This window comes from Panthera pardus, unplaced genomic scaffold (genome assembly GCF_024362965.1).
Source record: "Panthera pardus isolate Hobbes unplaced genomic scaffold, ASM2436296v1 HiC_scaffold_16, whole genome shotgun sequence".
Classification (NCBI taxonomy): Eukaryota; Metazoa; Chordata; class Mammalia; order Carnivora; family Felidae; genus Panthera; species Panthera pardus.
The window spans coordinates 86815890-86937785 of NW_026526721.1; the positions used below are offsets into that span (position 1 = coordinate 86815890).

Consider the following 121896-nt stretch of genomic DNA (forward strand, 5'->3'; position numbering starts at 1 on the left):
AGACACATACATATCCCTAGCTACTGAGAGAGGAGGCAGGATATTATTGTCAATAAAAGCACGGGCTTTGAATCTGATCTGTTTTAGAGGCCTGGACCTGCCCTTGATTACTGTGGTTTTATGATTTGGGGCAAGTTATTCAGCATCTCTAGGCCTCTGTGGCCTCATTTTTCCAAATTAGTGAAGTATCTACCTCTTTGGGTTATGTGACTGAGGGAATAATGTTCCCAAAGCACTGAGCACAATCCCTAGTGTGGGGTTGCTCAGATCCACACTCAACCCTAGTGTGGGGTTGCTCCTGTGATCACTACTTCCAGGAGATGTGGGGTGGGGTGGGAGGTTGGGTTCTTTCCTTTCTAGGTGAGCACTGCCACTCAGCAGCTGAGGTGAGGAGTTCTTACCTTATTGTGAATCCAGGAGAGGAGATAACATTTTCTTGCAAACAAATTTATGGTTTCATATATTTCAGTGGATCTTAAAAGTGGAAAGTACATTAAATCATCTGCTCTAAACCCCTCACTGTACTGAGCTCAGATCCAGGGAGGTCGTGTGATCTGGGACTAGAGACAGAGTTCAGTTTTCCAAGGTCAGGCTTCCAAGACCTATTTAACCCGTAATGTGACCTGGGGGTTTCCAAAGAATGAACATAGGACCACTTGTATTAGAATCACATGAGGAGCTTTTAAAATGCAGGTTCCTTGGTCTTATAACCAAGCTATTTTATCAGAACCTCTAGAGATGGGACCTAGGAACCTGTATTTCATAGCAGGTCACACTTAAAATCAAGAGCCACTCATGTAGCGATCAATACCTTGATCTGCAATATTGTAAAGCATGCCCAAACCCAGTGCCACCTGAAGACTTGGCTGCAGTGGATTTGAAATAGGACCATAAATCCAGGACTGTTGAACTATGTAACAATTTCAGCTATTGCTTCTATTACTTTCTGCTTCAATTATCCAATGAGTTGTCTTTATGCCAGGAGACGCTCAGTTCTCTGGCTCCTGTGAAATTGCATAACTCAGTGTGGCTCTCTACTCTTGCAAAAGCCCAAGGAATGAATTAATACATGTAAAGCCTTAGAACTGTGCCAGGCTCATAGCAAGTGCTCAATAAGAGTTAGTTATTAGTATTATTTCTCATTAGAGCAGGAAGAACATCTGCAGAGGGGTGATGTTGGTTTCTTTGACATGAGCTTAGGTCATAGGATCAGTGTCTATTTGATTAGGGAAGATGGCTGGAGGCAGTCATTAAGATAAAGGCAATGGAAGATCCCGTTACGACTCCTTAAGTGTGTGGCATAGATCATACACTCTTGTTGTTTTTGTTGTTTTTTTCCTGTGAAGAGAATGTAAGATCAGATATGACTTTACTTTTGATACTTTAAATTGTTGCTTGCATCAGCAGAAACTACTCATAATGGGATGATGTTTCAGTTGGGGATTTATTTATTCTCCTACCTACAAACACACAGACACACAAGAATGTAGGCTGTTGTATACTTTTTAGGTTGCTGTAAATGACTTGTGCATGTCTAAATTTGAAAAGAGAGCCATAGTGTTCGCGAACATGGAGAATTTCAGCTACAGAATTCTTAGCTGTGATAGGTAATGTGTAATTGAGAGAATGTGAAAAAGAATGAGGAAGTAGGTTCTCCAGCATGATAAAAGGGAAAAGTAGTTCTTTTTTTCCCCTTGAGTAAAGCATTTGTTAAATGCAAAGGAAAATGACTATGGGCTCTGGAGTGAGGAGTCCATGATGCCAGCATTTTACAATAACATCCCCTTTCATCTACACATCTCAACAGTTTATGGGCACTAATTAAGCCTCACCATACTCATACAATTCACACTGTGTTTTATTTACTCCCTTTTTACTGAGGAAAACCAAGGCAGTGAAAGTTTAAAGGGTTATTTGGAGTTACAGAGCTGGGATTTGAACCCAGTACCCAAAGCTTCTGGCCCAGAGAGGAAGGGGACCCACATGGTGGGTTTGACAGTTGACTCATAGCTGATATTTGGTGGAGCAGGAAGTGATCTCGGGCAACTCTGAGAGGAAGGCATAAACCAGGAGCTCAGGGATGGTCTAGGGGACCAAGAGAAGGGACCAGACGCCCTGATATATAGTGAAGGCACATGTACCTGGTGTCTCTTACACCATACTCCTTCTGCCTTATTTGCCATGTCCCTGAATAGACACACTGGCATTGCAATTCATACTGACCATTCTAGATTTTTGGGACTGTGAGTCTTGAGTGAAGTGTGTATGTGCAGGGGACTTGCTGTAGGGGCCAGAGGGAGATGGGCTGGTAGTGGTGGGCAGAGGTGAGTCACCAAGTGAAGCGGCAGTAGGAGGTAAATCAAAGGGCAACAGATGATGTTACTCCTTTTCACCTGTCATTGACCCTATTTAAAAGGGCAGAGAAAACAAAGCACTAGGTCTGAGATCAATCTCAGATGGTCAATTGTGACAGCTATGCCTCAGACATATTCAGGCCCTGACTTGTCTAGGACCTCAAACAAATGTCTGGGTCTCTCAGAACTCTTGAATGGAGACTAAAAGTAATTGGAAATAACTCACTTTCTCTCTCTATACCCTCTTAAGATGAATTTTTAAAGATCATGCATGAGGGTTTTCACGTAATGGAGTAAGAATCAGAAAAAGGGGATGACCAGAAGGCCCCAGGAAAGGTGGATTCAAGTCCCGGGAGCCATGTAGGGATCTCACAGGCTCAAACATTAGTATATTTTTGAGATTGAATCAAATATGTAAAAATAGTAGCAAATTATTTACCTCTTCAAAGAGAGTTACATACCAAATTTCAGGGGAATTTATTAGCACATCTACATCTGAAAAAGAAAGGTTATATATTTATAAGGTTAAGTTGCAAGGAGGGGGCAGAAGGGAAAAAGTTTTAGTTGCTATTAGATTTTATTCCAAATTATATCAGTTCATTAGAAACATATAGTTTATAAAAGACTTAGGCTATAACTCTAAGAAGTATATCAATACTATCAATACAATATCATACTCTCAGAAGTATATCAATATATATTTTAAGCAATATTAAATAGCTGCAAGTAACAGTTAATCTGGCTATATATACACGGATATTTACAGAAGAGATTATGCTTACATTCTTGCCCATGGTAATGTTTTGGAAAATGGTAAGATGATATTACCCTTATTAAAAACATATGGCAAAAGTGGTCTATCTGACATTTTATTACCCACCTTTTAGTAAGCTAATTGATGTTCATGATTTGAAAGTATTGAAACATCTCCAAATGTGTTCTGGGTTATCAAAGAAAGATAAGATATTCGATACAATTTTTTCAAACCTTGATAAATTTTATTTTTATTTTTTGTAACTAGGTCCCACACCCAGCGTGGCCCCCAAGGGTGCGGGGAGGGGGCTTGAACTGAGGACCCTGAGAGATGAAGACCTGAGTTGAGATCCAGCCAGATGCTTACCCCGCTAAGCCATCCAGGCGCCCCTTGATACAGTTTTAATGGTGAGTTATTTTATGGCCCTTGAAAATTTGGGAAATCACATATGGTATAAAAATGAATTCTCTTAATTGGAACATGCAATTAACCGGAAAAATCCACTCTCTACGCTTGCACTCTAACAGACAATTTGTGAAAAAGGAAACGTAGTCAGGGCAAAACATTTCCTCTTTTTATAAACCTTGAACTGAGTATGTCTCTCACCAATTACATAGGGTCCCTGGGGCCTCAACTTTCCACAAGCGGTTAGGTCTCTATGGCAATGCAGCTGGCTGCTGGAGCGGAACCCAGGTGACAAAGCGGAACATAGGTGACAAAGCGGAACACAGGTGACTAGGCGGAGGCAGGCGCTGGGTGACCATGGGGAGAAGGTCTGGATGCAGAAGGTTATTAACGGTCTTCTTGAGCGTCTAGGATTGATACTCTGCTTTTTGAGAAAATGCAGACCTTCCCCCCACCCCCTCACCCGCCCCTGCCCCAGCCTGCCTCGACTTCCCACGTCTCCTGGAAAGCGGGCGCTGTGCACCGCTGCTCCTGATGGCTGCCTGCGCTGGGACTGGCGGCTCCCTCTGGGACCCTACTTCCGGTTGATGCCTAAGCTTCGCCCTTCTTGTGCCCTCAGAGGCTATGACTCAGGTGAAAGGAGTCCATTTTGGCCAGGCCCCTGGTCTCATGCAGCCGTTCAGCATCCCCGTTCAGATTACACTCCAGGGTGGCTGGAGGCGCCAGGGGAGGTAAGCCACCACCAGAATCTCTCTTGCTGCATAGTGGCTCCAAGAGCGGCCATAAGGAGTATGAGGTTAGATTTGGTCGTCCTCCTCTAAGGGTGCCCACTTGCCATGGCTCCTGAGGGACCTTGGGGCCTTCTCCCCACAGCAGCACTGACTTCAGGGGGCTGCATCCTTTCTTATTGGCTTCCTCCTCCATTTGCATTGCAAAATTTTGAAGGCCAGGGACCTTTTTTTAAACTCTCCTGTGGCTCCCTAGCACTAGGACATGGCCCAGTACATGTCTGGTGCTGAATAAATATCTCTTGGTTGAATGAAGGGATGAAGAAATTGTCACCAGCATTTGGTCCCCCTGGTGAAGCATGCTTGGGTCTTGGAGTCACAACTGAACTGAACTGAATTCAAATCTCAGTTCCACCACTTAACTAGCTATATGACTGTGGGCAAGCCATGCAATCTCTGTCTGCCTCATCTCCTTGTCCATAAAGTGGGGATAGTAACAGTCTCTACAAGCCTTGGCATACTTTCTAATACTGCTCTTGGCACTATTCCATTATACTTTCTCTATATTTCAGCCACTGTTTTTAACCACCCACCTTTTAAAAAATGTTTGTTTATTTATTTATTTTGAGAGCGAACGAGCGTGTGCATATGTGAGCAGGGGAGGCGCAGAGAGGGAGAGGGAGAGAGAGAATCCCATGCAGGCTCTGCAGTGTCAGCATTTAGCCCAACTCAAGTCATAGGACTTGATCCTATGAACCATGAGATCATGACTGGAGCCAAAATAAAGAAAGAGTCAGGCACTTAACTGACTGAGCCACCCACTTCTCCTTAAGGGAGGAAGTGAAAGGGGCTATCTTCAGGACTTCCTTTTCTCCCCCAGAGAAATGCAAAGCTGAGGGGCTGAGAGCCTTAAATGAAGCTGTGGTCCTTCTGTCTGCTCCTGGGTTTGGGCCAGTGGGGTGGTTGGAACTGGGCACCGAAATTGAGAGAAGAGCCATGCCGGAGGGTGTGTGAGGAATGGAATATTAAAAGCTTGCCAGTTTGCTCTTGGAAGGGGCACACCTCACAGCCAAGTTCACACACTCTATCTGGAAAAAAGGCTGGTTTGTTAGTGGCTCCAATGGAGTTGGGAGCTGAGAAAATGGAAACAGTAAAGACCACAGCTGCCATCACATTAATCCTGTAACTATACTCATGGGAAGTTGAGTGAGAATGAGGGAAAGTGAGATAGAGGGGTTTGGGGGGAGGTGGGATCGGAGAAGAAAGGAGCAGACCAGAAGGGGAAAGACGTGGGGGCAGAAGCACTTCTCTCCTAGAAATGCACTAATGCTTTTGTGAAAAGACAATTAAAGTGAATTACTCTATGGCAGAAGGTCAGATGATGAACATGCAAGGGAGCAAGTTTTAGTGCCCTCTTCATAACATAATTAACTAGATATAAGAATAGTTGTTTTCTCCCCAAAGCAATACAGTCTCCCATTTTCGTTTCTGAGATGCACGATTGGATTATTGCTCTTTCCTCTTGCTGAACTCTGTGAACCATGCTGACTTTACTCAACCTCATTTGCTGTTTCAAAAGAAGTTGTTAAATAATTTTGTAATTTAAAAAATATGAGGATAAGAATAATCACCCAAATTGTCTCTGTAACACCAACAAATTACAGGGAAATGTTAATTTAACATCTCAATGCTTAGAAGTTGCACACACATGTGAAATGGGTGTCAGATGGATTGTCAAGCTTTGATGAACAGCAGCATCTTCCCAAGGACACTTCTCACACCAGTTACAGTGTTGGAGGAAGAGGCTGCTGGCTTCTGCAGGGATCACAGCCAGAGAAGTATGTTCAAGCTCTTTGAAACGGAGTTTGCCTGAGGCTAAGCCAGAAGGTGCCTGTAGCAATGTGTGGGAAAGAGCTGGTGGGAAAGTCAGTTCTGTCTGCAGGGAAGCAACAGAAGGGGGTGGGGGCTGCCTAGACTATGAATACAACATCTCCAGGTAACACATTGGCTAGAAGTGGAAATACTTTGCTGGCAAAAAGGAATAAAAATGCTAGTCACCTCACTGGCTAGAGAGCAAAATGAGATCATTCTGAAATGCTTTGAAGTCCTTGGATGAAAGGTGCTTGTAAATACCACAAAGTTAATTACAGGGATATTTATGGTCTCAGAAACCTGGAAAAAAAAAACCCCAATAATTAACAATAAGGAAATAGGTAAGGAATTTATGGCATATCCAATTGATGGAATATTATGTAGCCAATAGAAGGGTTACAAAGAAATGTTCATGACGTAAGAAAGTGTTTATTATGGTAAGTGAAAAGAGATTAAAAAAATATAACCTATATCCAAAATGATCTCATTCTATTTAAAACAATATAGAGGAGGGAAATAACCTAGTAAATGAACAGAAGTGATCTCTAACTGGTAGAACTGTGGGTGAGTTTTATTCTCTTCTCTAGACTTTTCCACACTTTCTGAGCTTCATAACATGAGCATATGAAAAGTACATTACTTGCACGAATCCTTTGACATTTGTTGGGGCTTTCTTTATGGCTCCATTTATGGTTAGGTCTCATAAATGTCCTTATATCTTTGAGAAGAATATATATTTTGTAGGGGATAGCATTCTATATTACCATTTAGAAAACATAATTGCTTAGATAATATAATTACTTACAAAGGACATCCCAAACATTACAAAGTAATGTTACAATGTTAATTACTTTGCTGAAATCTATTTCCTTACTGATTTGTCTGGTTATCAATTACTGAGGGAGGATGCAAAAATATCTCATCATTTGTTCCTGAGTTTTGTCTGTTTCTTCCTATAGTTCTGTCAGTGAGGGAATGCTATTAGGTACATATAAATTAGTATTGTTAGCTCTTCTAGGTGAATCTTTAATCAACATTATTACCTTCTTTATTTCTAAAAAGCTCTTTAACCTTAAGGTTCATATCAGCTTGCTTGTCATTAGACTTTGCCTGACAAATTTCAACCTTTCTACATCTGCGCATTTCCCATGGTCTCTCTCAGCCTATTGGCAAATATTCCTGCCTTCTGGTTGCCATTCCTGTTATGGAGAAGTAAGATCTCAGCCTGTCATTCCTTTGGGGTTAATCTGTCTTTTTCTCTGGCTGTTTTTAAGATTTTCTGTTGTGGTGTCTGTGCAATATCTCTGTGATGTGCCTAATGTGGGTTTCTTTTTATTTTATCCCACTGGGTTTCTGTAATCTACAGACTGGGTTTTCATCAATTCTGAAGTTTATTATCTTTTTAAAATATTGCTTGTGACTTATTTCCCTTATTTCTGAAATTCTGAATAGATCACATGTTAAACATTCCCTTTTTATTTTCCATGTTTCTTCATCTCTCTTCAGTATTTTCCATTACAAAAAATTATTCCGTATTATACTCTGGCTATTTTGCAGATCTATTTCTATGTTTACTAATTATATTTTTAGATGTATCTAATCTACTGTTAAATTTGTCCATTGAGTTTTTATTTAAATTATTTTATTTTTCATTTCTAGGAATTATATTTGATTCTTTTAAATATTAGCCTGGTCATATTGTAGAGTCTTGCTCTTTCTGATATTTCTTTTTTTTTTTTTTTGGCCTTTTTTTAAAATATTAATTTTATTTTTAAAAATTTACATCTAAATTAGTTAGCATATAGTGCAACAATGATTTCAGGAGTAGATTCCTTAGTGACCCTCACCCATTTAGCCCATCCCCCCTCCCACAACCTCTCCTGTAACCCTCAGTTTGTTCTCCATATTTATGAGTCTCTTCTGTTTTGTCCCCCTCCCTGTTTTTATATTATTTTTGTTTCCCTTCCCTTCTGTTCATCTGTTTTGTCTCTTAAAGTCCTCATATGAGTGAAGTCATATGACTTTTGTCTTTCTCTGACTGACTAACTTCACTTAGCATAATACCCTCCAATTCCATCCAGGTAGTTGCAGATGGTAAGATTTCATTCTTTTTGATTGCTGAGTAATATTCCATTGTATATATATATATACCACATCTTCTTTAGCCATTCATCCATCGATGGACATTTGGGCTCTTTCCATACTTTGACTATTGTTGATAGTGCTGCTATAAACATGGGGGTGCATGTGTCCCTTCGAAACAGCATACCTATATCCCATGGATAAATGCCTAGTAGTGCAATTGCTGGGTCATAGGGTAGTTCTATATTTAGTTTTTTGAGGAACCTCCATACTGTTTTCCAGAGTGGCTGCACCAGTCTGCATTCCCACCAGCAATGCAAAAGAGATCCTCTTTCTCTGCATCCTCGCCAACATCTGTTGTTGCCTGAGTTATTAATGTTAGCCATTCTGACAGGTGTAAGGTGGTATCTCATTGTGGTTTTGGTTTGTATTTCCCTGATGATGAGTGATGTGGAGCATTTTTTCATGTGTCAGTTGGCCATCTGGATGTCTTCTTTGGAGAAGTGTCTATTGATGTCTTTTGCCCATTTCTTCACTGGATTATTTGTTTTTTGGGTGCTGAATTTGATAAGTTCTTTATAGATTTTGGATACTAACCCTTTGTCTGATATGTGGTTTGCAAATATCTTCTCCCATTCCATTGGTTGCCTTTTAGTTTTGCTGATTGTTTCCTTCGCTGTGCAGAAATGTTTTATTTTGATGAGGTCCCAGTAGTTCATTTGTGTATCCTCATGATTAAAAAAAAATGTTTATTTGTTTATTTTGAGAGAGACAGAGGGAGAGAGAGGGAGTGCACGTGCACATGAGTGGGGGAGGGGCAGAGAGAGAGGGAGAGAGAAAATCCCAAGCAGGCCCATGCTATCAGCACAGAGCCTGACACAGGGCTCAAACTGATGAAACATGAGATCATGACCTGAGTCAAAACTAATATAATATTGTATGTCAATTATACTTCAATTAAAAAAACTGCATAACCTGATTCTGATCTAATTTAGAAATAAAACAGACCTGATAGTATACGAGACTATACTTTCTCTTTGTAATATTTCTGTCGATTTCATTCCAATGCTTTATGGAAAGGTGACAACCTCATAGATGTGTTATGAAGCAGCTTTTTCATGTTTGGGAGGAAGGATAATATAGCTACTAAAAATGAATATTCAGATATATTTTTATTATTATGAATCGATAGGCTTTGGTTTCACCATCACTGTGAACGAGATACTCACTCTAACTGCAGACAACTAAAAAGTTTTGGTCAAAGCTTACCAAAAGTTGGAAATACTCAAAGGACAAAAACTATGGGAAAGTAGGAACCTAGAGGGGGGGAAAATGTACTGAAGTAAATTTTCACCTTGAAGACATTTGCACTGCAGAAACTGATGGCCTTGAGCTTCAGTCTCACAGTATGGGGGAAGGACACAGGGATGAGAAACACTGCCCAGGGCCTATCCAAGGCATGGGAGTTAATATACCACTCAACTAGAACTGAGACCACCAAGGACCTCATACTCAGTATAAAAATGAACTAGAAATAATCACTCTCACAGCTCCACAGGACATTGCAAGGAAAATGCCTTTCTCAAACCTTGACACTGAGCAGAGCAGGAAAATTACAATCTTCCCTGAGATTTTCTAATCTCAACATAATCTTCAAGACAGTTTCTGCCTGAATTCACACTACCTAAACAATCCAAAACCCTTAACCTAAGAATTGTGTTTAATGTTATCTCAAGTAGGTCGTACTCTTTGGCAACTGGCAGAAGCAAATACGTAACTTTTCTGTAAGAGCTAACCTCTAATCTAGGCCTCAGGGGAGTCCTATGAAGTTTCAAGGAGTACATGTTCTCATTCAAAAGTCATAAAACACAGTAAGGCCTTTGAGTGAGAAACAGAATTGCATCCACAAAAAACTTCAGGTATTTGGGCAGTATATAAAAATGTATTTTGGGGCTCCTGGGTGACTCAGCCGGTTGAGTGTCTGACTTCAGCTCAGGTCATGGTCTCACAGCTCATGGGTTCAAGACGCACATTGGGTTCTGTGCTGACAGCTCAGAGCCTGGAGCCTGCTTCAGATTCTGTGTGTGTCTGTCTCTCTGCCCTCCCCCCCCCCCCCACTTGCTCTCTGTCTCTCTCTCTTTCTCTGTCAAAAATAAATAAACATTAAAACGTTAAAAAAATAAAAAATTAATAAATAAATTAAAATGTATCTCGGGGCACCTGGTGGCTCAGTGGGTTAAGCGTCCAGCTCTTGATTATGGCTCAGGTCATGATCTCACAGGTTGTGAGTTCGAGCCCCATGCCAGCAGAGAGCCTGCTTAGGATTCTCTCCCCCTCTTGCTCTCTGCCCCTCACCCACTTGCTTTCTGTTTCTCAAAATAAATGAAAATAAACTTCTAAAAAATGTATCTGGGGGCTCCTGCATGGCTCACTTGGTTAAGCATCCAACTCTTGATTCGACTCAGGTCATGATCTCACGGTTCTGACTTATTAGAACCATATGGTTCAAGCCCTGCATGGGGTTTTGTGCTGACAGTGCAGAGCCTGCTTCGGATTCTCTCTCTCTCCCTCTCTCTCTGTCCCTTCCCTGCTCTCTCTTTCTCTCTCTCAAAAAATAAGCTAAAAACATTTTTGTAAATGTATCTGTAATATGTTTAAAGAAACAAAGAAAGGAGGGCACTTGGGTGGTTCAGTGGGTTGAGCATCTGATTTCAGCCCAGGTCGTAATCTCACGGCTCATGTATTCAAGCCCTATGTCCAGTTCTATGCTGACAACTTGGAGCCTAGAGCCTGCTTTAGATTCTGTCTCCATCTCTCTCTGCCCCTCCCCTGCTCACATTCTGTCTCTCTGTCTCTCTCTTTCAAATATAAATAAACACTTGGAAGAAAGAAAGAAAGAAAGAAAAAAAGAAAGAAAGAAAGAAAGCAAGCAAACATTAGAAATATCAGAAAGAGGTTTTTTCCTGCTTTCTCCTTGAGGATTTTGATGGCTTCCTGTCTTACATTTAGGTCTTTCATCCATTTTGAGTTTATTTTTGTATGTGGTGTAAGAAAGTGGTCCAGGTTCATTTTTCTGCATGTCGCTGTCAAGTTTTCCTAGCACCACTTGCTGAAGAGATTGTCTTTATTCCATTGGATATTCTTTCCTGCTTTGTCAAAGATTAGTTGGCCATACACTTGTGGGTCCATTTCTGGGTTCTCTATTCTGTTCCATTGATCTGAGTGTCTGTTCTTGTGCTAGTACCATACTGTCTTGATGGTTACAGCTTTGTAGTATAGCTTGAAGTCTGGGATTGTGACGACTCCTGCTTTGGTTTTCTTTTTCAAGATTGCTTTGGCTATTCAGGGTCTTTTCTGGTTCCATACAAATTTTAGGATGATTTGTTCTAGTTCTGTGAAGAATGCTGGTGTTACTTTGATAGGGATTGCATGGAATATGTAGATTGCTTTGGGTAGTATCGACATTTTAACAACATTTGTTCTTTCTATCCAGGAGCATGGAATCTTTTTCCATTTTTTTTGTGTCTTCTTCAATTTGTTTCATAAGCTTTCTATAGTTTTCAGTGTATAGATTTTTCACCTCTTTGGTTAGATTTATTCCTAGGTATTTTATGGTTTTTGGTGCAACTGTAAATGGGATGGATTTCTTGATTTCTCTTTCTGTTGCTTCATTGTTGGTGTATAGGAATGCAACCGATTTCTGTGCATTGATTTTATATCCTGCAACTTTGCTGAACTCATAAATCAATTCTAGCAGTTTTTTGGTGGAATCTTTTGGGTTTTCCATATAGAGTATCATGTCATCTGCGAAGAGTGAAAGTTTGACCTCCTCCTGGCCGATTTGAATACCTTTTATCTATTTGTGTTGTCTGATTGCAGAGGCTAAGATTTCCAATACTATGTTGAATAACAGTGGTGAGAGTGGACATCCCTGTCTTGTTCCTGACCTTAGGAGGAAAGCTCTCAGCTTTTTCCCATTGAGGATGATATTAGCGTTGGGTCGTTCATATATGGCTTTTTGATCTTGAGGTACACTCATTCTATCCCTACTTTCTTGAGGGTTTTTATCAAGAAAGGATGCTGTATTTTGTCAAATGCTTTCTCTGAATCTATTGAGAGGATCATATGGTTCTTGTCCTTTCTTTTATTGATGTGATGAATCACATTAATTGTTTTGCGGATATTGAACCAGCCCTGCAACCCAGGTATAAATCCCACTTGGTCGTGGTGAATAATTTTTTTAATGTATTGTTGGAGCCAGTTGGCTAATATCTTGTTGAGGATTTCTGCATCCATGTTCATCAGGGAAATTGGTCTGTAGTTATCCTTTTTAGTGGGGTCTCTGTCTGGTTTTGGAATCAAGGTAATGCTGGCTTCTTAGAAAGAGTTTGGAAGTTTTCCTTCCATTTCTATTTTTTGGAACACATTGAAGAGACTAGGTGTTAACTCTTCCTTAAATGTTTGGTAGAATTCCCCTGTAAAGCCATCTGGCCCTGGACTCTTGTTTTTTGGCAGATTTTTGATTACTAATTCGATTTCCTTACTGGTTATGGGCCTGTTCAAATTTTCTATTTCTTTCTGTTTCAGTTTTGGTAGTGTATATGTTTCTAGGAATTTGTCCATTTCTTCCAGACTGCCCATTTTATTGGCATATAATTGCTCATAATATTCTCTCATTATTGTTTTTATTTCTGCTGTGCTGGTTATGATCTCTCCTCTTTCATTCTTGATTTTATTTATTTGGGTCCTTTCCTTTTTCTTTTTGATCAAACTGGCTAGTGGTTTATCACTTTTGTTAATTCTTTCAAAGAACCAACTTCTAGTTTCATTGATCTGTTCTACTGTTTTTTTGGTTTCGATAGCATTAATTTCTGCTCTAATCTTTATTATTTCCTGTCTTCTGCTGGTTTTGGGTTTTATTTGCTGTTCTTTTTCCAGCTCCTTAAGGCATAAGGTTAGGTTGTGTATCTGAGATCTTTCTTCCTTCTTTAGGAAGGCCTGGATTGCTATATACTTTCCTCTTATGACCACATTTGCTGTGTCCCAGAGGTTTTGGGTTGTGTATCATTTTCATTGACTTCCATATACCTCTTAATTTCCTCTTTAACTGCTTGGTTAGCCCATTCATTCTTTAGTAGGATGTTCTTCAGTCTCTAAGTTTTTGTTACCTTTCCAAATTTTTTCTTGCGGTTGATTTTTAGTTTCATAGTGTTGTGGTCTGAAAATATGAACGGTATGATCTCGATCTTTTTGTACTTACTTAGGGCTGATTTGTGTCCTAGTATATGGTCTATTCTGGAGAACATTCCATGTGCACTGGAGAAGAATGTATATTTTGCTGCTTTAGGATGAAATGTTCTGAATATATCTGTTAAGTCCATCTGGTCCAGTGTGTCATTAAAAGCCATTGTTTCCTTGTTAATTTTTTGATTAGATGATCTGTCCATTCCTGTGAGTGGGGGTGTTGAAGTCTCCTACTATTACGGTATTACTATCGATGAGTTTCTTTATGTTTGTGTTTGATTTATGTATTTGGGTGCTGCCACATTTGGCACATAAATGTTTACAATTTTTAGGTCTTTTTGGTGGATAGACCCCTTGATTATGATATAATGCCCTTCTGCATCTCTTGATACAGTCTTTGAAGTGTAGATTTTCTTTTTTTCTTCTTTTTTTCTTTTTTTCAATATATGAAGTTTATTGTCAAATTGGTTTCCATACAACACCCAGTGCTCATCCCAAAAGGTGCCCTCCTCAATACCCATCACCCACCCTCCCCTCCCTCCCACCCCCCATCAACCCTCAGTTTGTTCTCAGTTTTTAACAGTCTCTTATGCTTTGGCTCTCTCCCACTCTAACCTCTTTTTTTTTTTTTTTTTCCTTCCCCTCCCTCATGGGTTTCTGTTAAGTTTCTCAGGATCCACATAAGAGTGAAAACATATGGTATCTGTCTTTCTCTGTATGGCTTATTTCACTTAGCATCACTAAAGTGTAGATTTTCTGATATAAGTAAGGCTACTCCAGCTTTCTTTTGTTGACCATTAGCATGATAGATGGTTCTCCATCCCCTTACTTTCAATCTGAAGGTGTCTTTAGGTCTAAAGTGGGTCTCTTGTAAACAGCATATAGATGGATCTTGTTTTCTTATCCATTCTGTTACCCTATGTCTTTTGATTGGAGCATTGAGTCCATTGACGTTTAGAGTGAGTACTGAAAGATATGAATTTATTACCATTATGATGCTTGTAGAGTTGGAGTTTTTGGTGGTGTTCTCTGGTCCTTTCTAATCTTTGTTGCTTTTGGTATTTATTTATTTATTTCTCTCTCTCTCTCTGTCTCTCTCTCTCTCTATATATATTTTTTCCATCTTTTCTCCCCTCAGAGAGAGTCCCCCTTAAAATTTCTTGCAGGGCTGGTTTAGTGGTCACAAACTCCTTTAATTTTTGTTTGTATGGGAAACTTTTTATCTCTCCTTCTATTTTGAATGACAGCCTTGCTGGATAAAGAATTCTTGGCTGCATATTTTTCTTTTTTTTTTCTTTAATATATGAAATTTATTGTCAAATTGGTTTCCATACAACATCCAGTGCTCATCCCAAAAGGTCTGCATATTTTTCTGATTCAGCACATTGAATATATCCTGCCACTCCTTTCTGGCCTGCCAAGTTTCTGTGGATAGGTCTGCTGCAAACCTGATCTGTCTTCCCTTGTAGATTAGGGACTTTTTTTTCCTTTGCTGCTTTCATGATTCTCTGCTTGCCTGAGTATTTTGTGAATTTGACTATGATATGCCTTGTTGATGGTCAGTTTCTGTTTAATCTAATGGGGGTCCTCTGCACTTCCTGGATTTTGATGTCTGTGTCTTTCCCCAGGTTAGGAAAGTTTTCTGCTATGATTTGCTCACATAACCCTTCTACCCCTATTTCTCTCTCTTCTTTTTCTGGGACCCCTGTGATTCTGATGTTCCTTTTTAATGAGTCACTGATTTCTCTAATTCTTAAATCGTGCTCTTTTGCCATAATCTCCCTCTTTTTTTCTGCTTCATTATTATCTATAAGTTTGTCCTGTATATCACTGATTCTCTGTTCTGCCTCATCCATCCTTGTCGCTGCTGCATCCATCTGTGATTGCAGCTCAGTTATAGCATTTTTAATTTCATTTTGACTATTTTTTACTTCTTTTATCTCTGCAGAAAGGGATTCAAATCTATTTTTGACTCCAGCTAGTATTCTTATTATCGTGATTCTAAATTCTGGTTCAGACATCTTGCTTGTATCTGTGTTGGTGAAATCCCTGGCTGTCGTTTCTTCATGCTCTTTGTTTTGGGGTGAATTCCTTCATTTTGTCTTTTTTTTTTTTAATATATGAAATTTATTGTCAAATTGGTTTCCATACAACACCGAGTGCTCATCCCAAAAGGTGCCCTCCTCAATACCCATCACGCACCCTCCCCTCCCTCCCACCCCCCATCAACCCTCAATTTGTTCTCAGTTTTTAACAGTCTCTTATGCTTTGGCTCTCTCCCACTCTAACCTCTTTTTTTTTTTTCCCTTCCCCTCCCCCATGGGTTTCTGTTAAGTTTCTCAGGATCCACATAAGAGTGAAACCATATGGTATCTGTCTTTCTATGTATGGCTTATTTCACTTAGCATCACACTCTCCAGTTCCATCCACATTGCTACAAAAGGCCATATTTCATTCTTTCTCATTGCCACGTAGTATTCCATTGTGTATATAAACCACAATTTCTTTATCCATTCATCAGTTGATGGACATTTAGGCTCTTTCCATAATTTGGCTATTGTTGAGAGTGCTGCTATAAACATTGGGGTACAAGTGCCCCTATGCACCAGTACTCCTGTATCCTTGGATAAATTCCTAGCAGTGCTATTGCTGGGTCACAGGGTAGGTCTATTTTTAATTTTCTGAGGAACCTCCACACTGCTTTCCAGAGTGGCTGCACCAATTTGCATTCCCACCAACAGTGCAAGAGGGTTCCCGTTTCTCCACATCCTCTCCAGCATCTATAGTCTCCTGATTTGTTCATTTTGGCCACTCTGACTGGCGTGAGGTGATATCTGAGTGTGGTTTTGATTTGTATTTCCCTGATAAGGAGCGACGTTGAGCATCTTTTCATGTGCCTGTTGGCCATCCGGATGTCTTCTTTAGAGAAGTGTCTACTCATGTTTTCTGCCCATTTCTTCACTGGGTTATTTGTTTTTCGGGTGTGGAGTTTGGTGAGCTCTTTATAGATTTGGGTACTAGCCCTTTGTCCGATATGTCATTTGCAAATATCTTTTCCCATTCCGTTGGTTGCCTTTTAGTTTTGTTGGTTGTTTCCTTTGCTGTGCAGAAGCTTTTTATCTTCATAAGGTCCCAGTGGTTTATTTTTGCTTTTAATTCCCTTGCCTTTGGGGATGTGTCGAGTAAGAGATTGCTACGGCTGAGGTCAGAGAGGTCTTTTCCTGCTTTCTCCTCTAAGGTTTTGATGGTTTCCTGTCTCACATTCAGGTCCTTTATCCATTTTGAGTTTATTTTTGTGAATGGTGTGAGAAAGTGGTCTAGTTTCAACCTTCTGCATGTTGCTGTCCAGTTCTCCCAGCACCATTTGTTAAAGAGACTGTGTTTTTTCCATTGGATGTTCTTTCCTGCTTTGTCAAAGATGAGTTGGCCATACGTTTGTGGGCCTAGTTCTGGGGTTTCTATTCTATTCCATTGGTCTATGTGTCTGTTTTTGTGCCAATACCATGCTGTCTTGATGATGACAGCTTTGTAGTAGAGGCTAAAGTCTGGGATTGTGATGCCTCCTGCTTTGGTCTTCTTCTTCAAAATTACTTTGGCTATTCGGGGCCTTTTGTGGTTCCATATGAATTTTAGGATTGCTTGTTCTGGTTTCAAGAAGAATGCTGGTGCAATTTTGATTGGGATTGCATTGAATGTGTAGATAGCTTTGGGTAGTATTGACATTTTGACAATATTTATTCTTCCAACCCATGAGCAGGGAATGTCTTTCCATTTCTTTAAATCTTCTTCAATTACCTTCATAAGCTTTCTATAGTTTTCAGCATACAGATCTTTTACATCTTTGGTTAGATTTATTCCTAGGTATTTTATGCTTCTTGGTGCAATTGTGAATGGGATCAGTTTCTTTGTCTTTCTGTTGCTTCATTGTTAGTGTATAAGAATGCAACTGATTTCTGTACATTGATTTTGTATCCTGCAACTTTGCTGAATTCATGTATCAGTTCTAGCAGACTTCTGGTGGAGTCTATCGGATTTTCCATGTATAATATCATGTCATCTGCAAAAAGCGAAAGCTTGACTTCATCTTTGCCAATTTTGATGCCTTTGATTTCCTTTTGTTGTCTGATTGCTGATGCTAGAACTTCCAGCACTATGTTAAACAACAGCGGTGAGAGTGGGCATCCCTGTCGTGTTCCTGATCTCAGGGAAAAAGCTCTCAGTTTTTCCCCATTGAGGATGATGTTAGCTGTGGGCTTTTCATAAATGGCTTTTATGATCTTTAAGTATGTTCCTTCTATCCCGACTTTCTCAAGGGTTTTTATTAAGAAAGGGTGCTGGATTTTGTCAAAGGCCTTTTCGTTTTGTCATTTTGAAGGGAGAAAAGGAATTAATGAGGTAGAAAAATTAAAATTAAAAAAATTAAAATTAAAAAAATATTAAAATTAAAAAATTAAAAACACACACATTCAGAAAAAAATTTGAATAAATGATGCTAGATCCTAGGTGTGTTTTGGTTTGGGTGTTGAAAGTGGTTTGACAGATTAGAGAAAAAAAGGGGATGGGGAAGAAAATCATTTGAGAATTTGAAAAAATGAATACACTGAAGTAGACTAAAATGAAATGATGGGAGTAAAATAGAATTTGAAAAAATTTACACAAAAGTAAAAAATATAATAGGAAAAAATTAAAGAAAAATATTTTTAATAAAAATTAAAAATAAAAATGAATTTTTTCTCTTTTTATATTCAAAAAGAAAAGAAACAAAAAAGAGAAAAAAGAGAAAAAAGAAATCGTTTGAAAATTTGAAAAAGTGAATACACTGTAGTAGACTAAAATAAAATGATGGAAGTAAAATGGAGTTTGAAAAAATTTACATAAGCGCAAAAAACATAGTAAAAAATTTAAAGAAAAATATTTTTAATAGAAATTGAAATTGAAATTGAAAGATTTCAATTCAAAGAAATTGAAAAAAAATGAAGTTTTTTCACTTTCTGCATTCAAAAAAAAGAAAAGAAATGATAAAGAAAAAAGAAAACATGGAAATTGTTTGAAAATTTGAAAAGGTGAATACACTGAAGTAGATTAAGATAGAATGATGGAACTAAGAATTGGAAAAAATTTACACAAAAGTAAAAAATATAGTAAAAAATTAAAGAAAAATATTTTTAATAAAAATTGAAAATAAAATGAATTTTTTCTTTCTGTATTCAAGGAAAAGAATGTGTAAAAGAGAAAAAAAAGAAAAAAGAAAAAAAAAGAAAGAAAATTGAATAGATGGACCTGCTAACAGATTGAAATAGGACTGAAATTATTTCGTTTTCCCCTAGAAGTCAGTCTATGTAGCGCTTTATAGTCCATAAACTAAGCCGGTGGTGAGACTTGTATTCTTGAAGAGCGAGGTTGGCCCAGTTGGGCGGGGCTCAGTGAAACAGCTCCGTTCTCCACTAGATGGCGCTGCTAGCCTAGTGGGGTGGATTGTTGCAGGGCTCGTAGATATGTATGCGCATGCACGGGAGCGGTGAAATGGCATCATCCAGATATCCAGTCTCTAGTATGGGAATTTTTCTCTCGGATCAGCAATCGCACACCCATCCTGTCTTCAGCTTTCGTCCGCTCTTCGCTTCTTCACTGTCCGTGGCCAAGCCCCAGGCAGTACCTCTCTCCCGAGTTTTATCTCAGATGAGGCTGTTTTCCCTGGCCCCTTACTTCCAAAGGACTGAGGCTTTGACCCATTCTGCCCCTCTGTGGGAGGGTCTCGCCGAGCAATGGCCGAATGCCAGCTGTACCCAGGAACGCCTGCTGGACCCTGCTGCTGCCGGTGCCCCGAGACTGCAGCCAGGTGCCAGCCCGCCCCAGAAAAAGTTTGTGAGATAGTGTAGCAGCAGCTTTTCAGGGACTGTGGAAAATCTCAACACACATCTGGCACCAGGCTTCACCCTTAATGACCTTGTTCCAGCACCAGCGAATGTGGCCGCCTTCTGGAGTCTGCTGGGACCAGGTGGCTTCAACAGTCTCTACCAAATGTCCTTCCAGCAGTGGAACCGCTTTTCCCCGTGTGGCCTGAGAACCTCCCAGACCCCACTCTGTTCCTGGGGATTCGTCCTTCCCACCAGAGCACTTCCAGGTATCGAGCTGCGGAGTTGCAGCCTTTGCGCTCCCCTTGTTTACAGTCCTAATGGAATTTAAACCCTCTCCTTTCTCCTTTCTCCCTTTTTAGTTTAGTCCCTGCGGCTATTTCCGATTTTCCACTTTCTCTCCAGCTGCTTTTGGGGAGGGGTGCTTTTCCCATATTCTCCCCTGACCCAGTCTCCGTCCTCTCTCTGCCTGCAAAGGCGACTCCCTGCCTGCCACCGGCTTCTCTCTCCCCAAGTTTACCTCTCTGTGCCACGTACCTGCTGAATTCTGTGGTTCAGGTTGTGCAGATTGTTGTGTTAATCCTCCAGTTTTCTAGGCATGTTAGACGGTTTAGTGTTGGTCTGTCTATATTTCATGTACGCGAGACACACAAAAAACTTCCATGGTGTTCCGCCATCTTGGCTCCTTCCCATGACTTTTTCATTTTATAACTGGAAGTCTATACTTCTTGTACTAATTCATTAAGTAATTAATTAAGAGAGGGGGGTGCGGGGAGAGAGAGAATCCCAAGTAGGCTCCACGCTCATCATGGAGACTGACATGACCCTGGGATCATGACCTGAGCTGAAATTAAGAGTTGGACGCTCAAATGACTGAGCCATCCAGGTGCCCGTGGAAGTCTGTACTTCTTGATTATCTTCCCCTATTTCGCCACCACACCAAACTTCCCTCTGGCAACCATCAACTTGTTCTCTGTGTCTTTGAGTCTGGGTTTTGCTTTATTTGTTTTGTATTTTAGATTTCACATAAAACTGAAATCATACAGTATTTGTCTTTCTCTGTCTTATTTCAATTAGCATCAATATCCTTGAGGTTGATCCATGTTGTCACAAATGGCCAGATTTCATTCTTTTTTTACGGCTGGGTAGAATTCCAATATATATCTTCTATATCTTCTTTATGCATGCATCCAATGATGGACACTTAGGTTGTTTCCATATCTTAGTATTATAAGTAACGCTGTTATGAACACAGGGGTACACCTATCTTTTCATATTAGTGTTTCATATTCTTTAGATAGATATCCAGTAGTAGAATTGCTGGATCATATGGTAGTTCTCTTTTTAGTTTTTTGAGAAACTTCCACACTGTTTTCCCTAGTAGCTGCACCAATTTACATTCCTACCAACAGTTCACATCCTCACCGATACTTGTTACTTCTATCTTTCTGATTCTAGCCATTCTGACAGTTGTGAGGTGATATCTCCTTATGGTTTTGAATTGCATTTCTCTGATGATTCGTGATTTTGAACACATTTTCATGTGTCTGTTGGCCATCTGTATGTCTTCTTTGGAAAATATTCAGATATTCTGCCCATTAAAAAATTTTTTTTTAATTATGGTTTTTTTTAAAGTTTATTTATTTATTTTGTAAGAGAGAGAGAGATATATAACAAGTGAGGGAGGGGGAAGGAGAGAGAATCCTAAACAGGCTCCATGCTCTACACTGTGCCTGACATGGGGCTCCATCTCATGATTACGAGATCATGCCTTGAGCTGAAATCAAGAGTTGGGTGCTTAACTGACTGAGCCACCCAGGTGCCCTCTGCCCATTTTTTTAAATTGGATTTTTAAAGTTGTTATTGAGTTGTATGAGTTCTTTATATATTTTGGATATTAACCCCTTATTGGATATATGATGTGCAAATATTTTCTCTCATTTGGTAGATTGCCTTCTCATGCAGAAAGCTTTTGGTTTGATATAGTCCTGTGTGTTAGTTTTGCTTTTGTTTTCCTTTTCTTTGGAGTTAGATCCAGAAAAACATTGTTAAGACCACTGTCAAGGAGCTTTCTGCTTATGTTGTCTTCCATGAGTTTTATGGTTTCAGGTCTTGCATTCAAGTTTCTAATCCATTAAAACAAATTTTTTTAAAATTTTATTTATTTTTGAGAGAGAGAGACAGAATCTGAAGCAGACTCCAGGCTCCTAGCTGTCAGAACACAGCCCGATGTGGGGCTCAAACTCATGACCTGAGCCGAAGTGGGATGCTTAACTGACTGAGTCACCCAAGCACCCCTGTTTTCATCCATTTTGAGTTAATTTTTGTATATGATGTAAGATAGTGGTCCAGTTCCATTCTTTCACATGTAGCTGTCCATTGATTGAGGAGACTGCCCTTTCCCACTGTATATTCTTGTCTCCTTTGTTGTAAATTAATTGACTATATAATCCTGTTTTTATGCCAATACCACATTGTTTTGATTGCTTTAGGTTTGCAATATAATTTGAAACCAGGCAGTGTGATACCTCTAGTTTTGTTCTTTTTTCTCAAGATTGTTTTAGTTATTCTGGGTCTTTTGTGGTTCCATACAAATTTGAGAATTATTTGTCCTATATCTGTGAAATATGCCACTGGAATTTTGATAGGGGTTGTACTGAATCTCATTGGTTTGGGTTTTTATGGGCATTTTAACACTATTCATTCTTCTAATCTATGAGCACAAGATATTTGCATTTATTATTTCTTCAAGTTGTTTAGTCAATGTCTTATAGTTTTCAGTGTACAGATTTTTTTACCTCCCTGGTTAAATTTATTCGTAGGTGTTTTATTCTTTTTGTTGTGATCATATGGGATTGTTTTCTTGATTTCTCTGATAGTTTGTTTTAGTGTATAGAAACACTACAGATTTTGTATATTAATTTTGCATACTGAAACTTTCTTAAATACATTTAATAGTTCTAATAGTTTTTTGGTGGTCTAGGGTTTTCTATATATAGTACCATGTCATCTGCAAATACTGATGGTTTTTCTTCTTCCTCTCCAGTTTGCCTCTTATTTCTTTTTCTTGCTTAATAACTGTAGCTAAGAGTTCCAATATTATATTGAATAAAAGTGGGCATACTTGTCTTGCTCCTGATTTTAGAGAAAAAGCTTTCAGCTTTCACCACTGAGTATGATGTTAACTGTAGGCTTGTCATATATAGCCTTAATTATGTTGAGGTACTTTCCCTCCATACCCATTTCATCAAGAGATTTTATCAATAAATTGATGTAGAATTTTGTCAAATGCCTTTTCTGCATCTGTTGGGATGATCATATGGTTTTATCTTTATTAAAAAATTTTTTAAAAAGTTTATTTTTGAGAGACAGACATAGCATGAGTCGGGGAGGGGCAGAGAGAGAGGAAGACAAAGATCCAAAGCAGGCTCCATGGGGCTTGAACCCATGAACTGTGAGATCATGACCTGAGCTGAAGTTGGATGCTTAACCAACTGAGCCACCCAGGTGCCCCTTATCTTTCATTATTTTAATGTGGTGTATCATATTGATTGATTTGTATATGTAAAACTGTCCTTAAATCCCTGGAATAAATCCCACTCGATCATGGTGTATAATTCATTTAATGTTTTGTTGAATTCAGTTTGCCAATGTTTCGTTGAGAATTTTTACTTCTATGTTCATCAGGGATATTGGCCTATAATTTTTCTTTTCTTTTCTACAACTCTGGGCTTCATTTGTTTTCTTTTTCTAATTCCTTTAGGTATGAAGTTAAATAGTTTCTTGTTTCTTGAGATAGGTTATACTGCTATGAACTCCCATCTTAGAACTGCTTTGGCTGTATCCTGTTGATTTTAGTGTGTCATATTTCTGTTTTCATTTGTTTCTAGGTATCTTTAAATTTTTTCCTTCGATTTATTCTATGATCCCATAGTTATTCAACAACATGTTGTTTTATCTCCATGTATTTGTAGTTATTTCAGTTTTCTTCTTGTATTGAATTCTAGTTTCATACCACTGTGGTCAGAAAAGATGCTTAATATTATTTCAGTCTTCTTGAATTTATTGAGACTTGTTTTTGGCCTACCATGGGATTTATCGTGGAGGATGTTCCATGTGCATTTAAGAAGAATATAAATTCTGCTGCTTTTGGATGGAATGTTCTAAATATATCTATTAAGTCCATCTGGTCTAATGTGTTAGGGCCAATGTTTCCCTATTGATTTTCTGTCTGGATGATTTAGCCATTGATGTAAGTAGGGTGTTAAAGTCTTCTATTATTTTATTGCTGTCAATTTCTTCCTTTTATGTCTATTAATATTGGCTTTATTTTAGTGCTATGTTGGATGCATATATATTTATAAATGTTATATCTTCTGACTGGATTGACTCCTTTATCATTACGTAGTGCTCCTTTTTGTCTTTCATTACATTCTTTGTTTAAAGTATACTGTGTCTGATATGAGTATACATACAGCAGCTTTCTTTTTATTTCCATTTGCATGAAATGTCTTTTTCCCACCCTTCACTTTCAGTCTGTGTGTGTCTTCTGACGTGAGTCTCTTGTATGCAGTATATAGATGTGACTTGTTTTTCTTTTTTCTTAATCCATGCAGACACTCCACATTGATTGGAGAATTTAGTATGTATACAATTAAATTAATTATTGATAAGTGTGTACTTATTGCCATTTTGTTAATTGTTTCTGGCTGTTTTTATAGTTCCTCTCTGTTTCTTTCTTCTCTTTTTCTCTTTCCTTATATTTTGATGAATTTCTTTAGTGTTGTGTTTACATTCCTTTCTCATTTTTGTATGTATGTATTTACTTTCAGGTATTGCTTTGTGGTTACCATGAGGTGCACACATGTCATCTTATAACAGTCTATTTTAAGTTGATAGCAACTTAAATTTGAACACATTCTAAAACTACATTTTTACTCCTCTTTTTCTACTTTATTATATTTTTTAATTTTTTTTCATGTTTATTTTTGAGAAGAGAGAGAGCATGAGCGGGGGGAGGAGAGAGAAAGAGGGAGACACAGAATCTGAAACAGGCTCCAGGCTCTGAGCTGTCAGCACAGAGCCCAATGTGGGGCTCGAACTCACGGACCACGAGATCATGACCTGAGCTGAAGTCAGATGCTTAACTGACTGAGCCACCCAGGCACCCCGTCCCTACTTTATATTTTTGATATCACATTTTACATGTTTTCATTTTACGTATCTCTTAACTAATTATTATGGTTTTAGTTCATTTTACCACTTTATAAATGATCAATCCACTACCTTTGCTTTATATTTACCTGTTCCAGTGAGGGTTTTTTTTTTTTTTTTTTGTATGTTTTCTTGTTATTAGTTAGTGCCATTTCTTTTCAGCAAAATGAAATCCCTTCAACATTTCTTGTAATGCCAGTTTAGGAGAGATGTACTTCTTTAGCTTTTGCTTATGTGGCATACTTTTTAATCTCTCCTTCAATTCTGAATGATACTATTGTCGGGTATTGCTTGGTTGGAATTTTTTTTTTCTTTCAACATTTTGACTATGTCAGGCCACTTCCTTCTGGTCTGCAAAGTTTCTGCTGAGAAATCTATTGAGAGCTTTATGGGGTTTCCCCTGTACATAACAATTTGTTTTTCTCTTGCTTCTTTAAGTTCTTTATTTGAATGTTTGTCATTTTAATTATAATGTGTCGTGATGTGGATCTCTGTTTGTCTTATTTGGAGCTCTCTGGGCTTCCTGGAGCTGGATGTCTGTTTCCTTCCTTAGGTTAGGGAGTTTTTCAGACATTATTTCTTCAAGTAATTTTTCTGTCCCATTTTCTCTCTCTTCTTTTGGGACCTCCTATAATGTGTATGTTATTTTACTTGATGTTGGTCTCTTAAGTGGTCTTCATTTTTTAAAATTCTTTTTTTCTTTTGTTGCTCTGTTGGGATGAGTTTTATTGCTTTGTCTTCCAGCTTGCTGATGTGTTCTGTTTCATCCAGTTTGCTCTTGAACCCCTCAAGTGTATTTTTCAGTTCAGTTATTGTGTTTTTCAGCTCTGTGACTTCTGTTTAGTATTTTCTTATAATTTCTCTCTCTTAGTTCAAGTTCTCACCTTATTCATTCATTCTTCTGCGTTTGGTGAGCATCTTTATGACCATTACTTTGAATTCTTTATCAGGTAGATTACTTATCTCTGTATCATTAAGGTCTTTTCATGAGGTTTAGTGTTGTTTTTTCATTTGGAACATATTTCTTTGTTTTCTCATTTTGCTTGACTCTGTGTTTGTTTAGGCAAAACAGCTACTTCTCTCAGTCTTGAAGGAGTGGCCTTGTGTAAGTGATGAATGTTCTTGTTCACCCTTTCCCTAGCTCTTGGTTGTTTCTCAAAACTTTGTGGTTGTCTAAACTGCCTGATTTATTCTTTGTATGTCCCAGCTGTTGAGGGTGTGTTAAAACCTGTCAGTGTTCCAAGGGAAGGAATTTCATTTAGCACCTAGTTTAAGGCTGATTGGAAGCCAGACCCTCAGGCAGCAGCTGTAAAAGTATGCAAATATATACAGTCCTGAGGGGCTGCGATTGGAAACCTAGTTGGCCTTCAGACAAAGTGATCTAGAAGTGTCTCCCAGATGAGAGTTGCAAAAACTGGGGCTCCAGACAAGTGTATAAGCTCCTTTCTGGGAGGTCTTGTCAAGCTACAGCAAGACCAAGAGGGTGTGCAGGGATTGTGTATCCCTGCTTGTGTTCCCTGGGAGTGCCTCCTTAGCCTCTAGATGTGTAGGGAACCTGAAGCCTGTACTTTAGGCTGAAGCTCCAGGCTAAGGAGATAGTCCCTTTTCACAGGAAGATTGTGTATTTTAGTCTGCTATCTGTGCAGTACCTTGGGGGTGGTGGCCTACCAAGAACTTGTCTTTCTAATCATTACGTTCCAGTGGCACTCAGGAACAGCAGCCTCTTGGCCACCAGGGTCAGGTGATCAAAGGTGTCCCCTGTGTAGATGCTTCCCATGCACACTGAAATTATGCCAGTTTTCTATATCAACAATTATAATTGGGTCTGTTAAATCAATATATGAGAAATGCAGAGGCCTTATAATAAGCCTCTTCATGTGTAGATTCCATGGGTATCTTACAATAAACCTCTGGGATGCCTTAATATGAAGCAACTAAAATCTAGTTTCAGAACATGAGGGAAAAGATGGGATATTGGGTATTGGAAACCCACAAAATATCCAAATCTTAGTTTATGGCTGAAACTCTTAATCTATCATACTTGTTGACAAATTATAAAATGTGCTGGCTCAAATTTCATTAAAAAGTTTTTTCCTCTTCCCATTTTCTGAGGGTGGCATGATTGAAAGTGAGTGAAATATCAGAGACTAAAAATCTCCAAACCAGGTCTTGAACTCAGAGTAGTATTAACCAGGGAGTGTTGCTGTCCTCTGAAGCCAGTGCTTCCTGGTGTAGGCTCCTGGAACATCCTGGATAGCCTGACATTCCCCTCACTCTCTTTGAATTCTGAAGATGTTGCCAGAGAGAAGAGGAGCTAGGGAGAGAAAGGAGAAGGATGTGGGATAAAGTATAAAATATACTTTTGTAAGAAAGCAAGTAGCAATTCCCTTGACAGGGTTTTTACGCAGCTTTAACTTTTAGTAAGCTTTTTAAGCAGCTTGATGGTGCCTGAATTTCTACTATTATAGCTGCATTCATTTGGCTTAAGATTTCGATAAGACTCTTAAAGTGGAAATACCTCTGGGACTCATATGCCTAATGAGCAAGGAGTAGCAAACCAATGACATTGACCATAGGAAGTGGTGGGACTCTGGCAAATTGGAGAATACATCCCTGTCCATGGGGACAGCCTCTGTTTGGCTTGGCCAGCTGCTCATAGGCAGGAGTATGGGATCTTATGATATTTTCAAAAGCTAGTAATCAGTTTATGAGAAATTTCATGATTTTTAAATTGTTAGCAACTAATTCCACATTGAACACACACACACACACACACACACACACACACACACACAAGGCCAAACAAAACACATTTGTGGGCTGGATGCTGTCCATGGGTCACCAGTTAGCAACTTTTGTTTTGGACTTTACTGTTCACTGGACCCCCCACTGTGAAATAATTTATCGCATCCTTTGCTGGTACAGAACAGAGGGAAGGAGAGAAGAAATGCAGGACCATTCACACAGAGCTGTGAGTGAACAGAGAGGACATGAGGGGTGAGGGGAAAGAAAACAGCAGTGAAGGCTTCATTATTCTGAGTGGACTGACCATGGGTCACCAAGCCCCATAGTAGATATGCTGCTTTTCCAACAGCTGAATATAAAAGAACAAGTCAAATCCTACTATTTCTGGATGCTGTTAATTCCAAACCTTTTAAGTCATTCTTTACATATGGAACTCATAAAATAGTGTAAAAATCATTTTCATGGGTAATGTGCAGTATACCTGACAGAGAAGTAAGCTCCTAATACTTATTCACATAATACAAATGAAAACTACAGACAGGCAATTCTTTCCTAGTCATTGATTAAACAGATCTCTAAAGACTTCCTTATGATTGTTTGTTATATGTAAGAAATATTATATTATATTACATTTTATAACACATAATTTTAGCTTGTTTAGATGGACTTTTAGCCAAGCTCTGAACATGGGATTTCATGGTGTTGCACTGAACCTGCTCACAAACCTGAGGTGGACAGCAAATGGGATCATCCCTCCACCCACCATGGGTTGGTATATGTTTCCATTTCTCTATGGGCTTATTGAAATATCTCCTTCCTACTTCCTCCAAAGGACAGCCTTTTCTGCCTCAGGCAGAAATAGAAATATAGACCACGATGATGGAGACTTACCAGATGTGCACAAGAAGCTGCCATCCAGTGCTGGAGAGGACCGAGCCTTGCTGCTGGGCTTTGCAATGATGGGCTTCTCAGTCCTCATGTTCTTCTTGCTTGGAATTACCATCCTAAAGCCTTTCATGCTCAGGTAAGAAACATAGAAAGGAGACCCAGAATTTTCAATTCGGATCAGATCCAAGCACAGTGGTAGAGAAGAGGAAGCTGGCTTTGGCCTCTTCAGCCCTCCTGACCACTGTGTAAGGGATGATAGAATCACCTGTTTCGTTATCAGTGCTGGGAGGCAGTTGGGTGTAGAGAAAGGTGTGGTAACAAAGTGGAAGATACTCCTTTACCACTCCCCTTTGTCAATTTGAAAAGTACTTCCAACAGCTGATCCATAAATTAGATATGCATGGAAGGAATAAATTCTTCCTTTAACAAGCAGATATCATAGGGAAGGGTTAATTTAAGTCTTCTATGTGAACACAATAAAAGTTATTTAACTCTGAGTTTTTTGAGTTTGACAATATCTACCTAGCACATAGTAGTTGCTCAATAAGTGTTTCTTCCCTTTTGTTTTATTCATTATTAAATACAGCAAATAACAGTTACCATTTATTAAATATATACTATATGCCAAAATATACTATATTTTATCCTATTTAAATCTATAGCAAACCTATCATGGTAGCATGATTTTATCATTTTAATTTTCATTTTATTTTTTTATTTTTATTTTTTAATGTTTATTTTTGAGAGGGAGAGAGAGACCACCAGCAGGGAAGGGGCAGAGAAGTGGGGAGACAGAGAACCCCAAGCAGGCTCTATACTGTCAGCACAGAGCCTGACGTGGGGCTTGATCTCAGGAACTGTGAGATTATGACCTGAGCTGAGACCAAGAGTCTGATGTTTAACTAACTGAGCAACCCAGGCGCCCCTTAATTTTCATTTTATAAATGAGAAAGCTGAGGCTCAGTCCAAGTAACTTGCCCAAGGTCACCTAGCCAGTAAAGAACTTGCCTGTCATTTTGATATAAGACTCCTGGTCTCCTAATACTTAAATGAAGTTTGTAGCAATGGGGGTGGGGGATGGGAGGTTTCATTAGGGCAGGGGAGGAGCTGTTTAATTTTGGAGGATACCTTTTACAACATGGGGTACTTTGAGGGAGGGCAGTATTGGGTAGGGGGACAGCAAGGGGCACTTTCCTTTTTGTTAGCCAAAGAGTGATAGAAGGCCCAGGGAGAATAGGGAGAGGGAGGCCTAGGAGTTAAGAAAAAGGATCACAGAATAGGAAGTAGGTGTCCTGCTTTTGTCATTTATCAGATTCATCTCCTGCCATTCCTAAGTTACTATTAGGGCAATAATGTGGAGGTCACCATCACTACAGAACACAGTGCCACTATTAGAAGCATTCAGGAGAATTTTCCCTCTGGTATTATCACCATGTTCTGCTTCTCATCATCCAGCTTACTTTTATTTAGTAGACACCAGGAAACTTATATGTGTTATACTTCCTTCATTGCTTTGGCTGCTAGGAAGCTCAGAGCGAAATTTGTGGCCCAGTTCTCATAACTGTAGGGGATCTTATGGTTTTCAGTTTACATGCTTTACCTTACTCTTGACTTCTAGCTTTCTACCTTCCTTTTTCTATTACTCCATTATATGTAGAGAGATATCTATCTATCGCCTATCTCTGTCTACCTACCTACCTACCTTCCTACCTACCTGATCATCCATCCTTCCTTCTATCCATCCATCCATCCATCCATCCACCCATCCAATCATCAATCTAGCTGCATTACACATACCTACGTAAGCTGAATAAATTGTGTGTGTGTGTGTGTGTGTGTGTGTGTGTGTGTGTGTGAGTGCGTGCTCATGCATGTGTGTGCATGTGCATAAGTGCTTGTGTGCAGGTCCAGGTCAGATTATTTTCTAAAATGTGATAATAATTTGGGAGATGTTTTGAGGATACCTTCTGCAACCTGACACCAAACTGTTGCTTGTATTTAAATTTTACTTTGCTAAGCATTTCTGGAAATTGTTTGCTTAAAGTAATTGAGTGCTTAAGAGTGGTGAGTTCTCATCTGTCTCTTGCCTTGTGATTTTGTGCCACCTCAGAGAGTGGTTTTGCTCCATGGAAGATGGCCTGCTCCCACGCCCTTCGACCATCATCTCTCAATCAAATGATGGATTTTGTCTATTTGTAGACAAATAGACACACAGTGCTGTTGAAAGAACATGCTCATGTTTCCAGCTCTAAATACATGCCTGGTTCCGGGTGCCTGGGTGTCTCCATTGGTTAAGCATCTGACTCTTGATTTCAACTCAGGTCATGATGGTGCGGTTCATGAGATTGAGCCCCACATTGAGCTGTGTACTGACAGTGCAGAGCCTGCTTGGGAGTCTCTCTTTCTCCCTCTCTCTCTCTGCCCTTCCCTTTCTCTCTCTTTCAAAAAATAAATAAGTAGACTTTAAATATGTCCCTGGCTCTCCCTGAGAGAACTGGCCTGACCCTTGTGCACAGGAAGAAATATACTGCTCTCCATAATGGAGCTTTCTGAAATCTTCAAGGAAGGTTCCAACCACACTCAGTTCAGCATTTGATTAGGATTCAGAGAGCCTAAGTTCTGACACAGACAAATAGGCAACTCTAAAGAATTATTTTAAGATGCCTAGTCTAAATAAGTCCAGAATTTAATTTTGTGGAAAAGCAGCTGGTGTTAAACCTGTGAAAGAACCTTATTTTTCATATTTGTATTTTCACTTGCCCAACATTTTATTTATAAAATTTATAAAATATATATAAAATATATTTATTTAAAAAATCCAATGATTTTTTAATGCCCTGGGCCTTGCGATTATTTTAAACTGCACTGTGTCTCAAGTTTATTATATTAATACAGAAAAATGTTTACTTATGGCCAAAGATCTTAACAGGAGAGCAGTATGAATCCAGCTAAATGAGGCTTTTCAAACATTCTAGACTTTAGAATTTGCTAATCTGACTTCTTGTGTTGAAGTCACCAGGAAATAAGGTCAGGGACCCACCTGGGTGTGAGTGTGAGGGCCCCGAGGAATGGACCTATACATTGTCAAGCATTTCTTCTTACCCTCCTTTACTTTATCTAGGACTTGTTCTCTAACAATTTCATACATATTTGTCTTTTCAACACCACCACAAAATTTTCGTGGGCAGGAATTTTGTCTACCACTTCTCATGGCACCTAGAACATTCTGTGCATGTAGTATGTGTGCAAATACACAAGGAATGTTTTCCAAATCAAACTTTCATTCAGTACAACATGTATTGAGCCTCTGCTATATGGGAGGCATGGTGCTTCTTGCTTTAAGGAACATGAAGATGAATAGGATATAGCCCCTCACCTCAAGGAACCTACTGACAGTGAAAACACAGTAAGTTTTCTGAGACATTCCTTCTATGATTTGTATTTGCCTCTTTGGAAGTAGAATGAGTAAATGGAATTGTACCTTGTTACTAAATTCTATATTGACTAAGGGTCACATTGACTGTGGTTGGAACCTTCCAAAGGCACATTTTCATCAGGACGGGCCAATGGGTGCATCTTGAGATGATAAGGAATGGAAGAGGATAAGATTTCTGAGTATGTGGTTACAGTAATATTTGTCAAAGCACGGTTCGCCAAATACCTGCATCTTAAATACTGCTGAATATACAGATTCCTGGATTTCAACTCAGATCAACTAAATCCAAATCTCTGGGTGTGAAGCCTTAGAATCCACAAATACTTCACTCTTAACAAACTCGCTCAGGTGATTCTGAAGTTTGAAAACCATTGCTGTAAGGGTTGGTGTAGTAAGAAATATGCCAAGGGGGTCATAACTGAGATGAAACTTAGCAATATGCTGTTGTTTCTCTCCTATCTCAATGTTCCCTAATCATTATGTACCTTCTGTAATGGTTCCACATTCCCTGGAAATAGACACGTCTTGGGTTATCACATTACAACTATAAAAGTAAATTTTCTAGAGGGTGAAGATCATTTATCTTTTGCAATTGAAGCATTCAGAGAGAAGAGTCGAACTGTACTACCATCCACACTCATATCACGGACGACTGGATGGACTGCGCTTTCCCCTGTGGTGTAGGCTGCCGAGGCCGGGGCGAGTACCCATGTCTTCAGGTGTTTGTGAACGTCACCCATTCAGGTCAGAAAGCTCTCCTACATTATAATGAAGAGGCTGTCCAGATAAATTCCAAGGTAATGTCAAGTTCATGTAATTAAAGAGTTCTAATTACAGCTGCCCTTCCATGCCAGACTGTCCCCTGCAGAGTGCAGTACCCAGGACCATCTCTGGCAGTAAACCCGTTTCCTTCCAGTGAACACCCCTACAGTGGTCAGATCAGGATAAATGAAGCTAAAGGCATTCTTGGAGGAAAAATGGGGGTTATAGAATGGAAAGGAATCATGCCAATTTCACACACTGGTGTCTGGAATTTACAGGCTGAGCCAGTGGACATAGTCATTTGTAGGCAGTTTTACTTGTGGAAGCCCAACTCCCCATTGTATCAAAAATGTTAAAATGTATTCAACCCATCTTACATCAAGTAAGCAATTTTTCTTATCAAAATAAATGTAAAAATTATTATAATTTTGATTTTAATACATTTCTTGATTGGTTCATATGATGTATAGTGTACATTCTCACCTAACTATGAAAGTTAGGTTGCATCAGATTAGTTGACATACTATGCTTTGTTGTCTTTACTTACTTAGGCACTGATCAATCTGATGATCTCGGTTTTCTATTTTGGATGCAATAGTTTTTAAGGTCTCAAACATTTTTGTAGACCCTAAGCACGGTGCCTCGAGTGCCTACTGGATATACTAAAAAACCTCAGGCATTTTTGAAAAAAAAAATCACCAGCTGTCATATCCCTTCTTCACTGGTTCTGCCACCCAGGAACCAAAGCCCATGTAGGACCCCTCTCCGTGGGCCTAGGGCAAAAGCTTCAACATGCTATCCTTTAGGGAAAGATTTTACTGTAGGAAATCAAGACAAAGATGATAGAGGCATTAATAGGTGTTGAGAACACATAGTGAGCTCAGCAGATATTTGTTGAATGGACAAAGACCAAGGGGGCCTGCGTGGTCCTTATGAAGCTGGTCACTGCCTCTTCTGAAATATTTGTATTCTAAGAATCCCTTTCCACATTTCTGCATAGTGCCTGGAAATGGCCATATCACTCTGTGCCCTCCTGCCCACACTTCCCCATGAGCTTTACAACAGCTTCCATTAGCCTCTGAGATTGCAACTCTCCACGAATAGCTTCAGTCTGAAGCTCTTTCAGAATGAAAACTGTTGTTTAAATGCTTGGTTTTGGGGACAGTGCCCTCATCTTTCTTCTTCTTCCATATTCCTAGTGCTTTTACACACCCAAGTGCCACCGAGATAGAAATGATTTGCTGAACAGTGTGCTGGACATAAAGGAATTCTTTGATCACAAAAATGGGACTGCCTTTTCATGCTTCTACAGTCCAGACAGCCAATCTGAAGATGTCATTCTCATAAAAAAGTACGACCAGATGGTTATCTTCCACTGTTTATTTTGGCCTTCACTGACTCTGCTAGGGGGTGCCCTGATTGTTGGCATGGTGAGATTAACACAGTACCTGTCCCTGCTGTGTGAAAAATACAGTGCTGCACTCAGAGATGAGGTAGGTGGCAAAGTACCTTATATGGAACAGCATCGATTCAAACTGTGGAGTGTGGGGAGGGACAAAGAAAGGAGCAGAAAGATCTGAAGACAGTGGCCAGATTAAAGTCCTGGCCTTCAGATACCTGCAATTTTTGCACCTGTGGACCTAATGACGCCTGCTCGCAAACTAACCACGTCGAGGCAATTCAAACTAAGTACATTTCTTTTGGGAAACATTTTTAAAAAGCCTCACTATGTATTCCATTTATTCTATGAATACATACAAACTCACCATCTTTTTTCTACCCCACATTTCTTTCCACATGAGCCAAGGAAGTGCTTTTTGTCTCCACATGGCGAAATGAGCTCACAGTAGCTGTGCTTTATCTAATTTCAGCTCTAGCTGAACTTGTCTGCGTGGAAGTAAATGATGGAGGGTATCTAACCTATTGAGTACTGAACAGCCAGCCTAGATCTATGCAACACAGTTTACATCAAAACATTTCCCAAAAAAGTGCTTAGTGAAGAACAGGTCATTCACTGTTAGGAAGATAATAATCTGGTAATTTCAAAAAAATGTGGGCAGACCATTTTGCTTCACCATTCATGATAAAGGAAAGCTGCTCCTAGCAAATGGCACTGAGTTTAGAGTTCTCTGTACTTAACCTTGCCATATACCATGTAATTTTTCTTTCAGCAACATTCTCCTAGTTAATTATGCTTTCCATAAGCTCATTTCCTTCTTTGTGCACATTCTGGTGGGGGTGGGAGAGATGGCCAGAAACGTGAAGTAGGGAGAAGCTGTATTGGATGGAATTTAACATTCATCTCAGATAATCTGCAATTGTAGAAAAGTCCCACGTGGACAGTCAGCAAACATCTGTACTTTAATGACTCAACCCTGGTTATTAACTAATGAATGTCACAAGGCTCTCCAAACAAGTGCTTTCCAGAGTAAGCTGAATTGGGAATTGAAAACATGTATTTGTTCTGAAAACCAATGTGCCTCAAAGTATCTCTTCAATTTTACTAAAAAAGTTTTACATCACGGTCCACAGAAAGAATGAGACTTTGAAGCAACTTTTATATGCAGATGTAATTAAAACAGAAATTTTGATTCCAAGTAAATATTATGCCTTTTAGCAGTTAATTTCAAATCACAAATTACTGAAGAGACTGAATGATTAAATAGAGCAATATTGACTTGACAAGTAATGAACAATTTTGGTACTTTCTCCTCCTCCTAGTGTGGAATAGTAGAAAACGCATGTGTTTCAGAGGATTTATTTGAATTCATAGGTCATAACTACAGCTTTTCAGATACGTATCCCCTGGAAGTTCAGCTGAACTGAAATGAAGGTTCAAGCCTCTCTCTTCTCATTTATAAAATGGGGATAATCTCTTCCTTCATGGGGTTAAGGAAGAGACAAGGTAGAGTATATAAAACACCTTAGTTTCTTGCACCTAGTAAAAGGGCTCAAAAAATGTTAGATAGATTTTTTTTGCTAAGTTTCAATATTCAGTCAGCCTTATCCCTCTTTTGGGTATGTATCCAAAGGAAATGGAATCAGTATCTCCAAGAGACATCTGTATTCCCCTGTTCATTGGAGCATTATTGACAATGGGCAAGATATGGAAACAACCAGAGTCCATTCACAGATGAATAAATTGTGATCTTACACACACACACTGTACACACATATGTGAGGTGTGTATACATATACACAATGGAATATCATTCAGTCTTAAAAAAGGAGATCCTGCCATTTGCAACGGCACAGATAAACCCAGAGGGCATTATGCCAGTAAAATAAGCCAGACACAGAAAGGAAAAAACTGCATTTCACTTCTATGTGGAATCTAAGAATGTCAAATACACAGAAGCAGAGAGTAAGATAGTGATTACTGGGGGTGTGGTCAGGTAGGGGAAATGGGGAGATGTTAATTAAAATGTACAAACTCTGTTTTAAGATGAGGTCTAGAGATCTCACGTACAGCACGATTATGGCAAGAATACTATATTGAATACTGGAAATTTGCTAAGAAAGATTTCAGGTATTCTCATCACATAGACACACATACACACAATGTGAGGAGACGATACATTGATTAGCTTGACTATAATCATTTGCTGTACATGAATATCAAATCATATTGTACACCTTAAATATATACAATTCTCATTAAAAAATAAAATAAGTTCAGTCAGCCTTGGTACCTTTCACTGGACAGCCGGTTATAGGGCTAGCGTAGGGAGCTGTAGGAGAGCATTCCTTCCCCTTGTCTTGGCGAAATATAATATGCATTTAAGATTCAGAACGTGCTGCTTAAAAGGTTGCGGTAAATTATTTTGTATACCAAAGACTTTCCTGAAATAAAAGAGATGTAGGCACACATATTTTAAATCATTCTACAAATTGAGATTCTGTAGATTTCTAAAGGGCAGATCTCTATTCCATTTCTTAGTAAGTTTTGACACCCATCTAACAACGTGCAGTTCTTGGGATTTTTCTCCTAACAAATTCAAAACCACTCGTTTAAAGCCTAAAAAGTGTGTGAAAGTGTGAAACCTAGTGTTGCAATTACCAGTTTTCCACTCATACAGTGCGGCTACTTGGTTCATCTTGTAACCTCATCTCAGGAAAGAGGAACATTATGCTTGAAGAACAAAGTCCATTTAGAATAATGTTAATTCAAAGTCACGCAAACCATTTGGCAAAGAAACAAAATGTGAGCAATCATTTGCTGTTAATTGCTTAGAAGTACAGAGTATCAACACTCACATGTATGTACTGGTCCAAGTACAGACTCCCCTTTTGCAAGGTTTACGATAACTGAAAGTAAAATCAGTTTGCTTCTAGCCCAACCTCACTTCTAGGTTCTGGTCTTCAACTGACTTGAAAAAAAGTCTGTCTGCACGTACAAACACATTCATACGTATATGTGTATGTTTCTGCTTGAAACACAAACATACAATTCTTTTTGCTTAAAGGAAATGAATATTCAAACAGATATTTCTCTAATATTCATTACTTTACTGGGGCAGAAAAATTGCTTTTAAGGCATAATAGTTTCAGGTTTTCAATCAACTATTCTTAGTTGTTACTGATCAGAACTCAAGTTCAGCTAAATTTTGATTATTAGCAACACCAGTTTGCTTGTAAGTATTCCAAAAAAATGGCAAAGTATAATTATCAGTTTTCTGTTTAAAATATGTAGTACACTAAGGACTGCTTAGACACCAGTCATTTTTTTTTTTTTTTTTTTTTTTTTTAATAAACAGCGTGATGTTACAGACTGCAAAGTTAAAAGAAAAGCAGACATTGACAGTTTCTGATGAGCACAAACAGTAAGTGCAGTCACAGGCCAAACATCTTGCTAGGAACAGCAAGACTGGGAAGAGGTCTTAAATTTAGTGACACTGTATTATTCTATATTCTCAGTACAATAACACATGCATCTTGCTGTGTCAAACCTTTTTGGGCCATCAGTAAAAGAATATGTAAAAACATTTTTCTCCTAATGAATGCAGTATACCACAGGACTTCAATTCATTGAATGACAAAATAGAAATAGATTTGCTACAATTAAAAGGGGCCAAAAGAGGGTGGTAGGGGCTGTTTTTGAAGCTTCCAAAGTCAACATTTGATGTGCTTGTAGTCTTCTTTTGGTAATGCCACATTCCTCAAGATAGTAAAGCGTTACGTTCCAAAAGGATATATTCTTTTAGATTGTATTTAACCCAAGGAAGTCTGAGGACTGAATCACATCAAAACTATCAATTGTATTTGACTTAGGTTCCGTAGCCAAAAGCGTTTCTAGAAACCACATGAAGTCCAAGCTCTCCAACCACTCTTCAGAACATATATTAAATGTGATAGGGGCTTTTTTTTTTTTTAATGAAATTGATAGATCATGACTACATTTGTAAATTCATACTTGAATAAGTTTAGTCTTATTAAAGATATTTTGAGAAAATATAAAACAATGAAATTTTTCTTCCTCCTTGCTTAACCTAGAAGGAGTAACAAAAATAAGAATCACCTAAAAATATACATGGCTCTTAGCATAACCACAAAATTATTGTAGTGACAGATTAAATAAGGTTTCAGATAAGATTTAAGACTTAACTGGCTTACAAAATGCATTAAGAAAACCTTTCCATACTTACCAACATGAAGAATGGAGTCTACTGTTGGTAGTGAAAATCAGTTACCTAAACTACACTAAACGTACAATGGACTGATCCCCTCCCCCCGCCCACCAACCGCCCCCAACCCCCTACTAAAACTCACATGTCATTGTGTAAAAAGTGAGAAAATTTCCTTATGGCTCATAACTGTCACTTTATGCGAACTAGCACGGCTGTAATATTAACATGTCTAAAACTAAGGAAAAGGAACGACGCTTCACTGATAAAAAGAAAGTGTAAAACCTTAATCAAGTGGAATACTTGGATGAAATAAGTTTATTTAAAAACTAACATCCCAACTCGGGAAACTCCTAATGAATTCTAAACACTTCTGAGCTTTAGAACCTGATGCTTACACCTTTTATGAATGATACTTCTTGACTAGGACTAGCGAGCAGTGTGTAGGCAAATAGAAATGTGTGCAGATATACACACACCAATTTCACTAATAATAAAGAAAAGGAAGACAGCTAATTTTGAATGCCGAATTCAAGAACCTAGTACCACAAACCTGGCGCTGTAGCCTTTTCCATGGCTGGAGCAATGATTAAATTCTAACCAAATTTTTTTCTTAATGTCTCCAATGCCATTAAAAAAGGCATGCCAACTCTGACTTTTTATAAATCTAAACTACAGTGCTCTGGAAATTTCTGTAACATCAGAGCCTGGTATTGAATTGTGACTCATTTACTTTTTTTTCTTATTAACCTTCTGAGGTAGAGTTACCAATCCAATTTTATCAGGACCATAGTTATCTCGAGCTAAACCCCATAATCTTTTCAGAAAATGAAAATAACTTTGTAAAGAAAAGAAAAAAGGCTTTCCAGGCCATGGCGCGTAAGATACATTTATAATTTTAATGTAACAATTAAAAAATAAAAATGGTTTGTGTTTATATTTTAAAAAACAGCCCAGCTGTATTTCTCTGTCACCAATAATTGTTATCTGAGGATCCTGTCCATGCTGAGTTTTATACTTCAGCCCTCACAATGCCATCCTTGAGGAAGAGTTATTTCCCTCCTGGTATGCACAGTATACTCACAGCTTTCTGCCTTGTCTTTGGAAGGCCCCGTCTAAGGCTTCCCTTAGAAGGGCCCCATCTGAGCAGGATGGGCACGAAGAATGTAATTCATTCAAACAGACTCCCCCTCTTCTTCTGCCCCCTCCTTCCACATTCCCCTCTTCTCAAAAACATCTGAAGTATGAAAGTTGTTTTTAGATAGGAGAAGCACCACAATCCATTAACGCCGCATAGGGTCTTTAAACTCAATATTTTAGTGATGTCTTGGACATCAAAATCGATTTTTAAGGTGGATTCCAAGTATGTGGGTCCAGCCCAGGTCTGCAGTTTGTGTAGACATAGAAACAAAAGTCAAAACATTCAGAAAAGGTTAACCTGCTGACTTTAAAATAATGCTGGAAATCAATTTTTTTTTTTTTTTTTTTTTCAAAGAGTTGGCAAGCATGGGCTATTGGGTCAGAATAGGAATTAAATGGATTTATAAAATCGTTAACAAACAAATCCAAGTTTATGTGTTGTGAAATTTCCATGGTTCTTTTAAAATAGATAGGCTGCTCATAATTTTTTTATGATGCTAGATCGCTCAATTTTTGATGGAAAAAGAATACAGATGGACTGTGTTTTACCTATGTGAAAATCACCAATCCATTTAAAATAAAATCCAAGAGGGTATATACATTCTAATCAAGTCATTGATTATTTTCCTGATTAATAAGAACTACACTTTACACAAAATACTTTATCAGCAGCTGTTTTCATCAAAAACCAATAGTCATAGTTTCACAGTTGAAAAAATTACACATTAAAATATTTTACAATTCATTGTATATTCACCAGGTTCCCATTTCCTAAAGGGCTTATAATATAAAGCAGATTAGAAGGGAAAACCTCAAAGTTGATTACTTTGACACTGAGTTTTACAGAGGACACTAAGAACCACAAAAAGCTTAGGTTCTATCAGAAAATAGTGACCAAATTCCATTCTTCTTTAAAAAAATCCAATTAGAAACATCTTTTTTAAAAACCAAATTCTACAATATGATTAACAGATTTCAAATTAACAGCAGTCTAAAAATCTTCAAAATAAATGATTCTGTATAGCTGAGAATATGATAAAAAGTTAAAACATGATTTTCAGATTATATCTTACTAGAATGTGTTTAAAATTAGGTTTTATTTTCTTTAGGTTCTTTAAACCTGCTTGGTCTTTTTTTTTTTCCTCCGAAAGTCATTGAAGGAAGTTATTTCTCAAGTGACCAAATGAGACTGTCGAGTCAACAGTGGGTTATACCACATTCAGTGACAAGAATGGTCGGCCACAGGAACTGACCAATCCATTGGCGGGGGGGGGGGGGGGGGTGACCAGACACTGCACTACCTGGAAATGGCTTACCATTGACTTGACATCTTAGTCACCCCATGTAGCATTCAATTCAATTTTTGGTTCTTTGCCTTCTGAGCACTACCTGGCATTTTTTTTCTTATTTTTAATGTTGTTTGCTTAAACTCCGCTTGGATTTGTTTAAAACTTACTTTGCTTTTAGCGAAATCACTTAACCTATAGAATCTTAATTCTTAGTAAAATTTGTCTATGCTTCTTCAAACAGAATTAACTTGGTTGTAATAACTATTGAAAATAAATGTAAATGATGAAATAAGCTGTGTGGCTTGTGTTTTAATGGTGGAGAGGTCCCAGGGGAAGGGAACTATCTGGGCTCATGTGAGAAATGCACAAATTATATACATTTTGTGCAAGGAAGCTCAAAACTTTTTTGGCACTCGGGTAAAACGTGGTTCTCAGTTAAATCTCCAGTTTCTACCATCAGAGTTTCAGATTTGTACCATTTCACTGAGTTTTCCTGTAATTAATCCCTGACATAGAAAAGACTGGGATGTTAGCATGTGTTAACTGAATATATCTAAAAGGCACAAAATGTTAAACAAATTTTAATAAGTTATGAAACCTCTATCTGCAAAAGAATCTATTTGGCTTCCTGCTTAAAATGGGAGTTTAAATTCTTAACTATTCCAAGACAGTTTACAGAAGTAAGTTCCCCTAATTTTCAAATTTATTTTTCTTGTTGGCAATATTATGTACATGCTTTAGTGAAGTACCTAAATCTCCAATAATTAGGCCCTTTAAGGGTTCTAAGACAGCCAAATATTAAGAGTATTTGTATTAGAGTCCCTTGTTCGCTATTCAAGACTTCTATTATAGGTAACTGATTTCATAAGTGAATATCGTTTAAGTGATGCTGTTTTACTAGAGTATATAATGTACACTTTTTATAAAGTTGTATTCCAATAATATGCCTAATCTAGAAAACTGTCAGTAAATTATTGCACTTTTTCTGGTGTGGCACCTGGACGTTTGCTAAAGCTATTTCCTAGGGCATTAATCATTCATTTCAAATACTGACTAAAATAACAGATTCTAGAGTGATGACTAGCATTAGCCCCTACATCTTGGGTTAATGTTTTCCAAAGTGTTTAAGAATGCATCCTGTACTCAAATGCAATTTAATAAAGTTGAAGAGTGAGCCCTAACCGCTTGGAAATGGGACATGATCTTAAAATGGTTTAAGGTCCTACTTTTATTATCAAGATATTGCATAAACAGCCTAAGAAGGTAGAAAGTTCATGGTTTCTATTCCCCCATATTATAAAGTATTATTCATGAGCATACCTGGGTAGAGGGGCTGAAGCAATCAGGAAGATATGCTATATTGTGTCAATTTTGGTAACTAGTTTCATGATTGAGGCATTATCAACTATAAAAGAAGGTGGAAAATGGGGGATTCATATGAAAACAGAAATAAAAGGAAAGAGGATGAACTGTAATCTGTTTTCCTTATGTAGTTATGCACTAGTCATTGGTATAAATGGGATAGTGCCTGAGCCTCACCCACGGACCGAGAGAAAAGCTGACCATGCTGCTACGGACAATAAAAAATTTGGGGTGCAAAACAATGCATGACTATGGGACAGATCATGTAAATAAAGAATATATATTAATGATAGTTTCTATAATATAAATAGCCTTTAATAAAAAAAATAATCTTTTTAATAACATTAATACTCACTTCTATTTTCTGGAAACATGCATGAAAAATGTATTCAATTCAATTGCAAAAGGAGAAAAAAAAATCAACCTAAGGCGAATACTGTACAGTTCTGGAGCAAGAGCTTTTCCTGCTCATTCTTTCTCTATGATGATTATTGTACTCTGTGGGAGCCCAGAATTTCCCTGGGAAATAAGAATCAGATTCTTGTAAATACTGTCCAGAAAAAAAAAAAACAAAACCAAAAACACCACCTTATAACAGGTCTCATTTGTGACTGCTTCCAAAACTTTGCAGATAAGACCCCATATCGTCAAAAGGTTTGATTTATTAAAAAGGAAAAGTCTCCGGTGAAATCTCAAGAGTCCCTTCCACCCCAAGCAGTTTTCTTCATTAAACAAGGAGTCAAAAAAACCCACTTCAAACTATAAATTGAACAGCAATGGAAAAATAAGAAATCTTCATTATTTTCTAATCTTAATGCAATTTAACATCAAACTTCAGTTTCCTTGGACCTAATGCAATAATAGACTTTGTTGTGTCCACAATTTCAAAACATAGAACATTTGCAAGACAAAAAAAGAACATCATTCTTTTTCCTTCTCCACCATTTCTATATATTTTGGGGTTTTTTTGTTTTGTTTTCTTTTTTAAAAAAAGATACAAACAATCTTCAAAGTTTACCTTTTTGGACTTAAGGCATAACATGAAATTGCGCATTATTCTAAAGCTTAATTTTGAAATGAACTAGTTTAGTGCTCTCAAACCCTGTTTGCGTTTACATTATTTAAATTATATAGTATTTTATTTCTGTTCTTGTGTAAATTCTAATGCTGTTCATGGATTGTGCAATTCCTATGCAATCAGTCTTTGCCTGTTGACAGTTATTAACAGTGCAGTATAGAATCCAGATAATGAGCTTTTGGTTTCTCAGTTATCATTTCAGTTCAAAGCATGCTGCTTAATTGTGTGGAAGATCCAATCCATTTTTGTTGTCCAGCCACCATGATGTGCATCATTCATTTGTTTCATGAAATATTCCAAAGCCTCTTGTTCAGTTTTATCTAAAGCTAGGGTCTTTCGAATGTATGCAATATCATCAAAAGATTGCAGTTCTGGCATTCCAGAGCCAAGCATCATTGAGAAGAGATTTATGAAGAGATTGGCATGCTGCCGAATAGCTAGATAAGCCTTGTAACACATCTCCTGAAACCTATAAGTAATAAGAACAGTTTCATCAGTATGGAACAAATGGGGTTAATATGTTCAGGTCTCTGCTCAAATGTCACGTCATTAGAGAGGCCTTCTTGGGCAAACCTATGAAAAATAGCATTTCTCTTCCCACTCCCCTTACCAACACTTTTTGTTCTCTTTACCCCACACTAGAATGTAACCTCTGTGAGTCCATAAGGATTTTGTTTACTGCTTTATCACCAGCACCTAGAATGATGCCTGGCACATTAGCAGTTTACCAAGGATTTATTAAATGTTTGAACTGGTCCATACTAAAGCCTTTAGGGTTTGGGCTACGGCCAGGACAGAGTTACAGACAAAATGAGATTTTAGAATTTAAAAGTACTTTAAGGTTTGAGATAGACTGATGATATACCAGAAGGTGGTAGGAAAAATTATGAATACACATGGTAATTACGGTTGACTGATTTCCTCAAATTGTAGGGCTAAAAAAATGTTGTCTTAAGCACTACACATTATTTGTCAATATAGAGAAGGTGTAGTCCAATCATTTAAACAACAGTAAATAAAAACTTTTAATATATTAAGAAGATTAAGAATCACTTTCTTAGGCTTTAATTAACTAAATAAATCATTTCAGGCCTTAATTAACTTAATAAATTGTTTTCCCTCCAGTTTTCATAGCATTACACAACAAATAAATAAACACATTAAAATATTCAGTTATGCCAAAATGTTAACATTAAGTTGCTTGAAAAATATCACTTATTTTTGATTGAGCAGCAAGAATTCGGTACTTTGCATTTTTGATTTCTGGAACTTACCTTTCGAATTCTCTTGTCTTTGTGCATTCCTGGGCTCCTTTACTAATCACTATTAAGAAATCTTGTGTCAAAACAAATGGCACACGTTCCCGTTTATAACCAAATTTTTTCTTCTTATGATCCAAAAAGTGTCCAAAATCTATATGAAATAGCTTTCAAAAATAAATAATTATATTATAGTTTGACCAATGCAGAATACAATATCCTGAATTAATAAATTTAAGAATGCCAAAACATTTTAAAAAGAGAAAGCTATTACTTGTCCATCATCTTTAACCATGATGTTACTATTGTGACGATCTCCGATTCCCAGTATGAAGGTAGCAACACAATATCCAGCACATGAACGTGTGAACAGGTCAATGGCTGCATCGTATCTACAAAGAAGAAATAAACACCTTTTCAGCAGTGTGGAAATACAGAGTAAGCCAGTCCAAATTGGGAAAAGATGGTCAAAGTCTCTACTGAAGAAGGAAAACAATCACTGACATTAAGAAGAGGAAGTAATTATGTGCAAAGATTTGAGACAGAAAGTACATTTCTACATATCCTCTGACTAAAGTGGAATTTTTATTATAGTGAAAAAATACTGAACATGTCATGAAAAAAACATTTTTTCTAATCATTTCAACAGTGACCTTGAAGTATATTTTGAAATGTTCAATGATCATTTTTTTTTTTTTTAAAGAATAAGCAATAAGAGAAACACATTTTAGATACCTAAAACTGGATGTATAAAGTTGGGTATATAGGATTTCACCAAAATTATAAGCAATTCAATTCTGATCATTCAAACACAAAATCTCAAACATTTCAAATGCTGAGCATAGTTTTTTCCCAAGTAAGTACAAATGTCTTCTCTGGTCTCAGAGAAATGTACACAACCATTAAAAGCCTCAGCTAACAAAAACTTAGATGAACACAGGAAGACAAGAATAATAAACTCACATTTCGCCTTTGTTCTTGTCTTTGAGCCACTGGTGTAGCGTGTGGCTGTTGAACTGCAGTGCGCCTTTCAGGCCACCTTTGCATTGAATCTGCATAATAGTGTGAGAATTTCTCACCACCTCAATAAGTCCCACACAGTCACCGATTGACAGACAACCATAAGGTAACATTCTGAAAAAGGATCAAAAACATTTGCAATTAAATGATGGCATTTTAAAATAGCAAATATTTTAATAGTCTAATTACAGGAATATTCTTTTTGCAAATTTGTCATGCATCATCTTCACTCCTTTAATTTTAATTTTCTTTTACTGAAGTATGACAAACATTCCTAGAAAAATCCTCAAAATTATCTGCCATCATTTGTTATAACCTTCAAATGAGAAGGCATTTAATTATGTAAGAGAAAAACATTAAGAAAATTATTGTGGCAATTAAAATTGCGTAAACATTTATGACTTTAAAAATATGGGTGAATTTCAATTTGTTTAACTGACATCTAAGTAATACTTTAAGGCAGCAGTTCTCAGATATTTGGTCTCAGGACTCCTTTGTACTCTTAAAAATTACCCAGATCCTAAAGAGCTTTTATTTATGTGGGTTATATCTACTGATAATAGAAATTAAAACAGAGAAAATAACAAATTAAAGTATTAACTAATCTAAAAATAAACTATTCTGTAGTAATATAAATAATATTTTTTTAATGAAACAAAGAACCTTATATTAAAATAATTCTTAGTAAGAACAGTGACACAATCCCCTATTTTAAAAATCTAATGTCTCATTCCACAGTGCTGAGTTGGATGCTCATGTACACCTTCTGTACTCAATCTAATGCCATGTTTTAATTGAAGCATATGAAGAAAATCTGGCCTTGTACTGTTATGTAGGTAGAAAAAAGAGGAGTATTCGAATAGCTTTTTCAGATAACTGTAGATATTTTTCTTTGGTACTACTCTAAAACTGGATAAGAAGTAGTTTCTCAAGTTGCAGTTTGGAATATGAAACCATCTTAAACTCTTTACACTCTGTTACATTAAAATCCATTTGTCTATCTTGCCTCTGAATCGAACTTTTACCCATATGTGACTTTATCACATGCTGCATTGGTCACTTGGAAGATACCAGTTCACTGAGTTATGAAGATCTTTCAAATGCTGATATGTTTCATCATACCAACTAAAAAAATCACAATTGTTAATAACACCACTGATCTCCTCAGTAAAATCTTTACTTGGAGGAAGCTGTTCTGCTTACATACAAGTTTTTCAAAATTCTGATTTTTGCTTGAGAGCTCAAATTTGATCTTTGACAATAGTGTCAGTTGTTCACCTTGAAGGGATAGGCTCATGTCAACTCATTTGAAAGAAAATGTCTGCCAAACACCTATGTCTCAATAACCAAAACTTATCTATTAGTTATTCTTTAAGTGGTGTTCCATGAAAAAAAAAAAAGCAGCTAGTTCAACTTACAACTCTAATAACCCACAAATGCTTTTTCTTGATAAAATCATACTTGGATACACAGCAGAAGTGCTGTATGGATTCCTCCCATTCATCACATGGTATTAAAAAGGACATGTAGTCAAGGGAGATGTGAGGAGGAATTAAAGAGACAATGAAAACAAATACCATTTGGCACGTAAGTACTAAAAAGTATGGTTTTCCTTGCTCTGTTGTTCTCATAAGCTACTGGCAATTCTTTCCATCTTTCTTTGACTTAAGTTCCTAAAAGATTATAATCCACACTTATTTTCATTTTCTGAATTCCATGTAGCATAACTTCTACACCTACTACTCTACTGACTCAGTTCTTCTTACAGTTAACCATGAATCATCAAATCCAAGAGCTTTTTCATAGTCCTTATGGTCTTACATCCCCTGAAGCACCTGATACTATAAACTGTTTGTGACTCTCTCCTCTCTTTTGGATTCTGCGAATTACAAATTCTGGTTGACCTATCCCTTTGACCATTTCTTTCCTGGAAGCTTTCCTTCTACCTGCCCTGATAAATACAGGGATTTCTTAAGGTTATACTCCTGCTCATTCTTTCTTTACATTTTAATTTTATTACTGTTGAACATGCTCATAGTTTAAAGAGTCATATAGTCCTGTAAGGCTTGTTATAAAAAAAATAAAGCAGAGAATCCAAGTTTTTTTAAGAATAAAAATGCTATGATTTTGCTTAAATTTATATTTTATTTATAATTAAACTTAAAAAATGTTTACTTAAATTACTTAAGTTAAAGAAATTTAGAAAACATTTTAAAACTTAAAAACTTTTTGAAGATCCAACTTACCTTCCAATGATCTAGCATAACTTTAGGTGCTTTTTTAGCATAGTCTCTAATTCACAATTAAATATTGTAATTACCACAGTTACAGTTAACTTCTTTACTCTGTCTAGTTCTGCATTCTCTCTTTTGTTTTGTACTTCCCTGGGGACAGGGTAGTAATGGCATGTGTCTCTCAGATATAGAAAATTATACCAAAAGAGGAAACTTGATTAATATAACATTAATTGTTTTTGGAAAGCAGAAGGGATTAAGTCAGGAATTAAAAATTTGAAGATGGTGACTCAATTTTGTACTTTAGCAAATTACTTGATGTGTCCATTTTTCTTCTGCAATAAGAGAGTTCTACTATGTGTCGCTGATACATCTTTATATAGCAGCTACCCTCCATCTTTAAGAGGCATACAAACAGACCCTAATCTACTCTGCTGCTGCAGCTAGAGTTGACTCCTATGCTCACTTAAACAGACATTTTTCTTTTGGAGAGAGTGGCCTTTGCTGGAATGACCCTAGATTTGCAAAGAGATAATAAAGAAAAGGAAACACTACGAGAAAAGAAATGACCAGGACAAGATGAAGCATGACAGAAAATTTAAAAGATAATACTGATAATTGTAGAAAGTTGGGCAGAAATCAACAGAATGGCAAAAGCTTTTTTCTTTTCCTTTCTTTTTTTTTTTTTTTTAAAGCTTATTTATTTATCCCGAGAGAGACAGAGACAGTGCGAGCTGGGGAAGGGCAGAGAGAGAGGGAGATGGAGAATCCCCAGCAGAATCCGCACTGTCAGCACAGAACCCGACGCGGGGTTCGAACTCATGAAATTGTGAGATCATGACCTGAGTCAAAACCAAGAGTCGGAGGCTTAACCGACAGTGTCACACGGGTGCTCCGAAGGGCAAAAGCTTTGAGTTCTTTTAGTTCTTTTCATAAATTTTGCTATCAAACTGATTCAAGATTAGAGGCTTTATAAAGTTTTAAAATTAGAAAATTTATATTATGAAAGAAATTGTCTCTAAACCTCTTAACTTCTGAATGAAAATAGGGGGCTTTTGCATCTTCTATGTCATGTCCCAAACAGTAACACTCCAGACACAGTTGTAGAGCCCTTACCAGCTTATTAGAGATACCTCTTCTTACCTACCTGAATCTCTTAGCCATTCTAAGGCAAAGAAGAGGAAGACAAATGAAAGTAGTGTAATCGACTAGTATTAATTACTCTACTCCATACATTTCCTTATAGATAAATGCCCCCTTATGCTTTATAACTGATATTTACTAATTTTCTCAGGATAACTTTTAACATACATGTTGCCTTACTTGTTACCTACCGAAGATCAAGGCCTTGATTTTGCCAGATATTTTCCATAATGCGAATGATCTGCAGTGTTAACATATCTTGCCGTAAATCTGCAATTCAAATGATATGTACCACCACTTAATGCCATAAATGCAAATTTGGGTGTCATGTTATCACACTGCTTTCAAACAGAAAATAAATACAGCTATATTTACTTTTCAAATTGATCTATAAGGAAGCAATATTTTGATTCTTTAACCCAGTCTAAAGTATCTGCATAACAGATGCATAACAGATGCATAAACCCATCTGCATAACAATGTAGGATAAGCTACTATGTATTTCAGAAAAATTTTAGACTAAAATATTTAAAGTACTTATTTTTCTGAATCCTTAGATTTGAACTTGTTTATATTAACATATTGGGACTAATAGAATTCAGTGCTGAAATGTCATTCCCCAAAGGCAACCCATCAAAAATCCTTCCATTGCTCCCCCAGCAACCTGTTTTCCAAGTACATTAGAACCTTCTTTAATATTTCTTAGTAGACTACACTTTTCTTTTGTAGCATGTGTAATTCTATTTTTGTAATTATTTGTTTAGTATCTCTCTTCTCCCTGCTAGACTGTAAACTTTAAGAGGGCAGGGATTCTGTTTTATTTTTACAATTTGATGGCTTAGCACATCAAATATTTATGGAATGAATGGATACTCACACAGCTAAGCAAATAGTTAGAAAGTTATTTCAGGCCATTTGGTTCTCAATTTAGTACTTCTTTTCTTTTTAAAAATCATACATACATGTTCTAAAGGTTAAGACATCTGTTTAATATTATGTATTTTAACCACATGCATATTCCTTAAATGGCTTTCAATAGTCTTCATAGTTCATAAATATCCTGTGTATAAAAAGATAGCTAAATTCATGCATCATAAGTTCATTAATACTCTTCCTTACCATCCCCATTTTTAAAGATGATCTCATTGTTCTGAAAGAGTAACTCTGACATGATGTCTGGGTTCTCCCAATTCAACCACAGTGGCCTTTTTGCAGAGGACATAATTCGACACTCTTCAAGCCTTTAAAATAGTTAAAAACTTTACCAGGTACCTTACATTTTTTATACTTTCACCCTCAAATTTATTTTAAAATACACAGTATAGTTTTTGAAGTGTTATAAAAACTTAAAACCTTCTCACTTCCATTTATGAATTCATTTCTAAGGGGAGTATAAAGAAAAAATAAATATTAAGGTTAAAAATTTCTTATATGATAACAGAAATTTTCAACAAATATAGGGACATACTACTAGTTTTACAGATATTACATTTCTTTTTTTTATTATTATTTTTTAATGTTTATTTCGGGGGGGGGAGGGGCAGAGAGAGAGGGAGGCACAGAATCCAAAGCAGGCTCCAGGCTCTGAGCTGTCAGCACAGAGCCTGATACAGGGCTGGGACTCACAAGCCGTGAGCTCATTAGCTGAAGTTGGACGCTTAACTGACTGAGCCACCCAGGTGCTCCCAGATACTACATTTCATTTTTGTATTGTATGAAACCAGAAATTCTGGCCAGAGAAAGTTTTAAACTGTATTATTAAAGTAATAAAAACTCATTCTGACTAAATGCAGTTCTGAACTTAAGGAAATTGAACAACTCTTATTTTGCAGGGTAGGATAACAGGAGAGAGAAGCATATATAATTGAACATTCTAATTATAATGGATACTTTAACTTTTCTCTACATTTTCTCCAGACAGGGTACTTCTTTAAACATCAATAAAACTTCCAATAAGGTACATTACCTGAGATTTCCTAGTTGATGAGCAGGATTTAGAGGAGACAGAAAACCCTGTAGAGCATCCATGAAATCTGGTCTCCGCATTTGCTCAACTAAAAACTTCATCTGTACCTAATACATAAGCACAATCATGGTTAGACTTCATAAAAGGTAACACTAACTGCTAATCGCTTTTATATGCTGGAACCTCAGTACTGTATAGTCTGTGAATCCATATCCTATATTTCGATCAGAAGGATTTCTATTGAACAGAGCAACACAACTCAGGCAGAGGCAGGAGGGGCAGCACCATGTACTCCCCTGTGACAATTCTGCACACTGACACAGACATGTTTTGCCTCTATAGCAGGGCTTGGTCAACTATGGAGGTTTTTGTAAATCAAACTGCATTGGATGTAGCCATGCCAATTTATTTAGATACTGGCTGTTTTCACACTAGAATAGCAGAGTTGAGTAGTTATAACAGAGACTGCATGGCCTACAAAGTCTAAAATATTTACTATCTGGCCTTTCAAGAAAGAGTTCGCTGATCTTTGTTCCAGAGGAAAAACTATGGAGACATCACGTCAGCTTAGTAACTTTACTTTTAAGCTTTGCAGAAAACACCATATTCATTTCTCTGTTGAGTGTTAAAAAACATCTAGTGAAGCTAAAAGAAACTGTTCAAAAAGTATTTATAAAAACATGTTACACTGAGTCTCACGCTATACTCAGGTTCAGTACGTATGCAGAAACATCTCTTTTTACTCAATTTTTAAAAAAGATTTATTTTATTTTGAGAGAGAGTGTGAGTAGGGGGAGAGGGACTAAGGGAGAGAGAAAGAGAATCTCAAGCAGGCTCTACACTCAGCACGGGAGCCTGGCATGGAGCTCAATCCCATGACCCTGGGATCCTGACGGGAGCCAAAATGAAGAATTGGGACACTTAACCAACTAAGCCACCCAGGTGCCACTCTTGCTAATCAAGTGAAACCAGAGCCCAGACTGCTGAACTATATAGCATGTAATAACTGCCATTTTGTTTTAGAAAATCTTCATCTGTCAAAAATATAAAAGGTAAGTGAGGGACGAAAGAGGTTAGAAGCTAAGGAATTAACAATAAATAATTTTCGTGCTGTAATTTTAGTAACAAAGCTTTTTTTTTTTTTCTTTTTCTTTCTCACTATGGATAAGTGAGTAGCTAGAAAATGTAGTTATCACTGACGAGGGCAACTCTTGCTCATGTAAAGGCATTTCTTTTTCTACCATTATCAACCGTAATGTTAGCACACTGCTTCCTATGCTTTACCATGGTTATGCTAAAACATGACACCAAAGAAACACTTTTGTACCTACAGCATTCTTAGTTTCCTGTCACAATCCCATTTAAGCCAATACTAATGTAATGACTTTCACATTCCTAATTAATCCACTGTATCAGAGCCAATCTGTGATATTAGGCTGTGAAAAATCTAGCTTTAAAGAAACCCTGATATTTACAAATTTAATATCTAGTTTCTTTTTTCTTCAATCAGTTACAATATAAATATAATAAGTTTTATTCTTTCAAAGCAGACTAGTCTACCCTTGTTCATGATTCCCAGAATCAGAAACAGTACAATTATTTTCTAATAACCTTTATTTGAACTTACATTTCACAAGTTCAATAAAGTCAACTCAGTCACAGGCTCTATGACATTTAGATTAATACAGTAACTGTCTTTTAATTTTTTTTCATGCAATATTAAGGTATTGGAAAAATTCATTCAGTAGTGCTAATTTATATTCTTGTGCTTGGGAACTCATCAATATATGGGGATTTTTTTTTTTTTTTCCATTTCATTAGAGATGAGGAATGATCTCACTTTTACTATAGGATGTGGTAGATTGAATAAAGGATAGAGAGGAGGAAAGGTCATGAGAAATCTTTACATTTCATATTCCTCAGTTACACTAAGCTAGACTGCCGATGACGAGTGTGTGATAATGCTCACTGGGTGACTAAGAGTCCATTTTATTGTATTTATTGTATTTTCTATTTTACAGAGAGAGAGAGTGCATGTGAATAGGGGAGGGGCAGAGAGAGAGAGAGAGAGAGAGAGAGAGAGAGAGAGAATCCCAAGCAAGCTCCATACTCAGTGCACAGCCCAATGTGCGATCACAACAGTGACATCATGAGCTGAGCTGAAATCAAGAGTTGGAAGCTCAACTGACTGAGCCATCCAGGCGCCCCTGAGTCCATTAAAAAAAATTATTTTTTGAGAGAGAGAGAGAGAGAGAGAGACAGAGTGCAAGCAGAAGAGGGGAAGGCAGAGAGGGAGAAACAGAATCTGAAGCAGTCTCCAGGCTCTGAGCTGTCAACACAGAGCCTGATGCCAGGCTTGACCCAGAAACTGTGAGATCATGACCTGAGCCGGAGCTGGATGCTCAACCAACTGAGCCACCCAGGTGCCCCACCTAAGAGTCCATTTTAAACTTAGAAACATACAAATTAATTTCTATTATTTTCACTTGACACTTATTTTCAAGGTCATTACTAAAAGCTAATAAATGACGAAAATTACGAAAAAAATCATTTTACAAGTTACGGTGATATAAAAGAGAAGGAAGGGAAAGAACAGAGTACATTTATTGAGTACCTTTTGTGTTCTGGGGACTGTGATATGTGCTTCAGCATTTGTCATGTAATTTAGTGCTCACAACTACACTACGAAGAAAGTATCAGTACGATTTATAAATGAGGAAAATGGATCTCAAACACTAAATAACGTGTCTAACATTACACAGCTGAGAGGCGGTGGAACATGGATCCAAATCCTGATATGCTTGATTCTAATGTTCACAATCTGCATCTACATCGGACTCTCAAATTACCTTGCCCCACTGCAATGAAGGGTCTCAAAAACAATCTAAAGAGTCACATACCTTTTGTGTTTCATCCTTCTTTTCTTGTTTGAGAATGTCAGTTAAGTTAATGAGCTTTTCCATAGCTTCAACTTGCCTATTTAGGTGCTTCAAATACATCCCACATGCACGACAATACGACTCCAAAAGCAGGCCAAACCTCTGACTAACTGTTTTATTGTGCATCTCAGATCTAAAAGAACAGTGTAAGATTAAAAAAAAAAAAAAAAAAAAAAAAAAAAGAAAGAAACCCATACACACACACACGCACGTACACAGATGCGCACACACATTATATATATACATGGTCCTTTAAAAATTTTTTAATGTTTAATGTTAAAAAAATTAATATTTTTGAGAGAGAGTGCACGCGCACACACACACGCACACACATGCATGCGCAAGTGGGGGAGGGGCAGAGACAGAGGGAGACACAGAACCTGAAGCAGGCTCTAGGCTCTGAGCTGTCAGCACAGAGCCTGATGTGGGGCTCGAACCCACAAACTGCAAGATCATGGCCTGAGCCAAAATCAGATGCTTAACCGACTGAGCCACCCAGGTGCCCCTATGTGGTCTTAAATGAGTATACGTATATAATCGCTTTTAAGAAAATAAGAAAACCCATTTCTGAAATCCAATAAATGTTATAATCATACTAACAATAAAGTGATTCAAAACCTATCACTTGTAAGCAAAAATAATCAAGAGTTTAAGATCATTCCTGGAATTGTAAATTTAATAAACTAGATTTTAGGCCTATTTCAACTACTTTTCATTTACTAATGTCAGCACAAAAATCTATTAACTATATAGCACTGATGGCTACCAGAGAGGAGGTGAGTGGGGGTGGGGGGGGGATGGGTTAGATGCATGGGGATTAAGGAGAGCACTGGCTGTGATGAGCACTGGGTATTGTACGGAAGTGCTTAATCACCACATTGTACAGATTGTATACCTGAAACTAATACACACTGAATGTTAACTGGAATTTAAATAAAAACTTAAAAAAAATATAAACATGAAAAAAAGGAAATTAGGCACAAAAGTAATAAAACGAATAGGGAGGGAGTGAAGAGCTCAGTGAGTACTATTTAACTCTTCTGGCATACATGCACCTTTTCTATACTGTCTTTGAATTTAAGTTATTTTAGACCTAGCTTCAAGATTCCACCTTTGATTCATTTTAACATTAAAAAAATCAAGTTAATTATAAAGATATCAAGTTAATTTTAAATCTTTCTAAATTTAGAAAACAGTGTATGACTTGTGATGACACTGAGTATTAGATCATATTCTACAAAATACTTTTTACTCTTAATTAGCTTGTTTGCTTGTTTTCTAGTAAGAAACTTGGGATTTTTATATTATTATTCTGAATTCTGAGGTAGGAGCTTTTGTTTAATTTTGGGTATTTTAATCCACACATACAATGAAACCAACTGCAATATTAAACAATATTAATCTAGCAAATTTTGTTTTGCTCAAAGAAAAATATAAGTCTTTAAAAATATTTCAGCTCTAATTTCTGTATAAAATTCAGTTTGAATTTTATTGCTTATTTAAAAATTTGAGGGGAGGGGCGCCTGGGTGGCTCAGTTGGTTGAATGTCTGACTTCAGCTCAGGTCGTGATCTCACGGTTCGTGAATTCGAGCCCTGCGTCGGGCTCTGTGCTGACAGCTCAGAGCCTGGAGCCTGCTTCGGATTCTGTGCCTTCCTCTCTCTCTGCCCCTCCCGTTCATGCTCTGTCTCTCTCTGTCTCAAAAATAAATAAACATTAAAAAAAAATTTTTTTTTAAATGAAAAAAATCTGAGGGGAAGCTTACAAATATACTTTCATTATGGAATAGTCTTCCAGACAAACAAAACAACAGTATATAAGTAACGAATATTTATAGATCTATTAAGAAAGCAAGTAATATATACCTAAGAATTTAATGGGAAAATAGCGTGACTTACTTTAAATGCCAAAAGAAAAAGTGCCCAATCCTTTGATTAGTCAATGCTTTCTTGAGTAAAAATCTCACAAGCAGGTTATCCAAATACTGTTCATATTTTAGGACCTATGTGATTAAACACAAACATAAAAACAACTTTGCGTTAATCAGGGTCAGTTTTTGCATGGTTAGATTTACAGAGAATTTTTTAGAAAGCAAGTAGTCACTAATGATAATAAAACTGATTTTTAAAAAAGCATAAAACCAGGGTAGATAAAGATCCACGGTTTGGGTAAAGTTGCACAGATTTAGAATAAAACACTATTTTTCTATTTTACATTATTTTACCTGTACTAGCTGAATTAAGTACTGAGAAAGCTTGTCATCTGTTAAGTATTTTTCCAAGCATCGAACAGCAAAACCTCGAACCATAGGATCTGGGTAATTACAATCCAGAAGCTCCATTGCCTGTTCAGGTTTGATTGGAGGCCAATCTTTTACTAAGCAGTACATCTGTTATAAGAAAGACAATAAATTGTATTTAAAAAGCATAGGATAGTTGTGAGTGAATGCTGTTAAGACACTGTCTTAATTTCTTATTTTAAAATTGGTTTAGATAAGAGCTCTTCTCATGAATTCAGTGCTTAAAATGTTCAATTCTAATTAATTTTATCAGTAGACGCAGTTTGAATGGTATTTTTCTCCACCATATTACCATTATTAATATAAAACATAGTCTATTTCACCTCTTACATTTATGCAGACTTTCTGAGAGAAAACGATTTGAACAACATACCAATTTTATACAACAGTTATTCCGTAATCTCCAACATGCATTTACCTGAGCTACTTCATCTCTAGAATTCCATTTAACAGACAGAAGCAGTTTGGGTAGAATTTCAGGGATAGTTACACAATAGTGTCTGTGTGGAAAAGACAAAACAAAACAAAAAACATTTCTGCATGTTATTCAAAAGGCCTACATATCTAAATCTTCAACTATGTAATCTTTAAGAAGTTCCAAACACTTTTAAAACTCACCATTACTAGCCTTCCTTAAAATCAAAAGAAATCAGTGTTTAACACTATAGTTGCATATATATGTACATGTATCCTTAGACATAGTTATAATGGCAAGGAAGACAAAAAAAAAATCCAAATGGCAGACAAATACTTAGAAAAAATTATGATTTTATTTCATAACACTTTTTTTTTTTAACATTTATTTATTTTTGAGACAGAGAGAGACAGAGCATGAACGGGGGAGGGGCAGAGAGAGAGGGAGACACAGAATCGGAAGCAGGCTCCAGGCTCTGAGCCATCAGCCCAGAGCCTGACGCGGGGCTCGAACTCACGGACTGCGAGATCGTGACCTGAGCTGAAGTCGGACGCTCAACCGACTGAGCCACCCAGGCGCCCCTCATAACACTCTTTATATAGCTCTTTTAATTTACCTACTTATGCAACAGAAACCATGCAAAGAGTCACCAGTTCTACTGTTAAGTTGCTGGACAAAATTTCTGCAGAAATGCACTGCAACTGCTTTATTTAAATAAATCACTGTATACTTTCCAAGTAGTGGGATAATTTCTTCATAAGTGAAAATAAAGCACTGCACTATTACTTTGAGGAGGTATAAGAAAAAAAAATAGAAGGAACGCCTTAAAATGGAAATATCTAGACCAGCTAAATCACAACTAAATTGATCTAAAACTACTAGTTTTTTTTTTGGATCTTGAATTTCATTAAAAAAGCTCCAAAAACCAAATCCTAAAAAAGTGCTATTAGGGATTTAGAATTTTAAAAAAGGCTTCAAGGGTTTAAGATTCAAGGTCAGTACCAAAGGAGCGTGGTTTGCTAGAAATACTGATCCTCATCCACAGCTTTAAAAAGAATAATGTTTATAATAAAAAAGTTATGTAAATTATGCTTTATGTACTTTAACAGGTATGACAGAATCTGTAAGATAAGCCAAAATCAGTTCTTTCTCCTTAATAGAAGAAACAGGGAATCTCCATTTTAACATTTACCTGTGGCTCCACAGAAAATCTTTCTCTTGCTCAGTGATTTCAGATAGAGGATCTCGGGTACAAATTGCTCGGAGCTGTTCTTTATCATTTTCTCTTAATTCGTTGTCTCTAGCTAGTCTGTTACTCTGTAAAATAAAGTAATATCTTATATGATTTTCTTTGCCATATTTTCCCCTGGATTCATGAGTTATCTACAAAAAAAGAAAAGTGCCAATAACTTTACATTGCTTATTAACTGTTGTGAAACAGTTTATTCTCATCACAAGACTTTATTTTCAGGGACAGGAAAGAATCAACTTAAGGCAGTATTTGTGGAACAAATCCAGTATCTTACTAAGTTAACATTACCACCAACCACAGAACAGTAACTGCTAAATTAGTCAAGGATAAGCCCAGACTGGGATACTAGGGGGTAGCAGTAAATAATTTGTCTTACTGGTGAGGCCCCTTCCTAGTATTCTATTAACTAATCTGCTCATGTTTCTGGAATGGAAATAAACAATAGTAAAATAATAAAATAAAAATGTAAATTCTTTCCTAAGAATTTATTTTATTCCTAATCTTTGCTTGAGTATATCCTTATAATCACTGCAAGGCTTTCAAATTTAAAAGGTAAAAATAAGAGAAAAAGGAAAAGAAAAACCCCTATTAAAACACTGAACGTTAAATGTTCAGAAACTAAAATGAAAACACTATAACTTTTAGTATAATTCCAAGATTCCAAGTAATGTGTTTATTTCCTTTAAATACAGATATATTAACTGCATAATGAATAATTCTGAATTTATATTAATTTATTATGAAAACATATATACATTCCTTCGAATGGGTTACACATATCCCCAATGGCTAAAAATGAAAGCAGGCATCCATGCTACTTGGTTTTTATTAACATTTGTTAACATTATACTAACATTTAAATATTGTTTTTATATAATAGTTCACAGAAATATCATTGGCACATGTCCATCAACAAATATTAAAACATCTACTCTGCGCCTTGTTTTGTTCTTCCTGCTGGGGTCTTAAATAATAAAAGAACCTGCACTAACAGGGCGTCCATTATAGTGAAAAAATTCAATGAACAAATAAGAAAAATCTTCAAGAGTTGATATACTCTGGGTGATGTAACGGAGAATGACTGAGTGGGCATGTCACACTGGGTGTTTGGAAATGGCCTCTGAGAAGGGAATATTTAGTTTGTGATCCAAATGACAAGAAAGAACCATCCACACTTAGATGAAGGAAAAGACAACTGCAGATGGAGGAAACAGTGAAAGTGACCCAAGGAGAGGAGTTTGGCAGGAAGATCTGTAAGCCTGAAGCCTAGTAGATGAGGGGGAGGAGAGACAGGAGGTCTGTTCAGAGCATGTAAAACTTGCAAATCAGGATGAAATGTCTGGATTTTTTTTTTTTTTTTTTTAGTGAAAGCTATTTAAAGGATGAATCTCATGATTTGATTTGTTTCATAAAGGTTATTCTGGCTGCTCTGTGGACTGAGTAAGACCATTTAGGCTATTATAATACTCCAGGTAAGAGATAATAAATACTTAACCCTCAATTCACCAGGAAAAGTTGTCATTGTCATTTGTCATTATCATTTATCATCTTGGTCCAATGGACTCAATATTATTTGCTTATTTTTATCTGCTTTTACTTTTAATTCAAAATAACTTACAGAATAAACAACTGTGAAAAAGCTTTGTGAAAAACAATTGTGAAAACAATTTTATTAGACATCTTATTAAGAATTTAAACACAGTAGGGGAGCCTGGGTGGCTCAGTTGGTTGAGCGTCCGACTACGGCTCTGGTCATGATCTCACAAGTGGACTCATGGGCTTAAGCCATGCAACGGGCTCTACCTATGTTGACAGCTCAGAGCCTGAAGCCTGCTTCGGATTCTATGTCTCCCTCTCTCTCTGCCCCTCCTGCACTCACACTGTCTCTCTCACTGTCTCTCTCACTCAAAAATAAAACATTAAAAACCATTAATAAACAAAAATAAAACATTAAAAAAAAAGAATTTAAACACAGTAAAACTAAATTCATAATCCAAAATGGGCAACATATTTTGAAAGCCACTAACTCCTTGCTCATCAACGGTCATGCAAAAGCCTGGAACATACATAATTTATCAGTATATACTGATTCCTAATTTCAAATAGATAGCAATAAGTTCTAGCTTATCATTACTTCTGGTTTTTCTTCTTGTACTTGAATTGTCAAAATGTATTACTTTTGAAAACTCGGACAGTAATCCAAGAAATTAAAAAATTTCTACGTCACCTTTTTCCTTTAATCATCTTTGTATACACACTTGTCTGTGATGTTTCTTCACTTAAAAAGTGTATCAGGTAAATTTTAGTGTACAGCATCATTAAAACTGGAAGAAGGATAAGGCATGGTCCAGGTTCTTGTAAAAAAAATATTGTGTGATGAGGTTATTCCTGTTGAATGACTGAGTGTGAATATCACATTTCCTTTTTGTTCTTGGAAATATGTTGTTCACTCACCATTTCTTGAGTTTGAGAAAATTCATCTAAGATATTGTTACCTGATGTTTAACCTATATGATCAATTTACTGTCATCATTAGAGACTGGTTCTCAACTGGGGTGAATTTGTCCCCTCTACCTCCCAGGTAGTGGGTTCTCAACTGGGGTGAATTTGTCCCCTCTACCTCCCAGGACCTTTGGGGTATCATTTGTATCCTAGATTTATAAAAGTTTTCAACAGACCCAATGGTAACTGAAAAACTGACCCAGTTTTATTCTATAATAAAAATAAAAAATTTTTCTTTTTCCTTTAAAGAAAAAATTCTTCCCAGAAAGAAAAGAGTAATAAAATATTAATCCTTACAAAGAGTTAGAACTGCTCAAAAAAAAAAACCAAACAAAATGTCAAAAGCTAACTGGCACAACAGACTCTGATGGTAAACTGAATTCAGTGATGAATGTATGAATAAAATAGGAAATCAATGAGTTTTAAAGTGAACTTGACTCTGATAATTCAAATGGTTTATAGGTATACCTAATCGGACAGGACTATGGACATTTTATGGGAATGAATGCTCATCAATATTTCAATCCCAATTTCAAAATTAAGGAGTTCCTGTTCAGTTATAGCAGAAGAGTTAAGAGTGAGAGGCTCAATACTTATTAAACAGTGACATGGGAGAAGTTAAACTTAAGCCTGTTTCCTTACTGGTAAAACAGGGATTATAATAGTACCTACCCTCATAGAGACTGCTTTTGAGGTTAAATGAGATAAAATGTGAAAAAGTGATTGGTATGACTTTTGGTACACAGTAAACACTTGACAAATGTCAGCAATTATCAACAAGAAATTAAACTGACAAAATAGTAGCTACATTTTTCAAGAAAAAGAATTCCTTTTCTAAAAAACAGTTTATGTATTCTGAGAGAGACAGCACAAGCAGGGGAGGGGCAGAGAGACAGGGAAAAGAGAGAATCCCAAGCAGGATCTGCACTCTCACCATGAAGCCTGACACAGGGCTCAATCCCACTAACTGTGAGCTCATGACCTGAGCTGAAATCAAGAGCTAGACACTTAATGGATTGAGCCACCCAAGTGCCCCAAGAAAATTAATTCCTTTTTAATGTGAAGAAAGTTAATTGTACTTTTAGTATCTGATAGAATTCAGTGATGATTTTAATTTGTACTTACCAAAACACCTGCTATATGTGTCTGAAAGTATACAGGCAGCAAGGTTATGATTATGGTTCTTTTTTTAATGTTTATTTATTTATGAGAGAGACAGAGAGCGAGTGAGCGAGGGGCAGAGAGAGAAGGGGACACAGAATCCAAAGCAGGCCAGGTTCTGAGCTGTCAGCACAGAGCCTGATGCGGGGCTTGAACCCACGAACTGTGAGATTATGACCTAAGCTGAAGTCAGATGCTTAACTGACTGAGCCACCCAGGCACCCCAGTTATGATTATTATTAATCAGTTTACAAAAGGGATTTGTAAACTCCTTACTGAGAACATAGCTGTAAACTAATAAAGTTCCTCAGTGCAGGATTCTAGCTGGCCCTGGGTATTGCCGTTATTCAGGTAGGCATATTTCAGGACCTCTTGACCCCATATTCATTGATTGGTCTATCTTAATGTAAAACCAGGCCAAAGAAAAAGTGATAAATCTGGAACTAGGGAAAGAGACAACAAAGAGCAAAAATAACCTTTTCTCCCAGCACTGACACCTTTGCCCTTGAGATATAGTAGAGTTAGTGGTATAGTATACCACATAGTGGTAGGTATATGGTGGTTCCAAAGTAATGGCCAAGATGAGACAACTTGATCCATATTTAAACTCCATTTTATATGTAATCTCTCTAGGCAATCTGGAGTATGTGGTAAAGTTATTTCCTCTGCTTCCAAGCTCAACTAACAACATACTCATACTTTTGTTTCAACTTCAAAGTTACTATCTCAGAGAAATAAGTTCTTTCTTGAATCCAATATATATTAGCTTTTCCCCCCCACCCTCTGTAGTCATTCTTGGCACACTATTGACTTTTCCTTCATAGCACTTAACCATGATTTATAATCTTTTATTTCTGATTTTACCACTCTGATGTCTATTTTTACCATTAGACTGCATACACAATGGAGGTCTCTTTAGGTCACAACTTTATTACTCAGTACCTTTCATACAATAAATATAAACATATAGTTTACATTCAATAAATACTTATTAAGTGAAAGCAGGAGGGCTCAATAAACTAAGAAGAGGAAGAGCTGCAGTAAAAGAATTAGCATATGGAGAATGGGATTATATCGCAATACTGTCTGAGAGCCCATAGGAGCTAAGAAAACTCAGTGATTTGCCTTACCAGTCCTGCATGGGAATAACTAAATCCTGCTTCTCGAGACACAGACCAGTTGGCATGCTCTTCAATCACTGACATATCTGGGAACTTTACCACACTGCTGAACCAGTCAAACTCCAACTCTAAGCATGGGGTTTCCTAAGAGATGGAATAAAAGTTATCATATATATTATGCTTGACTGTAATGAAAGAAAAATTCTAACTTATGATAATAAAAAGCTTACTTTATTTGGATTTGACCCAGTAACACCAATAGGGTTCAGCAAATCTTCTAATCCATGAGGTACTGGCCAAAGATTCAAAGCCATTTTTCCAGATACTAGAGTATCTGTGTAATCAAACAAGTTTATATTTCCCCAGGCCAATGGACAGTGTTCCTTAAAAAACACAGAGAAAAGTATTCACTACTCTGTGGATTAAATTATAAAATGCATTTCAAAACACTTTTCTTTCCCAGGAAGAATTCAATAACTAATCATTACAATGATATCTATAATAAGCCATATTAATTTTTTTGAAAGTATAAGCACTCTCTGTTTCCCCATTTGAAATTACACGTATTTTTCCTTACTTATGAGTAAGTAACATGAACCAAAGCAAGCCAGGAAGACATTAACATGTTGTCATTTAACAGGTATTTGTGTGCAGTCACTTTGCATGTTTAAAAAATTCTATCAGTGTGAACTCAGGAAATACTCACTCATCATAAATAAATTCGGGAAGCTCTCCAAAGGTACTTACTCTTAGACACATTCATTTATTAAAAATTTTAAAATATTTGATCAATTTTTAAATGACGAAAAAATCCATTTCTTGATAAAAATTCAAATCAGCAGTTATAATTAGGAGCTTTTAAATTTTTTTTTTTCAACGTTTTTTATTTATTTTTGGGACAGAGAGAGACAGAGCATGAACGGGGGAGGGGCAGAGAGAGAGGGAGACACAGAATCGGAAACAGGCTCCAGGCTCCGAGCCATCAGCCCAGAGCCTGACGCGGGGCTCGAACTCACGGACCGCGAGATCGTGACCTGGCTGAAGTCGGACGCTTAACCGACTGCGCCATCCAGGTGCCCCAATTAGGAGCTTTTAGAAGTAAATATAATTATTCTTTCTGAAATACTTTACCTCTTTAGCACCCTTTCGGCCTTTAACAGAACAAATGGAAAGGCAAAGTCGAGCAGCACGAGGAAGATCAGGAATGTATATATCGTAATTTAGCCATTCATTCCACCTATGTAAAATGTTAAAGGAAAAAATAATTTACCATAAAAAGGCTTCATCCAGAGTATATAAATGACTCCTACAAATCATCAAGAAAAAGAGAAATCAAATGAAAAGCAGGCTGGAGATCAACTGGAACAGGCATCCTTCACAAGGTCATATCCAAACGGCCAATAAACATAAAAAAGTAGTCAATATTATTTACCATGCAGAAAATGCAAAATAAAACACCATGGAGATATCACTAAGGTAAGGATGTGGTAAGGATGTGTAGTAACAGGAAATCAGGAAATCAGGAAATCTCATATACTGTGGAGTGATGAGTATTTGAGTATTTGCAAATATCCCCCAAATACAAACCGTCCAAATGTCCAAAAGTGGAATAAATTGCAGGAGAGTCACATAATGGTATACTATACAGCAATGGAAATAAACATGTTACTTACAATATGGATGAAATCTTACAAACATGAGTGAAAGAAGCTAGACACAGAAGAAAATTGATGCCTTGAATACATTTAGATACAATTCAAAAACAGTTCAAATGAACAAACAATGTTAGAAGTCAGGATAGTGGTTGTCCAGGGAGGTGAGAAGGTTAATGGGAAGGGGCAATGTCATATTTCTGGTAAATGTTCTATGTCTTCACCAGCATGGTGGTTAAATGGGTATTAACTTTGTGAAAAGTCAATGAAATATACAATTAGATTTATATATTTGCATGCATTTGTGCTACACTTTAGTAAAAAAAAAAATAATTAAAAACAAACCAGCTTATAGAAAAGGCACACAGAAACTAAACAAGAAGCGTGAGATTTCCTATTATGATTACAATCATATTTACTCTTATATATGGTGTAGTGTTACTCGGAAGAACCCATTAAATAAGACAGCATGTTAATAAAATGAAGGACATGTAAGCAGAAGTATTTGAAGTTGAACATAACTCCTTCACGAGAGGTAATACTTAACATTCATAATAAGGAAAGAATTAAAAGTTGCTATAGAAAGTGATGATAAAAAATTACTCAAATATTTATGATAAACTCCTTTCAATTTACTGGATATTACATGTGAAATTATGTCTATTTTGTTGGACATATTTGTAAAGAGCCAAGTATAACATATTGTTTTGTTTTGAAACAATATAGCAATAGCTACGAAACATTATAGCAACAGCTACCAGTTATAAACTCAGAAGTCAGACTAAGTTGAGTAGAATCTTGTTTCTACTATTTTATTAAATGTGCAACGCTTGCTTTTGTCTGTTTTCTCATCTGTGGAATGAGACTAATAACAGTATTTACTCTATACGGTTGTTGTGAAAATCAAATGAGATAACACAAGTGAAGGGGCGCCTGACTGGCTCAGTCAGATAACACAAATAAAGTGATCAGAATAGTAACTGGTCCATGGTAAACGCTCAAGTGCTAAATATTAACCAAGAAAATTTTTCAATAGGCTTTTTCATAACTCAATTTTTTATTATAAGTAAAACAAGACAATAAAATGACACAGAAATTCTATTTTTAATTAGCCAAACTAGGGTATAAACTTTATCAATAAAATAAGTGCTATTTATGGGCAAAGATGAAAAAAATACGGTCTTTTGATGCAGAGAAAGCTTACATTTAATGGGAGAATTTAGTAATGAGGAATTCCAAAGGGAAAAGAAACAATAATTATAGGCAGAAGAAATACCGTGGGTTTTGATAAGTCTACAGTAATTTAAGAAAAATTAAAGACACAGGTACTTAAATGTACCTGTTTTTATTACTTCTCAATCTTTAGAATTGCTCATAATTAATGAGGAATATTCCACACACTTTCTAAGAGAGCTATATCCTATGAGTGTAGTTGTTCAATACTATGCTAATTGACTAAAGTATGTTTCTCTGTTTCTCTAAAGTCCATATAGATGTGTGTGCAAATACCAATTAAGTTCTTTATTTTTACGCAATGGTTTGCTATATATAGTCCAAACTGGTTTTGATTTTGGGAGAGAACTGGTAACCTCTATGAAGAAAGCATTATGTATCTAGTTTATCTCATATATGGGAAGCATGGATTTGGAACAATCACTTAATCTCAGTAAGAATTTTTAAAAAATCTACTTTTCTACCTTTCCAATAACTTCATATTCTTTTATCCTTGACTTTAATTCTGTAAATACAGAAAAGTTAAAAAAAAATCTACTTAAATCCTCATACTACTACCATAGAGATTTTACCCTTTAACCAGAGAATTTTTTTAAAGTATCTTTTATTTATTTATTTATTTATTTATTTATTTATTTATAAATTTTTTTTTAACATTATTCATTTTTGAGAGACAGAGACGGAGCATGAGTGGGGAAGGGGCAGAGAGAGGGAGACACAGAATCAGAAGCAGGCTTCAGGCTCTGAGCTGTCAGTACAGAGCCAGACACAGGGCTTGAACTCACGAACTGTGAGATCATGACCCGAGCTGAAGTCGGACACTCAACCGACTGAGCCACCCAGGCACCCCAAAATATTTTTTATTTTAATCCAATATAGTTAACACACACTGTTATATCAATTTCAGGCATACAATATAGTGATTCAACAATTTTATGCAGTACTCAGTGCTCATCATGATGACTGTATTCTTAACCCCTATCCTCTATTTCTCCCATCTCCCCACGACCTCCCCTCTGGTAACCCTGTCTGTTCTCTATGGTTAAGAGTCTGTTTCTTGGTTTGCATCTTTCCCCTCCTTGGTTCATTTGTTTTGTTTCTTAAATTCCATATGAGTAAAATCATATTGTATTTGTCTTTCTCGGACTTACTTCACTTAGCACTATACTTTCTAGCTCCATCCACGTTGCTGCAAATGGCAAGACTTCATTCTTTTTTTTTTTTTTTTTTTTTTTTATGGCTGAATACTACTCCATTGTATATATATATACCACATCTTCTTTAGCCATTCATCTATTGATTGACACTTGAGTTGCTTCCATAATTGGTGTATGGTAAATAATGCTGCTATAAACACAGGGGTGCACAGATCTTTTAAAATTAGTGTTTTCATATTCTTTGGGTAAATGCCAGTAGTGGGATTACTAGGTCATAAGGCAGTTCTCTTTTTAATTTTTTTGAGGAAGATTCTTTGGGTAGTATGGACATTTTAACAATATTTGTTCTTCTAATTCCTGACCATGGAATATCTTTCCACTTGTTAGTGTCATCTCCAATTTCTTTTAACAATGTTTTATAGTTTTCAGAGAAAGGTCTTCCACCTCTTTGGTTAAGTTTATTCCTAGGTATTTTATTATTTTTGGTACAACTGTAAATGGGACTGCTTTCTTACTTTCTCCTGCTGTTGCTTCATTATTGATGTACAGAAATCCAACAGATTTCTGTACACTGATTTTGTGTCCTGTGACCTTACTGAATTAATTTATTAGTTCTACGGGTCTGTTGGCTAGAGTCTTTAGGATTTTCTATATATAGTATCATTTCATTTGCAAATAGTGGAAGTTTTACTTCTTCCTTGCCAATGTGGATACCTTTTATTCCTTTTTTTTTTGAATGATTACTGTGTCCAGGACTTCCAGTACTATGTTGACTAAAAGTGGTGAGAGTGAACATCCTTGTCTTGTTCCTGATCTTAGGGGGAAAGACCTCAATTTTTTACCATTGAGTATGATGTTAACTGTAGGTTTTCTATAGATGGTCTTTATTATGCTGAGGTAAGTACCCTCTAAACCTACTTTGTTGAGAGTTTTTATCATGAATGGATGTTGTACCTTCTCAAATGGTTTGTCTGCATCTGTTAAAATGATCATACGGTTTTTATCCTTTCTCTTAATGATGTGAAGTATCACGTTGATTGATCTGCAACTACTGAACCCCGTGCATCCCAGGAATAAATCTCACTTGATTGTAGGGAATTTTGTTTTTAAGTTTACTTATTTTGAGATAGAGACAGAGAGAGACAGAGAGAGACAGAGAGAGACAGAGAGAGAGAGGGAGAGAGAGAGGGAGAGAGAGAGAATCCAAAAAAGGCTCTGTGCCACCTGAACCCATGAACCTCGAGACCATAACCTTGAACTGAAATCAAGAGTTGGACACTAATTTGACTGAGTCACCCAGGTGCCCTGACCCTGTGAATGACTTTTTAAAAATGTATTGTTGGATTTGGTTTGCTAATATTTGTTAAGGATTTTTTGCATCTATGGTCATCAGAGACACTAGTCTATTGTTCTAAACTAGGGAATTCTTCAAGAAAAGATAATCAAATGAAAGTCCTTTCTAAATAATTTACTAAAATTTTGAGCTTTTAATCTTGTATTATTAAACAAATTTACCTTCTACTTTTATAAAACTAGTGTATTTACTTTTGATACTTGAAACAACTAGGATAGATCTACCCAATATTATTTTGGGGTCTTTGCTTGGGATTGTTGAACTCCTTAGATTGTTTATAGGTTTCACAAAATTTAGAAAATTTTTGGCCATTATTTCCTCAAACATTGTTTTTCTCTTCCTCACACAACCACCCCACCCAACCTGTGACAGACATGCAGTGTGGAAGGGAAATAAACTTTTGCTGTTATAACAAAATTTTAAAAGAATCTGCAGTTGTTTGTTTCACAGTGCAATCTAACTTAAATGATGTGTTTTCTGACTGACAATTGTTCAGGTAGGGCAAGGAACTATTTCACTTCTTCCTGGTGAAGGCTATCATCTCTTTGTACATCACCTAAGCCCTAGAATGATGGCCACATCCAGCAGCTTAATTAAGTACAAGACCAGAACTTTTTCTGGACTCTTCTAGAATTCAGTCTAAATTCATTATAAAATTTACTTCTGGATGTTTTACTAGTTGTCTTTATTGCTAGTCTACAAAAATCCATCTTTAATCTTAATAACAATCTGAGTGCTCTTAAAATACTTCTATTATATTCATGGGTAGATTCTTTTTTTTTTTATTTTATTTTTTTAATATTTATTTATTTTTGAGAGACAGAGTGAGACAAAGTGAGACTGGGGGAGAGGCAGAGAGAAAGGGAGACACAGGATTGGAAACAGGCTCCAGGCTCTGAGCTGTCAGCACAGAGCCTGACGCGGGGCTCGAACCCACAAACTGTGAGATCATGACCTGAGCCGAAGTCGGACGCTCAACCGACTGAGCCACCCAGGCGCCCTGCCCCCATGGGTAGATTCTTAATTCCCAAATCATTCCACAAAGAGCCAAAGAAATGGCAGTATGGCAAACTGTTGGATTATATTACCTTTTATTTCTTCATTATATCTAGGCAGTAATCATTTAAAATGTTCCTTAAAACTTCCCCTCCTTCTAAGAAACTGATTTGTTCCCAAAGACTCTTCATTTGAATGTCATAAATACCTATTCCTGTGAGTGATGTGAGTGCCTCAGAGTAGTCTGGCTCTGCAGTTGTCTGCCAACTCTCACTTCTTCTTAATGTAAATAGAAATGGAGAGATGAATAAAATGCTAGGTTTATTTAGCATTTAGATCTAAGGTAGGGAATCATCATGGTACAAAATGTAACCATATTCTGTTTTCTACTTGATATAACAGAAAGAGAGAATCAGAAAAGTCTTTCACATAAAATTTTACAGAGACTCCATAAAATGATCTTGTGACTGATACTCATTTGACCCAAAGACCTTATGTTCTATATGTAAGTGTCTGGTAATTTATATGAGTTGTATAAAACTAATGATGCCAAAAAAAAAAAAAAAAAACGCTTCTTGTATTGATTACATTGCTAAACACTAACAGGGCTTCCTTACCTGGGATTAGAACAAGGTACTCTTTGAGTGTTCACATTATCACATAAGGGTTCTCCTCCATGATAGATACCTGTTCGAACATAGATCTTAAAAAGAAAAAAAAAGTATGTGTATACAAATATATACAAACATAATACACACGCGCGCGTGCACACACACACACACACACACACACACACACACTACAGAACCAATAGTAAAATAATGTAACTGATATAAATGAAGGATCCATTAGAGGTTTCTGTTCAGATATAGCTTTTCTGTTCTCCCTTCACATATATAATAAGGTATGTAATTTAGAGTTTTTCATATTTTAGGAAGATAAATTAGTACATATACTAAATATTACTTCATATTCTTAGCAGCTGGAACAGCACTCCATAAAGACATTAATATTTCTGCAACAAATCACATTAATATTTATACTAAATGGGATATAAAAAGACTATAAAAATTCCTGTTTCAGGTTGGGTCAGGTTTTGCTGACAAATGAATTCTGTAAACACTTGGTTTTAAGAACTTAGATTTATGGAAATTAGAATTATTAGAATATTAGAATTATGGATATTAGAATTGCAGAAAAAGGACTGTACACTGTGCAATAGCTAAGGCAGAGGAGCAGTACTGTAGCTCTCTGAAACACAGTGCAGGTCAACAGATTATTACATACAATGCAGTTAAAAAGTTTATGTAAAATAATTTATATAAGATAATAAGCATCAACACTTGACTTCACCTTGTCGATGTCTCGAATATTTACATTCACATAGGTTGCACAAAGGATTTTTATTCTGAGTGCACTATTTATAACCCAAAGGGACTTTGTAGATGTTTCTCCATTCATATATGGTGTAGCTGTGGAGATACGTCTGGAATAAGATGGCATTGTGAAACAGTCCATTGGCAGTTGGGAGTAAAGGCTTTCTTTAGCCATCAGCATCAAATTGGGCATCCTCCCAAGCATTATACAGCTTCTTATGTACTGTAAAAGATGAAGAGGGGAGGGGAGAAGTAATTTCTTATAAGGTATTTCATTTTAAAAGCAACATGTAAGCAAAAAACAACAAAAAAAGGAATTAAAAACAATGACCAAAGGATATTCATTATGAAAACACTGTTTATATCTTTTTTTTTAAGTTTTATTTATTTAAGTAATCTCTACACCCAACATGGGGCTCCAACTCACAACTCCAAGATCAAGAGTCACATGCTCTTCCAACTGAGCATGTGGTGCACCAACACTGTTTATATCGCAATAAACAATTTAATCAGCTTACCCATATATCTACAGTCACGCCTCAAATATTAAATACATAAAACCTAAAGGAAAAAAAGCATCTATTCTCTCAAATTAAACACATCATCAATCTCTCAAATTAATTACAGTATTAAAAATAAACTTATGAATACAATCACTGAATTTTCAAAAAGTATGTCCTAAAAGTACAGATATTTGCCCCAACTTTTAAATTTAAATTTAATATTTTTGAAGCTTGTTACTCACCTTATACTGACTTAGAGGATATTTTTCAAGGAAGTATTCATCACATCCACATACTTTTAAAATATACTTGCCCTGGTATTCTAAAACACAGAGTTTTAGTTGTTCAGATGATAGCAACATACTTCGAGTTTTTTTCCTGATTGCTTCAGCAATTACTTGTTCTGGCACACAGTCATGGTTGATTTTCAGAGTATACTTCTGCTTGTCATTATTTGGAGAAACTATTACCCAAATCACCACTATTATTTGCCCTGTAACAGGAAAACATTATTAGATGCAATCATCATATAAATTTCATTTGACAGATTTCAAAAAATATGCACTACCATTATTCTAATCAAAATCGGAAATTACTTATAATCAAACTAATTAAGTACAGGTAAATATCAGGTAGAAACCATAAATCTTCAAATATGATAGGACTGCCAGACCATGCTCAGATCTCATGTTTTATGGCAAGCACCCAACACTGTGATTAGTGGGTAACAAGTACCTGAGGCCAAGCTAATTTCCATTCTAAACTTCATGACATACTTCATGACTACAACCCCTGTGAAAAGTGACTTATGATGCTATCAAAGGTTCAACAGTACTTAAAATACAGAAGACTTTCTGGCAACTATGGGAAAGAATCATGGAGACATGAAGAAAATGCTGAATCAGAATAAAAGAAAAGATGGTGGAGGAAGGAAAAGAGTATGAATCTTTAAATGTTTTCCTTTTAAGATAAATTAAGCTGGGAGGAGGGTGGAAGATGATGAAAATGGAAAGATTTAAACGATGGTAGAGTGGTCTGGGTGTTCACAGTACAATTCTTTCAACTTTACTGCATGTTGGAAAATTTTCATAAAGAATGTTGGAAAAAAATGAAAAGAGAATTCCATTAAAAAAATTTTTTTAATGTTTATTTATTTGTGAGAGAGAGACAAAGCATGAGCAGGGGGGAGGAGTAGAGAGAGAGGGAGACACAGAATCAGAAGCAGCTCCAGGCTCCAAGCTGTCAGCACAGAGCCCGATGCGGGGCTCGAACTCACAAGCCATGAGATCATGACCTGAGCCAAAGGCGGACGCTTAACTCACTGAGCCACCCAGGTGCTCCCAAGAGAATTCCATTTTAAAAGGTATACTAGAGTAGAGAAGATTTTCAAATGAAGATCTTATGTTATACTGCATTAAACTACTTTGAATATTTTGGGTGGAATAGTAATAAGATGTCTTAACGTATTCTACTATCAAAATTTTGTATTTAATTGTGTGTGAGAGTTAACTTATTCTGTAACTTCAAATTGAAGCCTTCACTTTGTTATCTTGGAAAATACAGATATTTATCTGATACAATGATATTTTCATTTCCCAAACTATAATATAGTTTATAAATTTCCATGTTCACTTAATTCTAGAAATTGATTCATTAAGTATCAAAAGTCAATTTATATATTATTCACTATCAGATTTAATTATTGCATTTACCACTAAGAAATTTGTTTTTCTTTCTACATATGATAAAAGATAACAAGAATGTGCAAAGTTTTCCCAAAATTTCATAAAGTATTTCTATTTATAATTTTTTTGGTAAGAAGATAATTGATCGTAACTGTGTAATAATGAATTCCACAAAGTTCTTTAGTTTTATTCTAAGATACAGAATTCACCAAGGGATCAGCACCATATGCACACAATTCATTCAATCAATAAATATTCATTACATACATATGTATTTGGCACTCAGCTATATCTTGTCAGCATAAGCAGTCCCTGCCTTCAAGAAGCTTATCATCCAGCATCTAATAAAAAGACTGTACAAATATATAGGCACAGATAGAAATTTTTATTATAGTAACCAATTACGGTAGATTGACAATTTTCTTACCTTTATCTAGTTTATTATATATGTGCTTTGGCAGTTCTGGTGAAGATTCTACATTTGGAGGATAGACATACATTGCTCTACTATGAGGTGAATTAAGATCCCGAAGATCCACAGCTTCTTTACAAACATTCAGAATATTTCTTCGGAAGTCCTGTACTTCTGGATCTTTAACCATATCAAATTCACACACTGGCATGCCAATAGCAAAACCTTAAAAAATTACATAAAGAATATAACATTCTATTAAACATAAAGTATGAACATGTTTCTTACAAATGGGGAATTTGACAGATCTGGAAGATCACAATAGAGTAAAGAAGTCTCTCTGGGTTTAAAGAAATTTTTAATAAATACATATAGTAAAGTAAGAGTTGACAAGGACTCAAATATCTTTAACATACAGAACATAATATATTCAGCGATTTGGATCAGAGGTAGCAAACATCCGTGTAATTTTTTTTTTGAAGAGTAATACAACAAAACTGGACTATAACAAATCTAAGCCAACCCTACAAATGATATTTCTTAAAGAAAAATTTAACACCAAGGTGTTAAAAATAGTTCCTTAGCCAAATAATCAAAAGATTATTATAGATTTGTAATGGTTTTTATTTCAAAATCTATTTACCTGAGTTTACAAAGGTAATTAACTGATTCAGACAGAAATATTTTAGTAATGAGAAAATAGTTAAGTTTCACAGTTATTTGCTTTTAGAATAGGACGACAATGCCATTTAGTTAAAAACTGTGTCATACCAATTTCTCGATTGAGGATCTTTTCTTCACGGTTGCCTACTGGCTCAATTACTTTTAAAAAGGGTTGAAAAAGCCGAAGGTCACAAAGTCGTCTTGTTTCATCAAAAAATTCTTCCCTTTCTGCTTCTTGGGTAACACTTACGAAAATGTAAGAAGATTCATCTTGAAGAAGTTGATGGAGAGGATATTTTCTTGCTTCTTTAAATAATTCATGCTTTATAGTTATTAATGTAGCCTCACGGAGGCATTCTAACGTCACTATCATTCCATTTGGTAGTAAACATTCTACTAGGATTCTTGGGGGCATCAAGTGGATGCCCCACAGTTCACCTGATGATGGTCTTGGAGGCATTGTTCTGATTCTTTACAAGTTTTACATATAAAACTGTTTTAAGGAATTAGATGCGTGGCTGTCCCAAAGCAGAAATCTAAACCGAAGGGGGAAAAAAAACATGTTAAAACAAAAACAACTATAGAAGAGTACGTTTATGGCATTACTAAATGTAAAAACTTTTTCTGTAGTTTGAATTGTTAGGGCAAGCATTTATCTTAAATATTTTAATGGAGACTGTTGCTCCAAATTAGGGTGAAGGAACTGATTCCAAAGCAGAAATTAGAAAAAAACAAAAAAACAAAACAAACAAACAAAAAAAAAACAAACCAAAAAAACTACTTGAATTTAATTATATTTAATAAAATCACTAACTAAAAACATTTTATTTTACTAGATTTTTTAAAAGTCAGGTTTTATCAGACAGAGCTGAAGCTATGGGAAGAATGAACAGTAAATTGTAATTGAAACTAAAATTCCCATCACATATCACCTTTATCATTCTCTTCTATTTTCTAGAGCAAGAGAATCTGAGCTGGAAAGGATCTTTTAGATCATGGGTCCATTGCTCTCATTTTAAAGATGAGTAAAGGCGAGAGAAGTCAAATCTCCTTTTCACTCCCTATCTGCACGCTGTGGTAATGGGAAATTACATGGCTTAGTCTTTTCTTAAATTAATCTTTGTAATTTCCCTCTTTGTACTGATTATTGTCTAAGTGACTTCATAGACCATTCTGCTTTGAAAGTATAATTTAGGTATATATTCACTATAATATAAAGTGTCATCAATGCATTTTCCCTGAGATATGATGAATTTGAATGATTCATCTACTTTATCAAATAACCCACTAATACTTCTGATTGAAATGAATTGATCTACACACAAATGAGACCCACTGACTCTCTTTGTTAGTACAGTGTTAGAGTACTTGTAATATTTTTAAAAATACTAAGTAGTATTATGATTAGAGGCCCTAATTTTTAAAGATGTCAACAATCTCGGGGATTCTTTAGAAGATACTACAAAACCCACAAAGCACAAGTTCATTCTTGCTACTTATGTTTATATTTTCTTTTATTCAGTAAGCTACACTCTAAAGGCAGTAAAAAAGGTAAAGTGAGAGACACTAAAGAAATAAAAAAGAAATGAAAGTCAGGCTAGAGAAATGAACCAAAAGCTCAGGTAACTTCAGGCATGGTGGACAACAGCCATAAATGACACTTTGTTTATTCACTAAAAAAGTACTGGGGCTGAAAAAAAAAAAAATGTACTGGGGCTATTCTATAGGACCATGTTAGGTCCTGGGAATATGATAATGGGATAAAATAGACATGGCCCTTGTCCTTACAAGGCAAAGTCAAGAGTATGAAGATTATGTGTTTGTTGGGTATAGGATAATTAAAATCACAAGTAATTAAATCCAGAAACTTTCTTTCTCTGACTCCTGTATGTCATACCCATCAAAATCTAATCCATCAACTTTGTTAATTCTATTCCCTGAATCTGTATACTCCACTACCAGTCTTAGTACCCTGGGTCAGGCCACTACTATTTCTTGTCTAGACTGCTAAAGCCTAAATTGTCTCCCTAGATCTAGGTTTGCCCCCTACAATCCATCTTTCTTTCACCTTACAGCCAGTAGGAGCTAGAGGGCAATAGGGCCTACTTTGGGCACACATTTCCACTGGTCAGTTGCAGACAAGTGCTTACAGTACGCTTCAGAGTTCTAACACATGAAGGAGTTAAAAAATAGAAATAGAAATTTCAAGCCCTCTCGCATCTCTAGAAATACAGAAATCAACTGGAAGACAGTAAAGAATATAAAACTATTTTTAATAGTTGAAAATGTTTCTTCAAGTTTATAAAAGAGTCCCACTGAAGTTATAGAATTTAAAATATAATTATTCTATTTCCTATACTTTTAAATGAAAATTCATTGGTTACTAAAAAGACCAGATGGATCAATCTGTGTGCATAATTATAGAAGTGACTTAAGCTAAGCTTTTTAAAACATACAAAAAAATTTGAAGAATGCAAGGGAAATGCCAAATGACTACTTTTAAATGATGATCTGCCTGCATAAAAAAGTTCAAATAAAAACAAAACAAAACCACAAGCCACACTAAAACAGCAGCTGTGTTTATAGTTTGCTTTGTTGAATAGTAATAACAGGTCCATGGTATGGAATCATAGGGGCACCTATTTTATATAATAAATAACATCTCAGAATCTCATATGTTCCCTAAGAATTACCAAGAGAGAAGTCTAGTACAGTAGAGAGATCATGGATTCTAATCTTTATCCTACTACGGTATATTTATGGGCAGTTAACAACCATTAAATATTCAAGACACACTCTTCTCATTAAAAGAGTAAATGTGATCATAGTCATAAAACACTTGGAGATCATGGAAGCCAGGCACTGGTTGGCACTATGGTAGTACTAACTAGAAGACAGAAGATGCTAACTTTCTTATTTGTCTTATGTCAGGCCTTATTCTGTACAAACCATTACCTCAGAGCTCACATAAACAGAAGCGTAAAAGAAGGGAATGGAGCTAACATTACTGTTAGTCCGCATATATCATACACTTAGGTGGGCAATAACCCTTTCAGCATAGGCATTACCATTTTACATATGATAATGTAAAATGACCTACAGGAAACTGAAGGCCAGAGATGTGAAGTTATTTGCTATGGATTTTGAAGCCAGGTCTAGATGATTTCAAAGTGCACACTATGACCATTCTGCTGTTTGGGCTTCAGTTATAGCCAGGTGATACTCATTGGTGGTGAATAAGAAAAATGGGTCTGAAGTTACACAGGATTTAAACTCTCCCTGTCGTGTGGGGAGGGCGGGGTGCCTGGGTGGCTCAGTTGGTTAAGCATCTGACTCTTGATCTCAGCTCAGGTCACGATCTCATGGTTTGTGAGTCGAGCCTCATGTTGGGCTCTGCGCTGACAGCATGGAGCCTGCTTGGGAATCTCTCTCTCCCTCTCTCTGCTCCTCCCCCGCTTGTGCTCACACATAGTCTCTCTCTCAAAATAAATAAGTAAACATTAAAAAAAAAATCTCATTGCCTTAGTAAGTAGCTGCCTTGGGCAGTTTAATTCATCTCACTGAACTTCATTCTTTCCACCCCTTCTTAGATTGCTAAATTGGCATAATGGCAGAAAATTCATCAAATTGTTGTATTAAATGAGGCAATATATGAAAAACATGTAAGCAAAGAGACTGGCATACAGTAAGCACTCAATAAGTGTTAAATATTACTAATAAACCTGTAAAGTACACCCACACTATCTTTTCAAGCTATTATGAATTATCCAGGAATGGTACCAGATGGGGATGGAAAAAGGGGTTTGAGTTCTCTTAGGGAGGCAAGTAAATGAGCCTTATAAAGCAGTGCTAGTTTCAAGAGCTGAATCTTGAAGGTAGCACTGGCAATGGAAGGCTCACACACAAGTCTGGAATAGTACTGAGTGGCTCAGAGGCTGGCACCTTCGTAGCTGTTTCTAGTTCCCCAGACTCCTAATATTCCTATTTAAATGGTACAGCCATCTACAGCTTAAGTAAGGAATCCCTTGTCCCTTGTTATTCCCCCTTCACCTTTTTTTTTTTTTTTTTTGAGAAATATCTACTTGTGCTAGGCTCTAGACTAAATATGCTATGAAAACTAAAGTAAGTAAAATGTGTTCTCTTTGGTTGTTGAGGGACTCAGGGTTTATTGGGGAATGAAGTTAAAAACAACTTTGAAAATGGAAAAGTTGTTATCAGACAGAACATGCACTTTGGAAGAGTCACAGGAATTGTCCCAACTGCCTAAGGAAGTTAGAGAAGGCACCAGCAAGATAAAATTTAAGGAGAATATTATAGATTAGTAGGGATTTTGCAGAGAAGGTAGCTTGGACATGGGTGAGATGGATGAGGAAAGCATTTTAGATTGCCACAAGAGTACACGTGCAAAGTCACAGACTGAAAGGACACAGCCTGTTACCAGCAATACAAGTTTTTCATTATTTGAGACTGAAATGCATGGGAATAGGTAGGGTGTGTGACAGGAGGGAGACGGGAGAGGTAGGGAGGGGCCAGAAAGGTGGGCAGACCCCATGTTAAGGAGTTTAAATTTTATGTAGTACATTATAAGTAAAACAGAGTCTTCTAAAGTATTTTGAATAAAGAACTTTATGACACTTTTTTCCATGATTTTAAATTTCAGATTTTTAAAAAATATTTCTTTTCAGGGGCACCTGGATGGCTCAGTTGGTTAAGTGTATGACTCTTGGTTTTGGCTTAGCTCATGTTTTCCTGGTGGTGAGATGAGCCCCATGTAGGACTTCACACTGGGCACAGAGCCTGCTTGAGATTCTCTCTCTCCATCTCCCTCTGCCCCTCCCCCCAGCCTATACTCCCAATCTCTCTAAAAAAAAAAAAATGTACATATATATATATACACACACACACATATATATATACACACATATATATATACACACACACACACACTCTCTCATATATATGCATAGAATTTTTTTAAATACAAGATATAATCAAATAAGCCTTAAATCAAGGTACAAAAACATACCTTCTCAATTCCCCGAATTTGGACAAAAAAATCCCTAAAGTTAAGAAATCAGTGTATATACATATATAACATTTTAAATAAAAGGGCCTTTATAGAAAAAAAACCAATTGCTGATAAAGAAGGTTTATCCAAATGTAAGTGCATAATCTATTTACAAAGAAAAATAACTTATTTGAAAAGCAATAGAGGGCAACAAATCACTATAAAACTAATACTCTACTGGGCTTTTGAGTTCAGAATGCCAGTACTAAATATGCATATACTGAAAAATCAACAAGTATTCAGGATTCTTAGGAAATAAATTGGTTTTACATATCCTAATTTTTTAAAATTTATTTTTGAGAGAGAGAGCGAGAGCGAGCAGGCACATGCATGAGCAGGGGAGGGGCAGAGAGAGAAGGAGAGAGAGAATCCTAAGCAGGCTCTACATTCAGCACAGAGTCTGACAGGGGTCTCGATCTCACGATCGCCAAGAGATCAAGAGTCAAAATCCAGAGTCAAACACTCAACCAACTGAGCCACCCAGGCACCCCCACAATTTACCCTTTTCTTGATGAGTTACAGTCTTCATTATAAAACCAATTACTGTGCTATTCTGAAACACAATACAGCAAAGCTCTTCAACATCATTGAATACTCTGAGTGTATTTTTGGCCCTAAACCCAATGACCCCAGGTTGGAGATGGTGCTTTTAAAAATGTCCCCATCTCCTTGTTTTCTAGCAGTCAATGGTTACTTCTCAGCTGTGGCCTGCCTGCATGTGATAGTAGCTTCCTCTTCTTCAGTTATTCATTTCTAGTCAGCATCAACACTTGACTACCATTTTATAACCGTCTATACATTAGAGACCAACAGACCAAATGAGGACACGAGAACCTTTGCAATACAAACTTGGGAGCACAAAATATGTAACAGATATCAGAGATTTTTGTATACTTCCTTGTCCCGGTGTTAAAATTACTGTTAAAAATTACTGTGTTTGGGCAGGAGGCACTGAAAGTCTTTGGTTCTTGGAAGGTTCATTACCAGTCCAAGTGAGATTGATGGGTTTGTTCAGGTGGAGTAAAGACAACTTTAAGCACAAAATAAGCAGCAGAAATGAACGGCAGAAAATAGTGTCAGATTCTCCATTGTCACTTGACTTTTATGGTGAAAGGTTTCTTAATTCATTGGACAATTCAACTTAAACATCGGATGTGCACTCTTTCAGTCTAAGAAGACAATGACATTTTGACAATTTTTTAAAATTCCTACATTCAAAGCCTCTCCTCGCTTATATTAATCTAAGGGTATTTTCAGGTTTCATCATTTAAGGCAAAGATTGTCAGACTATGGCCCACATGCTAAATCCAGCTCACCACCAGCTTTTGCAAATAAATTTAAATGGGAATACATCCAATAAATTGTGTTTATATATTGTAAATAATGCTTTCCCACTATAGCAGCAGAATTGAGCAGATGCTATAGAGACCATGTGGCTTAAAACATTTAATATCTGGCCCTTCACAGAAAAAGTTTGCTGATCTCTGATAAGTTATCAGAATTAACCCGATATCAACTGGAGAGTTTTCTAAATGCATGCTGCTTAATAAATCATCCCTAACCCTGCCTTTTTTTTTTTTTTTTTACCATCATCGTATACTTTCACTCAAAGTCCTTTGGGGCTGAGGTGGAGAGGAAGCATTAATTTTAAGCCAGTGAGGTCAAAATCCTGAAATAGGAAAGTATCTCAGAAGTCAATTAATTGGATATTTTCAGTTTGGGGAGCTCACTGCCTGATACAGAATTTTTTGTGGAGCATTTCTAAAGTTATCCCTAAACATTATTATTTCTAATCTTCATTCCATACTTTCTGCCTTTTCTACCTCTTCACATGCTTGTCATGTTAGAATTTTTTCTGGGTCTTTTTACCTCCAATTCCTTTAGCCATAATTCAAGCAAGATAGTTTATCATCAGCTTCTTTGTCATCACTTAATGTATTAAATACTTAAATACTTAATACTTAAATATTAAATACTTAAAGTATTCTTTTGCTAACTAATACTCATCTCAAAATGCAGCAACCAAAATCTAGTATGTACCTGTGAATTATGAATCTCTGTAAACACACCCTAAGACTGCAGAGACCTTTTCTGACTTGATTACTTTAAAATATAAAGTATATTTTAGGTATTTTAATTCAGGTCTCAATTTCAAAATGTATGTTTTAAACACATTTAATTGTTTTTAAAATAATCAATAGTACATCTGCATCAGAAAGTCATTAAAAATAATACAGGGCACCACGGTGGCTCAGTCTGTTGAGCGTCCAACTTCGGCTCAGGTCACGATCTCATGGTCTGTGGGTTTGAGCCCTGCATTGGTCTCTGTGCTGACAGCTCAAAGACTGGAGCCTGTTTCAGATTCTGTGTCTCCCTCTCACTCTCCCTCTCCCCTGCTCACACTCTGTCTCTCTGTCTCTGTCTCTCTCTCTCTCAAAAATAAACATTAAAAGAATTTTTTTTAAAAGTCACCAGAAATAATAAAGCTATTTTGAAGTATACACTTGGAAATTTAGGGGGTTATCTATACTGACTCCACTGGCAGCTTAATCACCTCAAACAGCCATAATTTTGCTAAAATAAGCAGCTTGTGTTTCCTAGAGATCTATGTTCCACAAATACAGAAGCTTCATAAGTGTTTACTGAATGACCAAAAGTTTTACAAATACTTATTTCTCATTTAACTGATACATTTAGCCAATGCTATTTGATTTAATGGATACATTTATAAACCAGTAAGTGTATTTACATATATGTTGACAAGATATTTTCACCCCTCATTCTCAGAGAGATCAACAGGGAAACATTAACATGTAGTTTTATTGCTAGTTCAGTTCCATCTTTTTATCTGCTCATTAACTAGAAAACATGCTTTCCTGTTTTTAATTACCAAATGAATCCTTACTTTAGTCTGATATAAAACAAAATAAAAAACTTCTGTACTTTTACAGAAAGAACATGATGAAAATCTAGACTATTAATTCTATACTCTGATTACTCTCCTTAAAAGTTACTTTAAATACTTCCATTTAGTTACTCTCTTTCTTAAAAAAATTTTTTTTTAACGTTTATTTATTTTTGAGACAGAGAGAGACAGAGCATGAATGGGGGAGGGTCAGAGAGAGGGAGACACAGAATTGAAACAGGCTCCGGGCTCTGAGCTGTCAGCACAGGGGCCCGATGCGGGGCTCGAACTCACGGACCGCGAGATCGTGACCTGAGCCGAAGTCGGCGCTCAACCGACTGAGCCACCCAGGCGCCCCAGTTACTCTCTTTCTTAATGTTACCCCCGTCTCTTACATATATATCTATGACTGTTTATTCTTAATAAAGTTATTAAACATATCCATGTTTGACTTGCTACTAGACTATGGACTCTTCCAGGATAAGGTCTTTTTTGGGTCACCACAGCCCTAGAGGATAAGAAGTAAGCAGGAAAATTAAATTGTTGAAGTTACCCCAGAGAAAATGTAACAAGGGCCTGAAACAAAGAGAAGTACCAATAGTAACAGAAGAGATGGACAAAGATACCTGATAAAGGGAAATCAAAAACACCGAAAGACTAACTGGATTTGAAGGGTAAGAAGCGTGATTTTAAACAAATTTCACTGCAGTGGACATGCATGGGAAGCAAGTGTTTTTTGGTATAATTCTTCATGAGCCCCGGTTAGGGCCTCTAAAATTCTCTTCCTCCAAGAGTCACTGAGCTGTTGTTGGAGTGAATCCAAAGGGACAGCTGTAATATACACTAGTGCTGGAAGGATGTATTTTATCCACTTCTTTCAAAATGCTGTCCTTTACTGACCTTTACAAGCTGACCATGAGAAAACAGATTTAACTCATTCTTTTAGTTATTCACAGACCTTAACAACTTGGGGGTGGAAAATCGAGTTCTCATGACTGGTATGTAGAAAATTCAAATTCCTTTAGCAGGGCATACAATTCATTTTCACTATTAAATTCACAGTGCTGTGAAATACACTTGAGAGATTTAATGGGTTATTTAAAACAAGGGTTCCCAAATACGAGGTTCATAGATGGGCTTAGGAAGGGTCTGTGCTAATGGATTTTTTTAAAATAACGACAAACAGTGAAGGTCTAAATCAGTAATGCCTATGCCAATGTAGATTTGTGATTATCAGTAAATGTGAATAAGGACTTTATTTAGGTGGGTTAAAAGAATCCAAGGTGAATAGCAGAATCAAATGGGGTAAACAAGCACAAGAGCCGTTAATGAAGTGAAGTATAGATTAACAAATACTTGATCTTAGGTTATTACATAATGAATTTAAATTCCATATTTTATATAGATATGTAAAGAAACCTTACCAAATCTCAAAACATGTAATCACTAATTTTACCAATTTGAACTTTAAAAGTTTAAAAGTTCAAATTTTAGTGTGTGGTAGAATGAAATTTCTTAAAATTTAAGCTCAAAAGGAGACTAAATATTCACAGATAGAGATGACAAAGGGATAGATACGATTATGAGGAAAGGTAAATGTAGTTAAACCATGTGGAAAATACAAGAGACATTTCACAATATCATACAATTTAATAAGACAAATGATTCCACAATGACATAGTTTTCCAGGAAACGTTTCTTTTCTCTTTGTGAGGGAGTAAAGGCGGATTATTATATCTCCACATAAAACAAGCAGCAGGCAGTCAGAGGTCAATGGTATATATTAGGCAACTTTAGAAACTCCATTTACTTTTTTAGATCAAGATGGCAGTACATGGTAAATTATGATTTCAAAATATAGAACTGAAACAATGACTAGTACTTCAAATGATAAAAATACATTAATATTTCACCTTGCTTTTCATTTTTTAAAAATTTTTGTTTTTTTTTTAATTGTTACTTATTTTTGAGAGAGAGAGCAAGCGAGCACCAGTGGGGGAGGGGCACAGAGAGAGGGAGACAAAGAATTCGAAACAGGCTCCAGGCTCTGAGCTGTCAGCAAAGAGCCTGATGTGGGGTTCGAACACACAAACCTTGAGATCATGACCTGAGCTGAAGTCAGATGCTTAACCAACTGCACCACCCAGGCGCCCCTCACCTTGTTTTTTCTGGTAGTAGTATATTTTTGCTATAATTCTTTGGTTCCTCCTTATTAGCCAGCACACCTTGTGACTGATGGCATGTACTGATAAGACAGGTGGACAGAATTAAGGGTGACTTCTTTTGCCCAAAGAAAAGGACAAAGCTAATGATTCCATAAAGAGAATCTAACCAGTGACTTGAGCTTTAACATCTTAATACCCCGAGCAAACAATCAATGGACCTGAAAACATTTTGGAAACCTCTACATTTTTTCAACTATGGTATTATTCAGTGTTTAACAGCAAAGAAAACAACATAAATGAGAGCAGTCTAGTTCTAAGGGTACAGTAGAAATGGCCTAACCAATGTTTCTGCTTTGGTTCAGATCACTGCTCCATCATCCTCAGCTCTACTGACCCTCTGGAGAACTCTGCAGTCCGTAAAACCTCCCCAGGAGTTTTCTTATTTGCACAAAGTGAATAAAAAGTTATTATCCCACAGTGACTTATAAGAATTCAATGAAATAATACATATAAAATCCTTAGCACAGTGCTTAGAGTATGAAAACTCAATAAAATTTCCCTCTCTTATCTACTGGATCAATTCTATCAAGATCCATGGGTCCAGGGGCGCCTGGGTGGCTCAGTCGGTTAAGCCTCCGACTTCAGCTCAGGTCACGATCTCACGGTCCGTGAGTTCGAGCCCCGCGTCGGGCTCTGGGCTGATGGCTCAGAGCCTGGAGCCTGCTTCCGATTCTGTGTTTCCCTCTCTCTCTGCCCCTCCCCCGTTCATGCTCTGTCTCTCTCTGTCTCAAGAATAAATAAACGTTAAAAAAAAATTAAAAAAAAAAAAAAAAAAAAAAAAAGAAAAAAAGATCCATGGGTCCAGAAAAGGGCCAGAACTTTATGGTTTCAAGCCGATTTCATAATTATGAAAAAATTTTTGATGCAGAGTATTTTGCTTATGTACTTGATATCTGTAGACATGTTTCTGTCCTCATTTTTATATCTGTCTCTGTATTCTTTCAAAAAAAAATTTTTTTTTAATCTTTATTTATTTTTGAGAGAGAGACAGCGTGTGAGCAGGGGAGGAGCAGAGAGGGAGACACAGAATCCGAAGCAGGCTTCAGGCTCTGAGCTGTCAGCACAGAGCCCGACGCGGGGCTCGAACTCATGAACCATGAGATCATGACCTGAGCCGAAGTCAGATGCTCAACCGACTGAGCCACCCAGGCGCCCCTTGTCTCTGTATTCTTAATGAACTGCAAAATGCCTAAAGGATGAGACCTGTATCTATTTAACTCAGTTTGTACACTTTGAGCAGAGCATAAGCATCAAATGGGTATCTGACATATTTCAATAATGATAAAACAATCACACAAGTCAACAAGAGACATAAGAAAAAAAACATATAGAACTACATGCCAAAAAAATCTTATTTTAGAATTATGCTATAATTTGTAAAATCTACTTCTTTACATTCATACATGAGATTATACTGGTTTTCTTATTTAAAGAAAAACAGACAAAAAGGAATGAGCAACAGAAACAAAAATGCAAAGTCATAGTTACAAATACTTTTGGCTCTTGGACCGAAAAAAAATAACAACCAGTTAGGAAAAGAGAGAAGTGAAGGCGAATTACATAGACCATACCACTGATTTCATGTTAAAAAAAAATGCCTTTTAATCATATTTGGTTTGATTGAAAATGGGCAGGAATGATCTTTTTGGGCTAAAACCCAACAACACAGCCCATCTTCTACATTAAGTAATTGACTATCTGGTTCACTTAAAGGAAATTTGGTATAATGTGGAGGATAATTTTTTTTTTAAGCATAAGAACAATTTATTTACAAAATGTCAAAGTCAGCTGCCTCATATTGGAGGATAAGTTTTTAATGAGGAAAAAAACCACTCTCCTTATAAATGGTTACAAACTAGTATCTTTATATAAAACAGAGAAATAACCCTAAGGTATTTAAATTTTATAGCTGTTTCTACATTGAAGGGCCAAGAGTATTCTTCAACAATACAGGGAAAATAGAACCTTAATTATGCACCTGATTGCCTTCATGAAAATTTAACCAATATCAGATCAATGGAGACCAGCCCAGGAAGGAAGGAAATGCAAAATATGGAGGGGTTCTTGAAATGTTACTCTAATTTCCTGCTAATCAAATATTTTAGCTCCCATGGAACATAAAGAGAAAAGGGCCTGAAAGATTAACCTTTCATAAGTAAGTTTATAAACTTATTACTGATGATACCCAAAATATGGGGCTCACAGTCCTTTGTAATTCCCCTTTACAAATGAGACTCATGTCCTATCTACTTCAGGAAGAATATCAATATATTACTTGGAATTACACAGATGTTGCCAACCACACATTGTTTCTTTCTTGATTGACGGATTAAGAAGTATAAAAGGACTCTAACTTTTCTGATTAAAGTTTGTATGAAAACTAACTCTCCCCTCTCTTTCAAAAGCCTGGGACTTCACCAAAAATAACTTCATTCATTCTTGCCCTAAAGAAGCTAACACCATCCTGGATTTGGTTGATTTGTAAAACTGTTATTTCCTAGCTGCTAGTGATGTACAGAAAAAGAAGAGACAAAAGAGTACATTATTCAGGTCCTAGCTGGATAAATTCACTAAAAAGTTTAAGAATATCCAGATTAAACATCTGAATTAAGAACATCTAGCAAAAGGTAACCCTAGCAATATGTCTTCCAGCTCACTTGACTTTATTCTTTTAAAGATCTGTAACACACTGAAGGCAAAATGTTTCCATAAGCCACAAACTTCCTTCCTAAAGTTTATCAAATGACTTTTTCTTATTTATTTATTTACTTATTTACTTATTTATTTATTTATTTATTTACTTACTTATCTGGTATAGTTTAATTCCTTCACAAGCCTTTCCATGGCTTTGAATACTTCAACAATCTTCTTCCAAGTCTTCCTGCAACTATGGGTGAGGGTGGATGAACTTCGGGAAAACACGTGCTTCACAGCGTTCCCTTTTGTTTTCTATATTCACCAAGAATGAACAGCTATCTTATTTCTTTATGTCACAGGATGAAGACATAGTTTAACTACTACGGGGGCTTCTAGTCAAGTACTATTCCTTCTGGTGGTAGCCTGGTAGTGTCTAGATGCATTAAAACCTGCCTGCACTCCACCAATTAACCATATGGTCTTTCTTGACAATGGTGAAAAGATGAGTCTACTGCCATTATAAAGTGAGACCTGAGTTAGCTACAGATTTCTCAGTAGATCCAGTTGTTCTGTCTTCCTCAGAATGAGTAGTTTGTGGCCACAGACAAAGAGAAAAGAACCCCCAAGTGACAAAATAGTAAATGTTCAGTCTAGTCCAGTCCAATAAGGAGAGCTAGCTTTGACTGGGGGTACTAGCAGACCCAATATATTCACCAGATTTATTTCACAGAAGGTCTCTTTGCTTTGGAGTATTATTTTCATTTTTGACCAACTCAACATTGTAAACCCAAAATCTGCCATCCGCTCCATTTTCTGGCAATAACAGAATAGTTTAGTATTTAATAGTAAGGGCAAAAAACTCCACTGAATTATTGACCAACTTTAATCATGATTTATCATCCTTCAATATTTGATCTCTGATAAAAAGGCTATTTCACTAAAGCAAAATTTTAAATAATGCAGAATAGCTGTTTGGAAGCAAAGGAACACAGACCTCCCAGAAGTGCAATCAGAGAGGGAGGGGCTTACTTTCAGCACAAGCATCACCTACTGACATGTGAACAGAAGAGTTCTATGAGTGATAGCAACAACAATGTGGAGGCATGGAAGCGCAAACATTTTTAAAAATCATTTTTTTTCAGCCACTCTAATATGGGCACAGTACTTCAGAATCCATTTAATGATGAAAGAGATATATTAGATGGTCTTTGCATTTTAAACATTTACTGTTAACTTATACTTAATATAGTATAATACACTGTATGTCTGGGAAACTACAGTTGCTATACCTTAAAATGAGAGCAATGAGAATGACATTGAAATGGGTGTAAATGTGTAAAAATAGCAACATAAGCAATCAGTACATACAGTATTTCTATTTTATTCATTGATGTTCAATGTCACCAGTTGACCACTTAAGGTATATAGTTTAAACAATAAAAAATACCTTATAATAATTCATTAAGTTAAACTGCTTCCTTAGAAAATGTATCAACTGACAGGAACTAGTTATTTAACCTAAGTCATTAAACTGTCTATTAACCCAACAACTACTTCACACATTATAATGTATTAGGTAATCTTGCTGAAATTAAAGGCACAGAGAAAGATGTAAGAAAGTTTGAAGAAGAAAATTTAAAGGGGCTAAAATTCTGGACCCTCACTACGGAGTTATACTCAAAGGGAATGAGTGTGCAAAGAGAGAGATTGTGGGGGATGATAAAAGGGACTTTTGAGTTTGCGCTCAGTAATGCTTACTACAGGGATGGATACGTGATGGAGAATGCTTAGGTAAAAATTTAAAGTGAGAGCATCTATTATGGTAAAGAGCACATTCAAACTGCTATTTCTAAAATTGCAAGATTAAGGTTAAACTAAAACTGGACTGTCTAAACTTTTAATTTCATCTAGTCAATGCTTATACTTCCTATCATTTGACAGTGGCTTCATGGTCTAAGGGATCACAGTTTGATAGTCTCATACCAATTTGGTGGGGCATAAGAAAAAAAGGCACAGAAAAATTCTATAAAGTATTCCCAGTGTCAATACTGGAAATCAGAAATTCACCTTTTGTCTCAACCTCAAAGTGATGGGTTTTTTTCTTTTAAGATAAAAGTATGGGCTCTATTTTTAAAGTGTAATTAACAAAACCACAATAATTAGCTTATTAGTTTAAAAAAAATCTACTTTAACGTCCCTAGGAATCGGCTAATTAAAACCTGTGCTTGGTCCCTTTGTTTCAATTGGCTTTACAATACTAGTGTTCTTACCCATCACTAGTCTCTCACAATGGTATCATTAGCACTAAGATCCAAATAACAGTGCTGTATTTATGACTGCACTTTAGTTTGCACAAAAGCAAAATTCTGAGAAGAGCATGAGTCATTATCCCCAGGGTAAAAAAAAAATGTTTCTTTGGTCAGAATATGAAACTTATTACTGAAACCAGTAATTTAGCCTAGAAATTCCTTTTCTGAATAAATGGAACAGAATGTTTCTTTTCTGTATTCGAACACTCCGAAACTAGCAGAACTGTCCATCTGCTTTTACTACTCTACATATCTGGTGTGTGGTGACAGAAAAACAACCTTTAATCTAACTATTTTCAGTACTGCTCTTTTGTTCTGTCCTGTCATAATCATAATGTCATCTTCCCAGGACAAAATACAGACAGACACACACACACACACACACACACACACACACACACACACACACACACACCCTACCTCCCCTTCACTATTTGAGTAATCTATTACAAAGTCACTGCAATAATGTAGAGAACAGTCTAAAAGTGGATTATTTCCACAACGTTAAATGTTAGGAAGTTCTCAGGTTCGTATTCTATATCTTGTCTTAAAATATCTTCATAATTGAAAGGTAAAAGTTACAAAGGTAAGGAACTATTGATGTTTTAAATGATTTAAAATTTCCCCCCAAATTTCCCCAATAAAAGTCAAAATAATCTTTCTAGGATATTTTCCTGGCCTCTTTTAATTGTTTTTCTTGTTGGTACCTCTTACTCTGTGTATTCATGACACCACCACTCTCTCAATCTCCAAGGCTGGACCCTTTGGAGTTCTCAACTTCTCTTGCATGATGTCACTTCCACCCATTAAATCACCCTCAAATGCATCACTTTGGCGGGGGGGCATCTTCTCTATCACTTCTAAACCCTAACGAGTTCTCATATGGAACAATGACAGGTCTCTAATTCAACAAGCCTTCATAAAGTAATTGCTATCTATAAGACACTGGCAATTAAAGTGAAGGGATGACTGATGGAAAAGAAGAGGGAAAAGATCATTCATATGTGTATATAAATGAAGGTGAAAAGAATAGAGTTCTAATACCTTACAATCTGAAAAGCAGAATATAGTAATTACAGGACAAAGCGTATGTATGCGCTTAAGGGAAAGGTGCTTAATGAATGATAGGATTTCTGACTGGTACAAAATGAGCAGCAGCCTAAGTGCTGTATGAACTAAGGCAAAAAGCCGTGAAAGCACAGTATTTAGTTTCTTCCCTCCCCAATTAATTAGCCAGTGTGAGGAATACTGGCTACCTAAAACATCTACCTAATCACATCACTACTCAATTAAAATAATATGGTGAATTTCTAGTATCTACAGAATATAGTTCAAACTCAAAGCCTCACCAACCATTACAACTATGCTCCCCCCCTTACTCTCTTTCCCCCCACACTTCAAGCTCTAAGCTTTCTAGATCATTTTCCTTTACAGATTTTTTTTTTGGTTTTGGAAAAAGGGTCCATGATCTTTCTCCTACCTCTATGCCTATTCATTGCCATTTCAATCATACCTATCCTTTCAATTCAGCCCAAATGCTTTCCATTCAGTCCCATTAAACCTGGTTTCTAATTCCAAATTAACTTCAGATTCATTTCGTTAAAGTCAAAACAAAGATCAAAGCAAAACTGGTATTTTGATTGAGAAACTCTGATTTCTACTAGTTTAGGGAGGCATACTTCCTATCCAAGTATGTACTTACAGTTTTCTGTTTTTCAATGTTCCTTAGTATTAACTTTTTAATTGTACTGTAATTAACTTACAGTGAACTGCACTGTGTTCTTAACTGAGCTTAAGTGTTCAGTTTGATGACTTTCAACAACTTTTTATATCCATGTAACCACCATACAAACCAAGATATAGAACATATCTATTAACCCGGAACATTATTTCATGCTCTTTTGCAATTCATTTCTCTCTCTGCCCCTTGATTATCACATTTTGATTTCTGTAATCATAGGTCACTTTTGCAGGTTCTTGACTTCATATAAATTGAATTATACAGTGTATATACTATTTTGTGTTTGGCTTCTTTTGCTTAACATACTGCATTTGAGATTTATGCATGCTGTTGATATATGACCAATTAATTCTTTTTAATTGCCAAGTAGCAGACCAAAATATATTTCAGCTCATTTATCCATTCTCCAATTGTTGAATATATGAGCTGTTTCCAGTTTTGGCCACGAACATTCTTACATTAGTTTTTTTGTTTTAGTGGACATATACTTTCACTTCTTTTGGTAAATACTCAGCAGTAAAATACTGGGTTGTAAGGTATGCAGACTGACTACTTGTCCTTAAGAAGGCCTGCTTGCAAAGTTGGCCCTTGGCGGGTATTTAGGAAGTTGGATCAAGGAGTTTAGTGAATTCTTACTCCCTAACTGATAAAAGTGGCTCACTGTGCCTAAACTGTTAATGAAAACAATATGGTTTATATTGAGTATCTGCTTGCCTTCTGGAATTTGGGTATGTGTTGGGCAGAAGGATCAGCCTCAAAACATTTGTGTGCTGAACCTAACAAGCTTTCCTGGTTGTCTACATTTCATACATGTTGTCTCAACTTCTTGCTGGGGAAATTAAGTCTACCTTGGGTGACTCCACTACAAAAGGACCCTTGGAAGCCTGCACATAATCTCCCCTGGATTTCTCCCCATGTACCTTTTCCTTTTGTTGACTGCGGTTTGTACTCTTTGATCATACATATGATTACACACCAAGTCCTATGAGTCCTCTTGGCTAGCAAACAAACCTGGGGATGGTGTTGGGGACCTCTCAATACATAAGGTAAACATTATGTTTACCTACCTACCAGTTCTCCAAAGTGACTGACCATTTTGCATTACTGCCAGCAATAGGTGAGAATTCCAGTTGCTCTTTATCCTCATAACTAGTTAGTGGTATCAGTTTTTCCATTTAAGCTATTCTAGTGGGTATGTAGTGGTACCTCTACAAATTAAAACCATAGTGTTTTACTGTTTACTGATGACTAATGATGTTGAAATTTCTTCCTGTGCTCACTGGCCATTTGTTTATCTTCTGTGAAATGTCTGTTTGAGTATGCATTTTTGTATTTGGTAGTTGATTTTTTATAATGTTGATTTCAGAGGTTCTTTATATATTCTGGTGTAAGTTCTTTTGTCACTTCTGTCACTCAGTAAAAACTGAGAATATTTTTTTTCCCATTCTGCCTTTTGATGAGCAAAAAATTTTAATTTTGATAAAGTCTTATTCATCTTATTTTCTTTTATTAGTGCTTCTTGTGTCTTGTCCAAGAAATCTTTGCCTTCTCAGTAGAGTTTTAAAAGATTGCTTCATGTAAGTTCTGCTATGGCTTACTAAGTTTATTTCTAGATAAGTGATCTTATTGTTAATTTTATAAATGAGTTCTTCTCGTCCATTATATAATTGGTTATTGTTCATATAAAGGAAAACTATGGTTTATTTACATATTAATGGTATAATACCAAGAAGACATACGGGAAAAAAGTGGATAAATATGACTAAATAAAAGTAAAAGATTTTGGTCTGGCAAAAGTACCACAAACCAAATTCAAAGACCACTGGCAAACTGGTAAAGATGTATTTACAACAGATAGGACAAAAGGCTAATTTATTTTTGGTAATTTACAAATAGTTTGGACAAGTCAGTAAGAAAAAGATGAATAAGAAAGCATTGCAAATAGTTTGCAGAAAAGGAAATTTAAATGGGATAAGCTTAAGGCAATAATTTTAAAATGAAAATAAAAACAATGATATATTCCCATTTTTTACTTATCAGATTGAAAAAAAAATTAAGCTTGATGAAACCCATGACTGTAAAAATAGCACTCTTAGAAAGTTGGTGGAAATGTAAACTTTCTAGAAGACAATTCTAACAATATGATTAAATATTTATTTATTTTGAGAGACAGAGAGAGAGAGAGAGAATGAAAGCAGGGTAGGTGCAGAGGGAGAGGGAGAGAGAATCTGAAGCAGGCTCTGCACTGCCAGCACAGAACCTGACGTGGGGCTTGAATTCACAAACTGTGAGATCATGATGTGAGCCAAAATCAAGACTTGGACATGTAACCAACTGGTCTACTCAGGCACTCCAATATGATTCAAAATTTAAAATGTACATATTCTTAGGCTAGGCAATCTCCCAGCAGAAGTTATTATATGGATATATTTGTACAAATTTACCAAAAAGCAGGTTAAAGAATATTCAAAGAGGCAATGTTCATGAAAGCAAAAACTGGAAACAACCTCATATTAATAGGGTAATAATTATGTAAATTATAGTAGTGTAATTTATGAAATCCTACACAGCTATTAAGATGAATGATGTAGATCTATGTGTACTAATACGAAAAGAACACCAAAATACACAAGGAGGTTGAGGAAGAGCTGTAGAATAGTGTGCTTATAAAAAGGGAAGAAACAGGGGCGCCTGGGTTGGCTCAGTTGGTTAAGCCTCCGACTTTGGCTCAGGTCATGATTTCACAGTTCATGAGTTCGAGCCCCGCGTTGGGCTCTGTGGTGACTGTGGAGCCTGGAGCCTGCTGCCAGTTCTGTGTCTCCCTCTCTCTGTCCCTCCCCTGCTCATGCTCTGTCTCTCTCTCTCAAAAATAAATAAAACATTAAAAACAATAAAAAAAAAAAAATCAGACTTCTGATTTCAAAATATCAGGGTAAAAACCTCTGTGCCTCCAATCACTCCCAAATAAGGAGAATAAGGTAAACAAACACCTTCTTTGATAAAGCCAGAAAACTGTAACCCTAAACCATAACATATAGACAGGCTAAAAAAAAAAAAAAAAAAAAAAAAAAAAAAAAAAAAAAAAAAAAAGAGAGAGAGAATGCTCATTGAGATGAGGAATATTAAATTTAAGTGCCTATAGATAAGAAGCAAGCCAATTCTTAACCTCAGAAAGGTTTGGAGCTAGGAGATACCTGGAACTATTAGAATTCCAGGTTAAGTCCACTTAGTGTAGTCAATGACTTCCCAATCCTTCAGAACTCAGAAGGTAGAGTTTCTGGAAAAATTAAACCCAAGGGACTTTGGACTTAAATATACACAGAAGTAGATAAGGGTAAAGTTGTGACTAAAACCAGAAGATTATAAGAAAGACTCGAAGCCCCTTTCTTCAGTATGGCTCAAGAGCACTTGCAGCTCTACACAGGAGATGATAAATTTTCTCCAGAAAAAGATCCAAAACTGACTAACCCAGAGAAAGATCATGACATTTAGGGATTTCCTAGAGCATGGTCCACCAACAGACAAGAGCTCTGCTCTCAAACTCTATTTCCCACCAGCCTTTAAATTCTTTTAAATATGGGGGCGCCTGGGTGGCTCAGTCGGTTAAGTGTCCGACTTCAGCTCAGGTCACCATCTCGCGGTCCGTGAGTTCGAGCCCCGCATCAGGCTCTGGGCTGATGGCTCAGAGCCTGGAGCCTGCTTCCGATTCTGTGTCTCCCTCTCTCTCTGACCCTCCCCCGTTCATGCTCTGTCTCTCTCTGTCTCAAAAATAAATAAAAAAAAGTTAAAAAAAAATTTAAATTCTTTTAAATATGAATGACAGTCAAAAATTCTTATGCGTTTCAGGCAAGTCTCCAATACTAAAGACAGAGACCAAAACATCATAGGAGTGCTGAGAAACAATGATGGAACAGAAAAAAATGTCAAGAAAACTAAGATATTCTAAGAGAAAATACTATTATCATTTACCAGATGAGCAATCAACAAGAAAAGAATAATTAGACAATAAGAGCTGAAAAAAAGTTCAATGAAAACTTGAAGTTACAGTCAAGGCAATTTTCCACAAGGCAGAAAAAAGAGAAAGAGATGATTAATAGAAGGGAAAGGTAAAAAATTAGAAAAAGAAATCCAGGAAGTTTAATACCTGATTTGTAGGAATTCCAGAAAGACCAATGAAAACAGAGGTGAGAATATATCAAAAAAGGCAAAAAGTTTCCAAGAGCTGAAGGATGTTAAGTCGGCAGGAAGCAAGGACCTACATAGTGCACAGTACAATAAATGAAAAATACAATGCTTTAAAGTTTCAGAATACTAGGCATGAAGAGAAGATAATAAACACTTCCAAAGAGAAAAATAAATAAATAAAAGATCAGGAACCAGAAATGGCACTGGACCACTAAATAGCACAACTGGAAACCAGAAGAAAAGAATACTGTAAAAATTCTGAGTAAAAATGATTTTCAATCTAGGATTCTACACTCATCTAAAATATCACATAATTGTAGGAGTAGAAAATGACATATTCAGGTATGCAAAAATCTCAAAAAATTTACCTCTCAGTTATCTCTTTTCAGGAAGCCACTAAAGGATATGCTCCTGTAAATGAGGGAATAAACCATGAAGATATAGGGTACAGGAAATGAAGGCTGCAACACAGGAAGCAGGTGTAGGGAATTTCCAGGATGAGAGCAAAGAGAAGTCTTACCGAAACAGCTGTGAAACAGACCTAGGGAGCAGTCAAGATTAAATCAGAGAAACTGAAGTCTCTAGGAAGGTATCTTTGGAAAATAACCAAACTATCTCATGGGTGAATGGTATTACAAAGAGGCTCGAAGCATGTGGGAAGAAACTCAGATATGATGGTTTAACTAAGCAAAATTTTTAAATGAGGTAATTAATTTAAACAATAAACACAAAAATATTGTACCATAAAAGATATAACCACATGCACTATTTGTTTCATTACTGAATAATATTATGTGGTCATAATAATAAAAACACTAAGTGTACATTTAGCCAGAAATAATATACTAGGACATGAGATAAGGCAAAGTAAGGCATTAAAAGAGGTAAAATCATGTTATAAGAAGAAATTAATGGATGTCAAATATTGGTGGACCAAGAGATAGCAATATACCCCATTATTATAAGTGGTAAATATGAGCAGCTGAAATAGTTGAAAGTGGTTTTCCTGAAGAATTACTTAAGGCAAGACAAGTTTAGGGGACAGGATGGGAGGAAGGAGGAGTGGTAAACTTTTTAATTAATCTTTCAGTAGTAATTAAAAAAAATTTTTTTTAACGTTTATTTATTTTTGAGACAGAGAGAGACAGAGCATGAACGGGGGAGGGTCAGAGAGAGAGGGAGACACAGAATCGGAAGCAGGCTCCAGGCTCTGAGCCATCAGCCCAGAGCCCGACGCGGGGCTCGAACTCACGGACCGCGAGATGGTGACCTGAGCTGAAGTCAGACGCTTAACCGACTGAGCCACCCAGGCGCCCCTTTCAGTAGTAATTTAAAATAACATGATTGTATTTTTATTTATCTGAGGTAATTTAAAATTTGGTTCAATGTGTCTTGGTAAATGTGTAACAGTTGTGAAAATTACCACCACAATCAAGTTAAAAACAGCTACCTTCCCCTATAAGTTTTCTCCCTTTGTTGTCAATCCTCAATCTTCATTCTTACCCCAGGTCCTAGGTAACTAATAATTTGGTTTCTGTCTTTGTATGTTTTTTCTTATTCTGGACTTTCACATAACTGAAATCATTCAGTATGCAATGTTTTGTGTCTAGCTTCTTTCACTTAGTAGGATGTTTTCATTTTTACCATTTATGTTTAGGTCTAGGATCCATTTTGAATGAATTTTTGGGGTTTAGTGTGAAGATTGTGTTAAGGATCTTTTTAAAAATTTCTCCAAATGCTCAGGTCACTATCTCAAGGGTTTGTGAGTTTGAGCCCCACGTGGGGCTCTGTAGAAAGTGCAGAGCCTGCCCAAGATTCTGTCTCCCTCTCTCTCTCTGCCTCTCTCCCACTCTTTCTCCCTCTCAAAGTAAATGAACTTAAAAAAGTTTTCTCCAAAAAAAAAAAAAAAAAGTTTTCTCCAAATGGACATCTAGTTATTCTAGAACCATTTTTTGAAAAGATTATTCTTTCCCCCTTGAATTATATTAGTACTTTTGTAAAAAATCAATTATCCTATTAAGTATGGTTCAATTTCTAGATTCCAAATTTCCTCCATTCATCTATATGTCTATCCTTATGCTAATACTGAACCATTCTGACTACTGTAGCTTCATAGCAATTCTAAAAATCCGGTATTTTAAGTCCTTAGATGACTGTGCTTAAATTTTTTTTTGGCTGCTACTTTATGCCTTTGCATTTCCATATAAATTTTAGAATCATTTTGCCAATTCCTATGAAAAAGACTGACAAGATTTTGATTGGGATTGCATTCACTCTATAGCTCAGTTTTATGAGAACTGCCACCCTAACAATATTTACTCTTCCAATTCAAAAACATGGTGTATCTCTCAATTAATTTAGGTCTTCTTTAATTTCTGTCGGCAATACTTTGTAATTTTCAGTGTAAAGGTTTTGCATATCTTTTGTTGAATTCATTTCTAAGTAATTACACAATATTACCGTGGTTTTTTGTTTTTTAATTTCATTGTTGGATCATTCATTGCTAGTATGTAGAAATACAATTAGTTCTTGTTTATTAACAATCTTCTACAGCCTTGTAAATTCACATACTCATCCTTTTTTGCAGATTTCTTAGAACTTTCTATATACATGCCACCTGTGAATAATTTTACTTCATTCTTTCTATTCTGTATGTCCTTTCATTTCTTTTTCTTGCCTTAATGCACCAGCCATGCATGACCTCCAGTGTAATACTGAATAAAAGTGGTGACAGCAAACATCCTTGACTTGGTCTTGATCTTAAAGTGGAAATGCATAAAATCATTCACCATGAAGTATGTTAATGGTTTTTTCATAAACATCCTTTATCAGGTTAAGGAGGGTGCCTTCAATTCCTACTCTGCTGAGAGGTTTTATTGTAAGTCTGTACTGAATTTTGTCATCTGTATCTACTGGGATGCAAATATATTTTTTTCAACTTTATCTTGGTAGCATGGTATATTACACTGAATTGATTTTTTGGAAGCTAAACCAGCCTTGCATTACTAGGATAAATCCCACATGGCTATGATGTATTATTTTTTTTATATACTGCTAGATTTAACATGCTAATATTTTGTTAAGGGGTTTTGTGTCTTATGTTCATGAGGAATATTGGCTACTATTTTTCTTTTCTCACAATGTCTTCATTTGGTTGTGGTAAGTGTGTAATGTTGGCCTCATAAAGTGAGTTGTGACATTTTTTAGTCCTGTATTTTTTGAAAATTTCTGTAGGACTGGTATTTTTAATTCTTTCATGTTTGTCAGAATTACCAGCTATGCCTTCAGGGTCTGGATTTTTTTTTGTTGTTGGAAGGTTTTAAATTACTAATTGAATTTCTTTATGTAAGTCTATTTACATTTTCTATTTCTTCTTGAGTCCATTTTGGTCATTTGAATTTTGCAAGGAATTTTTCCACCTCATCTAAGTCATCAAATTGGTTAGTGTAAAGTTGTTCATAATGTTCCTTTATTATATTTTTAAGTATCTATAAAATAGATAATATTGTTTATTTGCATCTCCTTTTTTCTTGATCATTCTAGTTAAAAGGTTTGTTAATTTTATTGAACTTTTTAAAGAACCAGCTTTTCATTGATTTTCTATTTTCTATTTCCTTGATTTGTGCTATGAGCTTTATTATTTCCTTTCTTTTACTTATTTTGGGTTTAATTCACTCTTTCTTTGCTGGCTTCTTAAAGCAGCAGCTTAGATCACTGATTTTAGACCTTTCTTTTCTAGTAGGTCTTTAAAGCTACAAATTTCTTTGTTAGCACTGCTTTAGCTATATACTGATTATTTTCATATGTTGTTGTATTTCTATTTTCATTCGGTAAAAATATTTCCTAATTTCCCCTGTGAATTCTTCTTTCACCCATGGGTTACTTAGAAATGCATTATTTAATTTCTACATATTTGGGGATTTTCCTTATTTCTTTCTGTACTGATTTTTTTGTATTGATTTTTAAATTTAATTCCTTGTGGTTGCAGAACACAATGCATAATTTCAATTTTCTTATATTTACTAATACATTTTATGTGTGTGGGTCAGTAGATGGCTCATTCTGATGAATGTTTCAAATCCACTTTGAATGCATTGGGTATAATTTATTGTAGATGTCAATTAGGTCAACTTGCCTTACTCAAGTCTTATTTATCCTGTTTTTCTGCCTACTTATCCTACCCATTGTTGACAGAAGTGTACTAAAATCTCCAACACTAAATGTTGAACCATTTCTCCTTTCAGTTTTGTTGGTTTTTTGCTTCCATGTATTTTGTGCCTCTGTTACACTGATATACACTTAGAATTTTTATATTTTCCTGTTGTATTCATTCCCTTACATTTATGAAATGTATCTCTCTGTCTCTAGTATTACTCTTTATTTTAAAATATATCTTCACTGGTATTATTATGGTTACTCCAGCATTCTTGTGCCTGTTTCCTATGGAGGAGAATCACCCAACCTCATCATTCTGTGATTACTGGAAGATGCAATTATTTTAATGATGAAAATTAAATACAAATTTAAAAAGGGAATATAATGATAGACTCAGAATATACTTTTAAAAAGAAAATGCTGATTATAATTCTACACGAATAAAATGAAAAAATACAGATTATATTCCTTTATCCTCTTCTATTTCCCCTTGCCCTAGAATTAATCACATGCTATTAACATTGGCTACACTTGGAGGGCAGGATATGAATGGGAAGTTAGGATACAGAAATGGATATACAAAATGAAAAGCAAAATTTTCAAATAATAATTTGTCTCCTCCTTTGTTATACTCATTTTCTTTCCCTTGTCTAACTGTATCAGTGTTGCACACCAACACAAATAAGAGAAGTTATTGATTGTTCCTTATGTTATTCATAACATGAATGGAGTGTGAATCTTTCATTATTAAGCCTGACTAAAGCTTCTGGTTTGGGACATTTACTATTTAGTATGTCAAGTCATCTTTTACTAAGGTTATGTGTTTATGTGTGAGTGATTAAGAAAATGTATGTGTACATGCGCGTTACAGATTTCCTAGTGTTAATATGACCCATTGTAGGGCACCTGGGTGGCTCAGTCGGTTAAGTGGCTGACTTCGGCTCAGGTCATGATCTCACAGTCCATGAGTTCGAGCCCCGCATTGGGCTCTGTGCTGACAGCTCAGAGCCTGGAGCCTGCTTCAGATTCTGTGACTCCCTCTCTCTCTGACCCTCCCTCGTTCATGCTCTGTCTCTCTCTGTCTCAAAAATAAATAAACATTAAAAAAAATTAAAAAAAAATATGACCCATTGTATTTCTAGAATAAATGCCATTTGTGCAGTATGCAGGTGTATGTTTTCACAAACTATTCAATCCATTAGCTAATACTTTACATAAGATAATTAACACCTGAAGTGAGGGTGTAGTTTTCTGTGTGAGTGTGTGAGTGTGTGTGTGTGTGTGTGTGAAAGAGAGCCTTTAAAACAGTCTAAGAAGTTTCATAATAGCTTTTATTATACTTAGTGTTTAAAAGAAGGATAATGAGGGGACACTAGCCTAGTAGGCATTAAAGCTTCAGTTATAAAAATAGTATATATAGTATTGGCTGATGCAGATCCAGAGAACAGAACTTAGTACAGCAATGAACACAAGTAGTTGCTGCAATTTTGTATGGGAAAAAAAAAAAAAAAACCAGAATTTCTAAGTGAGGTAATAGGATAGATTATTTACTAGATGATACTGATAGCCACTTGGAGGGGGGAAAAGTTTAATTTTTACTGCTTTAAGATAAAGAAAACTTTAAAATGTTTCTGAGTAAAACAAAAGACTTGAAGGAATGGAGAAACGTTATCATGTTCTTAGATAGGAAGACTCAAATTCATAATGATGTCAGTTCTCCCTTAAATAATCTATACATTTAACATGATCCCAATTAATACTAGTATGATTTGTGTGTGCAGAACTTATTATGCTGATTCTAATGTTAAAAAAAAAAAGAAAAGCAGAAAACTCAGGAGAAATTAGAGGAGGGAAAAAAGAAAGGAGAGAAAAGGGGCTAGTCCTACCAAATATTAAAATATATAATAAAATCACAATAATTACATGGTTAAGATGTTCATAGCAATAGAACAGAAAATTTAAAATAGACACAGAATGTATTATAAATAAGGATGTCATTTCAAATCAATAGAGAAAAGACCATTTGTAATAACTGGTTGGACACTTGAAAAAAAGAGAGGGTTCCCAACTTACATTCAGATAAATTCTACTTAGAATAACAATCACAATGTAAAAAAAACCATAAAAATACAGTAAGAACACATGAGATGACCCTTCTACATATAAGTCTTTCCTAAGTGAAATCAAGATGCCATAAAAAGATTGATAAATCCAATTACACAGAAACAAAAATTCCTGTATGTAGTCGAAAAATACCATAGGCAAAGATAAAAGATGAACTAGTAAAAATTATTTGCTACTCATATAATTAACAATGGGAGAAATCCCTACTGTATATATAGGAACCACCCAATAAAAAATGGATAGAAGAATATGAACTGAGAGTTCACAGAGAAAGAAATGCAAGTTGCCAAAAATATCAGATAATTACTCATCTTTATTCATAATAAAATGCAGATTAAATGATCTATCTCACCTACTGGATTTTCAAAATTAAAAAAAAAACTGCTAAAACACAGAGCAAAAGAAATGTATTGAAAATAAGGGGTAAACAGATGTAAGATGAATCAAAGAGGTCCAACAACCAAATACTTGTTATTCCAGAAGAAATAAGAGAAAAATGGAGAAAGAAAATTAAAGAAATAAAAAACATATGAGCTGGAGAGACCTACATGTTTAGATTAAAAGAGACAACTGAGCAGAATAAATGGAAAAAAAAAATCCTGCATACTATATGATAAAAGACAAAGATAAGAGCCTAAAAGCTTCCACAGGGGGGAAAATAGGTAATAGGTAGTATGTAAAGGGACAATTATCTGACTGGCAACAAACATTCTTTTCATTAATAACCGTGGTGAATATTATATAGGTGAAACACTGGATGTTAACTGCACTGGAATTAAAAAAATAACAAGTGAAAAACTCTGCAGTAATTAAAATCTGTTGGAAAACAACTGACCAGGAATTCTATGCTCAGCAAATTATCATGTGTAAAGAAAAAAAATAAAGGTATTTCCATGGGTTTTCCTTCCATGAATCAATTCTGAGGGACCTGATTTATTATTCTAGCCAACCACAGACGGAAGTCAAGAAAGAAGAAGATATCCTATACTAGAAATGGTGGAACTGGCCCAGTGGCCAAACAACATAAATAATAAGAAAAAGCAATCCTAGGATAAAGTTTTATCAATTGTAGGAAGAAATAAACCCAAGCTAGAAGATGAAATCTGTATGGCCCAAGTAAAAAATATTTAGGAAAAAGAATACAACTGGCTCTAAGCAACAGATGAGGAAATTGAGGAGTTATTAGTGGTATTAAAGACATGTATATAAAGAATGTACATGACTATTTTTACAATAGAAAAAAAGGCAATTGGAAACTTTGGGGAAAAACTCAAAATATATAATAAAATTATGCTCAAAATATGAGGCAAAACAGCACAATTTTGAGAAACTTATACAGTGTATGAAAAGAGGAACCATGTGACTGGTATGCTAAAAATATTCTTTGTGTGGCTCATGACGTTGAACACATAAAGAAATCTAATCCTAGGATTCTTAGTTGTGGAATGAAACATTTTTACATAATCATTTTAATATAACTAACATTAGTTTCAACTATTAAAATCTACCTATAGACAATACATAAGCAGGGTTAAGTATGGTTGTAGAATAGAATGTAAATGTTACCATTACTTGACAATGTAAAATTTGTATAACATGTGGTGAAAGGGTAGGAAAAGACTTCAAAGGAAAAATAGAATAATATTATCATTGTCTAACATAGTGGGGAATCAGGGCTATTACTTAAAGTTGACATGATACAAAATAGACATTTGACAGGGGCATCTGGGTGGCTCAGTCAGTTAAACTTCCAGCTCTTGATTTTGGCTCAGGTCATGATCTCACGGTTTGTGGGTTCGAGCCCCACACTGGGCTCTGCGCTGACAGCATGGAGCCTGCTTGGGATTTCCTCTCTTTCTCTTTCTGTCCCTACCCTGCTCTTCTCTCTCTCAAAATAAGTAAGTAAATTTAAAAAGAAAATGGAGATTTGAGTATATTAAAAGTAGAAAGATAGCAAAAGCTAAAGAAACGGAGAATCGGAGGATAGTGAGATGCTGATTAAACATGGTAACAAAATTAAGAAAGAACAAAATTTCAAAATGAAATTAAAATGCTCAAATTTACTTTAATAATCTTCAAGACCAGTGTCTATTTATAGAGGCAGTTTTTCAAATTCTCTAATGCTCCTATTATTTACCAATGCATATATATTTCAACTTAATATTGGGGAGGGTTACTACAGGTATTTGCCTTTTATAAACATCCTTGAGAAACTGAGGAACTCTATTTGGAAATCTTTATAAGGTATAACAGTTTTTCAAGTGTTTAGTGTATGTCAAAGTATGGTACCCTAATTTCCATTTTCTTGATTTCAGTTCCAGAAATATTGGCAGAAAAAGTAAAAAGCTGACAGCTGGGTATAAGGATATTACAAGATGACTCTAATTATCTAAAATGTTTCTTTTAAAAGAACAGTTGCTACTAAATATTTCATTGCTAACATTTGGTTGAAGCCATAGCTATGTGTATTCTATGGCACACTGGATCTGAACCTTGCAGCTGGTGGTTGATTTCCATCAACACCTTAAGGCTGAAGTCTACAGCAAGGCTAAACACATTTAAACTATGAAAATGGAGCTTTAAAAAATATGATGGAGAGGTGTCTGGGTGGCTCAGTTAATCTTTCAATTTCGGCTCAGGTCATGATCTCGTGGTTTGTGGGTTCGAATCCTGCATCAGGCTCTGGGCTGACAGTGCAGAGCCTGCTTAGGATTCTCTCTTTCTCTCTCTCTCTCTCTCTCTCCCCGCCCCCAACCCCTCCCTCCTTCCCTCCCTCTCTCTCTCTCAAAATAAATAAATAAACTTAAAAAAATATGACAGAAACCTACTTGAATACTTATATAGATAACTTTTTTTTTAAATTTTTTTAATAGATAACTTTTTGTCTTAGTTGTTGCAGAAAATGTTACCTACATAAATGTCAGCTGAATTTAATTAAACCAGCATTTGTGGAAACCCCATCAGGTACTATAATATGGTTTCTGCAAGGGATACAAATAAGCATCATGAAGTAGAGCATACAGGGTTGGATGTGAAACAGGGACAAAGAGCTTAATATCCAGTAACCAGTTCTTAATCTGGAGGGATAGGTTTTATTTTATAAAGAGTATGATAAAAACGTTTATTGAAACATCCTTTTTTGTTAGTTTTGAGAGGGAGAGAGAAAGAGAAAGGGAGAGAGAGACAGAACATGAGTGGGGAAGGGGTACAGAGTGAGGCAGACTCGGAACCCAAAGGAGACCCCAGGCTCTGACCTGTCAACACAGAGCCCAACACACGGCTCAAACTCAGGAACCAGGAGATCATGACCTGAGCCAAAGTCAGACGCTTAACTGAATGATCACCCAGGAGCCCCTACTGCAACATCTTCTGCCCCAAACATGATCACTGATAGGTGAGTGGAGGGGGATGCTTAAAAAAGGGATGTGTTTGGGGCGCCTGGGTGGCTCAGTCGGTTGAGTGTCCGACTTCGGCTCAGGTCATGATCTCACGGTCTGTGAGTTCGAGCCCCGCGTCGGGCTCTGTGCTGACAGCTCAGAGCCTGGAGCCTGCTTCGGATTCTGTGTCTCCCTTTCTCTCTCCCCCTCCCCTGCTCATGCTCCGTCTCTCTCTGTCTCAAAAATAAATAAAAACATTAAAAAATTTTTTTTAAAAAGGGATGTGTTTGTGTGTAATTTTACTATGACAGTCTACCTTTCCTGTAAGGACCAGAACCAGAAGAGAAGCCAGGTTATCTTGGGGGTGTAAATCTTAAGTCTATAAACTCCCAAGATGGGTAACTAAGCAAATACTTAAGACCTCATTTTTCTCACTGAAAAGTGGAACTAATCACTCCTCCCCCATCTTTACTAGATTGTTAATTACACGACATACATGTATTTTAGCAATTATTATGGGTCAGGCTTATGCTAGAAGTAAAAGATAAATAAAATGACATCCCTGACTTCAAAAGGCTTATCATCTATTGAGGAAGACAGATATGTAAATAAGTAAGCAAAACTTAGTACAGTGTGTGCGTGCTGTAATAAAGAGGCTATAGGAAACAGAGGAGGGAGAGAAGGACTCTGTCTAGGAGAGCTGAGTCCAGGAATACTTTACATAGTTTACATAGAAGCTCAAGGTAGTGTGCCAGGTCAACAGGTTATTGGGTAGGAGCAGCCATAGCGAAAGGGGCTCTGAGCAGCAGAAACAGGATGAGCTTGATGAGCACAGGAGTCCAGAAAGGCCTAGGTGAGCAGAGGCAGCTCACAATGGCTAGACTGCAAGGTGTTCAGTGGGAAAGTACAGAAACTATATACAGAAAAGTGGGCTGGTGCGGAATTGTGAGACTGATAGTAAATTAATGAGATTGCACTTTATTCCAAGGTCACTGTTCCTCAAAATTCTGTCCTGGGATCACATGTATAGGACCAAGAATAGGAAGTCTTGTTAAAAATGCATGTTCCAGGACCAGAGATGCACTGAATCAGATTTTCTGGAGTCTGGGTAATTTACATTTTGGGAGGGGGGATAATTTACATTGTAACAAGTTCCCCTGGTGATTCTTATACACCCAAAGCTTGAGAAGCAGTAATGTAGGCCACAAGGAACTACTAAGCTTTAAGCAGATCAATTTTGTATTTTAGGATGAGTGATATTTTGGCAACTGTGTGGAAGCAGTGTCAATCTCTCCCCTGTTCTCTTCCACAGAATCTATTTATTATAGCACATTCATGAAATTCTGCTAGTTATTTACATGTCTGATAATTCTGGCAGCAGTGTGGAAAGTGAAAGTGGAGAGACTAGTTGGGGTACTTTAGTGATACAGGAAAGAACTAAAATAAGGCAGGGACTATGAGAAAAAATGACAATGAAATCAAAAGCCATTTCTAAGAAAGAAATACCCAAGATTTGATGGTTAATTGAATTTTGGTGGGCCAGAGAGTTTGATAAAGTCAAGGTTAACAGAAATTCTTAGCTTAGCAAGTAATGATGTCATTAACAGAAAAGGATCATATAAAATATAATTGTGAAAACATTTTGAAAACTGGAAATCTGAGTGTAAGATACTAATCAGGTTCCTTTCTAGAGCACTTCCCACACTTCTCCTTTTCTTAACTTAGATGTGGATTATATTCATATTTCTTTCAATGTAAAAGTAACTCATGCTTATTATAGAAATTCATTCACTTAAAAACCGACTGAAATGTCTGTTAAGATCTGGGACTCTGCCTTGTACCTACTTAAAATGCAATGGTGTACAGATGAATGAGGAAACAAAACAGTGAAAAATGCATCTGAGACAACCATTATTACCATTTTTTATGTACTCACGAGTTTTTTTTTCTATGAATATTTTTTAGTTTATTTTTTTGGTTTATATAGTTGTGCTCATATAGTATAATGATTTTTATCTTGTTTTTTTCACTTCAAAAACACTTCCTCAAATTATTGTAAATTTCTCATACACAATAGTGATCTATGACCACCTATTTCTATGGAAGATATAACTGAATATATTTTTACTTACTGAATACTTAAGCTGTTTTAAAATTTCCATTATTATATAAAAAACCATAAAATACCTAGGAATAAATCTAACCAAAGAGGTGAAAAATCTATACACTGAAAACCACAGAAAGCTTATGAAACAAATTGAAGAAGACACAAAAAAATGGAAAAAGATTCCATGCTCCTGGATAGGAAGAACAAATGTTGTTAAAATGTCGATACTACCCAAAGCAATCTACATATTCCATGCAATCCCTATCAAAGTAACACCAGCATTCTTCACAGAGCTAGAACAAATCATCCTAAAATTTGTATGGAACCAGAAAAGACCCCGAATAGCCAAAGCAATCTTGAAAAAGAAAACCAACGCAGGAGGCATCACAATCCCAGACTTCAAGCTATACCACAAAGCTGTAATCATCAAGACAGTATGGTACTGGCACAAGAACAGACACTCAGATCAATGGAACAGAACAGAGAACCCAGAAATGGACCCACAAACGTATGGCCAACTAATCTTTGACAAAGAGGGAAAGAATATCCAATGGAATAAAGACAGTCTCTTCAGCAAGTGGTGCTGGGAAAACTGGACAGCGACATGCAGAATAATGAACCTGGATCACTTTCTTACACCAGACACAAAAATAAACTCAAAATGGATGAATGACCTCAATGTAAGACAGGAAGCCATCAAAATCCTCGAGGAGAAAGCAGGCAAAAACCTCTTTGATCTTGGCCGCAGCAACTTCTTACTCAACACGTCTCTGGAGGCAAGGGAAACAAAAGCAAAAATGAACTACTGGGACCTCATCAAAATAAAAAGCTTCTGCACAGCAAACAACCAGCAAAACTAAAAGGCAACCGACAGAATGAGAGAAGATACTTGTATACGACATATCAGATAAAGCGTTAGTATCCAGAATCTTTAAAGAACTTCTCAAACTCAACGCCCAAAAAACAAATAATCCAGTGAAGAAATGGGCAAAAGACATCAATAGACACTTCTCCAAAGACGACATCCAGATGGCCAACCGACACATGAAAAAATGCTCAACATCACTCATCATCAGGGAAATACAAATCAAAACCACAATGAGATACCACCTTACACCTGTCAGAATGGCTAACATTGACAACTCAGGCAACAACAGATGTTGGTGAGGATGCGGAGAGAAACGATCTCTTTTGCATTGTTGGTGGCAATGCAGACTGGTGCAGCCACTCTGGAAAACAGTATGGAGCTTCCTCAAAAAACTAAAAACAGAACTACCCTACGACCCAGCAATTGCACTACTAGGCATTTATCCACAGGATACAGGTGTGCTGTTTCGAAGGGACACATGCACCCCCATGTTTATAGCAGCACTATCAACAATAGCCAAAGTATGGAAAGAGTCTAAATGTCCATTGATGGATGAATGGATAAAGAAGATGTTGCATATATATACAATGGAGTATTACTCAGCAATCAAAAAGAATGAAATCTTGTCATTTGCAACAACATGGATGGAACTAAAGGGTATTATGCTAAATGAAATCAGTCAATCAGAGAAAGACAAAAATCATAGGACTACACTCATATGAGGACTTTAGAGACAAAACAGATGAACATAAGGGAAGGGAAACAAAAATAATATAAAAACAGGGAGGGGGACAAAACAGAAGAGACTCATGGAGAACAAACAGAGGGTTACGGGGGGGGTTGTGGGAGGGGGGATGGGCTAAATGGGTAAGGGTATTAAGGAATCTACTCCTGAAATCATTGCTTCACTATATACTAATTTGGATATAAATTTTAAAAATAAAAAATAAAATTAAAAAATTTCCATTATTATATATAATGCTGCAAAAATGAAATTATGGGATCAAAAGGTATGTTAATTTTAAAGGCACAAAAATTGCTGACTTGTTTTTTTCCAAAAGTGTTCAATCAATTTAGACTGCCAAAAGAAATATACGAACAAGCACATTTCATGGCATATTCACCAGCAACAAAACCATTAGAAAAAATTCCTGGTAACTCAAAAAGTAAAAATATATCACTGCAACTTAAAAGTTTCACTTCTTTGATCATCTGTCAAGGAGAAACATCTTCCCATTTGCTTTTATTTTCACTTTAGTAAATGAACCTGTTTTCTCAAGTTCTTTGCTCATTCATGTACATTGAACTTGGTGCTTTTGAAAGCATTTGTAGGAACACCTTAAAATTAAAGGTAAACATTTGGCTTTCTGCAACTGTGAAGTTGGAGAGATCCTGGCCAGGCCAAGGATGTTGGATCTTATTGGTCTCCCAGCCGTTCAACCCTTCCCTGGAGCCCCAATAAAATGATCTGATCCACATAAACAAATAGAGATAAACCTCTGTCTGCTACATATTTGCAAATTTCTAATCCCAGTTTGCACATCTTTAATTTATTCATTTGTATTGGGGGGAGGGAGGTGGGAGAAAAGGACAAAATAAATGGCAATGTTCTGAGTCAATGTAATAAATTTTCCCTTCATGAGTCCTTCCAGTTCTTTAAAGTCTGGAAGGTATTTCCCCATTCACATAAAATTTTTTTTTAATTTTTAAAAAATGTTTTATGTATTTTTGAGGTGGGGGGAGAGTAGGAAGAGGGGCGGAGAGGGAGGGAGAGGAGACAGAGGATCTGAAGCAGGCTCTTGTGCTGACAGCAGAGAGTTTGACACTGGGCTCATGACTGGGGAGATCATGACCCCAGATGAAGTCAGATGCTTAACTAACGGAATCACCCAGGTGCCCCCACATAAAATATCTTTCTTAAATGAAACTAGCATAAGGATATTTACTCTTTTTCATCTAACTCTTCAATTTACCTTGAATTTATTTTGGTATATAAGATGACATAAAGATTCAAATTTATTTTGAATACTATTTACCACTCTCAAAAACATGCACTGAATGTCTTCCTTTTTCTGCTGATTTCTGATGATTCTTTTATTATATTTAGAATATATATTTCTGGGATCTCAATTCACTTTCACCAACTTTACTATCAGTGCTATGCCAGTACCCTACTCTTTTATTTATTATAGTTTTACAGCGTGCTTTGATATCTGATAGGGCTACAGGGTTATTAGCTCTCTGGCACTGTTCTTGGTTTTTGACCTAAGTTATCTCATTTTTACCTCTAGTTTCTTGGACAAAACTAAGAATTATCTTGTTAATTTCTCAAACACATTAAAAAAAATCAGAATTATGCTAAACCTCAACCTCTAAGTTAACTTGAGAAAAACGGATATTTGTTAATAGTTGGGACTTCCCATTCAGGCACATGATGTTTTTCTCCCTGCAACCCCCAACCCCCCACCCTGCGCGTATTCCAGTAATTTTCAGGTTTCTCCACCGGGGCTCACACATTTCTTATTAACATAATTTTATATTTTCTGTCCTTGCTATAGGCGACTTTTTCTACCATATTTTCTAAACAATTACTGCTATTATAAAGGAGAACTACTGAGTTTAAAGTATTTTCTTAAATCTAGTTACTCTACCTTCCTATTAATAAGTTCTAATAACTTCTCAGGTGACTCTTGGTTTTCCCAGGAATGCAATCATACCACCCAAAAATGGGATTGTAGAGCTTTTTTTTTTTTTTTCCAGTATTTACTACTTTTCATTCTAATTCATTTCTTATTATATTGGTCAGAACATCCAGAGGAATATTATATAATAATGTAGTGATAACAGGTTTCTGAGTTTTAAACACTCATTGCTTCTCTAGTATTTCACTATCAATTTTTACTTTAGCTTTTAGTTTGATATGTTTGTTAAGGAAACTTCTCTTTATTTCTGGCTTTTAAAGGGACAAAAGGAAATTATTATTTTCTTTTCCATGTTTACCGATATGTTTACTTTCCTTATCAGATCTATTGACCTACATATTATAAAATTTCATATTTACCCATCTTTGCATTCTTAGATATTTGATAATCATAAAAGACTTAACATACTTAATTATTTTTATTTCTATTTTATTCATAGCTATTTGAGTTCTACATTCATAAAGTTTGCACAGGCTCATTTCTGGAATACAGCACCCTGGAAACATCTCTTTCAGTCACTAGCCATCTAGTGACAACTTTTCAGGCTCACAAAACCTAAGTGGCTTGTTCAGTGTCATGTGGTTGAAAGGCAGGTTAGATATTCTGGTTCTGATCTAGAATTATAAGCAAATGTCCCATTTCAGTGCATCAACCCTTTATTCTCCCCCAATGTGAGAGAGAGCATCTCTTTTCAGCCCTCATCTTCTGGACAGCTAGAAAGATGGGCACATGGCAGCTCAGGGTACACTCTTCTCTTCTAAGACTCTAGGGGAAGTTCCACCTCTCCACACAGATCATTCAAAAAGTGGGTGTTTGTACAAAGGGAATAAATATTTCATAAGGAGGTGAGAGTAACATGGAGATATGTTACCTTATTTATATATGTCCTGTCTTTTACTTTTTCCCATTTCCCTAGGTGAAAGTGTTAACAGAAACCTACTCAGAGTTTTCATAAAATAAATTCTGTGTAACATGGCTGAGTTTCCTTCAGCAAAATAAGTAGTTAATTCTTAACTTTAATTCCTAGGTTAATCACAATGACACAGTATGGCAATGAACGCTTGGTTAGTACTAGGGCAGTCCACGGTCATGTTTTGTTTTGTTTTTGGTTTGTTTTTTTTCATTATGCATACCACCCCCTAGAAGAGACGAAATTCTATATATAGTTTTACACATATAAAAAATGTCTGAAAGTATGCTTAGTAATTCTTTAAAAGTAACAATGAAAAACTTTGAATAACTGTGCCAAAATTATAGATCCTTTGTAAAGCAATCTCCATATAAATTAATTATAACAATTCATGTAGTTTTAAAAAGTACATGGACTTTATTGTTTACTATCAACCTGGTGAATGAGAAATAGAGACAATAGGATCATCAACTTGAGAAGAATAAGTTATGGTGTGTGACCATCAAGAGCAGTCTAAATTGCTAAAAGTTAAGAGGTGAGAAAACATAAACACCTATCTTTACCAAAAACTTAAATATGAAGTAATATTCTCATTTATGTAAAATGTCAATACAATGATGCCACAAAAACTTGTATCAATGATGCCAGGTAGGTAACTTAGTAATTAAAGGCAAAGAATTAGAGACTGAATTCATGTTAAAATCAAAACACATGGTTGTTTTCCTTATTTTCACACACATGACTTGTAAGGTTTATACAATGTCCAATGAGTACAAACCAGGTAACAAACAAAATGATATCTAAAAAGAGTAAATACTGTATTTAATAAAGACTTCATAACAAGTATCATGGGTAAGTGAAATATAAGCAGCTTCCAACATGACATGAGAATTCTATAAAAGTCTTGTAACATAGGGACTATATGACAATAGGACACAACTACAGACTTCAGTGCATGAGGGAGGATAAGGAAAGGAAATGACGGGTAGCATGAAACAAGTGCTACTTCAATGGCTATTGAATGCTATTAAAGATATCTGTCAGGGATTTTGAGATTCCAGGAATTGACAGGGAAAAATCAATCCATGGGAACATCAGACTAGATGTGAAATATGTACATCCATTTCTTAGTATCTTCTGTCCATCAATACCTCATTCCCATCAAGCTAAATCTCCATGTGCTAACTTCTCTTAGGAGTAGGTGTGAAACACAATTCAGATTCCTAGAGTTAGAATGAAATTTTAAGTTGTAATAGAACAAAAAGAACATTACTGCTTAGTAATCAAGAAACTTGTTAGAAGGCAGCCTTACTGTTCACTCTCTAGAGACTGGATCCATTAGTAAATCCTCAGAATGGACAAAATTCAATTCACTACATAATGTTAACGCCCCCAAATAAACTGATGAATAGGACACAGTTTGTGCTCTCAAGGAGTTTACAAATATTTGTCGAGTGTTTACTACCAACTAGGCACTGTCAAAAAACTTAACTGTATTAGTCATTTAATCCTCACTACAATGTTATGATGTAGGTATTGTTATCATCCCTCTTTTACAAACACGGAAATATGTGTTAATAACCCAGAGAATATTTAACCCAGACAGGGTAAATAACTTGCTTTAAGCTAAAAAAAACTACTAATCTCCATAGTCTGGCTCCAGAGCACATGCTCTTAACCATTATGACGTATATTTTGGAGAAAGAAAAGAAAACTAAAGAAGCCTACGTACAGTAACTGTATTTTGTGAATATTCGAAGACTGTCCTGCCTTCAAATATTCCTACTGTCAAATTACTTACCTTCATTTTGATTGGGGAAATAAAATTATTTGCAGGAGAAATGTACTAATTTACATGCTTAATATTTATACTCAACAAAAAGACCACAGCATGATACATTTAACTGTTTTAGTCATCGTACATTAGTAGATACATTTAACTATACAATAATAGTGTCCATGAACATTATTACATGGCTGTAAAAATTACTACCTTTTATTGTACAGAATTAGTGAAACTGAATTTGAGGAAATCTGGAGTCCCATAATATCATTAAGAAACTTGAAAGTTGGTCATTTCTAGTGAACAGAAAATGAACAACCAATCTCCACACTATAAAATTACTAATATTCCAGACTGCTTTGAGTGTTGCTACCATTATAATTATCAAGACAAGTACAGAAGCTGCTTTGGAAAAGTCCTGTTCAACTTTTACAACTGCTATATAGTTAGAGAAAAAGAATACAGGGGTGCCTCGGTGGGCCAGTTAGTTGAGCATCGGACTTCGGCTCAGGTCCTGATCTCCTGGTCCATGAGTTCGAGCCCTGTGTCGGGCTCTGTGCTGACAGCTCAGAGCCTGGTGCCTGCTTTGGATTTGGTGCCTCCTTCTCTCTCTGCCCCTCCCCCACTCGCATTTTGTGTTTCCCTCTCTCTCTCTCTCAAACATAAACAAACATAAAAAAAAAAAAGAATACAAGTATCTTTCATAAATACTTTAAGAAGCTGCCTTTCGGGGTCTCAAATGCAACTAATAATAGCCATTAGATTTTAAGGAAATCTTCATATAGAAAATAACTTTAAAGTGATGTTACTATTGGGTGCCTGGGTGGCTCAGTTGGTTAAGCGTCCAACTTTGGCTCAGGTCATGATCTCACGGTTCACAGGTTTGGACCCTGTGTCAGGTTCTGTGCTGAGAGCTCAGAGCCTGGAGCCTGCTTCGGATTCTGTGTCTCCCTCTCTCTTTGCCCCTCCCCTGCTCACGCTCTGTCTCTCTCTCTCTCTCTCAAAAATAAACATTAAAAAAAATTTTTTTAATGATGTTACTATTAATATTTATAAATAAAAAAATGACAGTATCACACAGTTTTTCCTTTCTTTCCTGTCATGTGTGGTTTGATTTCAGATTGGACTTTAGTAGTTCTAGTTTCAATCTTTTCCCCCACAATTTTTCCCATCAAATATAGTGCTCTATATTTGATGACGTACCCTACAGACCTATATTATTCACAGAATAGCTTAGCTGGCGAAAAACTTCAAGGTTTTTGCACTTGCCAAGAAGTTAACCTCCTCAGACTCCTAAGGAAAACACACACACACACACTTCACTCACTTTTTAAGCTAAAGGCAGTCAATTGTTTCAAAATGCAACAATAGTACTTTCAGGTCTAGACCTGTAATAAGTCCATCAAAAAAGTACTTGAAAAAGTACAATCTCTCAAAGAAAAATAAGGTACAGAAATGTGCTTAGCTTGTTGAAAAATGAGTACATACTCCAAATAACATCTCATAATTTGAACAGTTTGTTGGCTACAAAATATTCAAACCCTGAAGGTGAGTAATTTGAACGTTTATAGAAACAAATCAGTGGCATAGATACCAATGCTTTCCAATCAAGGACAATTATTTTTGTCATCTTTCCTTATATTTGCACAAAAAGGATATATCTAGAAAAAAGGCTTACTATGCCTCTTGATTTATAGTCCTAAGATTAGAACACATTTTCTGAAGAACATTTAGTGGGACAGGTCATCAAAGGAAATTGTGGAACATACCTTCCTAGAAGTCTTTAACAAGTAGGGATGGTGATCAGTGGTATTAAGGGTGCTGTGACAGGTTTGCTGGCCTTCATAACTCTGTCACCTGGTGTGCAATAGATGACCTACTCTCAATGCCTATCAGTCATTTAACTGCTCTCAATGCCAGTAACCAAAACGGCCACTCCTACAGTAAGTCTGATTCTACAAAATCCCTGATGGTTTCAGAAAGAAAAAAAATCTTTCCAGTCCATTCTTTTTCTGATGGCAGCTTGTCTATGCCACAGAATTTCACACAAGAGCCTTCAAATATGTGCAAATTTATAAGCAAGCAGACAAAAAGATTTTAGCTTCTGAAAATACAACAGACATGGACTATCCTCCCTCGAGGGAGTGGCTTACTTACTCTTCCCTGAAATCAGAAATAGACTTTAAAATACTAGCAATATCCCAGAATTTTGGAATAGCAAAGAACATCAGATGTCTTGTGGGTAAAAGAAACAATTGTTGAAAGGTCAAGCTCTAAAACCAAACAGCCAGTTAACAGTTCAATACAGAGTCTAGATTTTAGATTCTTGATCCAATGTTCTTTTCACCATAACACACAGCCTCTCCTTAACCTATCAATCTTTGTTAAAATTATCTCTAAATAGCAATAGAAATCTGCAACTACTTAGCAACTTACAGAAAAGTGTTTCTGATATACTTCAAACCTATACTCAATAAATGATCAACTAAGACTGGCACAGAGCAATTTACCTAGTTTTAGATAGTTTGAAGTATGTAGTTACAAACTGATAAAAGAAAATTATTTTGATTCTCAATTATGATTCTACTGTGAAAATATCAATGCTTAGTGGCTAGTTATATCCAGGCACTATGCTAAGTGCCGAAGATAATAGGAATGAACATCCTGTCAAAAAATTTATGCTTAAAAATATCTTTATCATATTGTTTCAAATTTCTATAGTGCTGGTTTTTTTTTTTTTTTTAATGTTTGTTTATTTTTGAGAGAGAGAGAGACAAAGTGTGAGCAGGCCAGGGGTAGAGAGGGAGACACAGAACCTGAAACAGGCTCCAGGCTCTAAGCAATCAGTACAAAGCCTGACTCGGGGCCTGAACTCACAAACTGAGATCATGACCTGAGCTGAAGTTGGGCGCTTAACTGGCTGAGCCACCCGGGTGCCCCTCTCTATGGGAAGTTTGTACGATGCACCTCTCCATTGAGTCTTACTAACTCCTGAGTTAGTATTCAGTTTGGCAAGAGAATTAAGATCAGAGTAGGATGATTCTATCCTGGTACAGCTTTTTTCAAATCAAAACACTTGACTTTTTTTACACAAATATTTAAAATATGATGTGTACCAGATAGGTATGGTCTGTAAAAATTCTTACTACATTTTTAAATCCCACCTTTATTTCAAATGGCAATGCTGGCTTTGATACAAAGACTCCTTTGTAACAACTGCAATTATATGCTAAAGGTTACTAAAACTTAATCTAGCAATTTAGATAAATTATCAAGGTAACTACTAGAATACTACAGAAAAAATGAGTATTTAATTGTTGGGCTAAATATGAAAGGTGTTATTCTTGTATTAGATGTAAACTTAAAATAATGATTAGTATGTATACATTCTTCCTTAATAATTTTATGTAATTTTAGGGATCATTTAAATTATCTCATTAATTACATGAGTTACTTAGCAAGCAACATATTAGAGTTCCTATCATCTCAATGCAGAAAAAGAGGCAAAAACTTGATATAATCTGCCTCCTCTCCCCCATACACATATATAAAGCAGCAGTTTGTGGCTGGAATTCAGTCCATTAGTCCTCTAGATCAGAGCTCTATAATCCACCCTAAGAACAGCTTCACCTTAATAAATATTAAACTTGAAAAAGCTCTAAGGTACCACATTTATTACAAATTCTTTAGTGGAACATTTTAACTTTAAACTCCCCAAACTATGTATTTGGGGACAGGGAGAAGAAACACCTAAAAATTCCTTAACCAGGATCAGTCAATCAGTTCATAGAAAAAGGGTTAAATGTGAATAAGATATATAGCTATACAACATTACTGGTATATCTAAGGTCTAATAACCTTTTTTGAATGATGGAAATCTCAAGCCTTCAAGTTGAATGCTCAGACTTCATTCACTATGTGTTGCTTCAAATTTCTTTATGCCCTAACACTTCAGTTTCTTCTCCCCACAGTTTTCAGTTTTTATTATAGAATTTTTCTCCAAAATGGTAATAAAATTCACTTTAAACATAAACTTAAGGGAAAACTCAGGCATGCCAATTCGATTTATATAAAAATACGATCGGTATCAAAAAACTTTAGCAAAGAGATATTAGTACACTGTAAGGTTGCTCTCTATTACCAAATAAATCCTAAGATAACTATATAAAAAACATGGCTCCCAAATAAACAATTTCAGTCTGTTGATATTTGAAATTGCTACTGTGACATCAAGAACAATCTTATCTTCTGGAATTGGCCCTGACCAGAGGTGTATTTCCTATATCTCCTAGAAATTACCAAATAATGATTCCTGAGTTTTAAGCTTTGGTGAACAGAGACTTCACCAAAATTGCTGGGTCTTCTTTTTATAGATCACCCTTAGTTTTAATTTGTCCCCTTCTTTTGGAGCGGTCAAGTCTGATTTCACTTATCTTTGTAGGTGGTATAAGGTCACCAGACTCTCTCCTCCTTCAAATTATAGATGTATTGATAGTTTAGCATTTGATATCCTGTCATGATTGAAATTTCTAAGCACAATTATTTCCCAAGCTAACACGTGGGTATTTGACAGTCTAATGGGGTTCTGAGAAAATGAAACTAAAAGCCACAGTTGTTTTGGTCCCTAGTCACATCTGTAATGCTAGCACTCAGCAAAGTGGAAAACAGGATTTAATACATAAACTATGTCTTTCTGTTATCTAAGTCCACTCATGAGATCTAACACCTCCTAAGGGGAAAGGAAATGAAAATTTATTAAGTACCTAACACAGGACAAAAACTCTTTTAGATGTATATTATCTCATTTAATTCAACAACAACTCTACTGAATAGTAATTACTCCTATTATGCAGATTAGGAAATCTGTCTAAAGTAATCCTGACAGTAACTCTAAGAGCCAGGTATTAAACCAAGGAGCTTCAGATTCCAAAACCAATTATTTTTAGTTTTTTGGTACTCATAAGACTTTAAGGCCAGATCACTGAGTACCATGTAGAGCACCCAGTACAATCTCTCTGTGTTACAGATGAGGAAACAGAAGCCCCAAAAGACTGAGACTTGCCCAAGGACATAATGCTTGTAGTGAAATGGATTTGAATTCAAGTCTCCTGATTTCCTGGGCAGTTCTGTGCATAATAATGATCCTTATTTTTGTTTGTATGTGTTTGGGGTTGAGTCACACTTGATATAATTCATGTATAATTTATAACGTCTCAACTGTCTCTAAACGAAATTATATGTGTGGCAAGTTCAGGGATAGACACTTTCAGTGACCAAAGATATTAAATGTATTTAGCAGAAGTAAAAACTTAATTGGTGTTCATAAATTATTACATGTTGTAAAAAATCTGTTGCCAATATATTTATTCAGTTAATAAGTGCCTATTATCTTCTGGCTACTGTGCTTGGCAATAAGAATACAACTGTATATAAAATAGAAAAATTCCCTATCCTTCACATAGAATTTATATCCTGGTGGAGGATACAAATAAACAGTCAATTATAATGCAGTGAGTCAATGCTATGACAGTAGGAATACAAGATGCTATGGGAACAGGAGGCAGGGATACCTAACCCAGACTAGACTTTTAGGAGGAGGAGGTATGAAAGATGAGTAGGAATCAGCTAGTTAAGGCAGAGGTATGGAGTGCGCGAATATTTCAGGAAGAGTATTTGCACATGAAAGCAGGGAAAGGTCAACGAAGCTGTGGGAGGAGAAATTAACCTAGAAAGACAAGCAAGGACCAAATCATACAGGTCCTTGGAAACAAGGGCTTTACAATTTTGTATATTAGAATTACCTGGGGAACTTTAAAACAAACAAACCACAGATGTCTAGGCTCCATTTCAAAACAATTAAATCAGAATCTCTGGGAATGAGGCCCTGGCACTGGTAGTTTAAAAAAGCTAACTAGAAGATTCTAACGTATAGCCAAGATTGAAAACCACTTTTAAAGCTATATAAGGAATTAAAAAATATGCTTATTACTGGAAATCATGAAAAAGGTGGTCTTAAGTAATTAACTTTTCTGGGCCTTAGTTTGTCTATCAGAAAGCAGGAAGAAGCAAGTTAGAGATAGTCTGATATAGTGAAAGCAGTCAGAAAACATTGGTTTTGTCAATGAATCTGTCACCTGACACCTGTATGACCTTAGATTAAAATGTCACTTCTCAAAGATAGTGATACTGCCTGCCTACAGGACTGCTGTAATTCAAGACAACACTTAAGAAAAAGCTTAATAAATGGGCTAATAAAATAGAAACTAGAATATTCCAAGATTTATGCTGCCAAAATTGCACAATTTTAAAGATCATAAATATTTTCACCAAGGATGAAATCTTGTATGATGCTTAAGGAATACATTTCATTCATTTAAAGAATAATGCCTACCTTGGAATTCAAGATATTAAAAAAATAAAATAGGGAACTGATCCTTTTAATGCTATTCTAGTTGCTAAAGAGATCAAATGGGATTAAGTTAGCTCTTTTCAAATAAACAGATCAACAGAGCAAATGCCCTTTAATGGTAACAACAAATGTTTAAAACTCCTTTGTTCACTAAAGGGCTCTAATCATGAAAGCTACACATAAAGTAAACTGTCTTAGGAAAAACATTATTATGATCTACCTTATTATACAAGTATTTTATTTATAAATTTAGTGTTTTTTGTTTTTTTTTTTAAAGGAATACTTCTTTGGGATGGAGAGGATCTTATCCTCACAGGAAGGAAGCTCTGCCTCCAGAAGGACTGTTCCATACACAGAGCCAGGCAGTCACTTGTTCTTTTAGCCTCCCTTTTATACATATCCAGCCCATGAGAATATAAACTTTCATGAAGTAATCTTTCAGTTCAAGTACAGTATTGTATGCAGTGATATCTCTTTCATGTTATATCTAATTTACTTAAAATTTAAAAACTTTATATATATTAAAGCAATTCTGCATTTACATGTGTGGTTTATTTTGAATTCTTCAAGTAAAACTGACAGAAATGCCTTTCAAACTTTATACTCATAGTTGATAGAATATTAACTTAATATTAATTTACGGTCTTGCTATTTCCCCCATGGAGCTATTACTATTATGATGTGCTATCACATCATAATCACCTATTTTGTGATTTTAATAGAAAACCACTCCATTTTACAATGATGAAAACTGCACAAGAAACTTGTGAAAAAAGTTATGGATGAAATTTTAATTTTATCCCAAAACACAGGATGAGAAAACTTAAAAAACGAAACAAACACCAACACACACACACACACACACACACACACACACCCACACCCACACACACACCCCCTGCTGGGCCCTCTTCAGATAATTTTGGTTGATGACACTGCAGAACAGTTAATCTGATAATTAAAATTTTCCATACCATGTGATGTTTAGCTAGAGATCTACGCTATCAACCAGAATTCAATACTTCAGTTAAAAAATCTTAAAACTTGAAAACACAGACATATTAACAAATTCTTACACTTGCAGTTGCTCTGAGGGCTCCTTAATAAAGACGTAAAGTGTTCTGATCTATCCAAGTTAAATTAGCAACATGGTTAACTTAAGTATTTCCAGGTCTTAACATCACACAATCCAGCACACAAGCAAATTTGTAATACCCGAAGAATCTATTTTCTAAGCAGGAAAACATGCAACCAATATTGCCCGCAGTGGTTCAAATGTTGGCCATTGAAATCACCCGACTTGAGTTACCAGGAGTTCATCTACCCAAGTTTTCTGGGGGTTCTCCCAGGCCTCACAAACTGGATTCAAAACATCATCTCACAAACCCATGTCCCGCATGTGCACAAAGTCGCTGGAATGAGGAAGCTTCTCAAAAACGAAATCACAACTCTAATTCATTAAAGAATATGCAGGCTGTTTTCTACAAAGCCCTCTCTTGTCGCGCTCCTCCCCTTATCGTTCATATAACTATGTAAACAGTTCCCCCGTTATTGACATCTAAGAAAACAGTTTTCGATCCCCAATTCTGGGAACAAGCCACCATCACCACTATTCCTTTAGCATCCTAAAATAAACCCCTCAAGCCGCGGTCAAAACACTGGCGGAACGTCTGGTGTTTACATAGCCCAATCCTGGGCGTACCCTACCTTTCTGAACCACTTAGGAGCTATGAAGCAGACATCGCATAATAGACTTAGTAAAGACACAAATCACGAGACAGTGTCTCAGGTCTATGAATGAAAGATCCAATACGTTTGATTGTCTTGGTTAAAAGGGGGGAAAAAAACAACCTCGGGAGGAAGGGTGGGAGGAGAACTGCGGGGTGGGGGGAGCGGTTTTCCTTCCCAGCCCCAGCCGGGCGATTTAAACTCAGCGTGAGGCAAACACAGGGTCGCCCGGCTGGCGGGGCCGGAGTCCTGGGGCATGACAGCAGCCCCTCTGGAGCAGCTCGCGGCTCCGCCAAGATCCCTCACGCCGCGCTGCTCGCGGCAGCCCGGCCACCCGCGGGCCGGGTGGGCGTGCAAGGGTGCGGGGGACGGAGCTACCGCGACCGGGGCGGCGGCCCTTGGGTGCGCTTCCTCAGATTCCAGCCGCCCATCCCCAAAAATGAGAAAGGAAGGAAACGAGGAGCGAGGCGGCGGCCAGGGTGGAAAGGAGAGTAAGCCGCGAGCCCTCGCCTCTGCATCTGGGTGAGGCCAGCGGCAGGCGGGGAAGAGGGAGCGGCGATCGCTGGCGAACTCCGCCGCGGGCCGACGCTGAGAGACGACCCGTGGGTAGCCCCCGCCCAATACGACGGGCGCGCCGGAGAGGCCCCCACACCCACCCCGTTCCCATCCCAGCCGCGCCCGCTCCCAGCCATTCCGCGCTGTACTCACGCTCGGGGCTCCTCCAGGCTCCGCGGCTCTAACCGCATCGGGTCCCAGCCCCGCGGGCGGCGGCGGCGGCGGCGGCGGCGCCGAGGGAGAGGAGAGCGGGCGGCTCGGCCCCCGCCTCCCGGCCCCTCTCCCCCGCCGCTCCGGAGCTGCCCGGCCGGGCCCGAGCCCTGCCTCGCCGGCGGCCCCAGCCCCAGCGGCCGCGGCAGCAGCAGCCCTAGACCTCAGCGGCCGCAGCGGCGGCACCGGAACTGCCGCTTTCTCCTTCTAGCTCCCTCTCCTCTCTAGCCCCCGCCACACGCCCCCGCCCCCGTCTCCTTTCTCTGTCACCCTGTTTTTTTTCCTTTTGTTTCCAGAATAAACTTTATTGGTCTCTTTTCCGCTCACATCGTGTAAACAAACAACGAACTCTTCCCCACCCCCTCGACTCCCCCCCTCCTCGGGCAGAGGAGGGTAAGAGCTGAGGAGGGGCTGAGCTTACAATACCCCGGAAGTAGATGTGCAAAGGAGGGAAGTGAAATTGCGGAGACCTGGAGGGGGCAGTGGGCAAATCGGGTAACAGTGTGCCAGTGCGCCTGCGCCTTGCTTTTCCGCCCGAAGTTCGCGTGTTTTGTGTGCCGGGGTGGGGGGGCCTCTGGCGCACGGGTGTTTATGTTCCGTCCTTTGCAGCAGTGGGGATGTTGTGTCATCTTAGGACGGCATATGTGTTGTGTGTCCATTTCTGCGGGCACCAGGCAGGCCTGGGTAGAGAAATAGTGTTAGGATCGAGTTCATTTACGCTCTTG

General features: G+C 36.5%; 2 protein-coding genes across 3 annotated transcripts; one reads left to right on the forward strand and one right to left on the reverse strand.

The window, feature by feature from the left end:
- The first annotated feature begins 27927 nt into the window (after positions 1–27927).
- Positions 27928–37052, forward strand: KCNMB3 (potassium calcium-activated channel subfamily M regulatory beta subunit 3). The gene is made up of 3 exons (XM_019463226.2): positions 27928–28277; positions 32176–32374; positions 33539–37052. The coding sequence occupies exons 1-3, from the start codon at positions 27940–27942 to the stop codon at positions 33917–33919; spliced, it is 918 nt and encodes a 305-aa protein (XP_019318771.1). The 5' UTR covers positions 27928–27939; the 3' UTR covers positions 33920–37052.
- Positions 37053–38253: 1201 nt separating this feature from the next.
- PIK3CA (phosphatidylinositol-4,5-bisphosphate 3-kinase catalytic subunit alpha) lies at positions 38254–121578 on the reverse strand. 2 transcript variants are annotated; one of them, XM_019463224.2, is made up of 21 exons: positions 121115–121578; positions 73282–73709; positions 72526–72735; positions 70656–70906; positions 69888–70133; positions 69152–69237; positions 63274–63379; positions 62373–62525; positions 62152–62286; positions 57299–57423; positions 56110–56191; positions 55617–55781; positions 55291–55394; positions 53355–53526; positions 50455–50561; positions 49608–49729; positions 48680–48758; positions 45055–45225; positions 44366–44483; positions 44107–44258; positions 38254–43301 (listed from the first exon to the last, which is right to left on the reverse strand). In XM_019463224.2, the coding sequence occupies exons 2-21, from the start codon at positions 73631–73633 to the stop codon at positions 43031–43033; spliced, it is 3207 nt and encodes a 1068-aa protein (XP_019318769.1). In that variant the 5' UTR covers positions 73634–73709; positions 121115–121578; the 3' UTR covers positions 38254–43030. The 2 variants fall into 2 exon arrangements, with proteins under 2 accessions (XP_019318769.1, XP_019318770.1); XM_019463225.2 differs by lacking the exon at positions 121115–121578 and adding an exon at positions 86177–86195.
- Between the last annotated feature and the right edge of the window lie 318 nt (positions 121579–121896).

What these genes read in the sequence shown, in the direction of transcription:
- KCNMB3 (XM_019463226.2), top strand. Translation starts at nt 27,940, where the DNA reads ATGGGATTTCATGGTGTTGCACTGAACCTGCTCACAAACCTGAGGTGG. An exon ending in CTAAAGCCTTTCATGCTCAG is followed by an intron (nt 28,278 to 32,175) that starts GTAAGAAACATA and finishes TTGCAATTGAAG; the next exon opens with CATTCAGAGAGAAGAGTCGA. An exon ending in CTGTCCAGATAAATTCCAAG is followed by an intron (nt 32,375 to 33,538) that starts GTAATGTCAAGT and finishes CCATATTCCTAG; the next exon opens with TGCTTTTACACACCCAAGTG.
- PIK3CA (XM_019463224.2), bottom strand. Translation starts at nt 73,633, where the DNA reads ATGCCTCCAAGACCATCATCAGGTGAACTGTGGGGCATCCACTTGATG. An exon ending in TTTTTCTTTTGGCATTTAAA is followed by an intron (nt 53,527 to 55,290) that starts GTAAGTCACGCT and finishes CTGTTCTTTTAG; the next exon opens with ATCTGAGATGCACAATAAAA. An exon ending in AATCAAGGCCTTGATCTTCG is followed by an intron (nt 45,226 to 48,679) that starts GTAGGTAACAAG and finishes ATCCTTTTTCAG; the next exon opens with AATGTTACCTTATGGTTGTC.